This window comes from Lissotriton vulgaris, chromosome 8, assembly GCF_964263255.1.
Source record: "Lissotriton vulgaris chromosome 8, aLisVul1.2, whole genome shotgun sequence".
Taxonomy (NCBI): domain Eukaryota; kingdom Metazoa; phylum Chordata; class Amphibia; order Caudata; family Salamandridae; genus Lissotriton; species Lissotriton vulgaris.
In genome coordinates, this window is record NC_141696.1 from 162,054,041 (window position 1) to 162,198,219 (window position 144,179).

Below are 144,179 nucleotides of genomic sequence, written 5' to 3' on the forward strand. Positions count from 1 at the left end.
CAAAATGTTACAGCACTTAAATCCAACTGGGGCTATAAAATGCATTTTTGTTTAAGGCTTCACAAAGACCTATATCTTCTCCTCTCTGAATGAATAATAATGAAGCTGCCTTTTGTAGACAAATCTCAACATGCAGCATTCATAATCAAGGAGTTGTTTGCCCGGCACAGCATTTCTTTATGAACATGTACAATGTTCCTGAAGGCCTCAATCACCAAGAGCATGTTAGCTTAAAGGAACTATTTCATCCTTACCCCAGCTGAATTATCAAAAGAATTGCTTGGTTGCTATCAGGGCAATTACACCACCTCACATTTGCAGGTGACTCATCAATTCCCTATTGGCTCTACAGCAGGTCCTTTCTCTGCCTAAGATCAGTTACAACACTAACAAAATGATGAAAAAGAAAAGAACCAACAAATCTTAAGAATAAAACAAGATCAAAGGAAATACAAAAGCACTGGCATATAGAAAGAACTAGTGTAGTTCAGAGAAGACAAAAGCACAAATGAGATGCATTTTAAGAAGTGTTAGAATCTATGAAACTTCTTAGCTTAATTTGTTTATTAGTTTCCCATTTGAAAGAAGTGCATTCATACATTATTCCGTTTATGATTGCGGGTAGTTACAACGAGTAACAAATCAACAAGAATGAAACTTAACTAACATTGGCCGTATTACCACAGTGATTAGTCATCATATAGTACCATCAGGTAGGATCAGCCTACTCTGTGCCTAATTGGTCTGGGCTTAACCAGTGTGTCGTGTCAACTGTTGTGTTTTTGGTTATTATGTATAGTGTTCTATTAGAATCAAGTGTTCCGATCAGTCCTCACATATGACTCTCAAGGTGTGCACCTTATATGGGAAGGGATGGTCTGTTGCTAAGGTAATGCTCTATGAGAATATGTCTTTTGTTTTAGTGAATCTCGGGTTGTTTGACCTGATCAGGGGATTGTAGTTTATGAGGGTCTTGTCATTTATCTAGTTCAGTGTCAACAGTGTTCCCTTCTAGGATGCTACACCTATACTTTCTTGCAAAGACAGTCTCTTTTTCCACTAATTAGTTCTCTCTGCTACACACCCAGTTGTGGCATCATTGTTGATTTTCAGCACATGGGCATATTTCTTTAACTAGTAGCGTTGCTTGATCCATGATTTTTTCCCAGCTTCACTGTGTGGTGCTCTTTTGTTTAAACCTAGAATGCAGGCTTCCATTCTGCGCAGGATAAATCTGCCTGTGAGTTCAGAGATTAGTAACTGTTTTCCAATATTCATTCAACACTGGCCAATTCTAAAACGTAGTTTTTAATGTCTGCATCACTAGCTAGGCACATTACACATGTGCCCACTGTATTCAGATATATCTTGGGGATCGTTGTGCTGTCACTGAGGACCGGTACAATATATTACATCGGATCAGCTTAAATTTAGCATTTCTCGAGTCTTTGAATAGTAACTCTACAGCGGTTGACTATTCTGTATTTGTAAGCAGTTTTTCTGAATCCACTTCCGACTTCTTTCTAAGTGTTGCGAGGTAAATCTTTGTCTGGCCTGTGATGCTGCAGTAAAGGGTGGTATTGCATTCTGTGCCTTGCCATGTGTTAGTAACGTATTTAGCATTATATAGCTAATAAGTTCAGTGTCCACCACACTGCCGGATTTCTTTAACCCCTTAACCCCAGGAGGTTGTGAAGAATCAGTTCTTTTCAGAACAGGCAAAACCGGACTATTGCACACATTACCTCTCGTTTCCTCAATCACACCTTTCTCAATCAGATCACTGATGATCGCCAGAAGTGCTCTTTCACCATCACTAGAAATTCGATATTGCGGAATACGTGGCAATCTAGCATTCGCTTTCAACGTCACAACATATGGCGGAATCTCTAAGAGACCCACATCATTCGGACCAGTAGCCCAAAGAGAATCAGGGAGAGAAGACAATTCAGGTGGAAGTCGATCTTTAGATAAATACATTGGAGAGATCACTCTCTTACCCAATGTAAGATGTACTCCCAAAGGAGAACAATATAGCGTCGCATACAATCTCTTTAACAAGTCCAATCCCAACAAGTTCTCACCACAACCAGTCGTCAGAATGAGGGGTGCTTCGAATTCACAAGGACCAACAGAAATAGGCAACGGATCAGAAATCGGATTCGTAACCGGGGCGCCAGAAAAACCTACTGAAACATTTGTTAAGCCAGACAAAGGTGCCCCAGGGAGTTTAGAGTGCATAATAGAACTCTTTGCAGCACCAGTATCCAACAGAAAAGGCTCTGACACACCTGATGCAATCACTTCAACATAAGGTCCACTCTGATCTACTGGAACTGAAACAACTCCCTCTCTTTGTCTATGGCTGTCCTAGCAATCATTACCATCCACATTCTCACCTTCAACATAGTAATCGTCCGCATAGTACTGTGCCGTCCTACAAGACGCGCCATTCTGCTGATCAAAGCTATTCATAGAGTTCTGTGGAGGCAAAGGACGCGTATTTTGACCACGACCTCTACCTCTAGGAGCTTGTTGAACACCTCGACCTCTCACACCAGAAGCACCATTTGTGCGCTGTAACAGAACCGGACAACTACCCTTGAAATGGCCCTCTTCTTTGCAATACGCACACTGATTAGGACCTACGGGAAAACGCTGTTGAGAAGACTCAAACCTTTGCGAGTTTCTCTGATATTGCTGAGGTTGCTGATAACCGCGCTGATTATTACGAGGCGGATAAGCTTGCTGTAGAAGAACTTTAGTCTTCAATTCCTTAGTCTTCCTATCCGCTTTCTCTATCTCATCCTTATTCCTATTCTCATAGTACTGAGCAGTAGCCAAAATCTGCACTGACGTAGAAACAGCCCAAGCACTCTCAGAATCCTTCAACCTATTGCACAAGCAAAATTATGAACAAATTTGTCAACGAACAACCGTTGACCACCTTCTGTACTCATGTCCTGACCACTGTGGTCTACAAAGGTCTCTTCGAACCGCGTGAAAAAGTCAGACACAGTCTCGTCTTTCTTCTGCTTGCATGCAGACAACTTGTCCCAATTGACAAGCAACGCAGGCATCAGAGTCTTCATATAATCAATAATTCTACCAGGGAGTTCAGCAATCACATCCTCAGGTTTAGCACCACCTACTTGTCTAGTATCTGCAGCTCTAAGATTATCCCATGTATCACCTAATTCATGCGTATGATCCGTGTGACGAATCTTTCCCCATATAGGCTGCGGAACAACATTCCCAAACAACATGTCTATATCAGCTAGATTCAGGATACATGAATCCGCAGTTTGAGATAGCTCCTTATAGTACCCTGCTGGATTTTTACGTGGATCAGGCAAAGTCTGCTTTAGGGCTAAAACTTCAGCACGTTTCCATGGAACATGTACCCAGACTCGCTGAAAGTGTGGACGAACAGATGGAACAGCTTGTGCATCACCAGGTCTCCAAACTGGGGGAACCTCACGCATCCGATATTGACGCGCCTTCCTCCTAACTGACGGATCAGGCTCAAACAATCGCTGAGAAGGAGATTCACTCCTAAACGACAACAATGTCGCAACTGCTTTCTCAATTCCAAGACCCACAACAGTCCCTTTCGCAAACTCAGAACGTATACGGTACAACTCAGGCGGAGTTTGTCCTACTTCACCATCTTCCCATTGTTCGCGAATGAAGGAACACATCATATGGAAGACATATCTTTGTTTCGGTGCTTCCCATTGATGGAAAACATCCAAAACACCCCCGAGATCATAAAGCGAAGGATACGTAACCCATTTACGCGCTAAGTGATCTAACACAGTCCGTTCATTAGGACTAGGCAACTGACTACGCAATTGCTTACGCTCGACAACAGGAGACATACCCAATGAACCAAAAAGAGGAGAAAGGAGACCAGCAACCGCATCGGTCATTCTCTGTCGAGCAGAAGGAGAAGTTGACAAAAGTACAGAAGACGGAGCAGAAAGAGAAGAAACCGAAGTCGTAACAGTAACAGAAGGAGTAAGCAAAACAGGCGTAGGAGTAGCAGACGAAGGAGGTAGCAAAGTCGGCGGCCCTTGAGAAGGCTGCACCAAAGGAATAGGAGCCAACGGAAGAGGAGCTGGCTGTTGAGGAATCACAGGTGCCAAAGCAACCGGAGGTTGTGCAACTACAGGTGGCGGAGGTGCCGTAGCGCTCTGCGCATAAGGGGGTGGCGAACTCAATAGATGTGACATTAAACAAGATCTTTCTTCTCTTCTTGCTGTTGAGGCGGCAGAGCTGGATAGCACTTGTCTACCGCTAGTTTACGCTGCCTAAGCATCTGTTCGCTTTCTTGTTCTTCTTCATTATCCCTAAACTGTATAGCAGCTTGCACCATGGACGTACCTCGTTCTCGTTTATTTTTCTTCGCTAACTTAATTTCTTTCTGTTTGGCTTCCTTTCGCCATAAGCGAAAAGGGTCAAACATTGCCGGCCAGGCTTTCTTCTTGAACAGTTTAACTTCGAGATTGTCTAAAATCTCTGTTTCAAAGCTACCATAACGGGGCCACAGTAGGACACCGTCTTTCCTGGTATATTTGATCCATACTTCATTATACGTGATAGGGCCCACACCATGTTTTACGTAGAGCTCATAGGTCGGAGTTCCAATCGGAAGAACCGGACACAAATCCTCCAACCGGGAATCCCTAGTACAACCACAACCAAATATCTTTCCAAGTCTGCTAAGACCAGGCATCTTCGCTCACTAGTCTAGCTTCAAACTTCAAGGGAAATCTCAAAACGATAATCTCGTGAATACACGAGTCCCTCGGCTTTGGGGCCTGCAGGTACCAAATCAAAGCGATCCCGAAGGGATCCCAAAACAAAACTAAGGACTGGGAGACGCTCCACTCATACTTAACTGAAATGTCGATGGCGTCACCAGAAGACCCGTCTATCGTCTCGCTCTACAAATCGTCTAATGGCTCCAAGACAGGGCGACAGTCAGGGCAGCAGACCTTCGTAGCCGTCGGAAAGCGCGGAACCTCGCAGCAAAGACTTTCAGACCACAACGACATACAGGGGTCGATGAAGTGGCAGACCTTCCTCCAGAATTTTCACACAAAGCTCCTCACGATCTTCAGGCTTGGACCGGTACCGCTGAAGTCACCCTACGTTGCGCACCAACTGAAGAACCGGGTTTTAGAACCAAGCCGCGCCAGGGATAACGCCCGATGTCTTCGGATTCCCCTGCCTTGGCAAACAGAGACACAGGACACTTCTTGATGACGTCAAAGACCAAATTTATTGGCTGCAACCAGGAACAGAGGTCTACGAAGCACAACACGGGTGGTTCGCTAGAGACTGCACAAATTCATAGAGAGGAGCATCGTCTTTTATGCTAAAAATCACATTCCTGGCTAGCATCAATTACATACAAACTGACCAATCATAGGGTGACATTTCGAACATATCGCATGACGACAATCCCACTTTCCGTTGTCCAGCCCACCAGAAATGACCAAGCAAAATCCAACATTCCTGTTCGAACAGGCCGGACAAACCCATCGTAAAGACCTCAACCCAAATCAATAATTAAGCCATAAAGGAAGGAACAGAAGCAGATGAGAAGCAATATAGAAGGGTGTGTGCATGTACCATAAACTCAGCAATGTCCTGCTCTTTGATCTCTATCTGACCAGCTGCTTAACAAGGAACTGGCTCATCGAGGTCAGCCTCGGGCAAGGGAGTCACCTCGTTCAGGTCACGCAGAAGTCAGCTAAGGTGTACGTGTCCCAAAGACTCGTTCGGCCGTAGTCATCGGCCTATGTGAGGGCAACCACACAAAATGGCTGCCGTACACAAAATGGAAACAGAGGATTCGAACGAAATCCATGAATACGTAGTGTGTTCTCATTGATCGGTTATGACGAAAACACTCGTACTTACCGCACTCGTCATTTGCGGTCCGCTGACACCAAAATCGTCTATATCCGACGACCTTCTTAAACGGGTTCAGAATGACGGAACCACAGGACCGCAGAACAATGGAATCACCGAACCACAATAGACTGGCAAAACCAAAACAGCTGCCACCGGCCAATGTAAAGAAAAGAAGTAAGACTGACGAAGGAGCCAGCCAATGGTAAGTAATAGGCGGGTTTGAAGTCCTTTTTCAGTTTCAATTAATTAAAGATCTCCCAAGTGACAGCCATGCACTGCCTTGGGCAAAACCTAAAAACAGAATGGAAAAATGTTTTGCTCATCATTTAAGATAGCTGATTCAACATGAGATCACAGCATCTAAGAAATCCAGAAAAATGCTAAGGGTTTTGAAACGGGGACAAAGTTATTGCTTCGAATGGCCTTTCAAATACTAATACATGGACAAGATGGCTTATCTAGAGTGATGCTACTTCATTTCATCAAAAGAGAAAAAAAACTATGGCACTAGGTAATTGATATAGAGATCAAGGTATGATTTGATGGCGCCTCACAATTGGGGGAAATAAATGATGATTTAGCAAAGAAGTACGGACTATAGGAATCGTTTTAACAATCAAGGATTACTGCTAACAACAAACATAGTTCAGAACAGTCAGCGGTTATTCATAAAAACAGAAAACCATGAATTAACAAAGTTAGTATGTATAGCACTGATATGGGTTCATTTTGATTTTGGACGTGAAAGCATTAAAAAAAGTGCATAAATGTTAAATAATGTCAGAAATATGATTCAAGCATTTCAGTTATGCAATTATTGAAATTGTTCAGCTACTGGCACTACATTTATTTAATGTATTTGATATTGGTGACAGATATTGGTATTGTAGGGAATAACACCTGATGAAGGAAACCGATTTCCCGAAATGCACTTGGGAAATATTTGTAAAGAGTCGCAAGTGAAGATTAACAGGGAAAATGTATTATTTAATAAAAATACGTATGAAATATATTCTAAGTACTGGGCTCTAAATTAATGGGGGCTCAAAGAGGTGACATACCTGAACACCTGAGAGAGTATCACATTGATACAGCAATCAGAGTTCTATCAATTACAAGAGTGGTCACTTGGTAAGTCTATTCAGCCCAGTGCAAATACTGAAAATAATTAATGTTGAATTTGAAAGGAGATGAGTGGGAGCATGTGATTACTTTTATTTTCTTGCTATAAAACTGGGATTGTCTTAGCAAGATGACAATAAATTCAAGACATAGCTAAAGATGCAAAAACATTATCATATGCTGATCAATGCCCAGGAAGAAACATTGTGTTGGCATAAGCAATTTCATACCTAAATGCTACATATGTTGAAAAACAAATTGGCAACCAGGCAAAAGAACAGAAAGACCGGGCGCTGTATGAACATATAAGGCAATGTAAAAATACAACCCAAGTATTTGTTGGTGCTCCAAGGGGAGAGTGGGCGGCTACCAATTCACCCACAGATGATCCCTGCAGCTGGAGGACTACAATGATACATGAGTCCCCCCTGAGCACTCAAGGTAAGTAATATTCTGTCCAACAAAAATGCAAAAAAGTATTTTGTAATGTCTTTTGTTCCAATTACGCTGCCAGCTAAATACCCAAACCGTTCAGAATAATATACCAATATAATAAAGTTGAATCCTTATATCCCGTACTACCGAGCCAACAAGGTAAATATTGAGGTCTTCAAATTTTCATAGCATACGGAGAACTTTCCGGCTCGGGGGATCTTTCCATAAGTCATGGACTCGTGATCTTATTTCATCTTCTTACAATATCTTTATACGTACTTTATGACAGCTTATCATCTATTCTACTTTATGGAAGATTATGCATATGTGAAAATATTGTACTGACAGAGACATCTATATTTACCTGGTAGGCTCAGGAGTGCGGGTCATAAGGATTTTACTTTATTATATTGCCCTATTATCAAGAATGGTTTGGAGATTTAGCTGGCAAAGGAATCAGCCCTGAAGAAGTCAATGTGTGCTACATCACGACGAAACACGTGTTGGCTGTAAATTGTTCGACTGTAAGAAATTACCAAAGACTTTTTCGCATTTCTGTTGGACAGAATATTCCTAACCTGGAGTGCTCCGGGGGGACTCCAGGTTAGATACCTGTGTTCATATGTTCTTTATTGTGACTTGGTTTTCCTCCCTGCTTTTGGAGGTTTGTGTAATAATGTGGTTCAGAAACACAATGGCCTATTCACAAACTGCATTTTGGAGTAAGTTTTATAGTACTTCAAAACATATTACAAAATACTAATCACAAACCTAAGTGCAGAGTTTATGCCTCTGTCCCTCCTAATTTTTCCTTTTGGAGATCTCCACCCGAGGGTCTCTGCACATGTAAGTATACCCTTTAGTAGTAAATGTGGGCAGGACAGATGGGAGTGGCTGCAAATTGGGGAATACATACTATTGAAGGAGAGGGACATTGGCAGGGGTAAGGAGGTGTGAAGGAAGGATCATAGAGGGCTACCAGCTCACAAAAGAGTAACCCCATTCCTATTCACAGACTTCATGTCAAAATGTTACTAAAGGCAAAAGAGACCCAAAAGTACTCCAGCTCTACACACAACCAACAATTGATACTGCAACACCTGCCCAAAAAATCAATGGTGTTAAGGTCTTAAAATAAAACCCACAAGGAAATAATGTTAAATGAAATTAATGTAAATTGTTCAAAATATAAATGAATACAATTTAATGCAAACAAGTATATAAAAAAGAATACATATTTTTAATTTAAGTATTAAATTGTAATAACTTTTTTGCATTTAAAACGTAATGCAACAGTACACGTTATTAAATATTAAATTACTTTTACATCTTTACATCACTTTTCATAATTATATCTGCATAGTAAAAATGTTTTTCTACTTTAGGGTGGGGGGGTGGGGGAGTTCATTTTTAAATTAACCTTAGGAAAAACTACTTTAATGTAGTTTAATATAATTTAAAGTAATTATTTTCTAATTTAACATTTAGATAATAGTCCTGCAGTATTTCTTTTCTTAGTGCTACAGTTAAAATAAATATATACAAAGAATTTACTTTATTATGTAACATAAAATATTTCAGCAAACCTTTACAGAGTTGAATACATTTTTTTACTTTTTCTATACCTTACCATAGGGAGACAGCACAGTTGGGGCAGAGACCTTCGCATGGTAAATTATAGGGAAAAGATGCCAATATTATTCCATAAGGAGATTTTGACAGCAGTGGCAGATATATCTACATGGCAAAGAAGAGGGAAGGGTATTCAAGTTGGAAAAAGTTTGTAAAAATATGTTTATGTTATATATTAATGTAAATTATTTTCATATATTTATTTTAATTGTAGAGTTAAAGAGAAAATGCTGAAGCACTATTAACTATGTTCAAATTCGTTTATTTTATTTAAAATGTATCAAATTACATTAAAATTTTTCTTCTCACAGTAAATAAAGAAATTCCGACCTAAAGCAAAAATATATTAAATGTGATGCATAGAATTAATGAAATGCAATTATATTTAAAGAAAATTATAATTTTTTTGAATACAAAAAAATCTTGAATATTGTAGAATTAAAATAATATATGTTCTATCGATATATCATTTTGCTAACGTTAAATTATTTGTTTATGTTTTTAACTAATTTAAAACAATTTAAATTAATTTAATTTAGCATTATTTCCTATCTTATTTACATTTAAGCCCCTGCCTCCATGATTTTCGATGGGAGGGTGTTTCAGAACCGGGGTTAGCTATGTGTTGTGCTAGACTTACAACTATTTTTTTAGTAGTAACTTACTCTTTTAAGCTCGGCTTTTACCTCTTTTTACGAGAGAAGATGGGCAAGTTTACACTTTAGACTAACTTTACGCTCAGATTTTGTGAATAGACAAACGTACTAAAGTTAAGATTCTCCTTCATCTCCTCCCTAATAAATTCCAGATAATGATAGCACAGGCAAAATAGAATGTTCAGTTCAAGATTTATTTTGGCAAAAACATATAGTTATTATCGTTTTTGTCATAGTATTAAAACATTTGAAAACGTGTGCTCACTTATATACAGTTACTGTACCTCAAACTATATTTCACACAGCCGTACTTTCTTGTGAATTATTTGAAGCAATAAGGCCTTCCACTTTATCCCCATATAGTTGCAAGTAGGTATCCACCATAAAATCAAGGTCACCTTTTACGTCATAGTTTACGTAAAGTAAAGCAAAGTCACTTGACCTGTCAGCACTTGGAGTGTCTCTTAGATATGCTTTCAATCGCTTTCGTCCAATTTCATATTTCTCATTTTCAACTTTCATCACAGGTAGGATACATAGAACTTTCAACAAAGCATACATGTTAGGGAAGAACTTCATATCAGGCAAATGTAAAGCTTCATTTATGCTACTTGGCAATGCCACATCTTTTCCTCTGTGCTTCCACTTGATCCTCCAGCAATGAAGTTCTGCAGAAAGTGTGTCTGGATTCGGAAGATCATGCCTGTACATTTCAGAATGCTGCTCCTCACTTGTGCTAAATTTCAGTTGCCCCATGACGGAAGGCACCAGAGATAAACATTTTAGAGCTTTTAGATGTTGCTCTGAAAATATATCTTTAAGTTCACGAATGGTGTTTTCTACTAGTGGAATACTGAGTATCTCCTTGTAGTAACTTTCAATTAACACATTGGTTTCTTCATTCTGCATCTGTACTCCAAGCATCTCTCTTGGGGGTTTAACTGGAATGTCCAATTTTGTTGCAAGATTTGTGGCTTCTTCGAACCAGAACTCATGATAAACTTCAATGTTTTCCATCACCTCATTAAGCGAATGCAGCACAGCAGTTAAGCTACCTGATGCAAAGAAAACATCGGACGTTAATGCTTGCAAATTTTTTCCAAAAGCTCTTGTAAAAGAAAGTGCATTTTTTAAAACCACAGCAGATACAATAAACTCAAAATCTGTAACTGAATACCAAATTGAACTTGCCTCCCTTAGTATGTATGTGGTATATTTAGGTAATGCATCTTTCCTAATATTTTCAAAGAAGATGACTAGTGACTCCATCATGTCTACCAAAATCTCAAAAGTATCATGCCGATCACCCCAGTGAGACCGGCAAATGTCCTTTAGTTCATTACCCTTTTCTTCATTGTTTTGAAAAATATCTGTAATGGTATCTTCCAGTACAGTTACTAAGAGTGGGTTGACATTAAAAAACATACAGATTGCCTCTATTGTTCCCAGAACAAACGAAACACTGGAGATGGACATGGATTTTGCAAGCCAGATATTCAGGGCACAAGAGGACGAGAGTGAGAAAACAGCTTGAGGGTACTTTTCTAAGAGAGTATTAACCACAACTTTCATGTTTGAAACACATTTGCTATCAGGCACATAAGCTTGTCCCCGGCAGTATTCCAAGTTTAGCCCCCATTTTTCAGTAACTGTTGCGTGAAACTGGGCAGCCAAGATGTCCGCATCAGCTTCATAAGGTAGGACCCCTAAAAACTCTTCTCTCAAGTTGTTAGAGTCATCAATAAACCGCACAAACACAGGCAGGTAGTCTTCATCGGCCATTTCCACCACCTCTTCAATGATGATTGAAAAAAAATGAACATCTCTTACTTCGCGGATGAGTTCTTCCCTAACACAGCTCCCACAAATTTCCAGCATTTGTTTCAGTTGCTCCTTGTTACAGTAGGCTACATTTACAGCAGTCATCTCAAAACGCTTCCTCAGAACTTCATCACCACAATTCATTCTGAAATCCATAAGTGCTTGAAAATTATCAGGGGTAAATGCATCCTCAAAGTTGTCATCATCATCATCATGGTGTCCAGTCAAAAGAATATTTTGTTTGCCCATAAAGACCAAATTTTCAAATAAGATCTTTAGATAATCTTTGTTATCTTTCTCTTCCTGCGTTAAAGATCTTGTTTCCTCTTCATTGTGGAGTTGAATGGTGTTTTCAATTCTCTCTTGATTGGTCAGTTTCTGCGCAGAAACTTGATCAACTGAAGAATAAAAGAAAAATATATAAAATAATATATTAGTTCAAACTATGAATATCAATTGTCTTAGTCTGGCACAACCTGCTAGTAAACTTCTACCCATATAATACAATTATTTCCCTGATCCTATCGTCACTGATTTTGTTGAGAAAAAAGCAAGAAATTGCTTGAAAGATGTCACTATTTTCCTAGATTGATGGCAAATTTAAATTTTTTAGCATCTTGCAAGGGTCATAGAAAGTGTTAAGTAAACCCTATTGCAACAGAGTACAACATAATGGACTAATAAACCAAGTCAAAATGTTACAGCACTTAAATCCAACTGGGGCTATAAAATGCATTTTTGTTTAAGGCTTCACAAAGACCTATATCTTCTCCTCTCTGAATGAATAATAATGAAGCTGCCTTTTGTAGACAAATCTCAACATGCAGCATTCATAATCAAGGAGTTGTTTGCCCGGCACAGCATTTCTTTATGAACATGTACAATGTTCCTGAAGGCCTCAATCACCAAGAGCATGTTAGCTTAAAGGAACTATTTCATCCTTACCCCAGCTGAATTATCAAAAGAATTGCTTGGTTGCTATCAGGGCAATTACACCACCTCACATTTGCAGGTGACTCATCAATTCCCTATTGGCTCTACAGCAGGTCCTTTCTCTGCCTAAGATCAGTTACAACACTAACAAAATGATGAAAAAGAAAAGAACCAACAAATCTTAAGAATAAAACAAGATCAAAGGAAATACAAAAGCACTGGCATATAGAAAGAACTAGTGTAGTTCAGAGAAGACAAAAGCACAAATGAGATGCATTTTAAGAAGTGTTAGAATCTATGAAACTTCTTAGCTTAATTTGTTTATTAGTTTCCCATTTGAAAGAAGTGCATTCATACATTATTCCGTTTATGATTGCGGGTAGTTACAACGAGTAACAAATCAACAAGAATGAAACTTAACTAACATTGGCCGTATTACCACAGTGATTAGTCATCATATAGTACCATCAGGTAGGATCAGCCTACTCTGTGCCTAATTGGTCTGGGCTTAACCAGTGTGTCGTGTCAACTGTTGTGTTTTTGGTTATTATGTATAGTGTTCTATTAGAATCAAGTGTTCCGATCAGTCCTCACATATGACTCTCAAGGTGTGCACCTTATATGGGAAGGGATGGTCTGTTGCTAAGGTAATGCTCTATGAGAATATGTCTTTTGTTTTAGTGAATCTCGGGTTGTTTGACCTGATCAGGGGATTGTAGTTTATGAGGGTCTTGTCATTTATCTAGTTCAGTGTCAACAGTGTTCCCTTCTAGGATGCTACACCTATACTTTCTTGCAAAGACAGTCTCTTTTTCCACTAATTAGTTCTCTCTGCTACACACCCAGTTGTGGCATCATTGTTGATTTTCAGCACATGGGCATATTTCTTTAACTAGTAGCGTTGCTTGATCCATGATTTTTTCCCAGCTTCACTGTGTGGTGCTCTTTTGTTTAAACCTAGAATGCAGGCTTCCATTCTGCGCAGGATAAATCTGCCTGTGAGTTCAGAGATTAGTAACTGTTTTCCAATATTCATTCAACACTGGCCAATTCTAAAACGTAGTTTTTAATGTCTGCATCACTAGCTAGGCACATTACACATGTGCCCACTGTATTCAGATATATCTTGGGGATCGTTGTGCTGTCACTGAGGACCGGTACAATATATTACATCGGATCAGCTTAAATTTAGCATTTCTCGAGTCTTTGAATAGTAACTCTACAGCGGTTGACTATTCTGTATTTGTAAGCAGTTTTTCTGAATCCACTTCCGACTTCTTTCTAAGTGTTGCGAGGTAAATCTTTGTCTGGCCTGTGATGCTGCAGTAAAGGGTGGTATTGCATTCTGTGCCTTGCCATGTGTTAGTAACGTATTTAGCATTATATAGCTAATAAGTTCAGTGTCCACCACACTGCCGGATTTCTTTAACCCCTTGGGTGCGGCCGCGATTCTGCGACAGTGCAGCATTTTTATTGAGTGGGTGTGTTCATGACGGCCCCCAGCTGTCATCAGCACACAAGCACCGTGATGCATGACGGCCAGGGGCCGTCATCAGCACCGAAGGGGTTAATAGTGAAGTCATTGCTACATTCCGGTAGAGTCTTATTTACACACATTTCACTGAATGTCAGTAGAATGCCTTGCGCAAAAACGTTGCCCATCTTAAATATGTTTGCCCTTTGCTATACTGTATAGGTAACCGCTTTAGCTTCCAGAAGTAGAGCGATAATGGGAGCTTTGGTGAATATGATCTGTAGTCCCAATATATGGCCAAGTCATTGCTTCCATCCATGCCTAATAGTCTTGAACAGATCTGTGTTTTACTGTGTATGTCTAGTGTTGTAGCTACCAGTGATGTGTCATGGAGTGGGCATCTGGTATGCTTGGGTTCCTCTGTGAACAGGTTGCCGAGCCATGTGGCTAACCATTGTGATTGGGCCAATAAGTAGTAGCATTCAGAGTACGGCTCCTCAGCCCTCCCTCCAAAGTTGGAAACTGCAGTTTTCACTAATCCATCCTCTGTCTCGCATTGTCCCACACAAGATCAAACAGCAGCGCATTCAGTGTTTAAAATATCGGTTTAAGGGCTTTCCCCAGTACATTTCCCCCCAAAAATGTACAAAAACGGGGAAATACAGTAATCCTTGAGAGAGCTAACCTGACCATTGCAGACAGTGGTATTTTTTCAAAAACTGGATGGATGGTTTGGTGGCCGTCTTGCTAGTATTTCCCTCTATGATGTCCGTATTTCAGCAGTACACCTGGCCCCAGAAGACTGAGGTTGGACTGTGGGGTGAGACGCCTGAGGGGCTCTGGAGACGGAGTGCAACCCTGCCCTTGTGTACCACCTGGTAGGGACACCCTTAACTGAGAGACCGGCGGTATACACTGCTGGGACGTGAAGACGGCCTTTCTCGTGACGAAGGGTCCTGGCTGCGGCACCCTGAACAGCCGGTGTGGCCCCTGCTCGATAGTGGGATCTCGTCTGGTGTGTCCGGCTTCCTTGGGCACTCCGAGAAGAGCCCTTCCAGGCTGAGAGGACCGTGGTGCTGAGTTGCTGCGGACGGACTGTGAGCCAGAGCCTGGCGTATAGAGGGTGAATTGCCTACCTACGTACGGGCGCAAGCGGGATGCCCGGGAGCCTTCCTTTGCTACCAGGAGATCCCTGAAGGGTCTTTTTTTCTGAGTCACTGGGAGATCCTGCGGGGACTGGACTCAGGCGGATCTTATCTGCACGGGTTGTAGTGTGGGCCTTTTTCTGCCACCAGGGGAGCCTTACGGGGACTTTTCTCCGATGTCCACGATGCGAAAAGATAAAACGCCCCGGGCTACGCAGCCCAACACCATAACGCAGTACACCAAGCAGCGACTCCCCTCGCAGAGGATTACGCGCCATTCGGGACCGGATGAGGGGGACCCAGCTCCTGAAGAGCCCTCCCGGGCGGAACTGTTAAAAGCGATTCAGGGGTCCCATTCTGCCCTGGAGCGGCAAATTGCGACGGTGTCCATCGACGTGAATTTATTACGGACTGACCTCCGCAAGGTGGCCGACAAGGTTACGGATGCGGAGGGGAATATCACCGAACCGCAAGGGGAGGTGGCTTCGCTCAAAGAAACAGTCTCGAAACTTACTGCCACGACGGAGGCGCTGGAGAGGAGGGCAGAGGATGCGGAAGGGAGAGCGCGCTGTAGTAACATAAGGGTGCTGGGTATTCTGGAACGGGCGAAGTCAGGCAGCCCAGAACGCTTCCTGGAGCATTGGATTTGTACGGTGTTGTGTCCTGCAGGTCTGTCAGACGTTTTCGTGATTGAGCGTACCCATAGAGCGTTGGTATCGCCGCCGAAGCCCGGAGCTCTGCCACGGGCCCTCATTGCCAAGATCCTCAACTATCGCGATAGAGACTGCATCCTTAGAGGGGCAAGGGGGTCTGTGGATCTCGCGTTTGAGAATGCAAAGGTCTCTATTTATATGGACTATACCCAATTGGTCAAGGAGCAGCGGATATCCTTCCTGGAGTTAAATAAAAGCTCCGGGAGATGCACCTACAGTATATGCTGCTCTACCTGGCCAAACTTAAAGTCATTCCCCAAGGAAAGTCTGGGAGTGGCTCGAGATTAGGGGGGATGCCCTCCCACCGGGAGAGCGGGGAGTACACCGCAACACATGGGGGACAAGACCGCAGCAGAGGCGCACCGGCGTGCGACGGCGTTGTTCCCGTACAGATGGGGGAGAAGAGGGACGACGAGTCACGGTGGGGGGAGGATGGAGCCCTCCGCCAGGATTTGATGGAGTCTGACCGCTTGCCACCGGAATCGAAGTCCCCTCAACCCCCCCCCCGGGTGAAGTTCTCGTGCCAGACACGCTGCAGCCCACCACGGATATTATTTCCCCTACCAGTGCTACGATTTCAGAGACGGCCTGGGCGCAGGGGCAGGTGTCGGAGGTGTCGGAGGCCCCGCAGGGAACAGAGGAACTGGTACTGCATGGATTGATGGACTCTGGGCCTGGTAGTTGACCGAGGACGGACTGTAAGGGAGCCACTACTTAGAGGGAGGCTATATCCAGTCATATTTTTTCAGAGGCTGGGGTGGGGTGTTAGCGAATGAAGATCTGAACACACAATGGTATCCTTTACTGTAATGGCCTGAGTATCTTACGGACGAGGGGGCGCAGAAACTGGGTAAAAAGTGGAGGGGTCAGATATTCCATTCCTCATATTCTACATATGCTAGAGGGGTGTTGATTTGAGTGGTGCCTGGGGTCCCATTCGCAGTCCAGTATGTGGAAGCAGACATTCAGGGTAGATACCTGCTCCTCAGGGCAAAATTAGATGGTAGGAACATTGTCCTTTTGAATACATATGCACCTAATGTGGATGATCCGGGCTTTTTTCAAGCTCTCCAAGACGTCCTGATTTACGATTTGGGAACTACAATTCTTTGGATGGGGGATTTCAATTGTGTTCTAGACCCGGTCCTCAATAGGTCCCCACCACGGGAGGGCACAAAACCCTGAATGACTGCCCGGCTTCAGGAGGTTATGGAGAATATAGGGGCTGTGTATATTTGGCGTCAGACTAATCCGACGCAACAAGTTTACACCTGTTTTTCCCCCACTCATAACACATATAGTCGCCTCGATAGGATTCTAGTTGCTAATGCGGAGAATAACATGTCCATTGATGTGACACATCAGGCGCGCTTTCTATCCGACCACTCCTCGGTAGCATGTCTGGTACGATGGGGAATTCCAGTTTCCTGCCCACGTACCTGGAGTTTTGTGGTGGATATCCTCCGGGACCCGGTGGGGAAGGCGCATGTGGAAACGACCCTAGGGGACTATGTGGACCTTAATTGGGAGGAGGGGGGCTTCTCGCTGGCCACCAAATGGGAGGCCCTAAAGGCGGTGGTGAGAGGAGCCTGTATGGGACTCAAGTACGGAGTCAGGAAGCAGCTTCTACAGGATCTGCGAGCAGCAGAGGACACGCTAGCACAAGTCCAAGCAGCGGCGCCCTCTAACGACCTACAGAGGGTGGAGGAGCACGCAGCCCTTGGTAAGGTCCATGATATTCTGGACCGACTTGATAAGTATATCCTTGGCCAATATAGATAGCGGCTTCATAGGGAAGGAGATACATCGGGCGGCTTTTGTCATGGATACTCCGGAAAGAGCAGACCCCGGAACGTATCGTGGCTCTGCGAGACCCCAATGGGGACGTGGTACATTCGGAGCGTGCGCTTCTGGAGTCCCTCAGATCCCACCTTCAGCAGGTATACACTGTGGACCCGGACATATCTGCGGCTTCTTATTCCCCTTATCTGCAGGGGCTGACCCTCCCATCTACAGCAGACCAGGAGGAACTGGATCTGGCGCTCACGTTAGGGGAGGTACGGGCAGCTCTGGCCTGCCTGCAGCGCGTGAAGTCACCGGGAAGTGATGAATTCCCACCAGAGTTTTATCACAAATTTGGAGACACATTTTCGCGTCTCCTAGTACAGGTCTTTACTGAGGCCTTTGAGAACGGTTCTCTCCCGCAGAGCATGTCCAGTGGGGAGATTTGCATGATCCTTAAACCGGGGCGGGGGACAAACTCGACCCTTCCGCGTATCGACCATGATTAATACGGATGTGAAAATCTTGACTAAGTTATTGGCCACTTGGCTGGCACCACACATGGAGCTGTTGGTCCCTCCGGACCAATGCGGCATTATTGAGGGGCGTAACACCGCCATGAATCTAAGGCGCTTGAATCACATTGTACATGAGGTCCAGGGGTCAGAGGACCAGACGGTGCTAGTGTCCGTTGACCTCACCAAGGCGTTCGATACACTGCACTGGGGTTACTTGCAAGAAGTCCTCCGAGTGATGGGCTTGGGCCCCAAATTTTGCCGCTGGATCCGTATCCTATATAACTTCCCCCGGGCGAGGGTACGACTGGGAACGGCGCGTTCGGAGGAGTGGCAATTGGGACGGGGTACACAACAGGGGTGTCCCCTCTCGCCACTACTCTTTGCCCTGGCCATAGAGCCTTTGGCTGTCCGGATCCGTTTGGAGTTGGCGCAGTGGGGCATATGGGTGGGAGACACCTGCAATGTTATATCCCTGTATGCGGACGATGCCTTGTTTTATCTGAGGGCCCCGCGGGAGGCACTGCCGGTGTTGCTCCATCAGCTGGATAGTTTTGGAGAGGCGTCGGGACTGAAACTCAATAGACACAAGTCCCTGATTTTTCCATTGTCAGGGCTTGAATTGATGCCCTGAGAGGATTTGCCGGAGCTCGGGCTACGATGGGAAATAGATAGTTTTCGCTATTTAGGTATTTATGTGGCATCAACGGAGGCGCGTTCACGGACCTGAAATATTGACAGGGTGATTAAGTCCCTGCATAGCTCTGTGTCCTTCTGAAACACCCTGCCGTTATCTCTCATGGGTCGGCTGGCCGTCGCTAAGATGGTGAAGTTGCCCAGGATGCTTTATACGCTTCAGAACACGCTATGTCCTCTTCTCTCAGGGTCTTTGGGACCCTGAATATGCTTGTTACGTCCCTACTCTGGGCAGACCGGCATAGTAGAGTAGCTCTTCATACAGTGGTGCGCTCCTATGAAGAGGGAGGCCTAGAGGCCCAGCGCTTTGATTTGTATTATTATGTCGCGCAGCTGCTACCGGCTGATAGATGGTTTGCGGATGCGGACGTTTGGGAGATGCAACTATTGGCGGGTAGAGCGACGGTACAGGAGCTGCGGGTGGCTTTGATGCGGGACAGGGGGGCAAGTGAGACTTTGCCCTACGTAATGAGACACACGGCGAGCATATGGCACCGATTCATAGAGAGGGTGTTGCGGATTGCGCCCTTCCACAGGGATTTGCAGATTTGGATCCTGGCGCCCATGTGACTATGGAACAACATATGTCCTTTCGGGCCTGGCGGGACGGGGGCTGTGAATCCATGGCCGACCTATACCCCACTGAGACCTTTTTGACCTATGAACAAGCGGAGGAGGACTTTGGTCTTCCTAGAGGGCAGTATCTGCACTATCAGGGGCTGCGCGATGTGGCGCGGTCGCTCTGGGCTCAGTATCCAGAGGTGCCCCCGACGACTCACACCTTGAATATTCTATTGTCTTGTGGTAGGAGACGTAGACTTATTTCCCTACTATATGCTGCCGTAAGTCGGGACTCTGCCCCACCGGTACCACCGGGGTGGGAGGCCTGGGAAGCGGACTTAGGCACACTACTGGACCAGGGGCAGCTTAAGCGAATAGGGGCCCTAACACAGAAGGTATCTTGTAATGCACGCTTTAAATTAATACATTTTAATTTCCTGCACCGCACCTACCTCACTCCAATCTTATTGAGTCGCTATTCAACAGGCAGGGGTGATAATTGTCCTAGATTTTGCGCAGAGGGGGCAGGGTTCCTGCACTTGGCTTGGGACTGCCCGCTGATCCAAATTTTTTGGGGAAAGGGTAGTAGAACACATAGGGGCCACAACGGGACTCCGTATTACACTGACACCTTTGCACTGCCTGTTGGCGCTGGTCCCTCGGCCAAAGAAACAAAAGCTGTCATATTGATTAATGCAATTGATGTTGGTGCTGTCCAGACGCAGGGTGGCTATCACGTGGATGGGCCAGAGGGCCCCAGAAATACGCACGTGGCTCAGGGATGTGCAGGAATGGCCCCTGGCAGAGGAAACACATATGCAGAGCTGCAGGACGGATGAGAAATTGCAAGAAGACATATTGGCCTGGCGAGCAATGTGTGCAGCCGGATTTGGGGTACGGGGTCACACTTCACATAGCAATTCAGAAAGGACGAGTGGTGAGCTATTCTCTCCGCAGGGATCAGGTTCTGAGGAGGAAGCCCCCTAAGGTGAAGCTAGTAGCCTGGATAGTGTATTCTGGGTGAACATGTTCCCAGGTGAGGCCTCCAGTCGGCGAAAAGTGCCTTAATGAGTTAGTCGATGTGTGTCAATTGATGGGGGTGTTTGTTGTTTGTGCAATATGAAAAATGAAAAAAAAAGTTTAAAAAAAAAAGTACCATAACAGTTCATCATCATAGCTTTATTTGTCCATTCAAAAACAATCATAAAAGAAAGCAGGATATCCAAACATTAAATATATAAAGGTGCAAGCCAATAAATACATATAAAAAGGGAAAATTACATCAAAAAAAGATTAAAACACCAATTTTTTTCATACGACGAAGAGCAGATTTGAAAAAAGAACGAACAATGGAGCACACAAGAAGCAAGCTAAGATGCTGGAGAAACTGCAGTGTGGAATTACAAGAAACAAAACCAGATCTTCTCAATCAATCTGTATTTATAGAGCGCAGCTCTTCACCCCAGAGGGTATCTGGACACTGAGATCTCGCTGGTCACAGTCAAAAAACCAAGACTCGAGTCCCCTCCTGAACTTTACCTGCAAGGGAGATATTTGCAGGTGGAGTGGTAGGCCGTTCCAGGCATTGGCAATGAGGTAGGAGAAGCAATGTCCTCCACTGTGGGTTCAGCAAATGTGAGGAGGGAGGGGGTATACGAGGGCTAGGGCAGCGGAGCGCAGGTGTCCGGTGGGTTGGTGAAAGGTCAGGTGGTGGTTGATGTATGCTGATCCCTGGTCGTGTAGGGCTTTGTAGGCGTGGGTCAGCAACTTAAACTGGCATCTCTTCTGGAGGGGAAGCCAGTGTAGATTCCTGAGGTGAGGGGTTATGCGGGTCTGCTTGGGAGGTTGAGTGTTGGTAGATGCGTTCTGTGTAGTCTGGAATTTCTTGAGGAGTGGGCGGTTATTCTGGCATAAAGCGCCTTTCCGTAGTCTTGCTGGCCTGTGACAAGGGCTTGAGTGACGGTCTTTCTAGTTTTAATGGGGATCCATTGGAAGATTTTCCGTAGCATGCGGAGGGTGTGGAAGCAGGCGGACGAGACTGTATTATCTGGCACTTCATGGTGAGTTTGCTGTCCAGGATGATGTTGAGGTTGTGGGCTTGGCCGGTAGTAGTGGGTCTGAGTTCGGGAGGCCATCAGTTGTAGTCCCACAGGGAGGAGTTATTTAAAAAAAAAAATCAGCACTTCCATCTTGTGTATGTTAAACTTTAGGCAGTTGGTCCTTATCCAGTTAGCGACACTCATCATGGCATTGCAGAAGTTTGTTCTCGTGTTGAAGAGGACTAGCGTGAGCGGGATGATGAGTTGGGTTTCATCTGCGTAGGATTTGATGTTGAGTCCGTGGGTTTTGACAATGTCGGCCAGGGGTGTCCTGTAGATGTTGAACAAGGGTGGGGCTGAGGGGTGATCGTTCGGGTTCGGTGCCGACAATGTTTTTTGGTTAGAAGGTGAAGGATGGTAGGCAAACTCTCTGTTCGTCCTGAGAGGAAGGATGCCAACCAATTGAGAGAGTCTCCCTGGATGCCGACTTGGTGGAGTCTTCTGATGAGGGTGTGGTGGGATACAGTGTTGAATGTTGCTGAGAGGTTGAGGAGGACGGGGCAGCTTTTTGCCCCAGCCGAGGAGGTTTCTGATGTCATCGGTGGCGGTGATCAGGACGCTCTCAGTGCTATGGTTGGTGTGGAAGCCAGAATGGGAGTCATTCAGTGGGTTGTGTTTTTCTAGGTGTTCGGTGAGTTGGTTGTTGATAGCCTTCTCAAGGAATTTGGTTGGGAATATGGAAGCAACAAGATGGGGCAGTAATTTTTTAGGTCACTTGGGTCAGATCGAGGTCTCTTCAGGAGAGGTCTGACTTCTGCGTGTTTCCATCTGTCGGGGGAGGCAGCCGTGTTGATGAAGGCATTGAGGATGTACGTGAGTTTAGTGCAGATTTCTTTGTTTCCAAGGTTGAAGACGTGGAGAGAGCAAGGGTCTGCGGAGTGGATGGAGGTCATGATAGTTGTGGTGTTCTGTGTGGTGACTGCTTTCCATGCGGTGAGCAGTTGGCTGGTTTACATTAAAGAGAGATGGTTGTTGATTGGAAGATGTTGTAGATGGAGGATATATTGGTGTGGAAGTAGTTAACAATGTGTCGCAGGGTTCCTTGGAAGGGTGGACCATGTTCTCGGGGGTTGATGGGAAGGAGAACTCTCAAACGATGTTGAAGAGTTCCTTACTGTAATTGGTGCTCGCTTCGATGTGATCATTCAGGGAGTCTCTTTTTGTGTCCTTGATGCGTTGGTGGTATTTGTTGAGGGCTGAATTGAAGATGTTTCATCTGTGAGTTCTCCTCAGGTGTACCTTTAATCAAGTGGGGGGAGAAAGAAGGGATTGTAATCCAATCAGCTTCCTTGCAGTAATGCAAAATATCAAGAGGGAATGGATCACTTGACCTGAGTAACAGGGTTTGCAACGTGTTTTATATTAAAAAACCCTCATTCATGTACACAAGCAGTGTGGTGGTATATCTTGGTTCTCCGCCATGTTAAAAACGTAACAGCGTCATCATTGGGCTTCTTTTTTGTATGCTTTCCTGCACCAGGAGGAGAACCACTGGTCATTGCAGTAGTGATCAACGAGAAAAGAGTGACAAGTGCTCAGGTGAAGTGAGTTAAAATGTGGAAAATTAGGATTCTCATATTTCCTGGACTGTACTTTTATTAAGTCTGGAATCGAGGTGAATCAAAGCAGTGTTGTGCGTGGGAAGACAGGTTATTAGTCTAACGCACTAAAATGTCCAAAATAGGTCGACATATTTCAGCCCTTTGGAATCGCCCTGTCAGGTCGGTGGGGGTTTCTTCAGGACCTCAGAAAAATAGTGGTGGCTGCGAATAATAACAACAGCCCCGGTGAACAACACTGTAGTTTACTTGATTCAAAAAAGCTCATTAAGTACCTTTAAGTCCAAAACTAGGAACCTCCTTGGGGTTCCGGCAGGCATATTAACCTGCTTCCGTCGTGCAGAGCAACTTGTGCTTGCTCTTCCTATGGTGCCCCGGTACCACCAACCCGACAGGGCGACTCCAAAGGGCGGAAACAGGTAGACCTATTTTGGACATTTTAGTGCGTTAGACTAATAACCCGTCTTCCCACGCACAACACTGCTTTTATTCACCTCGATTCCAGACTTATTAAAAGTACAGTCCAGGAAATACGAGGATCCTAATTTTCCACATTTTAACTCACTTCCCCATAGCACTTGTCACTCGTTTCTCGTTGATCACTACTGCAATAACCAGTAGTTCTCCACCTGGAGGAGGGAAGCATTCGAAAAAGAAGCCCAATGATGATGCTGTCAAGTTTTAAACATGGCGGAGAACCAAGATATACGGCCACAGGGCTTGTGTACGTGAATGAGGGTATCTGTTGGTGTGCCATCGCCTTTCTAGTCATTTTCAGATGTGTTTGATGGTCTTGAGTTCTGGTGTGTACCGACGGTTTGTCTTGTGGATGTGCTGGTTTTGGCTGGCTTCAAGGGGGCAACTCTGCTGACGATCCAGTCAGCAAAATTTTGAACAGCCTGTTCCAGGCTGGTTGCGCTGCCAGGCTGGAAAGTTTGGAGGGCATTTGTCTACTAGATCTCCATCACTTTGTTTTAGCAGTGGTGGGAGGAGCTCGGGGGCATGATGGGAGTGTCATGGCACCTGTGATGGTGAAGTGAATGATTGCACGGACGGTCCAGGAGAGTTTGGTGTCATGGCTGAACTCTACTCTGTCAATATAGGAATAAATAATTGTTTGGTATATGCAACATAACATTTGCAGAAAAGGGGACAGTGCAGTACAATTTGAGTAGAGGACTCATTGCATAAGCAGATCATAATATATGACTGATCAAACTGACCCAGGGGGAAACAGACAAGATGGCCATTCTGTCAGGGGGAAGGGAGGTGGGGGTGGGGGAGTAAATCTCTCTCCCTACGTCTCAGTGTTTGGGAGCCACTTCACACCTAATAAAAGAGCTATTCACCTCCTGGATAACTCTGAACTCTGGCAGAAAGGCCCATTTGGTTCAGGCAGGATAATTACAACCTTCTGAAAGTGTCATTTTCAAAATGGTCATATAAAATCTGACTTGACCAATGAGTTACATTTTTAATTGCTATTAAAATTGTTCCTTGAATTATTTTTCCAGCTACTCCCAAACAGTGCTCTATTAGAAAAATAATAATAATAAGAGCCAGGGCCCTTGTCAGGAGGCCACCGCAGCTTGCACAACCCATTTCCTCTGCCAGTGTTACCATGACACCACAAACATAATTAGTGACCATCACACTTCTATAAGTCTGACAATTCAAACTCAAACTTTTCAAGGTCCTCACAGCTATAACCATGGCTTGGGGGGCAGGTATTAGTCATTTTTAATGTATATTGAATGAATAAACAACTGTTGTCCTCATCTCTAAATTGGATAAACAGTGCCACCATGTGGCAGACTGTCATAACTGCAAGTGTTGACAATTAAGTGCTGGTGACAAGCACTGGAAACTACAGGCTCAATTAAGCACTTCTACCAAACCTAAGTTATGTATGATAAAGTGTTATAATGTAACCCAGTGCTTCCCTATGGAAAGAGCCTGCCTTGCCACAGAGACAAACCACTTTGGAGGTATTCCACGCCTAGGAAACGTGAAACATAAAGTATACATGTGCTATTTAGGGCATACCTTAGGGCTTAGGGGTTCTTTATTAGTATTGAAAAATAAGGTACAGGCCTGGTAGAAGGTTTATTTTGCTAGGTCGAATTAACAGTTATAAAACTGCACACTCCGGAAGTAGCGACAGACCCGAGGACATTTTACATTGTCACTTTAGTGGTGGCACGATATGTGCTGCAGTCCAACATTTAACTTGCAGGCCATGGGTACAATTTTGTACTTTACTTGGGACTTTTAGGTACATTACATTAACCAATCAGGATTGTAGCCAATTGTAATGTTTTTTAGGACTCTGATCACAAACAATGGGCACTGGACAAAAGCATCCCAGTGTGCAGAGTTCAAGAGCCAGCACATACAATATAGCAAAAGTGGGGGGGTTAACAAGCAAAACAAGGCTCTAGCTTAAAAGAGCAACAGCCATTTCCCAGGCAGTTCTTCTTGATTTTCAGTGAAGGCAATGTGGAAAACCTCTCTCCATTGATGGGGTCAGATCCTGCCTCACAACCTCTAGTCAAGTCTACTCCCTGTGCGAAGTTGGACTACCTCAACAGTTTTAGACCTTTCCTCAAATTCTGCCTTTGGTAGTATTGGTACTCTTTCGAGCATAATCCCAGCTCTAACCTGGTCCATGGAGAACCCTTTTCAACCAACAACCCTACCTGGGATAAATCAAGCCCTAGCCTACCTACCCATAAAGGCAGCCATGCCACTGAATAGCACCATGGCCAACAAGGTGATGTGGCCAATCTTGCCTCCCAGGTCAGGCTCCTGTCCCCGAGTGAGGGCCCCCAAAGTCAAGAAACCATTAGAGGCACAGACAGCTGTCAGTACCAGGAATCAGGCCCGTATCTATCCAAGGACAGGTGTAAGGGCCTGAAATTTCCTTGAAACAAAACAATTGGAGATCAATGGCACATGTTTCTTTATCATATTGATCACTTACGTTTTTGCTGTCTGAGTAGTTGTATTTCCTCTTCACTCTGCAGAAAGAAAATGTGTAATTAGAGAATTTCAGATACTTAGAAATTCACTAATTGCATACACCTGTAGATAAAACAATAATGTGCTAGGGAAATTTAGCCAAACATTAACATACTGGACCTGTTTCATGAAACAAAAAATCAGGAAGAAAGTGCAACTTGAGCTAGAGTAAATAAAAAAATGTGTGTGAACGTACAGAATTTATTGCAGAGGCACACAAATATTCGCTAATGATGAAAAGAGCACTGAGGAGTGAGGCGTAGAAGGTACAGGCTAGACACATCGCCCACAGTGGGATGTTCCAGGGCCTGCACTCTCCACAGACCAAAGTTAACTGCAAAAGTTCTGCCCTGGTGTAGGGATGTTGTAGGTGAGGGTGTATATCTGTTGATTGCACTTTTTAACCAAACCAAATACATCAATGATGATGCAGGGTGTGATCACTAGATTATAGGATTACAGGACAACCAGCTCCTGTTCTTCCAACATGCTGTATGGGAAACAGTGAATGCTAAAGAAGCAGGTATGCATTCTCACTCTCAGGGAGGTCCCTTCCAAGAAACAGAACATGTGTGGAGGTAGAACAAGTGCATACAATTGCATTGCAAATCGGGTCCACTGTGTGCAAAGCTGGCAATGTGCGACTCATTGAGGAATCCTCAAGTACATAAAAATAGAATGTTGATCTCCCAATGTGCCATTCCGAGAAATTCAGGATATTGCGCATTGAGGATACTTGTTGCTGCAGTAATGAATAAATAAGCCAGATTCTCCCACTCTTAAAGAAGCCTACCATAGACTCTGATGACCTTGCCAGTTACCGGACCTTCACTCACCTACCATTCATAAGCAAGATCATGGAAAAAGCTGCCTATGTTCAACGCCCAGATCACATCAGTGCTAATCATCTCCTACACTACTACCCTTCTGGCTTCAGGTCATGTTGTAGCACAGAGATCTCTACTTTGTACATTGTGGACAATGCCCTCCTGATCATAGATGGTAATGACTCTTAAAATCTGATATTGCTGGACCTCTCAGCTACCTTCAACACTGTCAACCATCCTGGAGTCTCAAATGAGATGCACCACATTCTTCAATGGTTCTCTTCCTACCATTCCAAACAACACCGGTTTGTTCACATGTGTACTTCCAGTTCCCAAAAGATACCCATCAACTGCGGAGTCTCCCAGGGTTCTATACTGTCATCTTCAACCTCTAAATTGAGCCACTTGGTGCTCTACTCACCGATACCAGCATCATGATTCAACAATAAGCCAATGATACATACCTCTACTTTAGACATCAAATGCCTCAAAGATGCCTGCACATCATTCAGATCTGGATGGCCTTTGCCTACCTGAAGCTCAATCTTAACATGACAGAACTCCTGGCTCAATGACAAAACTTGATAGATTTCAACCCTAACTTTCACCAAATGCCAAGTCACTTAGACTCATCCTGGTCACCAAATTAACCATCAAGGAACATATAGCCAAAAAATACAATACTCCTGCACGAGAACTCTCTTTTAAAGAAAATGAAATTGTTTCTTCCAGATAGCAATTTCAGAACTACTGTTCAATACCTTGCACTCTTGGATCTAGACGGAGGTAACCCCCTGCTACATGACTTCTATGCTCCACAATGGTTCCACACTGGCCTCACTTGAGGGCATCCTACAAACTGCAGCACAACTCATTCAGGGCCTGGGAAAATATGATCCCATCACTCTTATCCTGTTTCAAGTCCATTGGCTCCCTTTGGGGGCCCAGACCATCTTCCAAACCAGCAGCATCATTTACAAAGCCATTTCAACAAGCACCGTTGCTTATCGTGCAGCCAAGGTCATCTTCTGTGGTGGTTCGTGGAACATCCAAATCCAGGATATCATCAGACTGCAGACTTTGAAGTGTAAAAAACGAAAAAAGATGGCAGCAAGGATTTTACATCTATGCAAGCAGGATCTGGAACAGCATCCCCGCATCCATCAGGATTGTCCAAACGCTGCTCTAATTCAAAAATAGAAAAGTGTTAAAGGCTCAACTCTTTAAAGAATACTAGATCACATCCATTAACTATCCATAACCCTGCTACTTCTGCTATCGCTTGTTGACTTGTTGCTTGTCTTTGATCCTGTATAGCGCTCTGTTGCTTTTTGTCAATGTTCGCACTACAGAAATAGCATATACATCTATATATGCAAAGAAAGTTGGTCATACGAGTGTGCCTGTACATGGACTGGTGGATGGTTAATGGGAGCTGTTCACAAAGTTTCAACCAGCTCCTTTATCTATCAAATAAAGAAACAAGCACTGACAAAGCCAATAGGTCTAGATTGCAAACTACTGGATTTGCCAATGCTTGTGTGTAAAGCATGGTGAAAAACAAATATCACATATATATATATATATATATATTATATATATATATATATATATATATATATATATATATACACATATATATATATATATATATATATATATACACATATATATATATATATATATATATATATATATATATATATAACACAAACTCAAACTAGTTAGCGATGTGTTGAATGCAGACACAATGTCGCCCATCTCTGAATGCTTTCTCTTCATAAGCAAAGTCTGTTCCAAGATTGCCAAGGATGCATCATGCTTGCACAAGTGTAGATGGTCATTTTGAAGGGGACTTTCTGAAGGGAAAAAACACACTAAAATGGCCACCAGTGCATGTATCCGAAACAAAAACTGTCTAATGGACCAAGTTATCATTGTGTGCTCTTGTGCAGAGAGGAAACATGAACAGTATACATTAAAAACAAGGTCTGTATTCGTTATGTCTATGCTAAAAGTACATCTAGTTGCAATATTTATTATTATTAACTTGTAACTACAGTGTGCAGTTTTAGCAGTAGTTTTAAATTAATACGGCAGTGCGTGACCCACGAGGGCTGCCATTTAATAGCATGGTGACCAAATGAAATCTCCTTTGCATTGTACTTTGTCCAATATTTGTATAGCCCTTGTACAAATATCGGGAGGGACTATTCCCTGGCACTTATGACCATGACTGGAATATACAAGTCACAACAGCGAACATGGAACACTCTTTGTTATATTTTATGTGTATGTAAACAAGACGTTTAATAAAAAAAGGACTATTTGATAAGGCCACGTGTCATTGGAAACAATGTTTTTCTTTCTTCTGTAAACTACGGATGGAACATTGTCACTTTTATCTCCACATTATTTAACGCTGCTGCGACTGAGATCGAGGTATAGTTTCCAATGATCAGGTTTTCCTGTCAAAATTTTGGCAGACCCTAAAGATAATTCAGAAAAGGGGGTGGTGATGAACAGAGTGTCTGAATTAAGAAGACCACTCTTACCCAGTCCAAAGATCAGGGCTTGATCCATCACCGTTTTTTTTTTAGCTCACTGCACCATCCCAGCTCAGAACTGGGCTATATGCAAATTAGTCTGACCCTGGCCCAGTGCATCATGGGAACAGGGCAGACCAAACTACCAAGCCAATTCTTATACTGGGAAGGAAACAAGCTACCGGGGACCGGTTTCTGGCATTTCAGCCGTCTTCGGCCCGGCTTGCTTGAATCCTGATGGTGCAATGAGCTAGGGACTCACATCTGAGTATACCCTTCCACGCTTATGGTGGACAAAAATGATTCAGAAAAGGGGGTGGTGATGAACAGAGTGTCTGAATTAAGCAGACCACTCTTACCCAGTCCAAAGATCAGGGCTTGATCCATCACCGTTTTTTAGCTCGCTGCACCATCCCAGCTCAGAACTTGGCTATATGCAAATTAGTCTGACCCTGGCCCAGTGCATCATGGGAACAGGGCAGACCAAACTACCAAGCCAATTCTTATACTGGGAAGGAAACAAGCTACCGGGGACCGGTTTCTGGCATTTCAGCCGTCTTCGGCCCGGCTTGCTTGAATCCTGATGGTGCAATGAGCTAGGGGGACTCACATCTGAGTATACCCTTCCACGCTTATGGTGGACAAAAATGATTCAGAAAAGGGGGTGGTGATGAACAGAGTGTCTGAATTAAGCAGACCACTCTTACCCAGTCCAAAGATCAGGGCTTGATCCATCACCGTTTTTTAGCTCACTGCACCATCCCAGCTCAGAACTTGGCTATATGCAAATTAGTCTGACCCTGGCCCAGTGCATCATGGGAACAGGGCCGACCAAACTACCAAGCCAATTCTTATACTGGGAAGGAAACAAGCTACCAGGGACCGGTTTCTGGCATTTCAGCCGTCTTTGGCCCGGCTTGCTTGAATCCTGATGGTGCAATGAGCTAGGGACTCACATCTGAGTATACCCTTCCACGCTTATGGTGGACAAAAATGATTCAGAAAAGGGGGTGGTGATGAACAGAGTGTCTGAATTAAGCAGACCACTCTTACCCAGTCCAAAGATCAGGGCTTGATCCATCACCGTTTTTTAGCTCACTGCACCATCCCAGCTCAGAACTTGGCTATATGCAAATTAGTCTGACCCTGGCCCAGTGCATCATGGGAACAGGGCAGACCAAACTACCAAGCCAATTCTTATACTGGGAAGGAAAAAAGCTACCTGGGACCGGTTTCTGGCATTTCAGCCGTCTTCGGCCCGTCTTGCTTGAATCCTGATAGTGCAATGAGCTAGGGACTCACATCTGAGTATACCCTTCCACGCTTATGGTGGACAAAAATGATTCAGAAAAGGGGGTGGTGGCACGCATATTTAACAGATATATATATATTTTTTTTTTGGGGGGGATGGTAATTCTGGCCACGAGCACGTGCGCTCGGCCTCTTTTATTAACAGCGTCACCTGATCCAGTGAGGTCTGTGGTGGGTGGGTGCTCAGTGTAGGGTTACACTCAAAACAACCAGACAGTGTCCTGGCAGGACACTACATCCCTCCCAAAATTTAAGGAAAGGAAAAACGAATGTCCAACCTGCAAGTAAACAGAACAACAGAAATTTACAGCCCCCAACGGATTCTCTTCAGGGGGTCGGCTGGGAGATGTCAAAAGTTCTGGACTGCAAAGTCAATCAGATGAGCTTCACCTCAGCGGTGTACTTCAGATCATCCTTGTCTTGCTGCGTTGACGCTTATCTACAGTGTTCATCACTTGGAACATAGGGAGCAGAATGGGTGTGCCCCTTGAGGGGTCTCGCAGGTGTTCCTAGTCCAGTGGATGACAACGCTTGTTGGTTGCTGGAGACGACCATGGCATGAGAGATCTTTCCTTTGATTCGCTGATCTTGATGCGTCCACATCTCCTGCCTGTCGAGTGCCTTCCGACTTGCCTTTCTTGCCTGACTCCTCTCTCATTGGAGCCTCGAAGATTGGCCTCTCCTGCTTGGACTCTTCTCTCACTAGAGTCGCTGGGAGGACCCACTTGCTTGACGCGATGGGACCGGGTGGACCGTGCAGGGCTTCGCATGAGCCGCGCAAAGGAGTCACTGAGGAACTGCCAACGGACTCACCGCAAAGTCGCTCATGTTGCCCCTGGGGTGTTGATGTCATCGCCAGGATGGTCTTGCCATTAGGACATGGGTTTAGTGCCTTCTTCAGACCGTTTCTCGGTGCCAGGTGTTCACCTGGGGCCTTTGTGCTTCCTGTAGCCTGTCGTGGAGTTGCCGCTGCTACACCTCTCCCATACGGATTCCTCTGTCACAGGAATTCCGCCGAGGCCCTTGTCCCCTGGACTGCCACTTGACCTTGTGGGCTGTGCGGGTCGCTGCGGAACTTCGGACATGGCCACAGTCGAGTCTTGTGTAGTCCACAAGGGTGGATTGTCTAGTGTTCGGGTATGCTCCGCTTCTGCAAGCTTCAGGTTCACGGGGCACCCATACGGCTCTTTGGTGGTTGGTCTCCTCAGGTGCAGGTTGTCGGGATTACTGAGATCCACACGGATGGTGCGATGCTCCTTTGACATGATGGATGTTCCTGTGTGCTGAATGATGTCTCTTTCTTCCTCGGTGGAGTGATGTTGTGATACTCCATTCTTCATCTTCGTTCTCTTCCTCGACGCGGTCCGGTCTTCTTTCTTGCTTACTCATGCTAACCAGGCTTCTCCATGTAGCGGGCCCTCTACATGTTTTCCCCTTGGGCTTGTCCATGGGATGGGACACTGTCTTCACTTGGCTTGGTGACTAGACCTGTCGTCATATCTTCCTGTTACTTGATCACTTCTATAGCCTTTAATCAGGAAACCTTTCCTTGGTCATTCCCATCAGGACTCTCCTGTCTCGTCAGGTTCCTTTGGCTCTACTGTTCCTTCTTCCTTTTCTTTATGGCGTCGCACCCTTCTTCTCCCTATTCCTTCTTGCGACGTGATCCGGTCACTGTACTGTCTTGGTCTTCCCAACCAGTCTTCCCCAGGCAGCGTCCACTCCACCTGTTTCTCTCTGATCTGGGCATGGCTCTCTAAAACTGTGATCGTCTCTTCTTGTGACTGGACCGGTCGTCGCAATCTTCTCGGTTGCTTCTTCTTTTGGCGACCAGACTGGGTGGTCGGCTCTTTGCTTGGACGCAACCATTTTTGCGGGTCGGTTTCTTTGCTTGGGTGCGACCATTTGGCGGGTCGGCTCCTTTGCTTGGGTGCGACCATTTGGTGGGTCGGATTCATCTTCGACATGAGTCTTCATGCTTTGCTTTCTTCTGTGTGATCGCTATTCACCGTTGCAGTGTTTTTAGCGTTGGCGCGCTTCGTCTGCTCTGTGGAGGGTTGCGTCACCACTCCTTGTACCTTAACTTGAGCATGCCGTCATGCTTGCTGATGATGGCGCTCTGGTGCCTGTGAGACGTCGCGGCCTCACTCTGGGACCTTTGTGCGCTGTCCTGTGGTGCTGGTGTGTCGCTATGTAGCGTCACTCAGGCGCTCCTGAGTTCTGGCGCTCCTGGCACGTTCCTGTGTAGTGCTGCGCTGTCCTGGCGTGCGGGTGTGGAGTTCTTGTACTCCTGGCGCATCCTTGCGCCTCGTGGCGTGTTCCTGAAGGTTCTGGCGCGTTCCTGCGCTGTCTCCTATCGTGTTCCGGAGGTTGCGTATTAACGTGGCGTCATTCGGGTGTGGCTGTGTTCTTGTGCTTCGTCCGTTCTCCCGGTGCGTGGAGTTCCTTCACTCCTGGCGCTGTGATCTCAACATTTTGCTGGCGGTTGGGTGATGGCTTCCTTGCTTCTAGCACATCCCTGCGCAGCTCTGTGCTGTCCTGTGTCACTGGGCAGTGACAGTGGGTTTGTAAACGCTGTGTCTGTGCTGTGGCTGCGATGGCGCTAGATGGCCACCATGTGGCAGTGTCGGTGCTGAGACTGCAGTCCCTGGTTGCCTTTCCTTATTTGCAAAGCTGTCACTGTCAGTGTTTGTTGCCTGGGGGGTTGTCGCTGATCCTGCCTTGTCATGTTGTGCAATGCTTGTTTTGTTTCTTCACCCCTACCGTGCAGGACCACGGCCACTAGATGGCAGTGTGGTGCAGTTTTCTCTTTCTTTTCCCTCTGACGGAGCCACCTTGCTTTATCTACGGCTTGTGCACACACACACGGCTGGGGCGCTTCCACCCCTCTCACTATTTCCACTACCTGCGGCGCTCCAATGGGGCCAGAGAAGCTTCACCACAATGCTGGCCTTGCTGCCTCCCTGATCTCTGGGTACTCCTGCCCTATGGTGAGTGTCACTTTGTTTTGTGTGTCTTTCCACTCTCCGCAGAGAGCATCGACCTACTTTGGCTGTGGGGGGAGGGGGTGAGGGGGCGGTATTGAGGCGCCGACACCGGGCTCCTGTTTTCAGCTGGTGGGCTCCGCTTTAGTTGTTCACTTAGTGTTGTGGTTGTGCCGGGCACACGCGTTGGCAGTCTCTATGCTGGGGCCTTTTGGTGAGTGCGGGTGGGCTCCGCTTTGTCACTTCTGCAAGGGTTGTGCGCTACGGCAGTCGTGCTCCCTGCCCACCCCTCATAACATCACGGTGGCGCTGCTCGGTGCAATCGCGGGTGGGCACCGCTTGATCTATAGTCACAAGGGGGTGGGTCGCTTCAGGCTCGCGCAGCCCCTTCCGCCTCTAGCAGCGTCCGAGCTCACTTACCCCACCGCCGCAGCAGCTTTAGTCACACACTGCGCGGCAGGGGTCAAGGGTAGCTGCAGGCAGGCCGCGGGTGAGCTCCGCTGGTCCTGCTTCTATGTATAGTTTTTTTGGGCTGCTCGGCGGGGCGCCACGGCCATGCGCCGTCTATAGTACAGTCACAAGGGGGGGGTCGCTTCAGGCTTGCGCGGCCCCTCCCAGGCATCTCACAACGCCCAGGCTCACCTTCGGTTGGCTGGCTTCCCTCCTCCATGCGGGTGGGCTCCGCGGAGGTCGTAGCATTTGTGGGGGCAACCAGTCCTGGCTCGGTGGCGGCCGTTGCAGGTGGGCTCCGCACGGCTCTCTCTTCACCCCTAGGCAGGGGGGGCCACGCGCTGGGTACTGGAGATGCGGGGTAGGCTTCCGGTCACCTCCTGCTTCGTGTTCTCGGCCCGGGGCTCAGCACCCGCCCCGCGGGCCTCTGCTACTCGTCACTTGCTGCGGGGGGAGCTCATGGCACGGGCAGCATGCACCTCCTTTTCCCCCCGAACGATTTTCTTATAGCTGGCACGCGGGGCATCGCTTTACCGCCTCATCGCCATTGTAAAGATGGGGCCTTAGGCCCGAATGGTGGAAATAACTGCGACACGGGACACCAGTTGGGGATGGTAATTCTGGCCTTAACAGATATATTTAACAGACCATACAGGAAGAGTACAGACCTCTGGCTGGTCGTACAGACAGAGTAATGCATTTCAGAAGCAAATAATGGAGTTCTCAGCCTGTATCAATCACCCCCGACCTTGGTAATACAGCAACAGGACGACCTAAAGTGTGGCCCCTTGGGACATTAGTGACTATGGACACTTTCTGAGCATCAGTCCGTGGGTGGCTTGGTGACAACCAGAGCTTCAAAAACACACAACATAGCGTTCTGGAGAGTGGCCAACTGAGAGCCTTGGAAGTAGTCACTGAAACACCTTTATTACACTACTTGCAAGGCAGGCTGCAAGCAGATTTAAAGACAGTCTGTAGGCCTACACCGAGGTCTGCTGCTGGGATACCCATAGGAGACAATGCAAACTAGTGTTTTAGGAATATTCAAAGGGGATCCCATCAAACGGCCTCAAAGTTTAACAATGAGGTTTCTTGAAGGGCTGCAGTAGGCTATCGGGAGCTGATGTTGTATACCACCCTCCAAGTATATCTCTTAGAACAATAGCACTCAAATTGCTCACGTGACTAACAAATAGTGACTGAATGAAATGTGTCTGACAGTACAACAACTGAGAGTAACTCAAGCATTGCCTCCACTACTGCTTTGAGCCAGGAATGTCTTGGGGCCAATAAGTAGGCTGATCTCATATCTGGAGTCAATATCTTCACCCGGCTCATTTAGAAGCCACCCCAATAAAGGAGTAGAGCAGAAGAATGCTACAATACAGTAAAAAAAATAAGGAAAAGCTGCTTGGCAGGTGAACACAAAATGCTAAAGTTGGGTTTGGTGGGTTTCTTCTTTAGAGGTGTACTAAGGATGAAAACAAAAATACTAGTTAGAATTTGTACATAGTCAAACATTCTCACAAACTCTTTTATACCGAATGAAAGCCATACTTTCATTACAAAACGAAAAGGAGGGAATGGGTTATCTGTTAGGGCTAACAACTAACCATAGGAGGAGTATCACCAGAGAGAATCTTGGATTCTTAATGGGGTGTGTTTTGGAAAAAGGAAATAATTCTTCCTTTTGTAAAAAAAACCCTCACTCACCAACCTAGTGGTGACATGCTTCATCATCGGGGTCCACCCTGATGACCGAGTGCCATCAGGGTGTGCTACGACACCTGGACTACAGTGGAGCTCGATTGTGAATGTTAAGTGCAAAAAAAGTGTGTTAAAAATTGTCCTGGTTTAACTTAATAAAGTGTTTTTATTTGTAAGTAACTGGACAATGTTAAAAAGAAGTGTGGAGATACTTTGAGGGTAATTAAGACCAAGAGTATCTCTGGAGGTGGTCTGGTCTACATGTTTCAACCTATGTGTGGAAATTACCAGGTTTTCGTCAGGACCAATGGGAAAGAAAATGGACGGTCTACACCCTCCTAGAAGGTGTACCCAGTCCTAAATTCTTGTGACCAGATAAGCAAAAAAAGTCTACTATCGGTGTAAGCTCCTGCCAAAATGGGCGGGCTTATAATAAAAAAAGACCTGTTGGAGGAAAGGAAAAGCAATCATAAATAGATTCAATTACGTGCCTGTAACGTTGTGATGATTCTCACGTGTCAGCATGCATCATGCCATTCCCATTATGTTCCAGTGGGCAGCCTGACGGAGGTTCGGGGGCATGCTTGTAGGTATATCAACTTTGCGGTGCTATTGTGTCGCTGCTTGGTAACCCCATAGGGGTAAGAAGCCATCAACATACAAACCGATCAATATGTGTGTGAAAGGTGGCGTTAATTTAGTCACACGTGTGTCCAAACTGTAGTGGCGTGCTAGTACATCCTCTCAATATTATGTGTGAGGACGGGATTAAAAACATGCAATTTTACCAGTACTTCAAGAGGACAGACAAAGACCAACATACGAACAGGACCCACAAACGAACAGACATTAGGGGTTAATCGGCCATTCTTACTCCTACTGGGTGTCTTTTGGCTTCGGAGGGCAGGGGATGGGTATTCCTCAGCTAAAACATATTCTGTGGGTGGTAAGAGGAAAGAGTTGGGTTTAAGCGCTTTGAGTCAGGGACCGCGTGGTAGTGCGGTTGATAGCGCAGAGTCCGTGCTCTGAGGTGGAGGTGGAGAGCATTGGAGCTGTGAAGGAAAGGATTAGTAGTACTTACAGTTCCGCTGTGCATGCGACGGCTGTTTACCTACCTACCATGTCCGCTAGCCCCGCTACAATGGCCGGTGCTACCAAGGTCTGTTAAGGCACGAGCTGGTTTCCGGGGTGTGCGTGGCTATGTCACGGTCACGTGTGGGTTGTCAAGGTGATCACGGTCTGTGAGCCTTACGGTGGCCTGAAGTTATCAGAACCTCGCAGCCGAGAAGGAGCGCTACGTGGGTAGGGGCTGTGTTAAAAGACTGCACACGCGTATTTAATAAATTTTCTCAATGTGAAGAAAGTGAAAAGAAAGTTACTCGGTACTGCCGAGGAGAACAATCACAGTGCGTGCGCGGAGTAAGGGCGATACATGGGGTCCGATACTCAGGGAACGAGTTCACGTTTGGCTTTGTTGGAGTAGTTGTATTGAAATGATTGGAAAGAGAAATAAATGGATTCTCTCTGCTGCCCTTAGGACAGGTAGTGCGGGGGGATACCAGATTAGTGGGAGCATATTACTAGGCTGAGTGCACAATGCTCTGGGATAAAGAAATAGGTTATTTACGGTGTAAAATTCAAGCAAGGTAGAGATTACTCTGCATGTGTAGGACCCAAAGCGGTGGTTGCTACAGGTTTAAGGCACGGTTGTGGTCACAGATAACCAAACCGTTTGTAAGGGGAGGGGGGAGGAAGAGAAAATCAAAAGGGGGTTTGACCAGTGGGTCAAACATCAGACATAGTAGTTACTCCATGTTAGGGAAAGCATGTCCATGGAGACAAGGATACGGTTGACTGGTCAGTGTAGTTAAAGCTGTAGTTCATCTTGGATTTATTTCAAGGTCACTTTAATATTGAGGCCCAAGAAATGTTATCATTTAGTCCAATTATGTTTGTGGACATTCTGTAAATCCAGCGTTGCTCTTTGTCAAAGAGACGATTGTGCAAGTTGGGTCCCGGTTTGACCTGCTCAATTATTGTCCATCTCATGTCATTAGGGGTGTGGCGAGCTGTCAGGAAACGTTCTGTCAGTCTTGTTGCATTCTTTTTACAGCGTATGGTGCGCCGGTGTTCGCTGATGCGCTGTTTGACCTTCCGTGTCGTCATACCAACATATGGTTTACCACATATGCATTTGATCAGATATATGACATTGCTGCTGTTGCAGTTTGTGTGGGATCGTTGTTGCCAGAGGTCTATTTAGGATTGCTTTTCCTTTCCTCCAACAGGTCTTTTTTATTATAAGCCCACCCATTTTGGCAGGAGCTTACACCGATAGCAGACTTTTTTTGCTTATCTGGTCACAAGAATTTAGGACTGGGTACACCTTCTAGGGGGTGTAGACCGTCCATTTTCTTTCCCATTGGTCCTGACGAAAACCTGGTAATTTCCACACATAGGTTGAAACATGTAGACCAGACCACCTCCAGAGATACTCTTGGTCTTAATTACCTTCAAAGTATCTCCACACTTCTTTTAAACATTGTCCAGTTACTTACAAATAAAAAAAATTATTAAGTTAAACCAGGACAATTTTTAACACACTTTTTTTTGCATTTAACATTCACAATCCAGCTCCACTGCAGTCCAGGTGTCGTAGCACACCCTGATGGCACTCAGTCTTCAGGGTGGACCCCGATGATGAAGCATGTCATCACTAGGTTGGTGAGTGAGGGTTTTTTTTACAAAAGGAAGAATTCTTTCCTTTTTCCAAATTACATCCCATTAATCAATCAATCAATCAATCAGTGACACTTGTAGAGCGCGCTACCTACCCGTAGGGTCTCAAGGCGCTGGGGGGGGGGGGGGGGGGGGGTGCCGCTACTGCTCGAACAGCCAGGTCTTCAGCTTCTTCCTGAAGGAGAGGTGGTCTTGGGTCAGGCGCAGGTCGGACGGGAGGGAGTTCCAGGTCTTGGCGGCCAGGTAGGAGAAGGACCTTCCTCCTGAAGTTGCTCTTCGGATGCGGGGGACGGCGGCGAGGGCGTGGTTGGCTGATCGGAGGTGGCGTTTGGGAGCGTAGAAGTTGACTCGGCTGTTGAGGTAGCTCGGGCCTTGGTCGTGTAGGGCTTTGTGTGCGTGGGTGAGGAGGCGGAAGGTGATTCTCTTGTTGATGGGGAGCCAGTGAAGGTCTCTCAGATGTCCGGAGATGTGGCTGGATCGTGGGATGTCGAGGATGAGTCTGGCTGAGGCGTTTTGGATCCGCTGGAGTCTCTTCTGGAGCTTGGCGGTGGTCCCGGCGTAGAGGGCGTTGCCGTAGTCCAGTCGGCTGGTGACGAGGGCCTGGGTGACGGTCTTCCTGGTCTCTGTGGGGATCCACCAGAAGATCTTCCGTAGCATGCGTAGGGTGTTGAAGCACGCCGAGGAGACGCTGTTGACTTGCCTGGTCATGGAGAGGGAGGAGTCCAGGATGAAGCCCAGGTTACGTGCATGGTCTGTCGGTTTGGGTGCGGTGCCCAGGGCGGGAGGCCACCAGGAGTCGTCCCAGGCGGAGGGAGAGGAGCCCAGGATGAGGACCTCCGTCTTGTCCGAGTTCAGTTTCAGGCGGCTGGTCGTCATCCACTCGGCTACCTCTTTCATCCCTTCGTGTAGGTTGGCTCTGGCGGCGGCGGGGTTGTTGGTCAGGGAGAGGATCAGCTGGGTGTCGTCGGCGTAGGAGATGATGCTGAGGTGGTGTTTGCGTACGATGGCCGCGAGGGGGCTCATGTAGACGTTGAAGAGGGTGGGGCTCAGGGATGATCCTTGGGGGACGCCGCAGATGACTTCGGAGGCCTCTGACTTGTACGGTGGTAGGCGGACTCGCTGTGTTCTTCCGTCGAGGAAGGAGATGATCCATTCCAGCGCCTTGTCCTGGATTCCGATGTTGCTGAGGCGCCGTATTAGGGTGCGGTGGCAGACCGTGTCGAATGCCGCGGAGAGGTCTAGGAGGATGAGGGCCGCTGTTTCTCCATTGTCCATCAGGGCTCGGATGTCATCGGTGGCGGCGATGAGGGCGGTCTCGGTGCTGTGTTTGGCTCGGAAGCCCGACTGTGAGGGGTCGAGGGATCCGTTCGTCTCGAGGAAGGCGGCCATCTGCTTGTTGACGGTCTTCTCGATGACTTTGGCTGGAAACGGGAGAAGCGAGATGGGGCGGTAATTCTTGAGGTCGGTGGGGTCCGCTGTTGGTTTCTTGAGTAGAGCGCTGAGTTCGGCGTGTTTCCAGCTCTCGGGGAAGATGGCGGTGTCGAAGGATGTGTTGATGATGTCTCGCAGGTGGGGTGCGATGACAGCGTCGGCCTTGTTGAAGATGTGGTGGGGGCAGGGGTCGGTTGGTGATCCGGAGTGGATTGAGTTCATCGTGCGGATGGTGTCTTCTGTGCTGATCGGGGTCCAGGCGTGGAGGGTGGTGGTGGGGGGGGCTGGCTGGTCGGTCGTGGTGTGCGTTGGTTGGTTGTTGAAACTGCTGTGTATGTCCGCGATCTTGTTGTGGAAGTATGAAGCCAGGGAGTTGCAGAGGTCTTGCGATGGGGTGATGTCGTTGTTTCCCGCGTTGGGGTTGGAAAGCTCTTTCACGATGTTGAAGAGTTCCTTGCTGTTGTGTGCGTTGTTGTCCAACCGGTCCTTGAATGCTGTTCTCTTGGCGGCGCGGATCAGCTGGTGGTGTTTCCGGGTGGCAAGTTTGTAGGAGGTCCTGTTGTCCGGTGTCGGATCCCTTTTCCAGACTTTCTCGAGGGCTCGGCAGTTCTTCTTGGAGCTCTTGAGTTCGTCGGTGAACCATGGGGCCTTCTTGCTGCCGGGTCTGCTAGGCGGGGTCCTCAGCGGGGCGAGTTCGTCCGCGCAGTTGCTGATCCACTTCGTGATGTTATCGGCGGCCTGGCTGGGGTTCGCTGAGCTGGCAGGAGGGTGTTGGCTCAGGGAGGTGGCGAGCTGGTCTGCTGTGATCTTGTTCCAGCTTCTGCGGGCGGTGTGTTGCTGGTGTTGGTGGGTCGTTGTTCTCTTGAAGGTGAAGTGGACGCAGCTGTGGTCCGTCCATTGAAGCTCTGTGGCGTGGCTGAAGTCGATGTCTGTGCTGGATGAGAAGACGGCGTCGAGTGTGTGTCCGGCGAGGTGGGTGGGGGTGGACACCAGTTGCTTGAGTCCCAGGTTGGCGAGGTTGTCGAGCAGGGTGCTGGTGTTGTGGTCGTTGTTGTTCTCCAGATGGAAGTTGAGGTCTCCCAGGAGGATGTAGTCAGCGGAGGTGAGGGCATGCGGGCTGATGAAGTCGGCGATGTCGTCGCTGAATTGCGTGCGTGGTCCAGGGGGTCGGTAGATCAGGGTGCCTCTGAGGGTGGTGTTCGGGTTGGTGTGGATCTGGAAATGCAGGTGTTCGGCGCTGGTCAGGGTGTTGTCGGTGCTGGTCGTGAGGCGGATGGTGTTCCTGTGGATGATGGCGATGCCTCCTCCCATCTGGTTGGCGTTTCGGTCCCTCCGGACGATCTTGTAGCCCTCTGGGATAGCGATGGCGATGTCGGGAGCTGAAGAGGCGTTCATCCAGGTCTCCGTGAGGAAGGCAACGTCTGGGGCTGTGGTGTCGAGGAGGTTCCAGAGTTCGATGGCGTGTCTGTGGACGGAGCGGGTGTTGAGGAGGATGCACTTGAGGTGGGTGCTGCTGGAGTTCGACTTGGCGGGTGCTGGTGCGGGGCTGGTCCGGCTGCAGGAGAACTTGCAGGCGTGGCAGCTGAATGGTCCGTGGGTGCGTCTTGGAGTGGCTTGGTGGCATTCTGGGTGTCGGCCGGTGTTGAGAGCGGTGAGGGTGGCGGCTGAGTACGTCAGGCGGGTCGGTCGGGGTCCTCGTGGGCCAGGGGTCCTGGCACTGGGCGCGGTCCAGGCGCGGACGGGCGTAGACGGGCTTACCTTTGGCGCGCCTTCGGCGCACAATCGGCGCGCCCGCTGCGCGTGACCGCTGCGCGTTCGCACGTTCGCCATTTAAGGCGAAGTGCGCGGGTGGGCGGGGCAGCTGGGAGGCGGGAGCGTTACAGAAGAAAAAGGGGCGGGGACAAGCGGCTGTGGCGGGAAGGGAGGGCGGGGGGCGGAGCGGTAGGCGGACAACCAGGAAGGAGGGTACACACGTTACAATACTGAACAGGCACAAAATAGCGACAAAAACGGGAAAAAAGCAGTGAAAACAACAGATCAGTGAGACAAGCACAAATACCTGACAAAACAACCAAAACAAGGGGAAAAAGCGCTCGCAGCGGCGGCAGCCGGCGAACGAGGCAAAAACGAGGCAGCAGCGAGGCAAGGGGCACACGCAGCAGCTGGTGGCCGTGCGGCGCGGGGGTGTCCCACAAGTGGGTCACACTCACCTGCGTCGCACGGTCGCCATTTAAGGCCAAGTGCGCGGGTGGGCGGGGCAGCTGGGAGGCGGGAGCGGGGAGGGTTACAGAAGAAAAAGGGGCGGGGACAAGCGGCTGTGGCGGGAAGGGAGGGCGGGGGGCGGAGCGGTAGGCGGACAACCAGGAAGGAGGGTACACACGTTACAATACTGAACAGGCACAAAATAGCGACAAAAACGGGAAAAAAGCAGTGAAAACAACAGATCAGTGAGACAAGCACAAATACCTGACAAAACAACCAAAACAAGGGGAAAAAGCGCTCGCAGCGGCGGCAGCCGGCGAACGAGGCAAAAACGAGGCAGCAGCGAGGCAAGGGGCACACGCAGCAGCTGGTGGCCGTGCGGCGCGGGGGTGTCCCACAAGATTCTCCAAGAAAATCCAAGATTCTCTCTGGTGATACTCCTCCTATTGTTAGTTGTTATACCTTACCTAGGGGAACAGGAGTAATCCCCATTTACATTTTGTGAATACAATCCCTTACTCTCCCTTTTGTTGTTACATTATCTGTTAGGGCTCCACAAACAGGTTTATGGTCAGTCCATCCCACAAGAGATTTCGGTTCCACTGTTGAAGCATTGCACAACTATAAGCTGGAAGAGCCTATGGTAAGGTTCTTGAAGAAATGATTGTAGCAATAAAATTGCTAGAAGCATAGCTTGGAAAAGGAGTAACATCATGCCCAGTTTACTTTTGGGCATCAAAATGAAAAATACAAAAAAATGATGGGTGGAACACTTGAAAGAATCTCAGCCGCTGGTAATGACTTGGGGCTGCATCCCAATGCATATTTTTCAGCACAATATGCCACTACTTCAGCCATGTGCAAATCAGCGTTTGTTCTACTCCAGCAGGAACAGCCCAGCCCGAACTATCAAACTGGGGTCCTCTCTGAAAGGGAACACAAGCAACCCAAACCAGTTTTGGCCTAGTTAGGCCTCTTCAGTCGAGTGCAGCTTGGTCCTTCACTATGGAACTTGACCAGGTGCCCCCCAGACTAGGACCCACTCCCAACACCGGCGCACACGCCAGAAACCTCAGGATCATCATTGACAACAAGCTAGACAGGTTGCCTAGGTCAACGTCTTCAACGCACTCTGCTTCCACACTCTGAGGATGCTGATAAAAATCTTCAAGCGACTACCTAACAACACAATAAATTACATCACACAAGCACACATCAATAGCAGACTAAACTATGGAAACTCCCTCTACGCAGGAATCATCAAATTTTCACAAGAAGACAGCAGACCATCCAGAACACAGCTGCCAAACTCGTTCTCAACCTCCCTCGGAGAACTCACACCACACTTCAAGGTGCTACACTGGCTCTCAAGACAAAACTGTGCACAGTACAAGCTCCTTATCCACACAAACAAAGCACAACAAAAAGCAGGGTCAGACTACTTGAACATCTGCATTCCCTTCCACCAACCATCCAGGCACCTCCATTCAGCAGGACTTCAACTAGCACACATTCCACACATTTGCAGAAACAGAACCGGGCCTTCACTAACATCGCCCCCAGAGCATGGAACAACACCAAAATCACTTCAGAGTCCTTTGTTTTTTCTTGAAATCCACAAGAAGCTGAAAACGTGGCACTTTGAATAATTCCTTTCCCCGCCCAGGGGCTAGCCTCACACACATGCATAGCACCAGGATGACCTCACGGGTGATCGCGCGCTCTACAAATACACTTAACATAACATACCACAAGACCATGCCTGACAATAATTGCATTATAAGAGTAGCCACTTGAAGGTTCACAGCTGTAGACGAAATATTACATTATTATCGTGTGCACTGGAATTCTGTGACTCTGCAATAACATCTATTAGTTGTTACAGTAGAGGCAACAATATCTTCAGCTAAAAGTACATGGAAAACAACATGCTTCAGTGAACGGAGAGGATAGTTTTAGCAAAAGTGCTTTTTAAATGAACATTTTCAAGAATGTGAACACAAATGTTTGTGTGATCACTGACATCACACGTCACACCCATACCATTTCTTTTATTCTTTTTCGATGTCTGCTATAAGGGTTGCCAAGATGACTGGTCAAATCGAAGATGGTAGGTATAGCATTGTCTCGCAGAACTGTTCTGTATGGACTCTGAAAAATAAATACCACCAGCTTAACTTCACAAAATATGTTGCTCTCCTACGTGACAGAACACCCACATACAAAGTATTACTTCAATCCAGGCTCAACAGATTTCACGAAATAAAAAATATGGCAACTGGATTCAAACTTCAGAAATCACCGATTGCATCATAAATCATTAATCCTTCAATCATTTAGTAAGAGATACAGTAGGTTATTAATGGTGCATTGTTTGGTTCAGGCGCAGGTTTTAGTGAACTGGGAATATTTTGCATCCTGTAGGTGAAATATCCTGTAAAATGTCAAGATTAAAATAATCAAAAAAACAGCACAACATGAACAAAATAGCAGAAAGGATAATATGGCTACAGTAATAATGGTGCCAAGTAAGGATCTTTCAGGAGAACAGAGTTCTCCATCCTTTTATTTATGTTCAATAAAATTCACCCTGAGCTATTAATATTATTAGTGGTGTAATCCTGACCACTTCAGACAAGGTTACATTAGCACCCAGTAAATGCAAGATTACCAGCAGTGGTCACCTCAGTCATATGGCAGAGTTGCCAGCAATAAAGTAATAAAAAAACAACAAACGGAAAAAGCTGTGTGAGTATGCAACTAGGGTAATATACAACAGCCACAGTTGCAATGCCCCTGGCACCAAGGTACAAGGTAATAACTTTAGTTATACGTCTCCCATCATCATGTGATTTATCACTCAAATATCAGCTTTAAAAGTATTTGGAAATTCGAGCATTTTTCGACAAACATCAGCTTATAAATTCTGAAGATAGATACATTTTCATCTTAAATACACACGTTTAAATTTTGGTATACAAATATAAATTCAGCTAAGCAAAAGTTACCTAATTTATTAGACTTGGCTGCACACAGAAGAGCTGATTACAGGTAGCTGGAGAGCTACCAGTAGCATATGAGATGCTGATTAGAGAAGCCTGTAGTAGACGATGAACTGTGTCATTTTCACGTTTTGCCATGAATAGCTGCTTAGCAGAATAATTATGGCTGAATCATCTGATCACAGCTCATTTCACTCGCCCATGTGCCAGTTAACCACTGCTATAATCATGTGGTGGTAGTTTATAGTAACTACATGTTCACCTATAAAATAGCAACTTTGATGTCATTTTTCATCTAGTGGAAAAACTGGCTAACCTGCAAAACAGAAGTACACATAATGATAGCTAGAAGATGTTGGAAACAAAACATGTGGTGTGAGCACTGAACTTCCCTTATATAGCGGAGGACTAGAATGGGTAGGACTAGGGCAGCCATCTTTAAACTCCTTCACATACATTAACTGGAGGATGCTTGGAGAAGTTTACACCCTGTGGTGCCAGGATTTACATTTTTTTCACACCTGCATAAATCATATTCTAGAATAGACATGATTTCTGCTAGCAATGCTGCTTTAGAAAATGCACTTATTGAGGTTTGTCCCAAAATAACCTCTGATCACAATCCTGTGATGTTGACAGTTCGGCAGCGGACAGGGGACAAAACTGCAAGAAGGGAGTTTTCCTTTCCTAGACATCTTCTTAGTAATATTGAGTATGTGGAATTTATGCGAGGCACACTGGTGGAGTTTGTAGAGAATAACCGGGGTACGGTATCCAATGCTATGGATTGGGATTGTATGAAATCGTACGTTAGAGGGGCTACACTGCAATATATTATTAAACAAAATCGGCAGGGCACGATTGGCAGAGCAAGAATGCATGCTCTATTTAGACCTGGAGCAAAAACATGCTAGAGCCATTGTCACCAAAGATCCTGGTGAACAGTTGGTGTATCAGCAGGTTAACGAAGTAAGAGCCAAACTTAAGAGGAGGTTAAGGGACAAAGTTGCAAATAATTATCTTAAGTTTAAATCTAAACAATATGAATACGGGGAGAGGGTAGGGAGGCTGTTGGCTAACCAAATTGCGGACTCTAGGGATAGATCTTGTGTTAAGCAAATTCGAGGGACAGATGGCAGAGCCTATACGGGATCGGCAGACATAGTGGAACAGTTTAGGCTAATTTATGCTGACTTGTATGGGAATTCAAATGCATTTAGCCAGCAGTCTGCCATGGATTACATCCAGGAAAGTGGATTGCCAATATTGCCGAGCCCCTACAAGGAGATTTTGATCTGGAGGAAATTGAGAAACGATTAACACACTGCCAACTGGCAAGACTGTTGGTGCAGATACAATGCCATTGGAATTTTATAAGATTTTCAAAGACGAGTTAGCGCCGGTTTTTCTCGCACTGTGTAACGAAATTATGCAGGGGGATAAGGCCCCGTTATCGTGGAACATCACCAACATCATAGTGTTTACTAAAAAAGGGAAACCGGTAGATGAGATGAGCTCATATCGGCCTATATCATTGATAAATGCTGATGCTAAAAAAAAAATCAAAAATGCTAGTCTCTCGGCTGGCTTATCCATGTATTAGTCTTGGAGCAACAGCACGGTTTCGTCCCTTGCAGAGACACGGCGGCTCATATTAATACAACTATTGCTGAATTTGATGTCTCTAGTCAACTAAATCAACATATTGTGATGATGATGCTGGACGCCGAGAAGGCCTTTGACAGGGTCGTTTGGGGATCCTTATGGTCAACAATGACCACATTTGGTCTTGCTCAAAGATTTATCTTGGCAGTCCAGAAACGTTATTGTAATCCAACTGCTTCTGCCAAGCTCAATGGCCTCTCTTCATCTTTTTTTGCGGTTCAAAGGGGCACACAACAGGGGTGTCCCCTATCCACGTTACTGTTTGCTCTTTACATTGAGCCTTTTATAAAACATCTGTTATCTAGCGCCAGGATTCCTCCAGTGTTTCTCAGTGGTTTCGAACTTAAGGTAACTGCATACGCAGATGCACTGGAAGTCCAGCATCTTGGGTCCTTTTCAGGTAATAAGTTAAATTTAAATAAGACGCAGATAATTTAAAATTACCAACAGGATACGGCCCCAGCTGCATTGGGGGTTACAAGAACAGCAACGTATCTAGGTGTTTGTATTAGTAGTCAAGTAGACGAGATGATTGCACTCAACTATGAGCCATTGTTAAAGAGGGTAGTGACAAAACTGCATAGCTGGCATCAGGTCCCCTTAACTATATTTGGAAGGTGCAATAGTATTTAAATGAATATACTCACGAAGTTTCTATATTTGTATCGTATAATTCCATTAAGGGTGCCACTGTCGTTTTTTTAACGTTTAGGCGGCGTTATAGGTAGCTTTATTTGGAGCTATCGGTGTGCAAGGAGAACCCTCTGGTATATTAAGCGGTTATATAAACAAGGCGGCTTATGATTCCAGATTTTGAAATGATATTTTTGGGCCACATTTGTCAGCGGAATCCAAAACTTACTTAAGGGACCAGGTATTGGTACGGTTTGGTTATCATATCAATTGGCTTGCGGGTTAGACACTGGGTTTTTGTTATATAAAACTACCGACCCTAATTATTACAAGAGGGTACGGTTTAAGGTAGTTCGAGACATTGTGAGGATATGGCACAATATTTGTAAAGCATATTCAATACCAGAGATGCATATATACATTACGCTATGGGGGAACCTCTTACTACCCGATATATTTCACAACTCTGTTGGGAGAGGGTGGCAAAGCAAGGGCATTGCACAGCTGGGTCAGCTATATGATAGATAAGGGTTCCGGTCATTTACTGCTCTGAAGGAAGAGTACGGGCTGTCACAGAACACATTTTTTAAGTAGTTACAAATAAGGGATTATTATATTCGGGGTTTGGGCTTAACACAGATGCCTAGTCCATCTGAGGTGTTATCCGCAATGTTCCAGATTTCAAAGCGAGGGCTTATTGGTAAACTATATCAGACATTTTTAACAACTGCAAGTGATGACAGTATACAGATCGTCCTAAAGTTAAGCCGGATTTTCGAAACTAGAGAGGAAGTGCAGGAATCATTGGAAACTATAGAAACTGAGGTAACATCAGTGAATTTGAAACTGCAGCAGTATAGGCTTATATTTATGCTGCAATACACTCCAGAGCTCATCTCTAAATGGGCTCTGAATCAGTCATCTTTTAAAACATGCTGCCCAAAGTGCAAAGAGCATGCTGCTGATTTACGACATATGTTTATTACGTGTTCGAAGCTGGGCTCATTTTGGATTGACGTTAACCAAGTCTTTTCAACAATGATTGGTCATGGCATTCAGATAACAAAGAAGGAAATAGTATTGGGGATTGTGCAGGATCGGGGTTGTCTTTCGGGATCATTTGTCTGAATTTGAATTGTTTGTGCTCGTCTGTGAATTGCTCAGGTTTGGATTCAGAATGCAGGCCCTACTATAAGGGAATTTTGGGCTCTACTTAGAGAAATTTATGAAATGGAGCTGCCGTTAGCCAAAGCCAGAGGCCCACGATAATGGTTAAAATTTAAACGAGTGGGTCCGGAGTCCAGTAGGATTGAATGTGTTTTACATATTACTCAGATATTTTCATTTTCCTGTCATACATTTATTTTTGATTGTATAATGTAAGCTCCATCCTTTGCGTTTTAAAGTACTTATGTATTTTCATGCTCACATATTCTTACTTTTGTTCCTTCTTTAAGATTTGGTATCCGTGTGTATTTTGGTGTTCTCCTGTGTCGTATTGTGTTACACTTATGGCTAATAATATATAAAAACAAGCATTTACAATGCAACGGTTTCGCCTTCGGACACGAGGCATTTCAGAAGCGCTGCACTCACCTTTATCGAGCTAAAAAAGACGTCTGAAGCCACAAGCCAAACACGAGCACACATTCACAACACTGGGCATTACGTGTTAGGAGCATTCGGTGCAAAAGTCAACATTCAAAACACGGGGCATTACAGAAACGCTGCACTCACCTTTATCTTGCTAAAAAAGACGACTGAAGCCACAAGCCAAACACGAGCACACATTCACAACACCAATCACAATCACTGCCCTCATGCAGGTAAGAGGAGTCTCATCTTCTATCACTGGGCTCATACATTTCACTGGTGTCCCAAACATTGCATGTCACTGCTCTCATTCACTTCACGCGAGTTTCAAGCTTTGCATATCACTATCCGCTTGTGCTTCACTATGGTCTCACCTACAGATTACTGCCCTTGTACTCTGCAGCGGGGTTTCATCCTCCCATAACTGTCCTCATACACTTCACTGAAGTCTCGTTCATTGCACATCACTGTTCACTTCACTAGCGTTTCACTTGTTACATATCACTGCCCTCTCACACTTCACTGGAGTCTTACTTCACATGACTGCCCTCATACACTTTAGTGCGGTCTCACCTTCTTATCACTAATATCCTATACTTCACTGGAATCTCACACATTGCACATCACTGACCTTGCTACACTCCATCGCATTCTCACTCTAGATTGAGCTCTCTATCCCCTTGAGTATCTGAGTCTTATTGGCGATACAGTAGGCCTCAGCACCACATTGATGCCCATTAGGCATGTTTCCCTTCAGCTTAGTAGCGGTCCTTACAAGAGGTGGGTAAATGAAGGTGTGAGTGCAGGAATGAATAAGTGTTTGGGCGATGAATGATTGTGCACATGGACGTGTACATTGACAGGTGGATGAGTGACAACGTGGATGGGTGTATCCAGAGGCACCTTGTCCTAATCAATAACTATTGGCTTTCGTTGTGCTTGTTTACCCTTGTATCCAATCTCATCTCTTCTTGGAATGCAGTGTTCACCTTGCTCGTGGAGGCTCCTCAGCGTGTGCTAAACCAGGCAGTATCCGACGAGCTTATGTGTATTATTAACCGGAAGTTGACTGAACAATGTTATCAGAATGTAATATCCTTTAATAGCGCCTATAATAGTATCTTGTGGAAACAACATTTTACTAAACCAGTTTTAGATCTCCAGTTCTGTATACCACTACTTTCACGTGTTGAGTATGTTTAGTTAAATCTGCAGAATACACCATAATTTTATCCAGGTGCAAGGCCATGTAGATAGTAACAAGCATTGGCAAAACCGATATGCCTGTCCTTGGCAAAATGGTGCAGTGTTTTATTTTTTATTTTTACTTTTTATGTAAATTTAAACAAATATGGCATATTAATTTTAATAGAACAGTACAGGTGCTTCAGAGCAAGCAGATGTACTTGCCAAAAAGAATCAATATAAATATGAAAGAGGAAAATATGATTCCAATGGGTGCAAAAGAAAAGTGCTAGTGGCCTTCCATTGCTGTAACCTGCATGTTTAATTTAAGCACATAGAGATAAATAGAAAAATATAATAAAAAGATTAAAGAATGGAAAGGAAGCATTGTCAAAGTATAGTGTTGACCACTATCCCTGGCACTTATTTGTAGCTATATGTGCACGTGTGACCAGGAAAACGTCGTAATTCACAGTGCAGGTGGGCCAATGTCGGAAGTTCATTAACCCATTGACCCAAGTGAAAGCAACATTTACGTGAACAGAGAATGGATGAAAAGGGCTAACCCATTGGCCCTGTATGTATGTATGTATTTTATTTCTGATTTAAAAAAATATATTTTTAATTATTATCAACAAGGATGGCGAGACCTATCAACAATGGCCAGACCTATAAATGATATTAAACTGCACATGGAGTTATGCACAAGCCACAGGGATTATTATTGTCGGAACACACTCCAACATGTCATAAAGAATTTACATTTCATCAGCATATTGGGAAACTTAATGGATAATGGAAATGCTTATGTGCAGTCAACTGCACCATGCGCGAGATATATAATCATGACAGGTGCCTCTCGAGAATGTTAAATATCCGCCCAGTTTTACAATGGTTATTGCTTTAGCACGAGAAATCAGCCTCAGCCTGCCAGAGTTGTAAAGTATGATGTCTAGGTAGAGTGGGCACCTGACTGGCCATTTTGCTCAAGGATGCATATTTTCCTGGCATTGATTTTAGCAGCTGTTTTAAAGGCGCAGTGTTGTCGTTTGAGAAGTTTCTGTTTCATGATTCTGACCCCCTACATGTACCTTTCCCTCTGTTTCAGTGTGGTGGTATGACCCAGAGGGAGCACCTTTATTGGTGCTACGGGGACACCCTCCACGAAATGAAAACGGCCGCTGAGTTTCTTTAGCTCTGATGCAAACATGTTTAAGCATTCCGCATGCTGGCAGAGAAGGGAATTTGGGTACAAAAAAGCACGAGACACGTTATATTATATGCCCTCAAGAAAAAAATCTATTTGTTTTGTTTCTTAGTACTTTGTTGACCTTCCCTAACGGTCTCCTCGTGACCCAACTACGTCAGCACACAGACTCAGAAACTCGGCTTATGGGTCACCTGAGGTGAGCGGAGCTCGCGCCCACTCCTTGCTTTGCCGTTTTTTTTTCCTGTTCGTGAAAACAATCATTACCAGCACCAGAGACGCCAGGGACTGCCTCTGCAGATAAGCAGTAGCCAAGCGAACTGCTACATCCGCCGCAACAAGGCAGGGCAGGGCGTTTTTTTATAAGGGGAAAATGTAATCTGATTGTGCTCGTAGCCAGGTTTTAACCTTCGGTGGATTTCTTATTCACATTTTTTCAACCTAAGCAATACATATTCCCTATAAAATCGTTTTTATGGAAAAGCAGCAGCAGAGAGAGAGAGCCTCACAAATATCCAGTCAGGAGGAGTATTTACAACATTTCTCAGTTTGGTCTCCGTAGTGTCAGTTACTAACCTTAACAACTGCAGAATTATTACAGCCCCGGAAAATAAACTAGCTGTACGTTGGCTCCGAAAGAGCCCAAAGGAGAAAGAGATCGGATAGTCAACAAGTCAGGTCCCGGGCCGCGCTGTGATTGGCTGACGTCACGGGGGTGTCCCGGGCCGGCAGCCAATCACAGCGCGGCCCAGGAATGACGTCACGGGGGTGTCCCGGGCCGGCAGCCAATGGCAGCGCGGCCCGGGACAAAGGGGCGGGGCTTAAAAAAAGCACCAGAAACGCCCCCGAATCGCGTTTTCGAGAGAAAGCGCGATTGACAGCCTCTGCCTCCCAATGGCTAGCCTCCATTTATGGAGCTAACCAATGAGAGGCAGAGGCGGGGCCGACATCCATACTGAAGACAATAGTTTTCAAACTGGGAGGGGCACTTCGTGCCCCTCGCCAGGTTCGAAACCTAAAAAATAACAATATATAGCGGAGGACAAGAGTCCTGAAAAAATTTCTGAGCCCGTGTTGAGGCACCTTGTTGACCGTCCAACTCCTACTCTGTCCCACTATGTTAACAAAGCTAGAACCACCTCCAAGAGAGACATTTTTGTGGGGTGCTTGATAAAATGCTAGTCTAGGAAGCTTGTCCTATCAGATTTCTAAGTTCTCGTAGTTCTACGGAAACCACTGGCAGCATCTTCACAGTAAAGGAAGAGTAATTTACTAGAAAACGTCAGAATGTATTGAGCAACTGTGAAAATTAGGACATAAACAAATGTTACAACAGCAACTAAAAGCCAAAGCAGAGAATTTGTCATGAAAAAAGTCTGTTTTGGAATCCAACTATTTTGGAAGAGAGTTATAAACAAGACCGACTGCATATTTTTTCATGTTTCTCAGTGTCTGCCTCTATTAGTCATTGCTTTCCTGGTGTGAACATTCTCTGTTAAACCCTAGCTGGACAATTAAATATTCAATGTAAATACTAAGAGCTCCCTGATTAGGAAGGTGCTCAATGTCCTGGGTTCTCACAGCAAAAGGACAAGGCTGACTACATAGCCACACTGGGGATGAGCTCCATATAGTTATTTTTGCCACGAAGATTTTCATAGCTTTTCTAACTATCTGAAATTAACCTTTCAAGTAGCATTTTGTACCAAATATCCCTGAAGGAAGCAGCTCCATAAAGGCGATGTCAGGAACATATTTTTTGCATATGGGCTCTTTATCAAAGTTCATATTTGTTTGTCATGATGGTCAGCACCTTCCCTAGGCAGTCGTGAAATAGGATTCTGCCTATTTCTATAGCAGTTCCTTATTAATTCAAAATTTAACAAATGAGCCAGCTGGTACAACCCAAAACGGAGGGTGTTGAAACGCAGATACTTGAAAGAAGATGGTGCACCACCAGAAACAACACTGACTGAGCTGTCTTCAAGCCTGCCCTCAAGATCTACGATCGCCAGCTAAAAGCAGCGAAAAAGGGGTCCCTGAAATAGTACATCAAGGCCAGCACCAACCAGACCCAGGAACTCTTCACCGTCGTCAGAGAGCTCACCTGCCCGTCAGCTACGGAAAACATTATCCCCTCCCCATAGGAACTCTGCAGCGCACTCGCTGATTACTTCCACAACAAGCTAACCAACATCTACAGCAACTTCAATCCCCAACCCACGACCTTCTCAGATTTCCTTCTCCAATGATCACGGCTGCCGGCAACCAGCTCACCGCATGGGAAAAACTCAGTACACCGGACACAACTACTCTAATGAACTCCATCTACTCGGTAGCACCCACTGACTCTTCAACCCTCAGAAGAGACATCATCCTCCACAAGCTGACCTCCATCCTCAATGCCTCCATCGCCACTGCTTCCTTTCCCGATGCCTGGAAACAAGCAGAGGTCAGACCCCTCCCCAAGAAACCCGTTGCAGACCCCAGCGAACTCTAAAACTACTGCCCCATCTCGCCTCTCCCGTTTCCCACCAAAGTCTTGGAGAAGGCCATCAACCTCCAACTCACAACCTGCTGGACCGCTCCCAATCAGGATTCAGAACCAAGACAGCACAGAGACTGCCTTGATTGCAGCAACAGAGGACACCCTCACCCTACTCAACAGTGTAGAACCAGCTGCCCTGATCCTACTTGACTTCTCCACAGCTTTCGACACCGTCTCCAACCAAACACTCATCGATAGACTAAGGCAGATCGGAATCAGAGACGGTACCTAGATGTATGGCACATTTTCTTATGGGGTGCACCCATGAAAATGGTCTCCCCCTTCACCTCACGACCTAAGCACACCCCCTGTGGCATCCCTCAAGGATCATCCCTTAGCCCAACCCTCTTCAACAGCTACATGACACCTCTCGCAGACATCATCAGAACCCATGACATCAACATCATCCCCAACGCCGACAACAAGCAACTTGTCCTCTCGCCCCACCATAACAAAGACCAGTTTCCACAACTGAGTAGAGAACGTCTCGGACTGGAGAAGAGCAACACCCACTCCGAAAGACCACGCACGCAACCTCACCATCATCCTGAACAGCCTACTATCCATGAAATGGCAGGTCAGCACTGCCTCCTCAGCCAGCTTACACACACTCCGCAAGCTCCACAGAATCTTCAAGTGGCTACCCACCGACACCAGGAAACATGTGACACAGGCCCACATCACCAGCCAGCTGGACTATGGCAACACACTCTATGCAGGCACCACCAACAAACTAATGAGAAGATTAGACAGTCCAGAACGCACTAGCCAGACTGACCATCAACCTATCAAAGAAAACCCACATTATCTAGCACCTGAAAGACCTCCACTGGCTCCCCATCCAGAAAAGATCCCAATTCAAGCTACTTACCCATGCCTACAAAGCCCTTCACATCCAAGGACCTGACTAAATGAACTAACGCCTTCATTTTCACCTACCACTCAGGAATCTCCACTCCACTCCACTCCACTCCACTCTACTCCACTCCCCTCCCCTCCCCTCCCCTCGCCCTCGCACAGATACTGTGCATCCGCCACTGCTGGAGGACGCTCTTTCTCCCGCTGCGCCACCAAGTCCTGGAACACCCTTCCCCTCCACCTCTGCTTGTCACCGTAGCTGACAGAATTCAGGAGAGGACTCAATACCTGGCTCTCTAATACCCGCAGCACAGAGCCTGGTTACCCTTAAGGATGATAAGCTGCACTCTATAAGTACGATTTGATTGAAAAAAGGTACAAACATCAGCAGCTTACAAGATCTATAAAGTGCATTGTGCTGTCATTTACGTGCCACACTAGTGGATTAATAAAGAACTTTTTGGTGATAAGTGGGTGTTAATGTCACTGATTTCAGATTTTGTGCGGTGATAGCCTGAACTACCATAATGGTTGGTATGTGGGAAACAATTGTAATATGGTTTTCCCATTTCCATATCCTTCACCTTGCTCTTCAGTATGGGAGATTAAAACAACATATACTGTGCCATGATTCCTGTGAGCACAGATTAATAGGACTGGTGATAAAATGTTTTATTTCTATAGCAGCAGCCTAAGGCAGACATGGGTACCACGACTCACACCCTTCATATGAGAAATGGCAAAATGTAACTTAGATCTCAGGATAATTCTGCCACTTAGAGAGACACTGACGTAGCCGTCCCTGTGCATTTAAACAAGTCTTAACAGGCAGACTATAGCAGTCACAAACCATAGTCCTTCTTAGATCTGGAGAAAGTCAGCTTTAGCTGTATGTAGATCTCATATCAACACAACAATGTGTTGGGCTTTGGGCAGCCCACTTCAACCATTGGAGTGTTTGAGAATGTCCTCTTCAAGCAGTGGTTTGCTAAGTTGTTCCACACGTCTTGAGACCAGCACAAAGCATTTTGTGGATGAGTATATTTTGCTATGTTGATCGAATATTGCTGCGTTTGGAGCATTTGCCCCTCCACAGGATGCACGCTGGTTACTGTAGCTATGCTCGCCTTGCTTTGGGGTAGCGGGGAGACAGGTAGCAGTGGCCAGACAAACTTCGTTATTGTCTTTCTCATATGTTTTATGCTTGCACAAGGGTTTAATCCCAGACTTTAAATCCACAATACTCCCCCAAGGTAACAACAACGACATATTACCAATATTGTTTGTCCTTAGTGACCTGGGAAGGATGAAGGGCGGGAGCATCAGAGAGCAAGCGGAGCACCGAGGGCAAGGGATCAATGAACATCCTGCTCACGGGCAGATACCCACACAGGACCAGTGAATGCTGGCCTGAAATCATTCACGCTTTGTTTTGATTTATGTGGTGCTACATGCAATTGTTATGCTTGGGCATTTATTAGTGTCTTCCTTTACAGGAGAAGAGAACTAATTCCATTTAAACATGCCAGAGGCGGCTATGTGGGAGGCATGTCCTGTCAAGTCTGCTCCCGTCCTTCAAGAAGCTGAACTCACATTTCGGGCACATGGATGGGGACTAGAGCAACAACCACAGCCAACAGCCACACAGTCTATACTGCTGTCACCATTCCGCAAAAGGGCAGAGGAAAATTCGCTCCAAAATCGGCAGTAAGAATTGGAAGCTAAATAGTCCTGCATCTATATACTGGCCTAAAATGCAGGCTGTTAATGCCCAGGCATGTATGCATGGGCGCCAGCCACCCCCCAAACTTGCTGCATCTTAGGATGTACCATGTGTGGACAACATATTCAACTCTTCCCATCTACTCTTGGATACTGATCACAGCTAGGGCGATGGAGGCAGAACCAAGTCAGAGGGCTCTCCTCCGGAAGTGGTGGCCTTGCGGGATAATGCAGCCTTTCTGGGTGTAGGAGGTTGTTATTTGCATACCTAGATTCTGCCATTCAGCCTCAGCTTAACTCCCAAGTGCCAGCACCCATTAGCCCCTCGGGCACCGGCTCCTTCCCATGAGAAGCAGGGTGTGCTGCAGATGTGGAGCGATCTATTTCCTTAGTTGCCCCGAAACTTTCCCCAGGTAATCCAGAGGTGGGTTTTAGGGTTATGAAATAAATTGACTGAACCATGCTGGAGTAAAGTGTCATGGGTTAGGGGATTCAGATGAATGTGCAGATTAGTTTCTCCTCGGATACGATCGCACCAAAGGGAGAGCAGGGTAGTCATGGGAAACAGATGTTACTCTGCAGATTGGGAATTATCAATATTTTGAATACTAGATGCAGATGTGAACCTGACGTTGCTACTTTAACTTGTGCACCTATGCATTGGTGTTACAACACACCAAACCTCTGGGAAGAAAAGCAGGGGATTACGGCTCGTCAATTATTTCAATTGCATCCTCAATCCCTGCCTACATGGAATCATATACATGCATGGATGAGGAGGATGTAATTGCCCACTCCATTCAAGTGTACACTTTCTCCATGTGTGTCTTGGATTGATATGCAACTCGCATAGAACTTCTATGTGCCCCTAGTTGTGTAATATCTGTATATTAAGAGATTTGTGCCCTCAGCCTACTGATCAGTGTGTTTGAAGCTGGCTTACACCTTTGTATGTGCCTATAACTAACCAAACGTCTTCTGTATAAATGCTGCTGGACAACTGCCGGTCATCGCCATACTTAAATTTTGATGGGCAAAACCTCTTTCTTCTGCATTGGTATTGGTCTGCAGTTGTCTTTTCTATGTCACAGTAGGTTGATGCCTTTGGGCAACACTGGCAGCTACTGAAGAGTAAGCACGTAGCACAAAAAACTGTAAGAGACAGGAATCAAAGTTCAAATTCACTCTTAAGGAGCAATTTGAACTTCATTCCCGATGCACCCACTTGTAGAATTAGCTCACCACTAGGCTCTGAGGCAGGCTTGAGTGCAATTGGTTTACCTGTGTTATTGCAAAAGTAAAGCATTAAATAATTCATCCAACTAAACATCCGTTCACTCACATATTAACTATTTAATCTTTGCACTCATCCATTCAACCGTCCACCCATCTAGCCAGTTGCCCAAGAATTATCGATACAGTTACTCACTCATCCATTTATCCATCCATCTATGCACTCACTCTTCCACAAATAGGGGCCTATTCACAAAAATGAGCATTACACGTGAGTAAACCTAAGCCTGTAATTTTATTCTATTTTTAGTAAGAAGGCCCCATTTTTTACCCCCTACGTCGGTCCCTCCCACGTTAAATACTAAGGGCCTGATTTCGATGTTGCACGGACCTCAGTCCGTCCGACATAGATCTGGAACTGGGACCGACAGACCTCCTGTCGGCGGACCCAAACCTGCAATTAGGATATACCAATACCATTCTTTACAATGGGAGCATGCATTCCGAGCGGAATGCATGCTCTCATTGTAAAGAGCTGAGGTGCAGTTCATCCCTGCACCCCATAGCAGACACCTCAAGGTGCCTGCCACCGGGTGCAGGGATCAAAATGGGGGCGCTGCTGGGGGCCCCTAAAGTCGGATTTCACAGCCTTTCTGTCTCTGGAAGGCCAGAACAGAAAGGCTGTAGGAATCCGCCATCGTAATCCCTCATCCTGAAAGAGCCTCCCTTGGGATTACAGGCCCTCTTCCGAATGCAGAAGGGCTCTCCGAGCCTGCCGTAAGCCATTCGGAAATCCTGTTTGGATTAATTTATGATCGACACCATCAAAATGGGTATTGAACTTCGGATTCATCCTTGTTTTCTGTGTGACTGGCATACCAGTCTGTCAACAATAGAGGCCCCATCGGCAGCTCTGAGGAAGACCACCAGCTGGAGTCACAGTAAGAGAGAAAGTGGGAGTGGAGGCACGTTGGGGCATACATAACAATGGTGAAAGAGAATGTGGGACAATGAGGTAAGGAACAGCCTGAATAGTCAATAAACAAGAGGTGCGGGTCCCAATTGTAGCCTGAAAGAGTGAATTGGGAATTTGTCATATAGGACTTGACTGAGAGGGTGGGGGTGGCGTGAAATGTTGTGGGCATTTCAGAGCCTTAGGGAGGCCCCTTAGCATTAAGTAAGAGGACGTGAGCCATTGAGGTTGAATCTAATCCATGAAGGGTCCTCATAGAGGGTCAGGTCTGAACAACAGCAATGGAGAGGTCACAGTAGATGATACAGCGTCAATTTCCACCACAGTGGTTCCCTGACAGTATGGAATACATGAATATGCCTATATGCTAAAACAAGAGACATTAAACACTAACAAGAGACACATAGGCCCCTGATGTGAGGCCAGCAGAATACTGAGTATTAGTTGTTAGCCCTAGAAGCAAGGTGAAGAAAAGCTAAGCAGCACCATAAAATCCTTGGAGCCAGATTAGCATGGAACACCCCTGCATAAACGGAATTTCGACCTCTTCACATATACCTTCCCAAAGCATAGAGACTCATCAGTGTAAAGAACTTCACAACGTAGCTGCCATTAGAAGCAGACAATAATCAACCATCAAAGACATGGTGACTAATAAAAACACCGAAGCGGACAGCCTTGAGGGTGCCCACACTTCAACAGGGCCCTTGACAAATCCTAACCAGGGCGCACGAGTCAATAGATCAGTTGAGTTACACCAACATTTTCTTTAATACATACAGGATGAAGTCAGCATAATCTGGAGTGACATCAAAAGGTACCTATAGCATATTCAACAGGATATATCAGAACTCAGAGCCAGGTTCAACAACCTTGAACATAAGACGAATGAAAGCTTGGAAGAAGTACATCCAGGAAACAAGAAGGATACAAGAGCTACCACAGAAAGAGGTACTGAAGAACACCTCTATGAGACCCCTTCACAAGGCATATAGGGAGGAGGAACTGCAAAGGGGGAACCACATGCGAAGATCGAAAGAGTGAAGCAAGCAGTTCTCTAAAAGGCTGAAAAGATAAGAATAACTGAACCTGACACTGACAAAGGTGACAGTGCCAAAGGACATACCGGCAAAAGTGAATGAGGTGAAGACACAGAATAGTGAGTTGAAAGGGCGCCTTGGGGAGGTGTGATGTCATTTTAATTTCGGGGAGCAGCAACAGAGGGTAGGCCGACCGTCGAGAAAGATGGCTGCTTCTTAGTGCGATTCCTTAACCCAGCTGCCTCATCCCCTTACATCATCCATTCCCTAGCCACAATCATAAGCTGTACCAGAGATTACTGGCTCTCAGGTATGTCAAAGTAATGCGGGAAACTGATTCCCTACACCATGTGGTGAGAGAACGGCACTGAGGCCCGTGCAGCGATGGGGGGTTCTGAGCCAACAGCAGAGTGCGGCGCATGAAGATGACCTACTGCGAGGATCTCCCTTACTGTCTGTAGACACTGGATGCATAGTGACAGCGACGGCCCTGCGGGAGCGGTATGGCAGCCACCAGGTGCAACATTATCAACACACAGGGGTGGCTGGCCTGTGTATCCCGGACTAGGTAAAAGTAGGGGTCTGTGGCCTAGGAGACCATTTGTGGAGCACGGGAGGAGTAGAACCCTTCAACACACTACAATAATTGCCCTGAATTAAACCACAGTTGCTGCTGAGGAGGTATGTGGAAGGGCCTGATAACCTATTACTGACTGCAGCCTGAGTTATTGGCTTGGTCTCTGTGACAGGGATGTCTCCCTCCACCCCCCCCCCCCAGCACCATACTGGTTTTGTGGCAGTGTGGAGGTTGGCCCTTGCTGTAGCGCCTGAACTCGGCTTCCTGGAGGAGTTCCACACAAACTGGTTGGGGCTCTGTGTGTGGGTGGCTTTGGAGGCATGTGGGGGGCTGGAAGGAGTAAGAAACCCAACAGACCACGTGGAGTGTCCATGTGCGCCCTCAGGAAGGTGGCAGAGAGTATATCAATCCCACAACTGCCCCCCTACCAGTTCCATCTCAGTCGCTCTAACAAAATGACACGTGGAAAGAATATGCATGGATTCCATCAAACTAAGTTTGACAAATTCATGCTCCCCAGAGGGCCAGAAGCTCAGGAGGGCTCGCAGGAACATTCCTCTTCCACGGCCCAGCCAACCTCCTAGAGTACCACCCTATCTCTCCACGATATCATGGTAGCCATACATGGGGAGTGATCTGCTTTGAAAACACGCATAAACTCAGTCACGGCTGAGGTCTTGCTGATGCCAGCGTATCTCTGGAACATGGGGGCAAGAGTTAAGTAGGTGGAGGATTTAGTAGTGACTCTTCACCAGGACACAGAAAACCTTAAGGCATAGGTCGGCGAACTAAAGGTCACAAAATACTAGAAGCTAAGCTTGAAGATTACGAAGGAAGATCCAGGAGAAATGATGAATACTTATTCTGGGATTCCCTGAATGCGCAGAGGGGTCGGAGACAGACTTATTTGTAGAAGATCTTATCCTTAAACATCTTCGGTCCCACTGCCTCTCTAAATATTTTTCCAAAGAGAGGACCCATCGAGTGCCCAGTGGACGGCACCTACTGGGTGCTCCGCCATCTTCTATCTTTGCCTGCATCTTCAACTTTCGTGACCACAATGTGGTGCTTGAGAAGGCCGGAGCACCCCACCAGTGACTTATGATAATGCAACCATAACGTCTCTATGCACAGTTCTGTGTAGGAGCAGAATCCCTGCGACACTTTCTTTTATGAAAAAAGCAATATTCATTTTAGTGAGACCCTCAGTATGCATAGAGACTTGGAACCTCAGTGAATTAGGGTGTGCCAAAACTCACCTTTGTATCCAAAATCCCCTACCAGACTAGCAATCAGTGTCTCATTGGTTCTTCCATACCCCCAATGATTAGACAACCCAGAACATGAACTTAGAATACCTCAGTTAACGTGGAACACACGAACACTCTTTCGTTATACTATAATACCAGTCCAAAACGAGGAGTAAATGAAGACAGGTGCAAGTTTGAAATATTAATTTCTAGTGCCGTGTTCTCAAGCGCAGTATCTTAGCTAATACAAGCAAACATATTATGAGCAACAAGGTTATCATCATAGTTACTATTCCATAGAATACAAAGGGAGAAAGAATGGTAAAATGCTAAAGGGAAGAAGGCAAAATTACACCTCAGTCTTACCCTCTCTTGCTAGTATATTATATTATATCTATAGAAGGTCTCTTTGAGTTTACAAGGACGGCCCCATACCTTTGGTCCTAGTAGAAAGGTATCACATCATTTTCTACACCAGCTCTCTGCATGCAAATGTTCTTCAAGTGTGTGTGCATGCTTTGCCAAGTGCATTATTAAACGCGCCAAAATTAGAGGTGGCCACAGCTGCATATGTGTTATGTCTAGGACGTGCGCTGATCAGACCGAACATCAGCCACTGTGTTGAAATAACCTTGAAGGCCTCGGTACTCACTGTTCAGACATAGCTTACCAAGCAAAGTGGATACAATAGGAAAACATATTATTCTCGTGTGAAGCAAAATATTCTGCTAGACTCTAAACATTTATAATATTGTGTGCTGTGTGCAAAAGCAGCAGAAAGGAAAAATGGCGTTTAAACTTGTAATGAGCTCATGCTAACCTAACACAGTGTAAAGGCAAAGCCCATCTCCATGACAAAAGAATGTTAAATATTCAAAGCCAGGTCTTTTGTAGTCCATGATCAGCAACACAGAACAAGCTATTTACATGGATAACATAACATTCTCTAGGTCAGACAGTAAGGAAGGAATTTAGAAGGCACACCTGCTTTACACTTTGTAGAGTAAGGGCTTAAAGTTACTGCTTGATCCCAATAACTTCTCTTGGGACTAGTTGTTAGTAAATAATGGGCTTATGCTCTGTATAAACCGTGGATGGGTACTTCACCTTGCTATTCTACTCAAAACGGTCTGCCTATTAGTAACTATAATGGGACTAGTGATAATAATAAAAATAACATCAATAATATAATAAAAGAAAGCACCATGGTAACACTTCAATATTATACAATGCAGAATTTCCATAGGTGGAAATCCGGTTCCAAAAAGAGGATTGTAAAAAACAGGCAAATGTCTCATTTACATGACAATTCATTCACAAAAACAACAGCGTAACTTAACAGTTTTCATGGGTGAAAACTGCATGGAAACTGATCGGGAATAGAAACAAACAGATTGTATGTGGTCAGTGCAATTTACAGTACCTCAAATTTCCCCACACACAAAAGCCCCAGGAATGCCATATTTATTCCACTCTCCTTCACTTACAAAAAATATAAACTCTTATATACACTCGGGTTTTCTGTATGTCTTGATGTTCTTGTCAGACAAATTTAGGCTACAACTATTTTTGTGAATCGGACCCATTAATAATTGTTGATAGTGCTTTGCAAAGGCGTTTTTGTAGCTCGGGCCAATGGAGAAACCCGTAGACTTCATTCAACTCCCTTCAGTGAGGTTCATGGCTCTCACAGGTGGTTAAGTATTCAGTTTTCTCCACATCAGAATTTAAGGGACTGTTAAAGAAATGTAGCCAAAGTGATTACAAAGATCAAGTGCGCTCGTGTTTTTAGGTGAAAAAATCTTACTTCACCAGCACCACCTATTTAAAAAATATATATTGTCACGTTATCACGGTGCCTTTGCGGCAGACTTGAGATGGGTAGTTGCCTGGTTCGTACACGTTCTGGTAAAGTTAACCCTGGCAATCTTTCATTTGCCATTATGGCAGCAAAAATTTACTAAACTCCTTTGGCTAAAATTACAGTCGCTATACAGTAAATACTCAGTAAATAGGCTAAGCCTCAATTCACTCCTTTCATTCATCAGTCTTCAAAGTGCATGTGGAGCTGTGACAACTTTGTCACACATGACAATGGCAATTACAGGAAGGAGGCTGTGCTTTTGTAATATTGTTTATAGTGCATTTTGTACAGTTGTGTTTATTAACCTTCAAATATTGCGTTTGCTATACATGAAAATGAAACAGGATGGTATCAACATTCAAATGATTTCGGGCCAAACATTGTCTCTTCTATGCACCCTTTCAAATATAGACCTCTTTATAGTCTGTTGTCAGTTGTATTCTGTGCTGGTTGGGGTTTACCAGCTACCTCATTGAGTATTACCTTCATGTCAGGGAGCAAAAGGCACTGTTGTATGTTGGGAAAATTATTTTAAGGGCTAAGGCTAAGGGGAGCCAACTGGGTAAGAAATGTTTAGTGTATGCCCATTTACAATGCACTAGTGAGAGTAAATCCCTTTCTAGAGACTTTTTCCTCCTCCCTCTCTCCTTTTACTCATCCCAAGCCTCCTCTCACTACGATTGCCCTAATAACCCTTTCTAGATGTTTCCCTCCTCTATCCCTCCCTCGACCCATCCCAAACCTAATTTTTCTACAATCTCCTAAATAACACTTTCTAGACGCTTCCCTTTTCTATCCCTCCATTATCCCATTCAATGAAACTAACAGACTCGCATGTCCATTGCTCAAACTAATATATATTTTGTTAGAACCGGCTGTCTTTAGTTGGCAGAGGTATACACTTCTGACAAATAAGGACACACCTTTTTCTAGTCAGGGCAAGGGGATCACACCCTTCGATAACCCCTGCTCACCCCCTTGGTAGCTTGGCAGAGCAGACAGGCTTATCTCAGAGGCTGTGTGTTAAGCATTTATGACCACATACAGTAATATAGGGAATACACTACAAATGGACACAACACCGTAGTATTATAAAAATAAGTATTTTTATATAAGGCTTAGCACAAGACCAAATAACGACAAAAATGTACACAATCGTAATAAATACTCGGGGAAGGGAAAAATAGTTTAAGGTAGTTTCTTCTTTAGCACAAAGTCTTTAGTATCAAAGCAAATCTTCTTCTTGGCAATACAGTTCTTAGCAACAGGGTAACCCACCCGGGGGCTACACGACGTCGAGGCAAAGTTAATCCAAAGGTTCGGCGTCGACCGCGAGGAGCGCTACGTCGAGCCCGGAGTCACACGGACCCCCAACAACACAGTACCTTTAGGAAAATGAAGCACACGATGATCAGCGGTGTCGAGCAATCCGGCGTCGCGTCTTCGGTGTCGATCAGGCCTCAGCAGCCGTCGTCGATGATGCGGTTGCACAGGGTGAGCAGCGCTCACGGCGTCGAGAGGGCACGAGGGCGATGCGATCAGCAGCGGTGCAGACACGAGGTCCCTTGGAGCTGGAGCCGTACTCACTACTCACTGGCATTGCTGCTGGTTTTGGTCGGGCCCGGCGGCCGGTCGTCGAGGAAGCGGGACACTGGGGCCGTTACCCACTACGTCGAGCTGGATTCGGCGACGTCCGTCGGCGTCGAGGTTGCTGGCTCTTTCAGAGGTGCTGGATTCACAAGTTCCAGCCAATAGCACTTTAAGCAGATGAAGTCCTTTAGCCCTGTGACTTCAGCAGGAGACTGGCACTCTTCCAGTCCTTGGAGATTATCTTAGCAAGTGTGAGAGTACACACACAGTTCCTCTCTCCTGGTTTCCTTGGCAAAAATAAAGAAGCACTGCAGGATTCCCCCCAGCAAACAGCACACTGGCAGAAGGGGTAGGCAAGTCCTCAGATCAGCAGGCCTCTTGTCCTTGGTTACAGGGTTCCTTGTCAGAAGTGATCTAAATTCTTGGTTCAGGGGTCCTTCTCTTATACCCCTTTTCGGCTTTGATCCCTTTGTCCATGCAGGGGGATTTCCCAACATCCTGGGTCTGTTGTGGGTAGAGCCAGGCAGAAGCACCTGGCCTATTCACTGAGCAGGGCTGGGTCCTCAGACGCCCAGCAGGAGGTGGAGCCAGCATTGACACTGGCAGGAGCAGAGCTATCGGCCTCCTGGCAGGAGGTGGGGCTAGGATCGTCCATGGCAGGCACAGAGCCATCAGCCGCTTGGCAGGAGGTGGAGCCAGCATTGTACCAGGCAGGGCAGGCTATCAACAACTACTCTCCCCCTACTCTCAACGCAAATGTCCCACTCATCCCACACTGACTCATCCAGACCTCTGGGGCCACCCAGCTCCTGTCACACACACGCAAGACCAGCAGAAACCAGAAATGGTTAGACAAGAAAATAGACACTTTCTAAAAGTGCTATTTTCGAACCCAGAGTCCAAAGACCATCCACACCAACGGATGCGTAATTAAACCCCGAGTTCAGGGATACCAAACTCGACATTGCACCATGCTCCCCGAGCCAGCTAGGATCATAGCATTAATAATCCCGGCGACCCATTCTAACTAATGGAGAGCAGGCTACCTCGCAATAGTGAAGAACGAAGATGGCGGTTGTTCACTATCAGGACATGCCAACTTGGTCAGGCGTGTCCTACCTTACACTTACAATGCACCCTGCCCGTGGGCCTACCATAGGGGTGACTAACATGAAGTCAAGGGAAGGTTTGAGGGGCTGGCAAGTAGGTATACTTGCGCAGCCTGCGTGACAGCACTAGGCTACACGTGGGTCTCGCAATGACCGACCCGTAGACATTCTTTTAAGAGGCCGCTCCTGTGGGTGGCACAACACGTGCTGCAAGCCCACGAGCGGCATTTGTATTTACAAGCCCCGGCACTCCTGGTGCACTAGACTAGGGACTGACAGTAAACCAAATAAGCCAAACATGGATACAATAGATACATCAATTTAACATAGGGAGCACTTGCGCTATGGCACTGATTAGCAGTGGCACGGCGCCCAAAGCATATACCAGCAAAACATCGTAAAACAGTGGAGGCAAACAGAAAAAATGGAGGAGAGACTCAAGCCAATGATGTCAGGTCTAACATATTTTCCCTATATTAACCCACCACTAATCCTTTTTGGGTACCGGAGTAGCATGATACTCACTGAAAAGTGCTTTGATGCCTCGTCAGGGGTGGAAGCGCTATATATATATACCATTACAATATTGAGCATATTACAGGACTGAATGATGTCCATAAATCAGTTACAGGTTGTGCAGATGTCAGGGAGGTGCATATTGTGCCTCCTGCAGAGTCCAATACATTCTTCATGTGATAAGATGCCTTCATAGTGGGCTTGTACCTCTGAGCTCTATAATGCCATATATCATACTGTCTTCTAGTAATAGACTGGTCAGGGGCAGTTTAGGGTCAAGCCTGGGGAGACACAAAATACAACGGAAGTAGATAGTCATATCAGAATTCGTTTGGAGTCAGGCCTTTAATGGTCAGAAAACATTCATTATCTTCGGTTCCAAAAGTCATGACATCCAGCCTCTTTTGAGGCATTGCCTTGATTTTATTAAGATACTTTTCAAAGAGCTTGAAAACCAACACCTATTAAGTCAACCATCATATTACCAAGGTAGAAATTCATATTGTTTATTACATATGGCTTTCAGCTGCGCCAGTTGAGGATGTGGGTGGTGCCATGGGAAGTGGGTGTGGCCTCCTACAAAAATGTGAGCACCTGGACTTCATAGTTTACAAATTAAGCACTGTATTCATGGCATCACCTTCCCTGACTTGGGTGCCCTTCTGCTTGAACTTCTTGTCAGGAGGCGTCTGATGGAGGAGAGTGTAATGTGACAGAAGAGATTGCCTTTCCCCAAGACAATTGGCACAGTCCGGCTCCCAGTTGGCAGACTTCCTCTCTGCACTGGGTCCAATCAATGTTTGGAGGGCTCTTAACACTGCCATACAACATTACACATTACACTCAGGGGCCCACAGGAGACTTTCGAGTATTGATTTTATTCCATCATTGGCCTCTCATCTTCCTTATTTCCGAGATGTACATCATCTAGCGAGGAGAATCTCTGATCACTCCCCTCTAGGGGCACGATACAGTTTTGGCATACAACGGACCAGAAGAGCCATTACAATAAATCCTTATCATCTTAAGATCACGGCTGTGAGGGAGAGACTAGTGAAAGCCACAGATCAATAAGTCAAAGAAAATGAGCCTTCGGTTGACTCCTCGAGGTCGTTAAGGGGTAGGCTCTCTCCTTGGTTGTGGGACACAAATGAGAGAAAAGAGCTGCAGCGGAGGTGCTCAAACATGGCATTTTAGACTTAGAAGCTAACCTGGTGGTAGATGAGACTAGGGACGTTACCTAAGCCTTAAACAGCAGGAATACAGGGATCTCATGTTATTAGCGTCCAGAACCAAACATAGGGCAAATCAGCATCATGTCTACGAAGTAGGTGACAAAGAGGGGAAACTGCTTGCATGGTTAGAGAAGTGCGAGAGAGCAAACCGATGGGTGGCTGGCACATGCTCTGATGACGGGGAGCATCTGCGAGATCCACAGCATCTTACCAATACCTTTGCGCCCTACTATTCTCATCTGTATTCTTCTGTGGGAATGGCCACAGAGGCCAAGTCCCACAACCGCTTGGCTTACTAGTCACTTTCGACTCTCTGCGGAGGATGTAACACTCTTGGAAAGCGACCTTACTGAGGACGAGGTAGCCCAGGCAATTCGGGCTATAAAATCGGGCAAAGCAATGGGCCCAACAGTCTACCAATAGTATTATATAAACTTACAGCATCCACCATAGCACAACATTTACTGCAGATGATTGAGGAGAGACGACAAAACAGCGCACTCCATGAGGATCAGAGGCTCGCCTCTATAGTGGTCATAAACAAAGAGGGTAGACTGGCAGAGCAGTGAGCCTCCTATCAGCCAATCTTGCTTCTCTACGAAGAGGCAAAAATACTTTCCAAACTTCTAGCGCTCCGCCATATTCACATTATTTCCAAATTGGTTCATCCAGATCAATCCGGCTTTATGCCAAGTTGGAACACAGCCCTTAACTTGCGACGGATTCACTGAGTTTTAGGGCGAATTGATAGAATCTGTGAAAATGTGATGGTTTTGTTCTGGTTCTGGCCATATCTTTTTGCTGTGTTACAGCATATGGACTTCGGCACCAGGATTCTGTCCTGGCGGAGACTACTATACACCGAACCTTTGGCGCAAGTAGTGGGAAATGGGAAGATATCCAAGGTATTCCCCTCCAGCAATAACTCGCCATGGGTGCCCTTTACCCAGCTTATATTTGCTTTAATCCTAGAACTGTTGGCTGTGTGGGTACGGGGAGAGCCATTGGTCCATGGACTATGCTGGACGTAAGATTGGGAAGATGAAATATCTCTTTATGCCGAAGATATCCTCCTACACATTGCAGCTCCACAATACTCCATTCCCAGAATGTTGCACATCTTCACTAACTTTGGCAGATATTCAGGCTGTACCATTAACTGGTCCAAATCTGTGATGTAGGTCCTCTACGGACAGGCACTGAGCATGCGCCAGTTTGTGAGACCCGGATGGTAACAGACGGGTTCAGGTATGTTGGCATTTATATTACAACCAATTTCGCCACTACAAATCTACAGGGGCCACTGGCGCGGCTTAAAAGTGATGTTGAGCATCGTAGGTCACTGCCGCTCTCCCTGTTCGGAAGAGCAGCGTTGTTTAAGATGATGGCATTGCCACGTTTTCTATAAGTGTTACAGAACACGCCATTCCCTGTACCTGATAAATATTTCAAAACTGTAGAGAGTGAGGTTAATACTTTGCTGTGGGGTGGAGGCCCTCTGCAGATTGCCCTGGGGAAGTTGACACAGGGCTGGTATGATGGAGGGATATACTACAGAGCGGCATAGTTGGCGACTATTAATCAATCAATAGGCCCACCAGTCCATGAATGAACCAGAATACTGCATGGACTATACACAAACCCAAAATGTCTGAGCCTGGAAGGACCAATAGCACTCAACACTTCAAACATTGGGTTGGGGGAATAGGATCACCCAGGCAACACCTTTGGGGGATTCAGAACTATTGGGCACAATGAGAACCTAATAGGAATCTCCAAGGTAGGGGATCTTTGGTCCGGTGGGGGGATGATCCAATTTTCTGACTTGCAGTGACACTACAGGCTAGCAACCACCAAGTTCTTCCATTACCTACAAGTCGGCCATGGTATCCGGGAAGTGATTCCCCGGAAGGAGGTCCTCCCAGAGTACCCACAATTAGAAAACAGACTGTTAGAAGAACAGATGACCCACAAAGTGATCTCACTCACATCTCGAAAATTAATTAACACCTTCCCAGATACACTTCTGCGCCTTCGGAGCCAATGGGAGGTTGACCTCGAGGGTATGCATGAGGATGACTGGCCAGAGACCCTAGCACCGCCCAAAGAGGTGGCCATTAGGACACGCTTTAGATTGGTGCAGCTCAAAATACTTTATAGAGCTTACCTATCTTGCAATACGATGGTAAAAATGGACAGAAGGTCAGATTTGATGTGTCGCAGGCACTGTAGTCAGGAGGGTACATTCTTTCACATTCTATGGAAATTCCCGGAGATCCTGATCTTTTGGGAATCTGTAGTGACATGCATGAATGATATATGTGGCGGTGATTTGACACTCTCTGCTAAATGATGCCCCCTTAATGTGTGAGAAGCCACTGACCTGGTTCAAAGACCAAATTTGTGTTTCCTTGGTCATGATTATTGCTAAGCGCAACATAGCTGATCTGTGAGGGCTGGGTCTGCACCACTTCTCAGAGATTGGAAGAGAGACATGGATTGGTGTATGGTAGCAAAGAAGGTGGTTTATAAACGCAGGGGGTTGGCCCAAGAAATGGGCCAGAGTTTGGGGCAAATGGAATATCTACAGAGGATGTCCATGTGCTGCCCCCACTATAATGTCAATAGCATCCCCCATTCCCAGGGGGGAAGTATCAACTGTACCCCGGGATGGATAAGTGTTGAATTGCAAACAGGGGAAATAGCCAACAATACGAATGCAATGTCTATAATCATTGATAACGTGCAAGACTGCTGTGGTATATTTATGTACGATTGAACTGCTGTAAACCTAATAAAAAGAGTTTTGTTTTTTTAAATGACGCACATATTTTTCTGTTATTCTGAAGAGTGCTCGAAACAGATATTTGAATAGGATAAAAACAAAATCAAGACACTTTACTTGGTGATGCACAAATGCTAAATATTAACGGAAACCCGACTTCCACATATTATAATTTGTGTGCTGTATACTTTTATCAGTAAACTATGTTTGTGCAAAGTTAGTGGTCATTCCAATGGAAACAATGTTGTCTGTAAGTGACAACGCACCACCACACAATGCTTTAATTAATTTAAGAAATTGCCCATTTTCATGTAAATGAACAGTAGATGTGTTGCAATAGTTTGTTTTTCTAAAAAGTGGGTCATGGTTCTAAAAAAGTTTGGGAAACATTGCTGTAAGGCAACTCTTAGTATTGTTCGAATTTCAAAGGTGTGAAAGGTGCTACAGTTTTATATTTCAAACTTCAACACATATTCAATGTCTATGCTTAATGGTCTTGACGATTTTGACTTAAGTGATAGCTACATGCTCATAAAATATATGGCAGATATTGATTCTCCCCCTACCCCCCCCCCCCAAATTGGGATTAATCACGGAGCCCAAACAGGATCCCATGTTGACCAAGAATTCCTAAATAATGATCAAACAATCATTCAATCCTTTGATGTTGAAAATGCTTTTGATAGAGGAAACCGAGGACTTCTTCAGAATCAAGCCAAACTTATATGGCCCTCTGCCTAGTTCGAAATAAATAACCAGTTGTTGCAACCTTTAGTGCTGCAGAGTGGACCTAGTAAGGAATGTCTCATTTCTTTCAGACTGTTTGCCTTTACCTTGGAACTTCTTGTACAAGAATTCAATTGCAATATGGATTTTAAGGTGTTAATTTAGCAGCTGGGCACTATAAGGTTGCATTATTTGGGGATGATAATCTGTGTTACTTGATTGACCCTGAGATGTCGCAGACGTCTTTAATTGGCACATTAAAATCTTTTCATGCAATATCAGGTTAATGAAGGTTCATTTCAGGAAATCTAAGAACATGGGTATATCAACAGGCACCTTTACTGACCAAGACATATGGTCATCGATTTGCTACGCTTACAGAATTCATCTGTTATTAAGGGGTTAGCCCCCCAACCTCCCAGTGCGCAATAAAGAGTACCATGGCATTAACATTCTTAGGGCCATATGTATCATCAAACTATTTTGCATTTCCTAAATAGCGAATTTTAAGGAATCGCTATTTAGGAAATGCAAAATGGTATGTATGAACAAAATCGCATTTAATTTGTGATTCCTTAAGCTTCCTTATTTGCGAATTCGCATTTTGCGAATTCGCAATTAAGGAATAATTTCCAATGCATTCCCATGGGCCAGGAGGTCCATAGGAATGAATGCTAAATAATTCTCAAATTGCGAATTCGCAATTTGCTAATCGCAATTTGAGAATTATTGCAAGGGTGCAGGGGTGTCTCAAAGACACCCTGCTTCACCCCTGAAAAGAGCATGTGTGTGCATATGGCGCACATACATGCCATATGGGCATGTGTGTGCATCATATGCCACCTTCAAAAATGCCAATTTGTGCATTTCTGGAAGAATTCGCAAGTTACCATCAACTGAAAGTTGGTGGTAATTTGCGAATTCCTAAACAGAATTCGCAAGCCAAAATTGCTACATACATAGCATTTAAGGAATCGCAAATTTGCGATTCCCTAAATGCTATGGAAAAATAAGGAATCACACAAGTTTGCAATTCCTTATTTTGGGAATGTTTCATACATTCCAAAACGTGCAAAACGGCCGTTTGAGAGTCGCAAAGGCCGAAATTCTGCGAATTTCGGCCTTTGCGATTCAAAAACAGCTTGATACATATGGCCCTTAGTCTGGTAAACATCTAGTATGCACACATACACAGGTGTTCCAAACACAATGTTTCATGGTTTGGATTGATTACAAAAGGATGAACATCTTATCATGGAAACTATATGCTGCTCAGACATTACCCAGTCTTTTCCCCAAGGTTCTTTAAACTATACAGCAAAAGGTTTATTTCTTTACATGTTCTAATAAAGCACCATGCGCTGCTGGTACAATTATTTAGGTCTATTTAGGATTGCGAGTTGGGCTTTCCCCAATCTAGAAAGATATATTCTTGCTATTCAATTCAAATGAGAAATATCAGTTCAATGTAAACGATCAAGGTTCCACTACTACACCTCTACTGGATTGAGCCAAAATTGTATAAAAAATGGGTTCACTATTAGACTCATCCAGGGTACCTTTACAATATTGGGTGAAAGCTACAACTAGGAGAATAGCCTTTCTCCTCTGCATTTTTGCATATAATGGGTAAAACAGGATTACAGCATATTAACTCAGATAAAATGCTTTTGGGAATTGTTCCACAACTGTCCTCCATAGATAGGAGATTTCTCTGAAAGAGTGCTTATACGTGTTTTAGAGTTTCAGTTAAGACAGAAAGATTTTAAAGCCTACTGCAAGTGTTCCACTAGGCGAAGCAGCACAAAATGATGAAGGCGTTAGGGATGCAAGTATTAAGTAGTAAGAAATGTACCACCGCTAAATTTCTATTGCAACATTAATTGGCGTGGGAAGGAATCTCCAGATTATATAAAGCTTTGGAAACAAATGGCTCTCTGAAACAAAAGTCCTGAAGCATGCTAAATTGGGAGTGTGAAATGAGGAAGGAAATGCAAGGGTTATCTTGTATCTGTTAGGGGTATATTGTAGCTATATTTGGTCATGGTGGCTGAAGTCTTCAACCTGCTCTCAATATAAAGAAAAACCATATGAAATCAACCGGAGGTGGTATTTAATTTCAGTTGGATTGAAAGACCTATTTGAGGATCAGATATTTTTGAGGGGGTGTGGACAGTTAGGATAAATGTTCCACATGAGGTGGACCCAGAGGTTCATCAAGATATTTTGGAAACCAAGACAGAGGGATGGTGTATTCTTTAAGCTCCAATACAATCCACTTTTAGTACTGATGGGATATATACAGATGAGGACAAGGTCAACTGTCTCTCGTTGATTCGGAAAGCTAATTTTCTAGTTATTACTAGCTGTCCTTTTCACTACTGCACAGAAGTGGAAAGCACAGTAACCCCTGTCCACAGTGCACTGGAGGGCACATAGCGTGAAACATTATGCTATGGAAAACAATAGTGGTAAAAGATAACATGGACAAATGTGATAAAATGTGGGAGGCTATTCCGTACTTATGTGAAACATGGTTCGTTAAGAGAACTCTGCCTTTCTTCTAAAAGAAAACTTTTACCCTGCTGATCCTTCTCAAAATTGTTAGTCTGTTTGGTAAGAAAACTGTAAGAAAGTGGAGTATTATTTGGCGTGAATGGACCCTCACCTCTAGGAATAATAACATGAACTTGTAGGGGCGAACCCAAACTCGCTTAATTAACTTGAGCTCAACTCCCTGGCAGCTATGGCACAGAGGAGACGGCTTAACTTGGGCAATGGGTAAAGTATTTATGGAGTACCAAAACCGTAACAAAGTTAAAACATCAAACAGTAAAAATCTCAACCTGAATAAAAAACGACTATTGGGATAGCCAATAGATCTTGTCTTGTAGATCTTATAAGTGTGTAGCCAGGCACCATATTATCCTGGGTGCTGTACCGCACCGCAAGGGATTAAAGAGCTACACAATTACTATACATTTTTGTAATAGTGTATGTCTAAGGGTGAGCTATTCCAGTGTGTGTGGCTTTGTGGGAGGGCGGGCTTGATAAACAGGCGAGGAGGCTGAATATATTTTACAAAAGTATGTTGTTTATTATCAATAAGTGGGTTATCAACTGGTGCAGAGTATATCTTCTCTTGGTCTTCTTCAAATTCACTTTGTGGGGAGCTGGACGGGGTTTCCGTGGAAGATGTTCCGTGCTCCTCTTTGGTCTTGGTGGGGTCTCCCCGGAGGCTCATAGAAGAGGAGATAGAAAGGGAGCCGTCAGATACTCTGTTTAAGTAGTGGTTTATAAACTCTACCAGTCACCACACCTGGGAGTGAGGGTAGGGCGCTTGATAGGATGTGCACAAGGTTAATTTCTAGTGGTTCAAAGAAAAGGTGATGAAAGGGGAAAAACTGTGAGGGAAACCACAGCCGGGTCTTAGGGTGCGGCGTTTGGACATAGGTCAAAATAACACAAGAAGTAGAGGAAAAATATAGTGCTCGCTGTACCGGGGCCCGTCTGTATAACGGCCCCATTTTATTGAAAACAATGTGGAGACTTCGATATCCCCAAGACTACTGTGCATCTACTCATGCCCAGCCCGAGATACCCCTCCCGCTCTCTTATAACTCACCGACTCCGCCGCAACTCTCCAGAGTTGCAGCTGATCCCCAGCCTCCTCCGGTGGGCACCACCAATCCTCGGTCCATCGCTCGTTAGGATCCTCGTCTTCTTCCCGACAGTCCTCAGTCTCCGCGTTCTCCTGGATTTCCACGTCGTCCTCGCCGGGTTTCTTCCAGTCTCTATCGTCCTTCTCCTTCACTCGCTCTTCTTCTCAGCCATTGGTCACAGACAACTCCTTCCTGTTTCCGCCTCCTTTCGTTGGATCGAGATGAATACTTCTGGGTTCATCTCCGCCTACTTCCTGTGTGTTCTCAGGGTCTCGCTGTGAAGAAACAGTACACGGGGATGTTGATTGGCATGAACTCGATTCGTCCTTCAAGTCCCAGGGTGCATTTGGTTGACTCCGGACGTCAGAATGTCTGTTCCAGGATGACCCAAAAAAGTCTCGTATCCTCCTTCTCACAGGCTTATACAAGACCACACTAGGAGCACCCTATGAAAAATGCACTGTTTACAGTCTGTCTGGCTGCACTTAAGAGAATGCATGTATAACAAGCATTGGCATAGCCAATAGGTCTCGCTATTGGCACCTAGTAAGTATTTAGTTAGTCAGCACAGTACTCTTGGTGCAACAACATTAACTGTTGCTTGGCTAAACACTTATAAGGTCCCAAAGGCGAGACCTATTGGCTATGCCAATGCTTGCTTTGGACTTGTGCCCTGGCTGCACTGATTGGCTGTTCATGTAGACACAAAAATAAGCTAGGCTGCCACTTTGGAGTTATGCTCTTAAAGATGTTAAATAGAGCAGTGATCGCAATTGTTAACTCTTGAGTAAGGAAATGTACAGGGATAAAAATATGGAAAGGAATTAATTAATTATTGGTGATTTGACTACTATGATTTACGTTGCGGCCTGGTGGTAAATATTCGAATGAATTGTTGGATATGTTTATGAAGTGATGATCAATTTTGGTTATGCTCAATAAAAATTTTTTTTTTTAAATATCACCTTCAAACAGTCGCGAGAAACCGCTTGGGAGAGTTCCAAGTTATACTTAATAAGTTAAACATGACATGATGCTGGCTCGTGGTTTGTCAGATTTGGCGGTTAATGTCGGACCACGGTTGCGTCACGGGCAGGCAGCTGCAATGTCTGTTGACACCTGATAGAATCCTGACGGCGCGTGCAAACAGTGGTAGCGTTACGTGCACTTTGATTTTGTACAACAAATTCTGTGCATGGCTACTCTTGCCTGACACGAACAGGAAGGATATTCAGAAGAGTGGGCTATACTCGAGGTTACACGCTCATACGGTACCCTCCACAATGGAACGTTTGCGACGTACTTGATGTGACAAGCACAATAAGAAGTAGGAAACACCCCACATTTCCCCTTTGGCTGTTCTTTTGATAGCCATGGTTGCTATGTGCAAAAGGGGGACGGGGCTCGAATAAAACAAGGCGGTTGTGATTTTTTCCTTAACAGACATTTACGTGCTTGCTTCCACATTTCTTGCAACGCATATAGCTATAGAATATCACGTCTTGTGATTAACAGTCACCACCTGCTACGGTTAATTTATACAAAGTTAATCTGCATGGTCTCATTTCAGTGCATTTGTATCTCATTTACATGTGAAACGCTTGTTTAGGCGGAGACTATTCGTGCATCTTCGTATCTGATGACAATTGACTGTCTTCAGTTTGCAAGTCAAATTCGGTGGAACGATACTTACTCAGTTTTTTTTTTATATATTCCAGCATCCACCAAGATGTGTTTCAAACAGAATGGTGCGCCCTACAACTTTTGATATCAATAGATTTTTTTCATCTACAGAGAACAGAGATGTCAAATGATCTGGTATCTTCCACGTACTGTTCTCATGCCATCGCACAAAAACGATGTCTCCTTTCAAAGATATACAAATATTCACCAGAGGCTAACCGGTAGCTCATCAGGAGAGAAAAACCCTCAGAAGTTGTTCAAGATTTGCGTATAAATCCTTAACAAAAATATGTTGGAAGCAGTGATATCTTTATCTTAAGAACGCCATCAACTTAAGCAGTTTACAGAACCACAACAATGGAATATCTCGTTATGTCAGACAATCTCTTCTACCCGCAAGCCTCACGTTCTTAGATAAACAAGCAACAAAAAGACGTCCGGCCGCGGGGACGAGCTCCGTGGTGGGGAGGGGCGGAGCGAGGCGTGCTGAAGGGTGCCGCAAGGAAAGCCAGACGGCGGCTGTGCGCAAGTTCGGTGCGCGAGCTCACACGCGTAACCGCAAGCACTAGGCCAGAAAAAAGCGTGTGGTAGCACTTTGAAAACCCCGCTTACTAAATGTCTCGCTAGAGCAGCGCATGCGCTGGCTCAGGCGAGACCTAAAAAGGATAACAAAAAGGTGAGTCTATCACAGTTCTTCAACATCGTAACAGCTTTATTCCAACTAACAACACTGTATATATGTCCATCCAACATAAAAGCGTGTGTGTGCTGCAGTGTTTAAATAAACACACACACATGAGTGGTGTCACTGGGCAGTGCAGGCCTTTAGGATACTTGGTAAATAGCAGAAAGAGTTGGTACGCAAGACTTCCTTGGAGGGTTCTAAGCTGATTTCAGTACATGCCCTTGTGTCATAGCACAGAATCCAGCTCAAGCGCAGGCACTCAAGGGTTTGTAGGAATGAAACACACTCAGACTAGTATATAAAGTTCCTTTATTCTGAGCTCGGTCTCCGATATTCCACTGCATGCAAGCAGCAACACCACATGGTTCATACTCAATCCCAGACTCCGAGCAACATTCGGGGTCCTGGGAATTTGGGCCTCGGAGTGCACCTAGTGTCTGCAGCGGTACTACCTGAGGAGCATGAACAATGTTTGCGCAAACCAGTGGCGTAAAACAAAGTGACGGGGCTCCCCCTTCAGATTGTGAGGAGGGTCCCCTAAGTCTACCATAAATCACAAAATATTTAATGATCTTTGCCTGATTGCAGGAACCTGAATGAGTGGGGGCTGCCTGCTCCGCCCCGGAACAAACCTTTGATTTCCTCACATTTGCGCATGCTTCAGTGCATCAAAAAATGTATAAGAATGCATGCGTACAACGTTTACAGAGTTTTTACAAAGTGTATGTCAAACCTACGTAAAATAACAACACGTAGATGGTTGAACGCATCAAATACGGGGGTGAGTCCAAAGCGTATGTGCACATTAAACAGTCAAGTGTCAACACTGGACTGAAAAGTGTGGCTGACGAGCAAGTAGGACATATTGTAATTTAAAACTTTGTGGGCCACATTCAGTCGGGTTGAACTTACTAGTGATTAAGAAATATTCGTTATTATGTTTTATGTGATTGAAACAATGGCAGTGGTGCAGAGCACTCATGAAAATTCACTAAAGTGTTCTTGCAAAAACACAGGATGAACTAAAGAAGTCTATATTAAAAGAGATAAATTCGTTTTTTTGCAAAACAAGGCAAACCAACGACAGTAAGATTTTCAAATCTAAAATATCTAGTTGAGCGGATTTCACACAGGGGTGAGTGTGCAAAGTTAGAAAAGCCGACGTACAGCAGGTTTTACATAAATTACAAGCACATACAAGGACGGTTTCTGGAAGTACTCCTGTGTTATCCAACGACAGGGCACCAAAAAAAAAAAATCGTTATACAAAGCGCAGTGGCCGTGAATCGGGCACCAGCAATCCAGCATGCGCCGTTTAGATAAAAGTTATGAATGCGGACGCCATGTTGAAAGCGCGGTGGACGTGAAGTAGGAACCGTGCTGATAAAATAAATGGCGCGTGGCCTCCTGATGAGACCGCAATGGTGACACATAAAAGCGGGCTGATAAAAGTTAGGCGCTCGGACTCCTGATGCGGCAGCCATGCGGAGCATGAAGCGCAGCATCGGTGAAGCGGGCACCATGCTGATAATATAAAAGTCACGAGACCTCCAAAATAAAATAATTAAACAAAGTTTGTTTATGCTTCTGTAACAAAAAGACACTTCAAACATGCATACACACACTACCTCCTCTTAAGGGAAAAAATAATTTTTGAAAGGGTTCGCAAACACACGCTCACATTAAAACTATGCCTTTAAGCTGGCACAAGCAGGGTTAATGAAGAAGAAAATAGTTCCCAGAAATAACACATAAGCACTCAAGTGGAAAGATACCAGTAGTTAGGCATGGCTCCGTGGGAGGAAACAAATTAACAAGCATTTACAATGCAATAGGTCTCACAGCATTAAAGTTTGAGTTATTGGCATTGTGTATGACAATGGGTTGCATAACATTTTTAGCAAACTTTGAATTGGTGAGAGTGTGTGCAAGAGTATGCTCTTGCTCACACCTGTTATTATTCACACAGCTCTGATGATGCACCTCAGGCACGGGCTCACAGCTGTTATTATTCACACAGCTCTGATTATGCACCTCACGCACGGGGCTGACGCAGTTAGTATTCGCACAGCTCTGATGATGCACCTCAGGCACGGGCTCACAGCTGTTATTACTCACACAGCGCTGATGATGCACCTGTGCACGGGGCTGACGCAGGTATTATTCACACAGCTCTGATGATGCACCTCAGCACTGGGCTGACGCAGTTATTATTCACACAGCTCTGATGAGGCACCACAGCACGGGGCTGCCTGCAGTTATTATTCACACAGCTCTGATGATGCACCTCAGGCACGGGGCTCACAGCTGTTATTATTCACACAGCTCTTATGATGCACCTCAGGCACGGGGCTGACTCAGTAATTATTCACACAGCTCTGATGATGCACCTCAGCACGGGGCTCACAGCTGTTATTATTCACACAGCTCTGATGATGCACCTCAGGCACGGGGCTGACGCAGTATTTATTCACACAGCTCTGATGATGCACCTCAGGCACAGGCTCACAGCTGTTATTATTCACACAGCTCTGATTATACACCTCACGCACGGGGCTGACGCAGTTATTATTCACACAGCTCTGATGATGCACCTCAGGCACGGGCTCACAGCTGTTATTATTTACACAGCTCTGATGATGCACCTCATGCACGGGGCTGACGCAGTTATTATTCACACAGCTTGATGATGCACCTCAGGCACGGGCTCACAGCTGTTATTATTCACACAGCTCTGATGATGCTCCTCAGGCACGGGCTCACAGCTGTTATTATTCACACAGCTCTGATGATGCACCTCACGCACGGGGTTGACGCAGTTATTATTCACACAGCTCTGATGATGCACCTCAGGCACGGGCTCACAGTTGTCAAATTTGAAGGTAAATGAACTACAGTGTAGAATTCGGAGGTCTCAATCGAGAAATCGTCCCCACCGTAAAAGCTATGAGGACATGGAATTTCAAAATGCAGTTGTTAAAATGAGTTAAAACATTAGAACGCGGTTCGATGGAGGAAATTTCTAAACGAGGAAAGGTGTTGAAAAATTCAGAAAAACAGGAAAAAAAGTAGAATACGTTTCTAACCAGAACTTTAAGTTCCTTACTGGTAAATGCTTCAGAAAATAATTCACTTTAATTTAATCTATTTTATCAAATTTAATTTATGCGGACAAAGAATTGCGTTAGTACGATGCAGATGGCCAAGCAACCTACCGTCATCCGTTTCCACTGGTCTCTGGTCATCTACAACCTACTTTTTGACTACAAACCATAGAAGATTTACCCCCAGCTGCCACCCACTCACTGCCCCTTCCTTCATTCCCCGATCAATGTTAACTACACAACAAGCACTGCACCATTCAACGAACTGACCCAACTCCCCTAACCTGTATTCTGACATCAACATACCTGCCATCTCACACCGCGACACACACCTGGTTACATTAAAAACCATGTCTTGAGCCTGCAGTGGCCACCTGTCAAATACTTACAGGATCCTTACGCAAGTTCAGCTTAATGTCCGGCGTCCATAGCTAATCTTCAAACGGACGTTATTGGTCCATAATTTTTAACACTTCCGGGTCGCATAATAACCAATACTATGGCTGAACATATACTGGGCGTCATCTACGAGTGGAAAGTACTGGTAACGTGTTAGTTGGTCTACGATTGGAGTATTGGGAGGCACCCCAGCCAATCCTAGCGCGCTATAAAGAATTCCAAAAGTGTTGATTGGTTGTGGAGGCCGCATGTGCCTCTGCCCGAGCCAACCTCTTACAGTCAGTAGGTGCCGCCCATCTTTGAGAACAAGCCTAAGAGAAGGCTTTAGTTGCGTCTCTGCTTCACCTCAAGTAAGATAGACCCTGTTTACTGTTAGGTTATTACCGACGGCTGTACTGGATGGGAAGGATGAGGGATGGCGGAAGGGGTCAGAAGACAGGGGGTTTTACCGTCTGCTGTACTGGATAGGAAGGATGAGGGATGGTGGAAGCGGTCAGAAGAGTGGGGAAGGGAAGCAGAGCCCCAGGTGACCAGTGTGAACAGGGATGCAACGCTATCATGGGCACGATTGGGGAGGAGGAGATGTGGCGTACCCGTTGAGCTGCCGACAGTAAAAATTTGCGCTTGTGTGTGTGTGTGTGTGTGTGCGCGCGTGTGTGTATGTGTGCGGTGGTGGGGGTCTCTGTATGTGTGCGTACGTACGTGTATGTGCGCTTGTGTGTGTGTCTCTGTGTGTGCGCATGTGTGCAGGGGGAGGTGTGGCTGTGTGTGTTTGCGCTTCCCAGGAGACAGGAGATGGCCACAGCGTGTGCGTTCTCGCGCGCGGCCCGCGCCGATCCGATTTTTCAAGATTCGCGTGGCCAGCTCTTGTCTCCTGGGAAGCTGAGCCAGTGACAATAGGTCTCTGGCGAGACCGCACTTTCGCGCGGTTAACGCCACGAGACCTAAAAAGGAGAGACACCGAGGAAGAATTAACAACTAGCAAGCAAGCCTTTTTAAAGGACAATAGAAGTAACAGAAAGACAATCGGTGGACTGTAAGCCCACAAAGTGTAAACAACAAGTCTCGAAAAGAAAGCGCAAGCGCTGCCTACACTTGACCTTAATAGAGTAAAATATATTACACAAAATGATACTGATATGATAACAAATCCAATGTAAGGAATAGGAGATATTTTTTGTAAAAATGTAGGTAAAAATAGTGCCAAAAAGCACTAAGGGCTAATGATAGTCTCTGGAAGCGGTAGACCAGGTCATAGGTGCGATTTCCAACCGAACTAAATGGAGCACAGGTTGGATTCAAAACCTTCCAGCAGTCAAGTATGAAGTTGTATCGGAGTACTGGTGCAACGAAATGAGAAACCGTTGCACCAAGGTTCCCCTGGCGGCTCAGACTGTATTAAAGTCCAAAAATGCATTAAGTCCCAACTTGTCAGGGTTCCTGGACCAGCTCCTCTGGGTCATTTATAAGGTTCCCAGAACCTCAGAGATAACACTTAGGGACCAGGAATAACACCAGCAAAGGGCACCACTGTGGTACTGTCAAAGTCCAGTTGGTATTGGTCAACTGGAAAAAGGTATCTTACAGCTTGTTGTGTCCCTGTAGCCACAAATGAGGTCAGACAACTGACCCTTGGAGTCTACCTTTTTGTCCTGGGTACAAGAGGGAGCAGGCCCAGTACTTCAGGGCTCCTCTCAGACTACAGCAAACAATTTCCAGTCCTATTTTGATCTTCAGCATATCCAGAAAGTGTTCTCAGGCGGGTGCTACATTTATGGGTTGCACCAGCTAGTGAGTAGGATGGGTGACTCCTGGCTCCTCACTAACCAATGGCGTAAAAGATCCATGGGGCAATGCTACCCACTTGTGCAGCAGATCCTGCTTTCGCTAGTGCATACAATTCCAATGTACGGTACTTCTAAATTTCACGATGGAGAAACCCTTCCTCCCCTGTGCAGACAGGGCTAGAAAAAGCTTTTAATTTTTACTAGACGTGTGGGTCTAGTAACCTAAAAAATGTACTCGACCTAACTGAAATGCACTTGACCTGAGTTTCTGGAATCGGAACAAATGTGACAAGTTAACAAGATTTAAAGGCCTTTTTATTGCTCATTCACTTTGTGCAATAAAGATGCCTTTAAATCTTGCTATCTTGTCACAATTCCTCTGCTTGTCAGAGACGAAGGTCAAAAGTCAGTTTCTCTTCCTACTCGCCAGAAAGGGCAAATAGGACCTCAAAATAGCTCGCCCTAATTGAATCTGGCTCGCAAATGCGAGCAGGCGAGTGGATTTTCGAGCCCTGACAGAACATGTATGCCCACCAAGAGGTGTGACCATGAAATGAGCACCCCCCTCAACTGGTCATTCAACGCTGGTTCTGGGGGCAGCTCCCCTGTCATGGGGTTGGTGCTAGCCTGACTAGGGGAACGTATATCCTTACAATTTACTAGTGAAAGAACTTCCCACACCCAGGCGATTGTTTCTGCTCTCTAGGGAGAGTTCACACTTCATTTAAGGCAAAGTGCTTGCAGACCAGCTGTCACTAGGCCACAGCTTTCCGAACTTTCCATGTTGGTGACACACTTTTTGGAGATGCATCATTTTGTGACACAGTAAGGCAGTGTAGCGAGCGAGCGAGCCCGAAACACCAAAGTGGAGTTCGGAGGGAAGGGTTTCTCCCCCCGGAAGAACATTTTGAAATACAAGTGGGCAAATAGTCTCCCTCCCTCTGTCTCCATCCCTCTGTCGACATCCTCCCTCTGTCTGTCTCCCTCCCTCTGACTGTCTCCCTCTGTCTGTCTCCCTCTGTCTCCCTCCCTCTGTCTCCCTCCCTATGTTTCTGTCCCTCTCTCTCTCTGTCTCCCTCGCTCTCTGTCTACCCCGCTCTCTGTCTACCCCGCTCTCTGTCTACCCCGCTCTCTGTCTACCCCGCTCTCTGTCTCCCCCGCTCTCTGTCTCCCCGCTCTCTGTCTCCCCCGCTCTCTGTCTCCCCCGCTCTCTGTCTCCCTCGCTCTCTGTCTCCCTCGCTCTCTGTCTCCCTCGCTCTCTGTCTCCCTCACTCTCTGTCTCCCACTGACTCCCTCCCTCTGTCTCACTCTGCCTCCCTCCCTCTGTCTCTCTCTCTCTCTCGGTCTCCCTCTCTCTCTGTCTCCTTTCTCTCCCTCACTCGGTCACCCTCTGTCTCCCTCTCTCTCTCTCCGTCTCTCTGCCGCTCGGTCTCGGCCTGTCTCAGTCTCTGCCTCCATCTATCTGTCCCTGTTTCTGCCTCTATCTGCCTGTCTGTCTCTGTCTCCCTCCCTTTCCCTCTCCATCTCTGTCTCTTTGCCTGTCTGTCCTTGTCTGTCTCAGTCTCTGCCTCTATCTGTCTGTCCCTGCCTCTGCCTCTATCTATCTGTCTGTCTGTCTGTCTGTCCCTGTCTCTGTCCCCATCTCCCTCCCTCTGTCTCCACCTCCGTCTCTGTCTCTGCCTCTGCCTCGATCTGTCTGCCCCTGTCCCTGCCTCTGCCACTGTCTCTGTCTGTCTCGGTCTCGATCTCTGTCTGTTGCGGTCTCCTTCCCTCTCTCTGTCTCTCTCTCTGTCTCCCTCTCTCTCTCTACCTCCCTCTCTCTCTGTCTCCCTCCCTCTCTCTATATCTCTCTATCTCCCTCTCTCTCCCCCTCCCTCTGTCTCACTCACTCTGTCTGTCTCCCTCCCTCTGTCTCCCTCTCGCCTCCCTCCCTCTCGCCTCCCTCCCTCTCGTCTGTCTCCCTCTCGTCTGTCTCCCTCTCGTCTGTCTCCCTCTCGTCTGTCTCCCTCTCGTCTGTCTCCCTCTCGTCTGTCACCCTCTAGTCTGTCACCCTCTAGTCTGTCACCCTCTAGTCTGTCACCCTCTAGTCTGTCACCCTCTCGTCTGTCACCCTCTCGTCTGTCTCCCTCTCGTCTGTCTCCCTCTCGTCTGTCTCCCTCTCGTCTGTCTCCCTCTCGTCTGTCTCCCTCTTGTCTGTCTCCCTCTTGTCTGTCTCCCTCTTGTCTGTCTCCCCCCTCTGTCTGTCGACCTCCCTCTGTCTCAGTTCCTCTGCCTGCGTCCCTCTGTCTCCCTCTGTCTGTCTACCTCTGTCTCCCTCTCTCTCTGTCTCCCTCTGCGTCTCCCTCTCTCTCTGTCTCCCTCTGCGTCTCCCTCTCTGCCCGTCTCCCTCTCTGCCTGTCTCCCTCTCTGCCTGTCTCCCTCTCTGCCTGTCTCCCTCTCTCCCTCTCTGCCTGTCTCCCTCTCTGCCTGTCTCCCTCTCTGCCTGTCTCCCTCTCTGCCTGTCTCCCTCTTTGCCTGTCTCCCTCTCTGCCTGTCTCCCTCTCTGCCTGTCTCCCTCTCTGCCTGTCTCCCTCTCTGCCTGTCTCCCTCTCTCTCTCGGTCTCCCTCTCTCTCTCGGTATCCCTCTCTCTCTCTCTCGGTCTCCCTCTCTCTTTCTCGGTCTCCCTCTCTCTCTCTCTGTCTCTCTCTCTCTCTGTCTCCCTCTCTCTGTCTCCCTCTCTGCCTGTCTCCCTCTCTGCCTGTCTCCCTCTCTGCCTGTCTCCCTCTCTGCCTGTCTCCCTCTCTGCCTGTCTCCCTCTCTGCCTGTCTCCCTCTCTGCCTGTCTCCCTCTCTGCCTGTCTCCCTCTCTGCCTGTCTCCCTCTCTGCCTGTCTCCCTCTCTGCCTGTCTCCCTCTCTGCCTGTCTCCCTCTCTCCCTCTCTGCCTGGCTCCCTCTCTCCCTCTCTGCCTGGCTCCCTCTCTCTGGCTCCCTCTCTCTGGCTCCCTCTCTGCCTGTCTCTCTCTCTGCCTGTCTCCCTCTCTGCCTGTCTCCCTCTCTGCCTGTCCCCCTCTCTGCCTGTCCCCCTCTCTGCCTGTCTCCCTCTCTGCCTGTCTCCCTCTATGCCTGTCTCCCTCTCTGCCTGTCCGTCTCCCTCCCTCTGTCTCCCTCCCTCTGTCTGTCTCCCTCCCTCTGTCTGTCTCCCTCCCTCTGTCTGTCTCCCTCCCTCTGTCTGTCTCCCTCCCTCTGTCTGTCTCCATCCCTCTGTCTGTCTCCATCCCTCTGTCTGTCTCCATCCCTCTGTCTGTCTCCATCCCTCTGTCTGTCTCCATCCCTCTGTCTGTCTCCATCCCTCTGTCTCCATCCCTCTGTCTCCATCCCTCTGTCTCCATCCCTCTGTCTCCATCCCTCTTCCTCTGTCTATCCCAGACTCCCCCTACCTCTGTCTCCCTCCCTCTGTCTCCCTCTCTCGCTGTCTCCCAGGGTTTCCCTCTCTCTCGGTCTCCATCCCTCTGTCTCCCTCCCTCTGTCGCCCTCCTCCCTCTGTCGCCCTCCTCCCTCTGTCACCCTCCTCCCTCTGTCGCCCTCCTCCCTCTGTCCCCCTCCTCCTCCCTCTGTCCCCCTCCTCCTCCCTCTGTCCCCCTCCTCCTCCCTCTGTCCCCCTCCTCCTCCCTCTGTCGCCCCCCTCCTCCCTCTGTCCCCCCTCCTCCCTCTGCCCTCCTCCCTCTGTCTCCCTCCCTCCGTCTCCCTCTATCTGCCTCCCTTTCCCTCACTCTGTCCATCCCTCACTCCCTCCCTCTCTCTGTCTCCCTCCCTCCCTCTGTCTGTCTCCCCCCTCTGTCTGTCTCCCCCCTCTGTCTGTCTTCACCCCCTCTGTCTGTCTTCACCCCCTCTGTCTGTCTCTCTCCCTCCCTCTGTCTCCCTCCCTCCGTCTCCCTCTATCTGCCTCCCTTTCCCTCACTCTGTCCATCCCTCACTCCCTCCCTCTCTCTGTCTCCCTCCCTCCCTCTGTCTGTCTCCCCCCTCTGTCTGTCTCCCCCCTCTGTCTGTCTTCACCCCCTCTGTCTGTCTTCACCCCCTCTGTCTGTCTCTCTCCCTCCCTCTGTCTCCCTCCCTCTGCCTTCCTCCCTCTGTCTTCCTCCCTCTGCCTTCCTCCCTCTGCCTTCCTCCCTCTGTCTTCCTCCCTCTGTCTTCCTCCCTCTGTCTTCCTCCCTCTGCCTTCCTCCCTCTGTCTTCCTCCCTCTGTCTTCCTCCCTCTGTCTTCCTCCCTCTGTCTGCCTCCCTCTGTCTGCCTCCCTCTGTCTGCCTCCCTCTGTCTGCCTCCCTCTGTCTGCCTCCCTCTGTCTGCCTCCCTCTGTCTGCCTCCCTCTGTCTGCCTCCGTCTCTCCCCTCTGTCTGTCGATCTCCCTCTGTCTCCATTTCTCTGTGTGCGTCCCTCTGTCTCCGTCCCTGTCTCCCTCTGTCTACCTCTGTCTCCCTCTCTCTGTCTCCCTCCCTCTCTCGGTCTCCCTCCCTCTCTCTGTCTCCCTCCCTCTCTCTGTCTCCCTCTCTCTGTCTCGCTCTCTCTGTCTCCCTCTCTCTGTCTCCCTCTCTCTGTCTCCCTCTCTCTCTCTGTCTGCCTCTCTCTCTCTCTCTGTCTCCCTCTCTCTCTCTGTCTCTCTCTCTCTGTCTCCCTCTCTCTGTCTCCCTCTCTGCCTGTCTCCCTCTCTGCCTGTCTCCCTCTCTGCCTGTCTCCCTCTCTGCCTGTCTCCCTCTCTGCCTGTCTCCCTCTCTGCCTGTCTCCCTCTCTGCCTGTCTCCCTCTCTGCCTGTCTCCCTCTCTCCCTCTCTGCCTGGCTCCCTCTCGCTGTCTCCCTCTCTGCCTGTCTCCCTCTCTGCCTGTCTCCCTCTCTGCCTGTCTCCCTCTCTGCCTGTCTCCCTCTCTGCCTGTCTCCCTCTCTGCCTGTCTCCCTCTCTGCCTGTCTCCCTCGCTGCCTGTCTCCCTCTCTGCCTGTCTCCCTCGCTGCCTGTCTCCCTCGCTGCCTGTCTCCCTCTCTGCCTGTCTCCCTCTCTGCCTGTCTCCCTCCCTCTGTCTCCCTCCCTCTGTCTCCCTCCCTCTGTCTCCCTCCCTCTGTCTGTCTCCATCCCTCTGTCTCCATCCCTCTGTCTCCACCCCTCTGTCTCCACCCCTCTGTCTCCACCCCTCTGTCTCTCTCTATCTGTCTTCCTCTGTCTATCCCAGACTCCCCCTACCTCTGTCTCCCTCCCTCCGTCTCCCTCTCTCGCTGTCTCCCAGGGTTTCCCTCTCTCTCGGTCTCCCTCCCTCTGTCGCCCTCCTCCCTCTGTCGCCCTCCTCCCTCTGTCCCCCTCCTCCTCCCTCTGTCCCCCCCTCCTCCCTCTGCCCCCCCTCCTCCCTCTGCCCCCTCCCTCTGCCCCCCTCCCTCTGTCTCCCTCCCTCCGTCTCCCTCCCTCCGTCTCCCTCCCTCCGTCTCCCTCTATCTGCCTCCCTTTCCCTCACTCTGTCCATCCCTCACTCCCTCCCTCTCTCTGTCTCCCTCCCTCCCTCTGTCTGTCTCCTCCCTCTGTCTGTCTCCCCCCTCTGTCTGTCTCCCCCCCTCTGTCTGTCTCCCCCCCTCTGTCTGTCTCCCCCCCCTCTCTCTGTCTCCCCCCCTCTCTCTGTCTCTCTCCCTCCCTCTGTCTCACTCCCTCTGCCTTCCTCCCTCTGCCTTCCTCCCTCTGTCTTCCTCCCTCTGTCTTCCTCCCTCTGTCTTCCTCCCTCTGTCTTCCTCCCTCTGCCTTCCTCCCTCTGCCTTCCTCCCTCTGCCTTCCTCCCTCTGTCTTCCTCCCTCTGTCTTCCTCCCTCTGTCTTCCTTCCTCTGTCTTCCTCCCTCTGTCTTCCTCCCTCTGTCTTCCTCCCTCTGTCTTTCTCCCTCCGTCTCCCTCAGTCTGTCACCCTCTGTCACCTCACCCCAGCTTCCTGGGCACACACACATCCGCATCTGAGCACTTCACAGGTCTTTAAAAGACCATAGAGCAGAGTGTCTAGGGATGCCTCTTAATTAGCAGCAGTTATGTGCTAAGTGCCTACGACACACCCACCATTTGCAGGCGACACAGTACTGTGTCGGGACACACAGTTTGGAAAGCTCTGCACTAGGCTAATGCTAATTAGCCAACTGGAGGTTCGGTGACATAAAAGGTAACTTAAAAGTCCGACCTTACAAACAAATTGAATTTTTACTAAATAATAAAAATAGCTTTGATGTACTTTGCTTTTGTATCTGTTTCCTGTCACAGAAACAGATTGATGTTTCTGTACTATGATTTTTTTTTCGAATTCAGCTACAGCCCTTCCAGTGAAAATAGCTTTAGGGGCCGAGCCAGTGGAGAAACGAGCCTATTTTAAATTTGCACATGTTCAACTTTTGAATGTCAGGCACCCTGTCTTGAGGGTGACTAGGTGTACTTAGGGGTGACGTATTACTATTTAAAAGCAGGGGTTCCTGCCTGTAAAAAAGGTAATTTTGACAGGTCTGTACAGTAGGTTTTAGGTTGCTGCCGTTAGGCTACGCCATTTAGGCCTGAAGCCATGTTTTCTCTGTCACTGTAGTGGCTGGCAAAATCAGTGCTGAAACCCACAAGTGACATTTAACTTTCCATAACATGGGTGTATTTCTGCACCATATACTATAGGGTTATATGAAAGTTAAATATGGCAATTAAGGACAAGCCAATTTTGAAATATTTAAAAAGAGGAAAACAGGCACTTAACTCCTGGCTTGCAGAGTTAATATTCCAGAAAAAAGTGAGGATGGGATGGGGAGCAACAGAGAAAAGGGATTGAAGGAGTTGAAACCAAAAATCAAATAAAACTGAGAAAATTTAGGAGGGGCAGAGAAGCAACAAATGAATTAGGAGGGGTGGCAGAAGCAACACAGAGTGCAAGAGACTGGAGGTTTGAGGAGGAAGCAGCACCCAGGAAATGGGGCCAGAACAAACATGCACTCCAATGGAGGGGAGATGGGGGTGCAACAAGTAGTTCGCTGAATGTAAACAGTGGAAAGATACAAATCATGCAATAGAAAAGAAGGGGAAGAATCCAGGCTCCAGGTGAGAGACAAACAAAAGACGGGTAAGGCAAGCCACCCAATAAGGGCAAGCAAATGAGACTGACAAGAAAGTCAACCAATGATAAGCATTAGGTTGACCCAATGCAGACTGTTTACTTAAAAGCTGTAGACAGCAAAATATAGGAATCTGAAAGGGACACGTTTTGGGAGGCAGACACATTTATTAGATCCCTTAGGTGCTTCAATAAACAAGCATTTGCAATGCAATCTGTCTCACCTTTGATACCTTGTATGTATTTAGCTATGCAGCACATTAGCCTGGGTGCTGAAACATCTACTGTTCTTTAACATGAAGGGAAAATAAGCACCAAACAGTGTGACATGCCAGGTATTGGAACACATGGAGAGAAATATTGCCTTTCAGCTGGAAATTGTATAGTCCAAAGCTCTGTGTTTAATATAAAATCAGGGCCTTCTGTGGTCATATCACTGAAAATACAAGATTTGAAAAAAATATTATTGTCTACGGGTGCTTGTGGAAGACAATTTCTATGGACTGGAATCTAGAGAATGCTAAGGGGATTCTGGCATTTTACTGACCTGTACTGGTCATTTTCTATCAAGACAGTTAAATAGAGGCAGTTGAACAGAAAAAAAGTCCCTTAGCGGAAGGAGACAAGTCCTAGAGCTGATCTCCAGAACCGACAAAGTACATACACATATAAGTATATACTAAAGTATATACAAGAGGTCTTGAATGCTCGACCTAAAAAGGGTGACCAGTAAACTAGACAGACCAATTACTTTTTTATGTACCCCGTTTTATGACTCAATGCAAATTAGTATTGCAAATATGAGATAGAGCCCCTTAATTTACAGTCTAGCAGATGGATTTGCTACTAATCAAGGCACTGTGTTTGCTGCAAAGGTCTGTAGTTTCTTGTTAGGGTTCAGTCTTTTTACATTGTCTCAGAACACTCAGAATTTATCAATATGCTCATTGTTTAAACTATATAAACATAGGACATAAACAAAATAATTCATATGATCAATATGACATCAATGTTGTTTAACTTACACTTTTGCAGATCATCGAAGACTCAAAATGTTGAGCACATAGTCTGTAGTGCTTATTCAGTTGATCTGGAGTCTTTGTTTCTAAATCAGTTCTCCGACAGCATTCCACCCACTTCATACATCTAAACATTCACAAACAGGAGTATAAATCACATCAGTACGTTGTAAAGAATATACTGGGTTGATGCTTTCAGTTAAACTTCTGTACCAAAATGTGCATGAAAGTACTCTTAAAATTTAATTCTTATGTATTCAACACTGCAATTGAATGCAGAGAAAACAGAAGTAGGGAGAGTGCCACTGAAGATTTGGAGAACATCCCACATACAGTGCTGAACCCCCAAATCTCTTTTTCCTTCACGAAAATAAGACATTTCAGGATAGACAGATGTCACTTTGCCTTAGGCTGCAATAGTCCTTTCAAATAACACCGAAATACTGAATTTCCAAATTATGTCCAGGACACAGTTCTTAGTAAGATACAACTTGCGAAAACTTTGGTAATCTTTACAACATGCAGAGGGTTTGTTTTTAAAGTAGAATACTAAAGTTACAGGTTTATAGGTGGGATAAAGCTAGACAAATAGCTGGGCAGCAAAGCGTCAAACCTATTGACCCAGTAATATAATAATATGGACTTCTGATGGCGTTTGCAAAAGAATACAATTTTCTTTGGGGTGACGTCGGCTAGACCAGAATTTGATTTTGTAAATGTTAATTATGGCTTTATGTATCATTCACACACTTGCATGCATCATACGTGGCATGCCTTATTCCTAGCACTGATGTACGCCCTTGGAAGCTTCCTTCCTGAAAAAATAAACCAACTGATGATTTAACCGACGAAGCGAAAGGGATGGGGTCAGTGAGAGGACATAAATGTGGGTCCACTCTGTATTTACGGTTGTTCTCTCCAGAACTCTACTTCTAAGAGGTGAAGTTCCAACAGAACACTAACCTGTAGTATATTTCTATATTTGACTACTCTTATCCTCTCCACAGCACTGGACTCAATCCAGTGAGCTGCCACTTCAGGGTCATGATGTCGTTTGCGGGACAACGGCTCATTTGTATGCCTTTGCGAGAGCACAGTGACCACTTTAAGTATTTGTTAATCGGTCGGTGCAGTTTCTGAGTCTAACAACTTCTGGAACCAGCTCCGAAGGGAAGGTTTGAACTCCCCAGCATCTTCCTTGTTTTAATCTGGTAAAACAAAAACCCAAATCAGGTTTCAAGGTAGTTAGGTGGAAACCTCTGGAATACGGTGGGAGTACAGTTAGAGTGATTAACCTACCTCCCGGTATTGGGCTTTATCAGTCCCCTGTAATTATACAAGCTAAGACTCCTGGCAGAAGATCATGGGTGTGTCCAGGAATATGAAACAAAGTCCTACAACATGGTCTCTGGGTTCCTCAACATGATTGACCAAGTGTTTTTTTAAATCATTTGAATCAGCATGGTCAAGGGTCTTCTGCCAAGTTACAGGACCCCCTCTCCCTGACCCTCACTAGAATTGCAGTGTGTTCCCACAGTGACACATCAGTTTGGCACGAGAGCATCCCCACTGGAGAGCCAGGACCTGAAGTTCCCACAGATAAGGCGGATCCCTTCTCCAAATTGTGCAACCTCTTTCATCAAATGTATACATTTTCGCAGGAGATGGCAGGCCCGAGTGGACTACACTACATGTTGTCCTCCCCTAAAGTCCCGGACTATACCCACAGAATTAACTCTTTCATTGGACAGCTCTAACAGAGAGTAAAAACAAATGGGGGAATGGCATCCCTCTGGAGTGGCCAGCAAGAAACACAGGTGAGACCTAACGAAACCCTCCACTGACTGAGATTAACATGGCGATCTTTCAATCCTGAGGATATTAGGCATCCCCACTCTTCAGGTGGGAACCCACACCTAAAGTAGCACACTACCTAAAACAGAGACTTTGCCAACCTATGTATAAAAAGGATGGAAACAGTCCTAGGGCAGAGTGTCTGAGGCCCTCTAGTGAGGGAAAAGTAGGGGGCAGCCCAGAATGGTGAACTTTTTGGGATAGCTGCTTAAAAACCTGAAAAGAGGCAGACAGATCCTAGCAAGCATGCCAGGACAAACGTTTTGGAACTGGCAGGTCCCCACACATAGATCACAGAGCTATCCAAGGTGGCTAAAAAAGCAAGAAAAATAAAAAATCAAGGACCCCTGTAGGCCCATTGGTCCTCGCAGGATGGGCCCATCGTATGCTGGGTAAAGCAAATTGCACTCCATCTATGAAGCATAGAAGATCCATCTTACTCCACTTGGACACAAAATTAGGGGAACTAGTCTTTTCAGAGGCAGGACCAGAAGCATGGGACAATCTATTTGGGAAAGCATTAGTCAAAGACCTTTCAAAGTTCCTCCAAGCCTTCACGGCGAAGGCCAAAGGCTAATCCTCCCTTAAGATTGTTTTCTCCTCTTGAAAGACTGGGCCAGACATGGAAGGAGACGCTTGTCCCGCCACCAGTTCTCTTGCAGTTCCTGGAGAGACAGCAAAGAAGAGGCGATTGTTCAGACCAAAAGGGATACACTCCCCACTCTCTTCTTTACGTCATGCAATAAATTCCAGAGAGGGCATGCCAATCAAGGTTTCGTCCTCAGGTAAGAGTCAGATACTCTTCCCTCATAAACCTAGAGGGTTGGAAGGTTGAGTGCCTTCACAAGTGGAGGGAAATCCCCTCAGATGCTTGGGTCCTTCAAAAAGTCCAGTGTTTTCAGATAGAGTTCTGGGGCTCTCCAACCCAGTATGTCAAACCGACCCACATATCCTTTCCAGCAGAGGTCTCTTCTCGGGTAAAACATGAAATCCAATTCCTGAAGGTCAAGGGAGCAGATGAAAACTCCTTTTTACACCCAAAGGGGTTCTTAAGCAACAACTTTGTAGTAAAGAAAACAAGGTAAACCCTTTTTAGGTTGAGTTATTTATAACTCGGAACCTATTACTACTGAACGAAAATCTCTGAAACCAGCCGGATTTCGTGCAATGCATGTTGTGCACTCAACCATGAAGCTTCCCCAGGCGCGCGCTTGGCCTCGCAAAGGCTTGAAAGCTTGAAGGCAATCTGCTTCCCCGCCCCCCTGGTGTTTATGGCTTTTCTCGCTCGCTAATGCGTTTTTCCCCTCCCACCCTTCCTTTGATGTCCGCCGCGCGTGGCCTCTGCCTGTCGCCTCTCCGTCCTTCCCAGCCCCTCTCTGCCGTGGAATCTCAAATTTGGGGACTCCATCTTCAAAACAAGCCTGTTCATGTTGACACTTGCAATTAGAATCCTTTCTTTCCTTTCATCCTTTCTTTCCTTTTCTTTCCTTCCTTTCCTCCCTTCCTTCCTTTCCTTCCTTCCTTTCCATCCTTTGCCTCCCTTTTCTTTCTTCCATTCCTTCCTTCCCTCCCTTTTATTCCTTTCTTTCTTTCCTTCCTCCCTTCTTCCTTCTTTCGTTCTTTCTTTCTTTCCTTCCCTTCCACATTATCACTCAGCACCACCACAGCATCACTCAGCACCACAACAGCACCACTCAACACCACCACAGCATCACTCAGTGCCACTCCAGCACCACTCAGAGCCACCCCAGCATCACTCAACACCACCCCAGCATCACTCAACACAACCCCAGCATCACTCCGCGCCAGTGTTCCCTGGAACCTGCGGGCCTGGGCGCCCGCACACATCAATGCCCCCGAGCGCGCACTGCTATGTGTGTGGCGCGCACACACATCTCCGAGAGCATTCACACCACCGAAGCAGAGCGAAAACCCGGCAAATTCCTTTTGTTTTCTAGAGTGTGGCTGTGGGCTTCATTGTGTGCTTTTGTTTAAAGCATACATGTTAATTGCAGAGCCCATCATGAGCTGCAATTAACATAAATTATTTAAACAAAAGCACACGATATGCCCTTCAGCCACACTCTGGAGAACAAAAACAATGCAGCACCAAAACAGCGTGTGCTTTTAGAATCACCTAAAAGAAAACTCTGTGTTTGTAGTCTTGCTACATTTCTTGTCTTAATAGAGCTGGGCTGTGGAGTGTGATTCTGTGCCTTTCTTTTTTTAAGTTTTCATGTTAATTGCAGCTCATGGACGCTACCATCAACATGAAAACGTTAAGAAAGGCGCACAATCACCACCCAACTGCGCTCTATTAAGATAAGGCGTGCAGGAAGCCATTGGGTGGGTATTTTGAAATGCTTGGCATCTAGTTGGAACACAAATGCGGATGCAGAGCGCCTGAAATGGCGAAATTAGTGCTGGCCATTGATGAGACTGGTTAGTGCTGGACATAATACGTGCATGTTGCTACACGCGGCAATCTATTGCACATCTCGTATCTTTATTAGGGCTGGTGGCCAGGAGTTTACTACAGCGATTACCATTTTTAATACTTGCATATATGTGACGTATGAATTGTAGGCATTAAAATATTTCTCCCCATGAGAAGTCTATGAAAAACGTTTAACATGGATCTTTCCCCACCTTACCAATCGTGTTTAGTCACAGGAAAGGCTGGGTAAAATGATTTATTATTGCCACTATAAAAGTTAATCGTTCATTTCCGTGATCTACAGATACAGATTCTATGCTTGGTTGATCCATGTTTGGGATGCTGCAATACACTAATGGAGATGGAAGGATAGACAATGTCACTGTACATTTTGGGTGCTGTTTGTAAGTCTTTCATCTAATTGATCCACCATCCTTAGACCCGTCAGAATGAGTAATCTTTGTTAACTTTATTACGTGTACCTTTCCAATGGAAACCTCTAGCTCTCAGCTCTTTTTCATTATACCCCATTTCATATGTGGATAGGTGTGAATGGGTTGGTTTATACTTTCAACCACTCACATGGGATGTGACTTCAAAGTTACCATTGAATGCCAGGGAAAGGAATGGGAGATGGGTGCAGGTTTTATGGGAGCTGTGATGCATTCCACAACTGAGTTTCCAAAATCCAGGGAGGAGATGGCTAAATCATGGACTGCCATTTTAGCTGTACATGCAACCGCATAAAAATAAATTTAGAGCATGGATGTCATTGTTGCAGCTATGAATATGTGAGAAAGCCGTATGAGACCAGTGTAAATTTTAAAGATTTCGATATCTTAAGAGGAGAAAACCTTTAGTTTGATAAAGCCGTTGAGTATTGAAATGTCTCTGTTTAGTGTCTTCACGAGGACAGTTGTCACAAAGTTGTGGATGGTTATTTGGGAACATTACTCTAGTGTTTCAGAGCTGCCTCATCTCACCATAGCAGTTCCCGGAGAGGCTTTACGTTGTTATGGTGGTGTATCTGGTCCCACTGCTTGGAGAGGCAAAGCTTTTCTCGCTGCTTCAAGATAATGTATTTTTTTTCTTAATTTCTAAATGGCACACACTCAATGAACGTGGCTATTAATACACAGTGGTCATTGAAAACAGAGTTTTGGGACCATTGTGAGGGGAGGCATCTTGAGATGGTGGGGGAGACATGTTAATTTTATGGTATGTGATGCACTATGGACTACATTCAGATTTAAAATTTCGAATTTTGAAATCTTGCATCTTGCTGACTATTTACAGAAAGAGTGGTGGTTAATGGGACAACGTGGAAGCAATCTTACATTCACTCGTCCTGGTTGTTTCAAAACGTAATTAATGATCTTCAATTAAGGAAGTGCTGAAACCCGAACTTTTAAGACGAATTCTGAAGCAAATTCACAAACTCAGCAGAAGGATTAATGAATGGTTGGTTGATAGGGGCCCATCTTAGGCCCCCTGCTGTGTTCCAAGTCCCTCTGTTTCAACTCCTCTCATTCCACCATTTCAGTATTATCTTTTGACTAATGATCTGGAGGGCCCTAGGCGACATGTGATATTTATAATAACACTTATTATAAATAATTAAGCTCATACATCTGTGCTAGCTATGGATATTTGAAACTGCAAACCATTATATACTTGCGTCTTGTCTGCTCTTATTTTTTTTCCTTGCACCACTAGCTTCTTTTATTAAAAGCCAAGGAGCCTTTCTTTGGATAAAGCATTTCGTTTTAGTTCTTTTTGTATTTCACTGCAGTAAGGGCGGCCTGCTCGCCAGCTCCCATAATACAGCGGCAAAGGAATGCGGAGCAGGCCTCAGAAATGCTGATTTTGACTTATCAACTGCACGTATAAAAAGGATCTCACTGACAAAAGCAGTGACCCACTGACCCATTTACATTATGTGCACTTTGTGATCTGGATGGTACATGTTATTTGCAGCAGGCAAATTAGCCCTCTGCGCTACCTTTCCATGAGTCAAAACTTTCACTTGACAAAACTCCATCTCTCTCTAGGAAGAACATTAATCACTGGAGTTATCATGACATTTTTATTGTTGGCTAAAACTGCTAGCGGCCAGGCCTGCTCAGCGCTGTTCATGAATATTCTATCTCTGATGCATAGTAGTCTAAATTTGAAGGCGCAGTTGCATACTCATAAATGTTAGACAATTTTAGCGTACTGGTGCTACTTCATTGGCAGTGTACCTCAATTGCAGTATTGTCAGAGGGGTGCTAGAATACAGGACTAATGCATTTTAATGCTGTGATGTGGACACTAGTATTAAAATGCGTTAGTCAAAAGCCTGATGCGGCCCTACCCTAACCCAGCCCAGAAACTGCATTTGCTAAAGTTTTCATGTTAATCGCAGCGCCCATCATGAGCTGAAATTAACATGAAAACTTGAACAAATGCACACAATCAACCCACAGCCCAGCTCTATTAAGAAAAGAAAGGCAGCAACAAAGCTGCCAAGGTTTCAAATTGACATGTGGGACGGTTTCAAACCTGCCTTAACAACATTCACTTGGATCTGTTTGTGAGAAAATGCCCCTCTTTTCACTTTTTTAGGAAAGTTTGGAGTGATATTTGGAGCTGCACCCACAAGTGCGGTCTGGTTACTGGTGCACATAGCCTTGGTTGCAGCGCACATAGACCTTAACTGCCGCACACAGAGGAAAAATATTTGAGGGAACATTGCTCAGCGCTACCCCAGCATCACTCAGCTTTACCCCCGCATCACTCAGCGCTAACCCAGCATCACTCAGCGCTACCCCAGCATCACTCAGCGCTACCCCAGCATCACTCAGCGCTACCCCAGCATCACTCAGCGCTACCCCAGCATCACTCAGCGCTACCCCAGCATCACTCAGCGCTACCCCAGCATCCCTCAGCACCACCACAGCATCACTCAGCGCTACCCCAGCATCACTCAGCGCTACCCCAGCATCACTCAGCGCTACCCCAGCATCACTCACCCCAGCATCACTCAGCACCACCACAGCATCACTCAGCACCACCACAGCACCACTCAGCACCACAACAGCACCACAACAGCACCACTCAGCGCCACCCCAACATCACTCAGCGCCACCACAGCATCACTCAGCGCCACCACAGCATCACTCAGCGCCACCACAGCATCACTCAACGCCACTCCAGCATCACTCAGCGCCACCCCAGCATCACTCAGCGCCACCCCAGCATCACTCAGCGCCACCCCAGCATCACTCAGCGCCACCCCAGCATCACTCAGCGCCAACCCAGCATCACTCAGCGCCAACCCAGCATCACTCAGCGCCACCCCAGCATCACTCAGCGCTACCCCAGCATCCCTCAGCGCTACCCCAGCATCACTCAGCACCACCACAGCACCACTCAGCACCACCACAGCATCACTCAGCACCACCACAGCATCACTCAGCGCTACCCCAGCATCACTCAGCGCTACCCCAGCATCACTCAGCGCCACCCCAGCATCACTCAGCGCCACCCCAGCATCACTCAGCGCCACCCCAGCATCACTCAGCACCACCCCAACATCACTCAGCACCACCCCAGCATCACTCAGCACCACCACAGCATCACTCAGCACCACCACAGCACCACAACAGCACCACCACAGCACCACTCAGCACCACCACAGCACCACCACAGCACCACCCCAACATCACTCAGCGCCACCACAGCATCACTCAGCGCCACCACAGCATCACTCAGCACCAGTGTCATTTACAAGACCAATAGCTCAAACTTTCGTAATGTAAATGTAAATGTAAATGTAAATAAATTTATTAAGCGCGGTTGCTGCCCACGGGCGTCCAAGCGCTGAGTTAAGCAGAGATGAGACGGAGCAGAAGAGTTTGCACTCGGAGGATTTGGCAAACAGTAGCGTTTTCAGCTTTTTTCGGAACGAGAGTAGATCTGGGTTGGACCGAAGTGGAAGGGGGAGAGCATTCCAAAGCTTAGCAGTGTTCAAGGAGAATAGCCTACCCCCGGTCCTGGCTCTCTTTACTCTAGGAACAACTGGCAGGAAAGCCTCTGTGGACCGGAGGTTCCTGTTTGGGTGGTAGGGGATGACAAGATTGTCAAAGATTGCTGGGCCTGTCTTCCAAAAGGCCCGATGCGCAATGCATAGCGCCTTAAATGCCACTCTCTGCCTCACTGGCAGCCAGTGCAGACTTTTTAGTCCAGGTCTGGCTGACTGGGTTCGCGGAATCTGTAGCAGGGTACGTGCTGCGCAGTTTTGTACCACCTGCAGCTTCCGGAGGGTCATCTCGGGGGCCCCTACGTATAGAGCATTGTTTGAGTCCAGGCGGGACTGGATGAGGCCTTGTACTGCCACCTTTTTAGCTTCCAGAGGTAAAAGCGGGAGGACCTTCCTCAAGATTCTAAGCAGGCCGAAGCATGTGGCGGACAACTTGGTAGCCTGGGTGGAGAAAGAGAGCTTTTTGTCGAGCCACACTCCTAGGCTCTTTACATTTTCCTTAGGGGTGGGAGGAGCGCCCAGACCGCGGGGCCACAAGGAAGTAAAAGGTACTGGCGAAGCTGGACCTAGAAGCATGAGCTCTGTTTTTTCTCCGTTCAATTTGAGGGAGGAGTTGGTCATCCACTCCTTGACGTCCTCGAAGCATTTCAGCAGACCTCCCGGGGGTTGCCTGTTGTTCTCATGGGCCAATGAAACCACTAGCTGAGTGTCGTCGGCGTACAACACAATTTTAATGCCGTACGTAATGCGAGACCTATTGCATTGCAAATGCTTGTTGTTGTTATCATTGATTATACTGCTTGACTGGAACTTGTACTGGAACGCTATGACTCTCACATATGGCATCCACTTCTGCATTGTGCTGTTCACATGTACGGCTTAATAAAACAAGAATAAAAAACAAGCATTGGAAATGCAATAGGTCTCGCATTAGGAAAGTTTGATCTATTGGTATTGTAAATGACACTTTTTTTATTTATGTGTTGGTTTTGAAAGTAGCAAAATTAATAGCTTTGTCAGTTACAATGTCAATAGTTTTAACTTTTGCAAATGTGACACCTATAGCATTTGTAATGCAATGTGTGTTGTATTTACGCGACTTAGATGTATTGATATTACAAATAACAATGGCTTTTAATTTTGTAAATAATTAATGCTTAAATAAAAGTTATTGTAATTTATAATGGCAATAGCTTAAACGTTTGTAAATAACTTTTGTGAAGATTATCTTAAGTGTATTTTATTGTGACGACAATCCAAGAACATTGCATTTGCACCTACACACACACAGCCACACACATGTAGATGTGGTGGTGGTGGATCTGGCGGATATGGTGGTGGTGGATGTGGTGGTGGTGGTGGATGTGGTGGTGGTGGTGGTGGATGTGGTGGTGGTGGTGGATGTGGTGGTGATGGTGGTGGATGTGGGGGTGGATGTGGGGGTGGATGTGGGGGTGGATGTGGGGGTGGATGTGGGGGTGGTGGTGGATGTGGTGGTGGTGGTGGAGGTGGTGGTGGAGGTGGTCGATGTGGTGTTGATGTGGTGGATGTGGTGGATGTGGTGGTGGAAGTGATGGTGGTGGGTGTGGTGGATGCGGTGGTGGATGTGGTGGTGGTGGATGTGGTGGTGGTGGATGCGGTGGTGGATGAGGTGGTGGATGAGGTGGTGGTGGATGCGGTGATGGATGTGGTGGTGGTGGATGTGGTGGTGGTGGATGTGGTGGTGGTGGTGGATGTGGTGAATGTGGTGGTGGTTGTAGTGGATGTGGTGGTGGTTGTAGTGGATGTGGTGGTGGTGGATGCGGTGGTGGTGGATGTGGTGGTGGTGGATGTGGTGGTGGATGTCATGGTGGATGTGGAGGTGATGGTGGATGTGTTGGTGAAAGCACAAGGAGGCAATAAGGCCTCAAAGGGTGCCTGGCATAACACCCTCTTCCCCTATTTCCACCCCCAAAAAGATTCCGCTGACCACATAAACCCATTACTGACGTGCCAAAGTCTAACCCAGTATAAGTATACCCTACGTGGTTTTCAAACAGTTGGTGTGCAGGGGTATAGAAGCTGAAATTAAGAACAGAAGAGGACTGGGATGGATAAGCAAGGTCGGAGGTCAAACATGCCATCTCAAATTCTTTCGGGGTGGGGGCAAGGAACGCACGGCAGGAAGTGTCGGCCTGTGTCAAAGCAGCAGCCAGCTGGGAGATGAGCACGTGCCTTTTGGGGGTGGGCTGTTGCAGAGAGTGCTCACGTGACCTTCCTCAACACAAACAATGCGCATTCAAACCCTCCAGGGGAGGGGTGGGCGTACTTGGACCAGGAGGTTAATTGCGGCTGGCAAGTGGCACGCTATTTTAATACAATATGGAGTTTTGTGCAACGTGTGAGTTTGGGCTGCGGGGGACTGTGGGAGTAGGCAGCAAAAATGCTTGTTAGTATGGAGTGCTAAAAGGTAATATGCGAGAAAGTTATTTCAAAAGTATTGTGTGTGTGAAGGAAGATTGTATGGGTGAATGGCAGAGTATGGATAAGGAAGAGTGGGGGGCAAAAGATATAAGAGCAGCAACTTGTTGATAGTAAAGTTATGGAAGGCAAAAGGAATGTGAGCATATTTGTAGAGGCGAACTAAATTGTTTTTGTGTGTTGTCGTGTTATTTAACAGAAATAACTAACAATTGTAGCATTGTAATAACATATAAAAACAAGTAAACAATAATGTGAAGTAGTAGAAATACAAAAGTTGCAGTACAACTCCAAATTGTTATATTAAAATGGATGCTGTAGTAGGTAGAGACAGGGAGGGAGAGAAGAAGATAGTAGCAGTTGCGTAAGAGTAAGGTAGTATTGTGTGCAAATGGTATGATGTATTATAAAAAAACAATAAGGGCTTAATGGAGAAAGGGAGGGTTAAGAGCACGGAAGATGGCAAGCAAATAGTAGTGGCATGTAGCTAAAGCAGAAGGGACTCAAGAAAAAGGGAGGTAGGGAGGGAGAAAGCAGGAAGTGCAGTATGGTAAAGTATTAGTTTGTGTTAAAGCAAATAGTAGCAGATGCACTGAAGGCGCCTTGCAGTCTGTATTTTTTTTTTTTGCAAGTAAATGGTCCGGTATTTAATTAAAATAAAAGAAGGGACTTGTAGGACACAGGATGAAAGGAGCGCGCAGGACGTTAAGCAAATAGTAGCAGATGCATCGAAGGTGCCTTCCAGTCTGACAACACAGAATAGATGGTGAGGTAGATTAGGTTAAGGAGAGGCCGCGCATGAAGTAATGAAGCAGACGCGCTTTGTGGTGGGGGAGGGGGGTGCATCTGTTCTGTTAAAGTGTTCATGAGTCTGTATGAAGGGGCTTATATGTTTGTGTGTGAATTTTATAGTTGTCAAATTCTTTGTAGTTGAGAGAGGCAAACAGAAAATACAGAATGACAGAAAAGAGACGGGTGAAAAGGAAAGCAAAAAAGAGATGGAACCAGCTTTGCAAAGGGGCAGATGGAAATGATCTAGACAAAAGACGAGAGGGAAACCTGAGCAATGCAGGCAGAGAGAGAGTGAGGGTTCGAGAAAAGAATGAGGCGTTGCGGTTCTCTTTCTCCCTCTGGTCCCTCCTACCTGGGACGATCCCTCGCTTGTGAAAAAGGGAGAAGAAACGGTTTTCACGTGAAAGGGCATGTTTTGGGATCAACTTCAACTACACACGTGCAAATTGTGAGATCGGGAAATGCATTGTGTCATTCCTTCAGAGGAATAAATGGAAAAAAAATGCTTCCGGGCGGCAGCGCTGATTGAGGCGAGTATGTAAGAGGAAAACAGCTTAGGGAGCAACTAGAAGCTTTGCCTTCATCCAGAGCGATTCTGGCGGGCTGAGATTGGGAGGGTTTCAGCTCTGCTAACTTTTCACTGGGATTTCACGTGGTGCGTGCGCACACAAAGAAGGGAGGGGTAGTGAGAGAGAGGAAGGGGGAGAAGAGAGGGGGTAGTGGTACACGAGTGCAAATTGTGACAGATGCATCGAAGGTGCCTTCCAGTCTGACAACACAGAATAGATGGTGAGGTAGATTAGGTTAAGGAGAGGCCGCGCATGAAGTAATGAAGCGGACGCGCTTTGTGGTGGGGGAGGGGGGGTGCATCTGTTCTGTTAAAGTGTTCATGAGTCTGTATGAAGGGGCTTATATGTTTGTGTGTGAATTTTATAGTTGTCAAATTCTTTGTAGTTGAGAGAGGCAAACAGAAAATACAGAATGACAGAAAAGAGACGGGTGAAAAGGAAAGCAAAAAAGAGACGGAACCAGCTTTGCAAAGGGGCAGATGGAAATGATCTAGACAAAAGACAAGAGGGAAACCTGAGCAATGCAGGCAGAGAGAGAGTGAGGGTTCGAGAAAAGAATGAGGCGTTGCGGTTCTCTTTCTCCCTCTGGTCCCTCCTACCTGGGATGATCCCTCGCTTGTGAAAAAGGGAGAAGAAACGGTTTTCACGTGAAAGGGCATGTTTTGGGATCAACTTCAACTACACACGTGCAAATTGTGAGATCGGGAAATGCATTGTGTCATTCCTTCAGAGGAATAAATGGAAAAAAATGCTTCCGTGCGGCAGCGCTGATTGAGCCGAGTATGTAAGAGGAAAACAGCTTAGGGAGCCACTAGAAGCTTTGCCTTCATCCAGAGCGATTCTGGCGGGCTGAGATTGGGAGGGTGTCAGCGCTGCTAACTTTTCGCTGGGATTTCACGTGGTGCGTGCGCACACAAAGAAGGGAGGGGTAGTGAGAGAGAGGAAGGGGGAGAAGTGAGGGGGTAGTGGTACACGAGTTCAAATTGTGAGATTGTTAAAAGCATTGTGTCATTTCTTCAGAGGAATAAGTGACTCCGGGTAAAAGGGAGGGGGAGGAGCGGGTAAAAAAAAAAACAAGACGGAAGGAAGGCAGAGAAGGGGAGGGGGGAGGAGAAATGCGACACGGCGGGCAGGGGAGGGGGCGGAGCGGGGAGAGGGTGTGAAAGCAGCAGGGGCCTGGAGTGCGGCTGAGGGAACTTAAGAAATGCGACACGGCAGGCAGGGGAGGGGGCGGAGCGGGGGTGTGGGAGGAGTGCGCCTGAGGGAAAATACATGCAAGCAGGCGGCTGGGGGCATGTGCACGCGCTTTTAAGCTCAATGCGCATGCGCATTGAGCTTAAATTTCACGGGCACTGCAAGGAATCGCCACGATTCCTTGCAAGTTGGTTAAAGACTGTTTAAGCCCCCATAGTCTCGCAAGCTCGATGCGCATGCGCATCGACAGGCGAGACCTAAAAAGAGAGAGACTAAAAGACAAGGGAGTAAGAGTGGCCATAAAGCTGAGATATTTCAATAGATGTTTGATCTACAGGCACTTCGAGATAGAGCAAATCCATCTTTTAAGAGACATTTTGAAACAGGAAGATTGGATGATTCATCTAGACTAAGAGACACCTATCTATTGATTCTAATTTTCCCTCGCCACAGATGCTCTAATCAATTCCTTTTGGAAACAACAGGTGTAGGTGTTGAGGCTCTCCAATTCGACCTTTCCTCAGAACCTTGGTGTTCTTCATAACTCCTCCAGCCAGTTGCAGCGTGGCTACAGATGCAAGGTTTCAGCAGATCATTTATCTGTATGACATCATCTTGATGTTGAAAGAAAAGTTCACAGTCCTCCACCAGGCATAGTAGACCATATCCCTTTTGGCTGATCTGGGTTTCCAGATAAAGACAGATAAATTGGACCCGAAGAAGAGGATAAACTTTCTGGGATTCAAAATAGACTTGCAAACCACAAACCTGAAACTCTCAGGTCCCAGAATTTCTGCCATCAAGCAGTAGTTACAGAATCTCATTACGAAACAGTGAGTGTTTCTCCAGTCGATTGCAAGGATGGTAAGTCTGCTATCCTCTTCCATCCAGGCGGTTTTTATTGAGCCCACTCCATTACAGGGCCCTCCAACACTTGAAAAATCAAGCACCTACAAAAAGGGAGCATCCTACTCGGAAGAGATTCCACATTATCAGAAGGCCAGAACGGAGATTATATAGTGGCTGGGAAGGTATGGAACAGTAAAGCAATTTTCAGATCGGAACAGGACATAGGGAGAGACAGATGCCAGCCGATGAGACAGAGGGTCTTGTTGCAGAGATACTTCCACAGAAGGACAATGGTCTCCAGAAGAAGTGTCCTTACACATCAACTGCTTGTAAATCTTGGACAGTTTGTTCACCATCCAGAGCCTAGCGAAGGGCAAAGTCAGGTTTTCTATCCTTCTAAAAAACGACATCTCGGCGATCCAGTAATTCAGTAAACTGAGAGTCAACCACTCAAGAACCCCGATAGAGACTGCAAAGGAGTTTTGGAATTACTGCCTGGAGAAGGAAGTGAGTGTGACAGCAGTTCAATGTCATGGGTTTAAGGAGTAAAAGTTCATTTATGGCACCAGTCAGCCATAAAATATTTGACTCGTATGAAACCATTACTATGAATGAGATTAAGGAACTCTTCAGGAGACCAACTTCCAAAAACACTAACTTCACCATGAGAGAAAAAGACGAGCGCTAAACCAAATCGTCAACAACACAAACATAATTTGTTGTAAAGCAGACAAAGGGGGTGCACTTGTGATAATAGATTCGGACTTTTACCAACAGAGCGTTAATGAACAAGTCCACAACACTGAATTGTACATGAAATTACCCAAGGACCCAACAGGAGAATTTACAAAAACTCTTAAGACCATCGTTGACAACGCTTACAAAATGGGTGTGATTACTGAAAAAGATAAAAAATACTTGATACAAGAATATCCAAGGAGTCCCAGTTTACACATGCTACCAAAAATCCACAAGGATCCTAAAAAACCACTGTTTCGTCCAATTGTGTCTACAAAAGGATCTATCCATGAACCAACTGGGAAATATTTAGACAGACATTTACAACCGCTAGTGAAACAAATGACAACATACATACGCGGCACCACCGATTTCTTAACCAAATTAAACGACACTACCTTGGACTTGAACATGACGATAACTCTGTGCACCATTGATGTATGTGCTCTCTATACATCCATCCCACATAATAGAGGTATAGAAGCCATTGAATCCTTTTTGATCAACCACAACATAAAACAAGAGTGAAAGATTTTTCTCCTAGAATTACTCCAGTATACTCTGTACCACAGCTATTTTGAATGGAATACTGACTTTTTCTTAGAACTTGCTGGAAATGTGTTTATGCATTGCCTGGAACTGGACAACATCCTTACCAACCCAAGATGGAATGAGAAGATCTTGAGATTTTGGCGCTACACAGACAACATCTTCCTTATATGGAAAGGACCTCCAGGTGAGATTAAGGATTTTATTGCATTTATCAACAATATAGACGATCATATACAGTTCACACACTCAGTCAGCACGAAAAGTATCGCATTTTTGGCTGTATTAGTAACATGTAAAAACAGCAGAATGGAAACAGACGTATACACGAAAAGCACTGACAGGAATAATTCCCTGCATTTCCACAGTTGTCATCCTATGTCCCTGAAGAGACATCTACTGTATTCTCAGTTGTTAAGAATGAGAAGAATTTCCTGACAAGTCAACACATTCACGGAGAATCAAAACAAGATGCTCGCAAGTTTAAAGGACAGAAAGTACCCAGAATCAATACTGACCAGTGCAAAACAGAGGGCAGAATCCACTAATCGCTCACAGTTACTAACATTCCAAGAAAGGGAGAGAACCAGCAACAGACCAGTATTCGTATCCAAATTCTCAACCAGGAGTCATCCGGTGAAATAAATCATCTTGAAAAATTGGCCTATGATAGAAAATGAACCAGATTTCAATGGCATTTTCAATTCCAACCCTTTATTCACTTACCAACGCTCGAGGAATCTCAAAGATCTACTGGAGTCTAAACCAATACTAAGAGGAGCCCCATACAGTGGAACGAAACCATGCTTACATTGTGGTCACTATAATAACATCATCAGGGGCAACATCTTAAACCATCCCACCACCTGAAAAACTATCAAATTGTTTACCAATGCAACCTGTGACACTAAGAACTTGGTAAACTTACTGAAATGTCCCTGTGGACTTCCATACGTAGACAAGACAGAGAAAAAGATGAAAGTCCGAATGACGGAACACAAAAGTACGATCAGAAATAGAGTTTTGAAGGCGCCAATAGCAGCACATTTCATCAACAACAATCACAATATAAGTCAGTTAAGATTTATGATCTTGGAGGTTGTTCCAGTGAAACCAGGCACTAAAAATAGGAAAAAACTGCTGCAACGCGATGGATCAGGAAATTAGGGGCCTCAATGAATGCCTAGAATATAGTTGTTTCTTATAATCATGTGTATATTATTATAGCATGTTGACATGTCTTTCCCTTGTCTTTATTTTGCGTTTTTTTGTTGTACTTCATTTATGTGTTTATTAATATACTTCCACAATAGTCAACACACTTTTTCCTCACTTCAATTTCAGTTATGCACACATCTTTACAGTATTTGCGTACACACATCAATCCAGATCGTATTGTTCCTCTTGAAGAAGCATTAATTTCAAACCACTCTCAGATGGCCGCTTCGATTCATAGTGCGTTTTTAGTTTTTATAGAGGAAGAGCTTCACATACAATGTGCACACTCCGACATTATCGGTAACAGACTCTAAAGAAGCCGGTTACGGTCTTACGGGAACGCACACCGTCGGAGAGAGTTTGATTACGCTCACACAAGCGGTAAGACTCCACGGGCACTGTTTTTGTGTACGAGTACACAAGGTATTCCAGACCGCTTCCTGGAACATCTAATGTTTTACCGGTGAACATTATGCACTACGAGACCGACATGAAACGTTTCTGCACTTTATGGTAGACACGCCGATAACTACCACCAGCGACATGTATCTAAAACATATCTCATCGTTTTTTTTTTACTATCTCTAGATTTTTTCTCACCTTCTCAAGGACGATAACTTTGAGCACTCTGATGCGCACTAATAACATCGGTATACGACCCCGTGGACTTTACACTCTCGGAGACTTCACATTCCCGTTAAGATACTCGTTTTCAATATAATGTTGCACTACTGTTTTAAGAGCACCATTTCACACTGACATTTGGCGCGTGAGGAGAAGCATATTTCCCTTAATTTTTCCACTTTCATTTTTCTACTTTAACTTTCCACTATACCACTGTCATACCTGTGCTATAATGTGCTATAATGTGGGAGGGCAGACATTTCTGGATTACAATTGTATTGCTTTTTTTCCTTTCTAGATTAAATGTATTTCCCCTGAAGGAGGGCTCAGTCCCGAAATGCATAGGTATTCACAGTGTTCAATGGATTCCAATACACAGACTGTGATTTCAGAAAAATATAAGCGCTATCACCCGCAGTGAATCGGATCATTGTGATGTAACAATGAAGATAACAAAGTGACAAGATAAATACAGAAACGTATGTAGTTTATTGTTTTTATTTGAGAATATTTGACTAAAATCAGAGGAATATAAAGAAGAGTACGTTTCGTGGGGAGTGCTGGATGAGCACACTGTTATTGAGTTAACAGTGCATTCTACATTAGTGTGACAGCAGTTCACCATGCATGGCTATCCAATACTGGAGAAGACTGGAACTCCCGATTTCTCCAGGTCTCCTATGGCTGGAGTGTATCACCAGTTGTGCCTCATATCAGGCACCCCAACTAGGGATTTGTTTTCATCCAGGCTCAATGGTCAAGTTCCACTTTTCTTCAGCTGGATGCCACACAAGTGGATACATTCCCACAGAACTGAAGGGGGGTCTTAACTATGCCATTATGCCTTCCCTCCCATCCCAGCTGATAGCCAGGGTGACAAATAAGATGAGGAATCAACAGACTGAGATGATTTCAGTGAGGCCAGATTGGAAAGCCCAACCATGGTTTCCTCTTCTACTGGAATTATCAAGTGACCTGCAGATCAGGATTCCCTTGCATCCGCACTTCCTCGTGAGCCAGGAAAGGGGAAATTGCATCCCATGGAGATAGATTGCTCTAGTCAACATAGCTTAGTTGGTGTGAGGAGGGACAGGTAGAGCTCATGGGAGAGGACAATATGTTTGGATCTGAACTTCTGGCCACCTTTGGCAGAAGGGGGCAGAGAGTACTCTACCATTAACTGTTTCAGGTTAACAATATCAGCAGGTCATTCTCCCATTACAAACAACCCAATTGGGTCTTATCCACTAGCATGAAGTTGGTGAATGGCATCAGATTTTCCCACCTGCCCCCTCACAAATACACTAGAGCATGGAAAGTTAATGTAGACCTGAAACTCGTGAGTTACTGGTCAGACAATCTGGACTTATCTAGAAAGCAACTGTTTGCTAAACTTACCATGTTGCCATGCCTTATCTGATGTAAAAGGGTCTCTGATGTGCAAGCATTGGATGTACCAGGGCGATCTTTTACACCAAAGGAGGTTGTTTTTATTATCGCCAGGCCTACTAAGTCCAACACCACAATGTTATGTATCCATCTTTCCCTAACAACCCTAGATTGCATGTGAGACATTGCCTTCAAGAGCATGAGTAGGGCCTTAGACCACCAGTTGTTGATCTCTCTGAACAAACCCCACAATCCAGTGCGATCACCCACTTTAGCCAGATGGGTGATGCAGGAAGCGGGTACTGATATTTAAGTTTTCGGTGCCCACTCTACCAGGAGTGCCATGTCTTTAAAAGCTCTTAGATTAGAGAATATTTTGAAGTCACAAATAGGTCTACAGATTCCACCATCAAAAAATGTTACTTAAAACCTATTTCAAAGATGGCTACCTTGGTGGTAAGCAGGGGTGGTTCCTGATGATGGGTGGACGGGCTGCGCCCCTCTCACTTTTAAGTCTTTAAGGATGGTAATTGCAAAAGGCAAATACCATCCACATTTCCATTCATTTATAGTGCTTTGGCCTCCCTAGAATGACGCTCGCAGCCCGCCAAAACAGTCATCAGGCAGTTTTTCTTTGGCACATGCGCTACTGGGTGTGAATTTTTAGCAGCCTATGGGCTGACATGGTGCCAGCCCGGAACAGAAGGAGCAAAACACTCTGCCAAAAATGTCTTTATCTAGTGCAATAAGTCACTGATATGTACACAAAAGCCCTAGATGAGATACCCTTCACATAAAAATCATACAGACCTTTGAATTAGGGATATCCTATTTCTTTCGTTTATTAACATTGTACAAAAGACATATTAGACAAAAATAGTTCACCAACAATTACACACATCATAGGCTGCACACGCACACTCTTTCAAACAAACAAGCAGACACTGACTCATACAGACTCAAACATTCCAATACACTAATAATACATACTAATATGCCGAATACAGTCTTATGGTACAAACACAAAATGTACATCAGCATAAGAGCATCAGACAAGGTATGCTGATGCAAAAACTCCAAGGTTCGTTGGTCTTCATAATACAGCACTAGTACGGTCCATATAGGGATTGATTCTCCAAAGAAATAATAACAAAGGGAGTACAGTTACTCCAGTGCCGACGCGTGTTTTGGTGTCAGACCTAGATTTGAGTCTCACATTCTTCAGGGCGACACGGTCGTGTGCAAGCTAAAGAGTAAGTCCTGGGTTATAATGCCAGGATGACAGTCAGACTCATAAGGAGACCTACAATACATAAAAATGTATGGACATAAACTTCAAGAGGGCAATCAACAACGTAGATTTAGTTTAAAGGATGAAGGACCTACACGGATCTTCAGAATACCAAAACCTTCCCCTAGGGGAGATTTTGAAGAAGATGCAAGACTGGATAGCAAGGCCCCAAAGTCAGTGGCAAAAAAAGGGGGTTCGGTAGGATGGATCCAGGTCCAGAAAAACCTCCGCTGGGCACCGTTCTCGCAACCGGAACGTCAGGAATTCAAAAACCAGCCTGGGCCTTCAAGACTTGGGCTCCCGTGGAGACCAGCCGGTAATGATGTGCTGCAGCATCATATTTTGGGAACAGCCCCGGGCATATAAAGTGTATGCCCTGTATTTCCCGGGGCTGCCTGTCAATTCCAAGCGGACTCTCCCCACCCCTCCATTTCCCAGTGGTCACTGTGATGCCTTGGGAAAGGGAGGGGTTTCAGCCTTTGCAAGAGGGCTTGCCAATCATGAGAGACCTGTTGCCACAGAGTTATGAGTTATGTTATGGCTCTCTGAGGCCGGGTCGCATGCTGCATGCTCTAAACAGATACACATGCGCATGCTTCCGTGCCTCATGTATTTATTTATTTATAAAGTTTTTTATAGCACAAACAAGATCCTGAGGGATAACAGAGCACTTTACAATATGATAGGAGGAAGGACAAAAGCAATATCTATAACAATATCCATAAGAGTAAGGGAGAGAAAGAAAATACAGTGCAAAATACAACTCGGAGGGTAATACAATAAAACAAGTGTAGGCGGGTAGCAAGGGTGAAACACAGTGTACAAGGGGGAGCTGTATCAAAAGTAAGAACAAAGTTAGTATCTGGTTAGAGCATTTTAACAGCTTGAGGCAAAAAAGTGTATGGCTGGTGTTTAGTGCCTCCGTCTGAACACCAAACGGACGGAGCTGAGGACCAGAAGAATTGTAAATCAGCCATCTCCTCTTGTTTCTCTTTCTTCCTTTTGCTTGCATTTCTGTTAGTTTCAATTCATAGTATTAACAGCAAACTGGGATTAAAAACGTACAGAACAGAAGAGTGTTTAATGTGCTCGCTAATCAGTATTGTCAGTGAGAAACACAAAACAGCACCTGCGGAACAGTGCCAAGAACATAGGAATTCAATGGGCGGGCACACAAAAACAGTGCCACTGCCTTCACACGCTGACTCTTGTGAACTCTAGCTAGAATATTCAATGATCTGTCCTTTTCCTGTAGTGCTAAAAATCATACAGTATTTTTGTATTGGACACCGTGCTGTTTACCATTTTAGGTCTCGCTGGCGAAAGCGCGAAGAGTGTTCTCGCCGAGAGACTATAGTGGTCGGGTCAGCCGACAACGAGTGGAGACAAGAGATGGCCACGCGCAGCAGCATTGTACAATGGTATTTGGTCGCGTGCGTGAGCTTCTACCGTAGACGGTATGGCAGAACAGATCACGACGCGCGCCTCCTGAACAGTTCACGCGACTTTGTTCGCCTTTAGGTTTCGGTTTAGTTTTTTGTACTCGTGCATGGTGAGGCGCCCTCAGGGGAGGAGGAGGTTGTTGTTTTTGGTTTGCAGACAGTCGCAGAATCGAAAGCACAGACTTTCAGTGAGTGGTTTTTTTTTATTTTTTTTTTAAATCGAGGGGCTGGGGCGCAGACCGGCCTCACTGTGTTCGAGGGAGACAGGGCAAATCAAACTGTGCCTCGCTTCTGCTCTTCATTTTTGTGTGGGGGGAAGGCAGCCGTAAAAGCAGACTGGCACTGGGCTGCGCTTCCTCCGTCCTTGTCTAGTTACAGGCCAGAGACTCCGCATTTCATCTTTGAAGAAATGCGGCGTCAGTAACCAGTAAAGGTAGGGCTTTAAGTGGGATGAAAAAACTTCGGAGTCTCTCAAAGGGACGTGGCTGATGTAATAAGGGCAGGACATTAAACACCTAAGCTAGAACCCTGTGGCTAGCACAGAGCCCTCCCTCCCCTCCGTATTCTGCAGCTCTGTCATTACATACAGACCTGCGTGCGCGCGCGTCTCCTTCACGGGAGCCTCTGTGCAGTGCATGCAGTTCGGGGCGCACTGGCTGTAGCTGCCAGGGAGCAGCCCCCTCTGGCACTGATGCCGACAGCAAGCTTTCACCTCGCAGCCGGAGTGTGAGCACATATGACTGTAGTATGTGTGTGTGAACAGATGGGTGACAGGCAGCAGACGCCTGTCCGCGCCAGGGTGTGTCTGTCACTGTGTGTTTCGGTGTACCCTCTGAGCACTGTGTGGTGTGTTAGTGCGTGGAGTTGTGAGTGTCTGTGTCCGAACAGATATCTGTGTGCAGATGAGTGTGTGTGTGTCTTTTGGAAACTGTAATTCTCAGTGACATTACTCATGTGCTTTTGTCTAGGTTTCAGCGTCAAGGAGTGTTTTTTATTTAGGTGTGTTTTTCGGCACGTGCCTATCAGATTTTAGGTGTGTAGATATGATTGTGTATGGATGCTGGTTTGGAAGTGGTACAGATGTGCTTGAGTGTCAGAGTGAACGTGTTGATGTGTGCATCTGATAATCTGTGTGAGCGTGTCTGTGTCCGTATACAGATGTGTTTGTGTGAGTGTGTCAGTATACTAATGTGTTTGCGTGAGCCTGTCTTTGTCCGTATACAGAAGTGTTTGTGTGCGTGTTTCAGTATGTAGATGTGTTTGTGTGCGTTTGTCTGTATACAGATGTTTGTGGGCGTGTGTCTGTGTCCGTATACAGGCAGCCTGCGGTGCTCCACGCGCCTCTCTACCTTGCATGTTACCCGGGGGCACAACAACAAAACTCGTAAACTCCACCTGCAAAACCGATCTCGATCTGTGCAGAACATTGAGTTATGCCTCATTTTATTCCCACTTCTCGTATTTGGCAAGGGTGCTGTTGGATTTTTAAAAAAAATTTAGTGGGTTGTGTGGGTCCTTGTTAACGCACCCCTCCCTGCTCCATACGGAGTCTGCTGAGCCAGTCTAATATTACAATGGCCTAGCAATCGACCAACCCTGTCATGAGGACGATATGCAGGCTAGGGTTTCATGTAACACAAAGCATTCTGGTACTTGTAGTGCCCTAAAGAGTCTACCCCCCAAGGTGCTTATGCTATACCGGGCTCAGACAGCCTCAAACCATGTTAGGCGTTCGATTCTCTCACCGCCCCCCCCCCACCCCTCCCTAAAAATGTAATTGCTACATACTTGAGACTTTAAACCAGCGTTCACTGGACCTTGCAAACCTGTTAGTGTTGAACTCGATCTAGTGTTGCGAATGTGTATTTTAGAAACGAAAAAAAAGTTGCCCTAATATAGTAGCCCAGTTTCTTGGAAACCGAAGGCCTGAAAGTAGCAAATTAAGAATGCTTACGCCCGCCGTCCCCTCACCGCCCAGCCTTTCAAGTAGATGAGGTCCGCAAAATGCCATCCCAGATGGGCCAGCACCACCAATGATTATGCCAGTGATCAATGATGTAAACAAAGTCATAATGTAAGTGGGACACTTACCAGGCATAATGTAAGTGGGACACTTGCCAACTGTCAGGCCAGACTAAAACTACAGAATCCATGGTCTGTGGAAGGGGCGAACCCGGGAGGGTGGAAGGATTCCTGAGCCCCCAATCCCGCAGTGGCGCACTAGGGGCTTTTGTACTAATTCCAGTGTTTGAACTGGAAGTGCATGAGCGCAAATGTTAGGGAGCAACAGTGTAAAAACAAGGACATGAAAAACTTGGATATTATCGAATAGTAATGTTTTCCAAAATACATGTAGCCTTTCATCCGCATGCGCATCACGCTCGTTTCCACACTAGTTGGACTCTGTTCCCACGTGTTATAAGGTCTGCTGTTTCCCCTGTTGCGACCTGTCTGCTTTCTGGTCTGCAACCCATTCTACCGCTACAAGCATCATACCTTGCTTTTTGTTACCACTTTTTCTATGTGATATATAATTTGGGCACTCAACATGGATTCTTTTAAAGCGCAGCCCATGCCGACGACATTCTGATTTTCACTGAGGAAGCAGATACAGAAATCCCTGCTCTTCTTAACAAGCATTTGCAATGCAATAGGTCTTACATTTGCGAGAGTTTAAGCTATTAGCATTGCAAATGACAATGCCTTTTATTTGTTTTACAAACCAAAACATAAATAAAAGACATTGTCACTTACAATGCCAAAAGCTCAAACTTACGTAAATGTGAGACCTATTGCATTGCAAATGCTTGTTTAATGTATATTTTGGTAACACTTTACTGTTGATAATAAAACTCAGAGTAGAAGTCAGCTCCGATGTATGTTTGTTTCCAGCACTTAAAACAACAGAGATGTACTTCTGCAGCAGACTTTGTATAAGCAGGACCTCTCTGAATTTAGAGGTTTAGGAACATAGATTTTGATAGCATTGCTAAAGGAAGTGTTTTGCAACCTGAACTATTTCCAGGGGGGGGGTGCGCGCTGTGTCTTTTCACCTTTGCTCGGCCCCTCTTCTCTCCTTGGACAGGAGGAGATTGGGAGCAGGAGTTGAGGTCTGACAAAGCCTTGGACCCTTTGCCTCATGAAGGATGGGCTCCGAGTATGGGTGAGTTTCAGAAATATCAACTTAAAGATTCATGGTCATAAGCTCGCGGGTCACTTTAAGAATATTTTCAGTTGATGCATAGGGGAGATACCTTAGAAATGTAAGCGGATTGCATGCCCTGCTGCAGGTCAGTTTCATACATTGTGAGGGTTTGTATAACCTCATGGCTACATGTCACTCTCCTCAGACTCCAGTTCAGGGGCTGTCAGTCTGAGCTGAGGACAGACCCTTTAATCATGGATCCCAAACATCAATACTACTGAAAGATGGTGCAACCTGTGCCTCTTTCATAACCTGCACTGATTGCGCATTGAATGCCTAAGCATTAAAAGCCTGTACTCTTGCTTGTCCTCATAAGTTGCCTTTCCCAAGGTATTTATGGATGGCACTACAAAATATGCAATAAAAAAATGTCTCTCCTCAAAGTCATTTTTCGTGCAGGTTGAAAATAGTGAAGCATCTTATAAGTTTATGAAAGCATATGTGGTTTGATTGTAAACCGCCTCATTCAGCTCAAAGGGTGCGTCAATGCGTTGGGCATCACGCTATGAGGAAGGGAAGGCCTAGGTGATAGTGAAGAAATTAACAGGCGAGATGGAATGATAAAGGAAATCATCTTCGACAAAACTGTATGAAGACACTAGATGCTTCAACACTAGTGCACTGAAGATTGCAGGAGAACTTAGAAGAGACAGTAAGGTCGATAATGAGAGTTACGTATGTGGACCCCATGTGTTTGTAGCTTCCTAACATGCCCGGTGAGTATTGAAATGTTCATATGTATATGCGATTGTGAGTTGAATAATACAAGATAAGCACAGTTTTATTTCCTCAATGGAATTTAAACTTCCCTTCAGAGTCGCTTGGAAATTTTTTGTTACCAGCCAATCTAGGCATTAGGTAACTTGGATCTTCCATTTGATGAGAGAGAGACCAGTGTCTCATGGTAAAGTTTAGACCAGCAAACCCCCCTGAATGTTGATAATGTAGATGAATCAAACTCACACCCACCAGGACATCAATTGATATTCTGCGTCCAATTAAACAATAGTATCCTTCAAACACTGGACTCTATTGCTGGAGTAAATCTAAAACCTCAGATTTTCTTGGGATTTTAAAGCAGTGTCACAGGAAAGCACAGAATAGGTGAATCTCATGCATGTCCTCTAATTGACTACTAGGTGTTGTACAAGTAGCCATTCAAAAGTTTCTTCGTTTCTATATAATCTGTGCACACATTAACATCACCTGCCACACTCAAATGCGTACTCAAGCAAGTCCCCAATTCTTGATTGACATGAATTCAAAAGACAGATACAAAGTTAGATCACATTTTAATTTCAAAACTTTATACATGCCAACATTCTGACAGAAATAAGTAGATGAACTTATTTTACCCATTGACTAACATTGAAACAGAGGAAACTTTAGGTGGGAGAGTAAAAAAAAAATGTAGACATTTGTTTGGCTTTAAAAATCAGGAGTCTCCTGTCTGCATCGGGTCTGTTGGCATATATGTAACCTATGTTCTCTAATTTCACTGTCCTGCAAGTGTTTCATGCACTTCCACCTATGGCCAATCGGAAAAGACGGGATTACATCGTATATCACTCAAAAAACCAACTGAACTAAAAAAAAACTTTCAATTATCTGAGCCCAACTGAATACATAATAAAACTTTACTTGAGCCCCAGTTCTAAATGTCTTGTAGAAAGTTCTTTAGTGTTCAACTAAATGAAAACTTCATATCGCTAAGGAATGCACCGAAAGGATGTTCAAGAAGGGACACCCTTCTACTTCCACAAAGAGCTGCCTTCCTCTGGAACTTTAGCTGGAGGAGTGGTTAAAGGTTATGCATGATGGCTACGTAAATAGCCGGGACTGACTGAATAATTTATGTAAATATGTTCTTAATTTCGTTCCCATTGTGCACCACTTAGTTCGGTAACACTGTAAAGCAGACGTCTTCAAAATGTGGGGAACACCTCCCTGGGGATCTGTGGCTGCATTCCCAGGGGGAGCGCCAGTGTCTCAGTAAATACTTTTAAATTATGATAGCATTAAAGTACATCCTTGCTTATTTGGCATGTTTCCAGGCTGTCTTAATTTACATAAAGCCATTAAAGTGCAAGCATGGGAACTGTGATCGTAAGTTGCATGGGGCATAAATCAATCAGACTGGTGGCAGGGGCAACGACCTGCATAAAAGAACAAAATATTCTATAGCAGTTTTAATTTTCACCTTTGGTTAACTGCACATAAAATAACACACATACTTTAGATGAAAAATAAATGTGACTTAATCAGTGGCAAAAGCACTCTTATGTTTCGAAACCTCAGTTAGAGTAATGTGATCACACTGATGACTGTGACAAGGGAGTTACAGTTGAACTCTGTTTGGTGTAGGTGCTACAAGGTCCTAGTCTGTAACAGAAAGCAAAGTGAATGTTATTATTTTAAAATTGTATAACGCACAGCATAGTTGCCAACATTTGAAGAAGAAAAAACGTGACTCTTTGCAGAACAGGGCTACTGCAGATAGAAAGTTCTTGATTGTGTACCTGTGTGTAATAAAGAGGAACAGTTTCTGCAACAATATTGCCCAGGACAGTCTCCAACTTGCCAGGACTGTTCCTGCAAAAACGGGACAGTTGGCAACTATGGCACTACATAGGACAGGCTATAGCAAACTGTTTAGGCCTGGATTTAGAAAGACTTTGCGTCAGATTTGATTTACTTTTTTAATGCAAACCTGAATCAAAGTGTTGTGCTGGTATTTACAATCCATTGTAAATCGCAATATGCATTGGATTGTAATCAAACATAATGCAAGGCTGTGCAGTGCCGGTTTAGAGCCCTGATTTACTAATGCTTTGCGATGGGTTTGCGTTACTTTTGTAACTCAAAACCAACACAAAGTGTTATGCTGGGATTTACTATCCAACACTTACCAGGATTTGCGTCGGATTGTTTTCCAAGGGAACACAAATTTACAATATATGCTTCCTTGTGTTACTTTGCATTAAGGAGACATTCAATGAGTTGGAGTTCCCATGAAACCACCATGGGTTTTTGACAAATATCCAGGTATATATACAATTGTTGACTGGGATTTGCTTAAAAATTCTGAGCCTTTGGGGGATATTGATGCAGAAGAGAAAGCCAATCTTGGACATCAAGTACAGGGTAAGGGGGGGGGGTGGATTGAGGTGTCACTGAATCACAATTATGACCATCTTACTTTACAAAAGTGGCATTCGGCTCATATGGTTTGCTGGCATTTAGGCTGGCTTGCTGCTGAGAGTCTACATATGGGAGTTGATTTTTTTCTGAAAATGACAGATTGAAATAATGGCCAGACACGGTGAGGAAGGGGTAAAGAGGCAAAGAAGACAGCCTCATACTGAGGGTCAATGCCTTTATTGTGTAGCATGTGTTGTTGAATTGTGGCCCTAGCGTGTGAGGGTCACAAGACACCCCAAATTACAGGAAGTAGAGTTTGATGACTCATTTTTGGTTTTGTTTGATCCATTTACTCAGGATCTAACGTTTGAGGTGGATTATCATGAGCTACATCAAAAATACCCCAGAAACCCCAACCCCCTTCCCTCAGCACTCCCTCACTACAATCCTTGCCAAAAAGTTTAGGAGACGGGGCTAATTTGAAAACATTTTAGGGAAGGGGGGCTCAGAGAAAAAAGTTTGCAGACCTCTGTACTAAATGGTCATGGAACACAGCAGGTGAAGAGGTGCGCGCGAGGGGGGGGGGGGGGTCGGTTGAGTGGCGAGGGAGTAATCTCAACGACTTGCCATCGGTCTCCTCACTTGTACTGTATTTTAGCTGGTCTTAATAAAGTTATATTAATTTACCGTCTTCCCTGACGCGTCTCTCTTCACGTTAAAATAACATCTCATACATGTTCTAAGAATATTATCTTTAGATGCAGGAAAACGGTAACGTACGCATTCAATATGGCTACGGCGCACACGCGTGAGAATTATAGTTAGCGGTCTAGAATTATGACAGGGTAGCTACAATAAGACGCATGCGCACCGCACCACTCATCACCAAGCCTTTATACTCCTTTGAGACAACAGCGATTGTACCGTCGCTAAACCGATTCCTAGCGTGAAGCTGCCGTTTGAATCGCATTATAATGTCCAGTGTGTTCGCAGAGTTAACGAACTACTCTGCCCCAAGTTGCCACGTATCAGCTCCTCACCTCTCTGGGTCACGGGGGAATCTGAAGAAGGCCAAGTCTGACTGCGTGCTTTTCTGTGTGCAGTTGGGGGCCGCGCAGAAGTTGGGCATCGTACGCCTTTGTGTCCCAGAGGTTAACGAAAAAAAAATAAAAAATAATAATAGTAAACGGGTCTCTGTTTACACCACGTCTCTATGGCCCCTCAGGTGAGAACGACTCCACAGTGCTCTAGGCGGCCTGGAGGAATGAGCGCGCCGATTGGAGGAAAGGGGCGTATACATAGAAGAGGGACTAAACTAATCATGCAAAGCCAGGATAGACAAAGATGATGGACTACACTAAAGATGATAGATACACTAAAGATGATAGACTACTCTATACATAGAAGGCTGCTTGTCGTTCACGGAAACGAGTTTTCACAATCTACTCACCTCCGCTACACGTGGATCCAGACTCGGTCATTACCCGAGGCGTTGATTATCCATCTCTATTTTGACTTTAATTAGCGGTCGTTTGCAAGTACGTTCCTTTAATAAATACAGAACTATATATCCTAGTCACACAAATAAACAATACCTACATACAACACCAAACACGTAATAATGTTCCATGTAGCCCGTTATGACATCCTTTCGTTTTTCCCAGTATTCAGTTGGCTTCTGATTAGTGGAAGTCAGGTTGCAGAATTTACTGAGTTTCTTGGGAAGAATATCAACACAGCATGAGGTGAGGGGGAGAGGGCAGGAGGAGCGTCTGGAGTGGTTGGTCAGCAGCTGGCGTCTGTCAACATTCCAGAACGCTCAGCTGATGACGGAGAAAGGGAGGAGGGTAAGGTGGGTGGAAGGAGACACAATGGTACAATGCAATCACACCACATCTTCCTTCTTGAGGAACAACAATGGAAGGTTAAACAGTTAGTCACAAATGAAATCATTGAGTCTGCTCGGTGACACAACACTGCGACCACATCTCATCCTTGTTGGTTCTACTCTCTCCAACAGGTGCATGCTCAATGCAGTCAGCAGAGGCTAACCGCTGGGTCCCCTCTGGATCAACCCCTACAATGTCCCTGTCAGGAAAGGACCCCCTGTGTCTCGAGGAGGCGGAACCCTGTGTGTCCTGTGCCACATCCATCTTGTCTTCATCATCATCAGGGCTCAAGTCCTAAAAAAAAGAAGTGGGGGGACGCTCCAGGTTAAGTGGTGTCCCCGGAAGTGACGTCACGACAGGAAGTGACGTCACGAAAGGTAGCCCCCTTTTATTAGGTCTCGCTGGTGTTAGCAGCGCAAAGCGCTGTTCCAGCAAAAGACCTATTGTTGTGGGTTTGCCAGGAATGGGGTACAGGGGGTGGTTACGCGCATAACCTCGCCGATTTCACCTCGAGGACGCGCTTCAGCTGACGGGTTTGCATCACGTGTTCAGACTCTCCTGGGCGCTGCAGCTCTGGTGTTGTGAACGTGCCTAATGACCGCGCCTAATGACTTCAGTCTAGCCGTCAATGTGCCCCGACGCCCCCACTCACCGGGTCTCTCATACTCCTCTCGTCCTGTCCCGCGGTAGTGGCGCTGCACGGGATTCGTAGGCGGCTAGCTCCCTTCCCTTCACAGGAGCGCGGGGTAGGCTCCCGTCCGCTTCCTGTCTGTGCTGGTGGCCCGCCCTCAAGCAAGCCAGTCCCGGGCAGTCCAGCCTGGCTTCCTGTGTCTCGCCCGTGCAGAGGGACCGGAAACACTCAATCCAAGAAAGGTACGTTGCTTGTTGTGGTCGGCATTTGCTTGCAGCGTTTCTTGCAGTAATTTATTTACTCTTATAGCCTTAGACAAACGTTACCATACATAGACTGTTTTAGGAGGAAAAAAGATTGCCTCAGCTGTGCGAGATCCTGTCTTCCTTGGATCCACCTGTTGGGCAGACTTCACTGCAGGCTCTCTGTTTAGTGGCCTCTTTATGCCGGGTGAGACCACCGCTTTTATCCTCTGGGACTCTCTCCCAGCCTCTCATGGCCCTTCCTGTGAGATTCAAGCAGACCTCTTCTCTGAGGTATTGAGCCCCCTCACACCCCATTGGGCCCCTGCATGCGGGTGCAAAGCCTTGAAGCACCCTCTCTGGGGCTTTGCCTGTGTGGCGCTCAGTCCGATGCCCGCAGCCCTCATTCTAGGCCCTGCCTGTACAGTGCAGCTCGCCAAGATCCCCTCCGGGCTCTTTGCCTGAGGGGAGCCAAACCACTGTCCCTCCATCGAGGACCCCCATAGGGTGCGCATCCACCCATTCCTATTTGTACTGCAAAGTGCAGAGCCACTGCCCCTTCCTCTTGGCCTGGCCTGTGGGGCTATTAGCGCGATGTCTCTGCCTGTAGAGGGCACCTGTGCATAAACCCCCCTCACTGGGCCCCGTCTGTGGAATGCAGGGGTAATGTCTTTTCATCGATGCCCCCCATAGGGTGCGCATCCCCCCAACCCTTTCCCATTTGTACTGCAGAGCCAGAGTGCAGAACAACTGGCCCTTCCTCGTGGCCTGGCCTGTGGAGCTTATAGCGAGATTTCTCTGCCTGTAGAAGGCAGGTCTCCATTAACCCCCTTCCTGCTCCCACACCTGCGGAATGCAAGGGGTAATGTCCCTCGGTCCGTACCAGTTCCCGCTCCCTCACACCCTGACACTCTAAGCTTCTGCTCTGCCTTTCCCCTCTGGGTTGAGGGTCCTGCGGGTGGGTGCGCTGCTCGATGGGACTTGGGAGCCCCCTCCCCGCATATGCTCCCAAGTACTGAGTGCTTTAACGCCAATTAGGGGCGGCTGCCACACAGCCCCATTGAACGCCGCTGGCCCCTGAATGCATCTGCCTAGAAATGAACACGAGGTGGGGAGTGGGTGAAGGGTCAGGAGAGGGGGCTCTCCCGGAGGAAGGGGCGGGAGCTATGATTTTATGGAGCGCTCAGAATCAGCGCCTTTCAGATTTATGTGCACTTCGACAACCGCAAGATCTGAGGAATCCCTTTGAGGGGGCTTCAGAGGGACTTTTGCAACATTCTCAAAGCGGGCTGGGGCTGATCTCTGGAGAGGCTTGGCATCAATAGTAACATTTCCAAATTACCATCATGACTCTGGGCAATTGCTTGCTTAATCTTCCCGACGGCCCCCAGCGCCTAGAGACCCTTATGGGTGATTGTGCCGCTTTACAAATGTGGATTATCATGTCATATGCTGGAATTCCCATATAACTGTAATTACTAATCAAAGGCCGGCTTAATATCCCACCCGCATTCTGTTAGCCCCGCACAGCTGGTCAGGGGGCGTCCTCCGCAGAGGGGTCTGGGCTGCTGCTGCCCTCACACTGCACAACAACTAGTGCATACTGGCCGGGGTCTGCAGGAAAACGCACAGCTGCGCCTCTCAAGAGACAACCGCGTGGGAACTTATAAGTGTGAATGCGGCGGCACTGGTGCCTCTCTGGTGCCTATTAGACTCCCAAGTCCTTGGGGAAAAAAACAATTTTGTGTTTGTAATCATTTTGGTGCATTTAAGACAGAGCTGCACGAAACTTCATCTTAAAAGGATGCCCTGCCACGGTCTAAGTTAGCTCTGTGCCACCATGGCTCACTGATTTTCTCTGCCCGGCCACAGGCTCTGGTGACTTGAGAAATCCTTGGCTCACAGGGCTCGGGTGGCTTCCTGACACTGTGGAACTGTTCCTTCTATGTTGTCTCAGGGATACCTGTCTCTGTCGGAATCTGGCCTTCCCCAGGCACGGCTAGCATTGGGATGCTGTGGCTCACAGTACTCTGCTACGCCACATGCGGGGACTCACTAGAGTCAAATCTGTAGTTGCACAGTTCATTAAAACAAGCATTTGCAATGCAATAGGTCTTGCATTTGCGAGAGTTTGAGCTATTGGCATTGTAAATGGCAATGCCTTTTATTAAAAGCGTTTGAAAACCTGCAAGCTGTGCGTAAACAAGCACTTTGTAATTGTAGTCCTTGCTTATGAGAAGCAAAGCTGGCAGTCTCTTTTACTGACAGCCTTGCTTCTCTTAAGCAAGGACTATACGTACAAAGTGCATGTTTATGCATGGCTTGTAGGTTTTCAAAACAAAAGAATAAAAGGCATTGTCATTTACAATGCCAATAGCTCCAACTCTTGCAAATGCGAGACCTATTGCATTGCAAATGCTTGTTAAAGGAAGTTGTGACGAGCAATAGCAGACCAGGCTATTTAAAAGAGAGCCAAATGACCTGACATTACCGCACCATGTTGTCACGGTTTAGGGAAAGCAACTTGAAATATCGGCTATTCATCTCTCCAGATAAATACATACTCCATTGTACCATTATTTATCAGGTGCGATCAACACTTCACCTAATACCTGTACACGTAATGATGGCCTAGTATTTAATGATAGCTACCTCATAAACCTTGCAGATAGGAACCCTGTTCTTAAAACTCTTACAAACAAAAATGACTCCATAGAACAGAGGGGACCGGCAGCCCAGAGCACTAGAGATGTCTCTACAAGGCCAAAAATTACCCAGGACAAAGTGGGAGGGGCACTGGTAGGGGGCAAAGAGGTGAGTCTAGAAAAGGCCTCTTTAGCTCACCAGAAGTCGTGACCTTAACCGGAAGGAGTGGTGGGGCCCACACAGAGACTCTAGAGACCGGGGTAAAGTTCACTTTCCTAAACCAGAAAGGCAGTTGTCAGAAAGGTGTCGGTGTTTGGGGACGACACAATAGCCTTGAAGCAACAGGACTGAAAGTTTGAAACTCTGACTTAAAGAAAGCCGAGTATTCACGAACTGCGAGCTAGCACGAGCACCATGAACTCAATGCATAGCTGATCTGTCGAGTAAAGAGCACGAAGAGGGACGTGGGTTTAATGTGCGACAGCCTGCAGCCTTTTTTTCCTGGTGTGAGAAATCCTTCCTGTCCAGAGACGGGGACCGGTCGAGAAGCGCTGCTGGCTGAATCCCTGTACTTGGGAGATAACGGGGCGGCCGTGCGGGCAAGTAACGGCGCCCTCATTGAAAGTCCAGCTTTGGGGCAGCGGGGGATGGCGTCCACCCGGTAAAATACGTGGGGGGACGCCGTCCACCCACGTGGTACCCTGACTCGAGCCCTGATCATCATCCCATGAATCCATCCGACCACCTCCTACAGTTCTGCGCGCATCAACCTCATCTCCACTCATGCTGCTGTAATTGCCAGGGGCTAGTCTTGAGATATGCCACACTCTACCTTCGCTGAGGAAGGCCGAGTTACAGAACACTTTCCCAACCATAAGTGGTTGTGAAAATCTCTTCTGCCACTTGGCTATGAGTCCGCTACGTTTTACATGAACCATATCACCCACAGACACTTGTACAGGTTTGCAGCTGTGTTTTCTGTTGTAGTGGTTCTTGCTATCTGTCTATGTATTTTGCAAATATCGTTTGACCGTGTCTGGTGACCAGTCTGCCCTCCTGGTGGCTGTTTGCCAACCTACATTGTCCTTAGACATTGGTATCCTTCCTCTCATTAGTTTGAATGGGCTATGCCCTGTACTATTGCATGGCGTTATGCGATACGCCCACAATGTCTTGCCTATTTCATTTCTCCACGCCAGATTGTAGGTGGTGTCAAGCTGCAATGTTTTTTTGTTTGGCGACAAATTCGTCAAAGATCTAGGGAAGTATGTTGCCACCTTTTTGGCCCTAGATAAGGCCCAGACTTCAATTAAGAAGGTCTTTCATAGTGGCCTTTTTGCCAGGGCCAGACGCTTCAGGGGTTGAGCGATTGGCCAGGGATACTGATAGAGCGCGCAGGTCACCCGACTATAAAATTTACCAATACTCACCTGGGCCCATAATTCAATTTACCACATTTACTCAATCAGGTAACCCACGTTCTACTACCAGTCTATTTTATTCCACTAATTCCTATACCATTGACTTACCAATCCTTGTCACTGGTACCTATGACCACATGGATCAGGGAGTTAGTTATAAAGAAGGAAGTCAGTAATACAATAACATTTGCACTCATATAATAACCACAGACTCAGGGAAGGTTTAAACTCTTTATCTAATCATCATCAAAAGTCATGATCCATAGATTAAAAGCAATTAGACTGTTAATAACCAAGATTAGAGATAGTGTGTAACTATGCAAAAGATATATTATGCCAACCATTTAGCAATTTAAAATAAAGGGAAGGTAAAAACAAGGAACATGCTATTTTGAAAAACAGACTTTCGCAACTTGACTAAAGGAAGGTAAAGAAAAGGAACATACTAAACCAACAGTTTTCGTAATTATCAACGGTTGAGAAAGAACACAATATGCAATATCGAAACTCAATTTTAGCACATAACTACAGGAAAGGTAAAAATGGAACACACTATGAATTCAGATAATCAAGCTTAACTCCTTAAAGGGAGGGTGAAGAGAAGGAACAAATATACAATCATGAAAAAACGTTATAGCATTCAACTAAAAGGTGGGTAAGAAAGTGGCACACGCGAATAAACCGCAAGACATTGAATTTATCGTTTATCCAAGTAAAGGGTAAGAAAAAGGAACATATGCAAATAAAGCTTTAGCAATTTAGGAAGGGTAGAGAAAAGGACGTAATTTATGCTGAGAATTACCCACACAGATTTATATTTACCTAGAATGGTGTGAAGACCAACCCTGGCCACGGGTCAGTTGAAAGGACAAGAGAAACCCCAAAGATTGCAGTGCCAGTAGGCCAGCAGGTTCAGTTCATAAGTCAGGACAGGAAACCCAGATTTGGATCAGGACCGGACCACCAAAGGTTAAGACCAGCACCCGCAGTTCAGTTGCAACGCCTGCGCTACTCCCTCTCTGCAAGGAATCAGCCAAAACCCCTATTGGGTTACAGCATTCACCAACAAAGTGCTTCGCCAGCACTTCAACTTCCCAGAACCCCGATTGGGTCAGCGAACCTCCCGACAGAGTGCTCCTCAGCCCTCTGCTCTTAGTCACCTATTGAGTGCGTTGGGTCAGTGACAGGTCAGCTATTCGGACAAGTCGGACAAATTAACTAACTAAGCCTACTCTAGTTATACTGTTTTTCGGGTCAGTGTACCACCCCCCAATGTTGCAAGTGCAAGGATCCCCAATTTCGATTGGACAAGAAAGGAGGACAGGTCATCACACCACCTAAAACTTTTGAATTTTGCCGTCTCCTATTCAAATTTATGTTCACGCCCATCAAATTCAGGTTCTCGTGCTAGTTCAGTCCTCCCAACAATGGATGTTCTATTGAAAATGACATTGTATAAGTTTGAGTTCATGGGGGTAAGTTCCCAGGAGCATCTTCTCAGTCAGTCAGCTCCTTGGCTATAGTCCAAAGGTCACCGTTCCAGAGACTTGCGATTCTCGCACTGGCGCAGTTTCAACAAAGATGGAGTACAGCGGTACAAGTCAGGCCAGTTTTCAAAGTGTATTATGAAAGGAAAAAGAAACAGTTTTAGAACACAGAATAAAATGAATACACTGTATACCATGAATTTCTACACTATACCCATTACTTTATAATAGACTATAGCATTAGGATTAGGCAAAACGACCAGCTTAGCAAGAGCAGCAGTGCAAGCTTCTCGCATGTGAGAACACAGACCAGCCATATTAGCACTAGTGCGCAGATGCAACAGTTTCCCTCCAAAGCTGCGAGTAAGTCATGTCACGTGGGTATGTTAGACGCATGCGCAGACGAAATTCCTGCATAGCAGCAGCCATTTTAAATGCAAGCGTATTAGGATTAGTAAAACACATAAGCAAGCTTCACTCGGACACCCGATAATGATGTAAAAAGGGACATATTAGTAAGACAAACATGTTGGTTACATAGTTAGGGTTATTCGAGGTTCATGAGTTCAAGCAAGTCGCTTGTACAAAATCCTTGCTCCATCAATCGCCTCATTGATGATATTTTATATCATCACCAATTAATGGAAACAGATGCCAACTTCTCACATTTCACCCGTTTCAATCTCTTCAAACTTTCTATTCGGCTTCTTCTCATTATTATTATGAGAATTGTTCATCTTTTTATATATTTGGCTATTCAATTCTTCTAATTCGAGTTCTTCAATATTTTTTTTTACCTCCTTGCTCTGTGGCACACTGGAATAACCTTGGCTTACACTACACTGGTCTTAGAACATATATGGGGTGATTTGCATGTAATTATCAGCATTATGTCCCTGGCTCCAAAGCCTTTTCTATTACTTAGGACCCTTGTCAGGGTATTGTTGCAGTGGTATAGCACCAGTCTCCCATTATGAGGTCGTCATTTTATATCCCTATAGTTCTGAAAGCCCTTTGACTAGGCTAAGATGGCCGCCACTCACGGAGGCGCGATCACGTGGTGTGACGCTATGGGCGTGGCCTCGCCAGCGAGGCGTTTTCACTGCTCCGGATCGAGGCCACCGGCACGGCTGAGGAAAGGCGTCTTCCGAGCCTGTCACGGTGAGGCGGCGATCTTTAATCAAGCGCCAGGGAAGTATGCTGTTGACTTTTGTTATTGGTGCTAAATGCAGGAAGTTTGAGTCCGTAGGCTCCATGTAGTTTTACATACTCAGCGCAGTGGGTCACGATCGAGACTAGGGACGCTCTGTCCGCTTTGGCTGCATTGTTGATGATCTGTGTGGGGTCAAGGTGTTTGATGCGCTGCACAATGGTATTTACAACCAGCGCCTAATTGGTTCACCTTTATTAGGGGGCAGCAACCCCAGACATTGTGTTGTGCGGTCAGCGTTGTGTGTATATGCCACTTGTGCTGAGTCTGGAGCACCGGCGCAGTGTATATGAAGTGCGATGGGGCACAACAGCACAATGCAAACTACAATTGCTTATCTGTTTCTTCCATCCACAGATAAAATATTTTTATCACAAAACAAGGGGCACACTTACGTCAGAAGTATCTAGGGTCCCCTTTTTGACACCGGAGTGGCTGGTATGCAAATCTTTGCTGCTCTCGGGTAAATATTCCTCACATTACCGCTCTGTGCATCCCTTCAGAGTATGCCTCTGGCCATCCTTGAGTCTACATGTTTTTAATTACGTACCTGTTCTCCCTTGACAGCACGTTACAGAACTGAGTGTCCAAAAGAGTGAAGTGGCAGCACTTGAGTGCAGCCCTGATGAAACTGCTCTACGCAATACAGCAGTGAAACATGTCGGCACTGTAGGTAATGGTATGCATGACTAGCTACCAGCCTTTTTAATAATCAAGAGCACGCAATCACCACCCTATGAATAAAAGTGGATAAGGGATAGGTGTACTGTGTGTGGTTTTAGGCACTCTATTATTATGTTTGTGTGTGTTTGTCACTAGCAGAGTTTTCTGCACTTCACTGTAGCACTATATATGTTGTTTGTTTTGGACACTTCTTCTTTCCTTTCATCTTATTTTTCTCCGAGTTGCGAGTGACCACCGATGATGAGACAGGGGCCTGTCTGGAAATTGCATACCAGTTACCCCGCTTGGTGGTGTTTCCGTGAGGGGTCACTTGCTTCTCGCACATTTTTTCTCTATTTAGAGTAAGGTCCAATGTGTGGTGTGGACTGTAGTGAACCACTACGATTGGGGTCACTCTGAGAGATTTTTTGTTCTGATGTGTTGTCTTGGAGAACAGATATTTTAAACAGGGCAGAGCACAGTGCATTATCTCATTATAATGTGGATAAGAGAGCAGTGGGGAGTAGTATGTGTTTAACCCCCCTTGAGTCACTGATATAATAGCTCGCTATTTGGATTGGGTCACATCGATATACTGAACCAGGACTCACTGTCCAGGCAGTATCAAAGACTCAAGGCACCTTTTTAGAATCTGATTAAAAATCGAGGGACTTTCTGTGTACACTTGAGGGACACGATTCCAGACGTAAACATGACTGTCTAATTCAAATGAGAAAAGAAATTTGCTATCTGGGTGCAATGGAATCGAGAAAAATGCGTGACACAGGTCAATGACAGTAAACCATCCAGCCTCACACGGTATCTGATACAGAATCACTGCAGGATTTGGCACGACTGGACAGCAAGGTACTACAATCTTATTAATTTTGCGAAGTTCTTGTACAACCCTGTACTTACCACTCGGTTTTTTAATACCAATTATGGGTGAGTTGCATGGACTGCTCATTATTTCTTGCAAAATGCCTGCTTCAACCAAACGGTTTATTTCTACTGCAACACCTGCCTTTATTTCTGCACTCATTTTATACTGTCGTGTATTTGGGTAAACTGCATCTTCTCTTATGGTCACTTTTATTGGGTCAACATTTGCCATTAGTCCCACATCCTTTGCAGTAAAGTCCCATACCTCTGGCTTTACCGTCTGTTGCAGTTATTCTGGTAAGTCTTTTATTGTCATTCTTTTAATTTCTGTCTCTGGTCTCGCTAACATTAATTTGTAAATTCCGTCTTCGTCTGGGGTTTGAATTTCAACACCATTTGGAGTGCAAAAGATGGTGCAATTCATTTTGCACAACAAATCTCGTCCTAGCAGGTTTACAGGACTTGGGTCGCAGACAACGCATCTATGCATTTCTTTAAAGTTCCCTATTCTAACTTCCATGGGTTCTGTCACTGGGGTACTAATTTGTTTATTAGAAACGCCCACTACTTGGATTGCTTCTCCCGAGAGGGGTAGGTTTGGAACGTCTGCATTTCTCACAGTGGAACGGGTAGCACCAGTGTCCAACAGAAAGGTGACATCATTTCCTTCGACCTTTCCTTCAATGTATGGACCTGACTGGTCTACCGGCAAGGAGGCACCAAGCACGCACTCCTCGTCCTCCCCCCTCAGGCACCGTCAGTAAGGTTCTTCACAAAAGAATGTGTCATTCAAACGAAATTGTGAAGTTGCTGCATCACTCTTTCCCCTTCCTTCCCAATTCGAGGTATCTACACTCTGTTGTGCTTTGCTCCTGTAATTTGGCATAGGTGCTGGGGGTAACTGATTCTGTATTACCTGCTGCTGGGTCTTCCGTGGCACCTCATTCTGTGTCTGTGGATTTAAATCATTATTTGGCACATTACCATTCTGCACAGCCTTACACTCGTCCTTCCAGTGCCCCAACTTGCCACACCCGGGGAACTTCTTTTTAGCATCCTCCCTACTGAATTTTCCCCTTGGCCTTCCTCCACTTCCATCACCCTTATTCTGGTTGCTAGTTATCTGGTTTAACTGTTGTTCTTGTTGCTTTGCTAATTTTACCTGTGCCCACATGACTTTTTCTTTTAACTCTTTCCGCTTATTTTCTAGCTCATCTTCACAGTATTTTGCATATTTAAGGACCTCATCTATTGACTTAGCCTGCCAACAAATGTTATTGTCTTTAATCCATTGTGAAATTTCTGGCCTTAATACTAACACAAATCGATAAATAAAATGTGTCATATCCTTCATGTCAATGTTGTCCAATCCACTCTATTGTTTAAATGTCTGTAATAAACGTTCATAATATGAATGCACTGACTTGTCTTTATTCTGAGTGGTTCTATCTATTTTCATCCAGTCTGTCTCTTTTGCAGGCACCTTCCCTTTAAGGTAAAGTATTACCTGATTGTATTTTTTCATTACATCCTCGGAAGGTGCCCCTGTCTTTGGGTCTCTTGGGTACTCATCACTAGGCCAATCAACAGCAATTTTGCATTCCGTCCACAAATCTACTGGAACTACAATGTCAAACAATCCATCTAAGTCTTTCAAAAGACACTTTGACACCTTTACAAATCTCTCGACTTGTCTGTACCACTCTTCAGGTTTTTCACGAAGTTTTGGGAAATCATTTGTAAATGACAAAATATCTTGTCGGGACCATGGAACATGCACATAGCCTCCGCCTGGTACTTCTCACATGGGACATCATTTTTCCACCTTCTCTGCTTCTTTTAAAACATACTCTGATGTCATTTGCTTTGATCGAACCTCTTCCTTTTTCTTTGCCCATCTGGCTTTCCATTTTTCTAGTTCTCCCCATTTTTGCAATATTGTCAGCAGCTCTCTTATCTGCACCTTTTTTCCTGATACATTCATGTTTTCCAAATCTTTGTCAGAAAATTCTACTCGATATGGTTTCTGCAATACTTTAGATTTACCAATGTCGATTCCCATGCTAGCTGCAGTGTCCATTAATTTCTCATGAAACACCCTTGTATTTCTGGTAATACTTTTACAGATGAATAGTAATTCATCCTCACTAAGGGTATCTAACCTGTCCAATCCCACATTTCCAGCCATCAATTCTTCCAATTCGATTCTTAATTTATATATATCTAATGGGTTTGGCTGTGTCTTTGGTTTTTCTATTTCTCTTGTCCATCTGTCTATCTCTTCAGGAGTTACTACAGTGGCACTTCTCGTTCTTGAAGATGTCTCTATCTGTACTTCTCTCGAATTTAAAGCAGTGGTCTTTCTCATTGAACTACCTTCTGGTTCTCTTATTGGTAAATCCATTAGGGAGATTACTGACTCACATTCACTTGCCTGATCATCTATTATCAATGGTTGTTTTCTTGGCTGTACTACTGATGTAGTTATAACTGGAGCTTTTGGACTAGCTTGCTTATCTCCATACAAAGGAACAACTGGGCCAATAGTTACTGGAATTGTCAAGGCCTCAGGACTTGTATTTAATTGGGAAATTTTCTAAATTACTTAACTTCTCTGTTTATTCAAAGCTTCTCTTTCTCTCTCTTGTAATACCCTTCCGATGGAGGTCTCATGTATCACTTGCAGAATTAGAGGAGGTTTTAAAAACAGGGCATTCAGATTTACTGTACTTGGTTCTTCATTATAAGGCGGGGGATTTTTCATTAATAAATCCTCCATATAATCATCGTCTGAATCACCACTAGTCATTAAATGTTTGGTTTTCTCGGTCCTTTTACTTCCTGTGGGCTCTTCTAAAGTTAATACAGAATATAGTCCTTCCACTAACATGTTCTGTCTCCATTGCTTCATTTGCTTATCTTTGGAATCTCGTGGAATTTTTGGGTAGAACTTACTCCATCCCTTGTCAATTCTAGGTCTGTCTTGCTCAAAAGCCTCAATTTCCCATTCTTCTACTGCCTCATATTGCGTTAATCCAGGTCTAGGATGTAAATCATTCATTCGAGTCCTTAAATTGAACAACATTCTTCCATTAAATGAGCCTTCTAAGGGAAATGCCAAAATACCATCATCTTTTGTGTATTCCACCCAGTTTTCTAACCATACACAAGAGTGGTAACCCCTATGATGCGGGAGTATTTGGCGGTGGAATAATGACTCCTTCTCTAGTTTTAATGGGCTTGTCTTTTTTAAAGTAATTCTTAACTCTGTCTACAAGTGACATTTTTCTCTTACTTCCCTACATGTTGCGAGGTCTGCCTCTTATCATCTGATCCCTAGCAAACCATTGGTATCTTGGATCAGGTCGAGTTTCCGGATGACTTGGATACCACATATATCTTGCAAAAAAATTCAAATTGTGCGAAAATACTTATTTCTGTTTACTATATGCTTCCAATACTAGCGCGTCTTTTATTTTTCTTCGACCAACCAACAATGTGGTTTCAAATAATTTCAACCAATAATTGCGCGGCTTTTCCCGTGAGATGAGTTCCCACGCTCCTACGCTCACCCCTCCTTTACAATGCTATCTCAGCTACACGCCCGCTGTCTCGACCAATACCAGCGTGGCTCTGAGTGATGTCAGCGCAGCTCTGCAACTGACTCCCTCCTTCACAAGCTAATGCGAAAACTCAATTCTTTTGATTTTAAAGTGCAGATTTTATTATTCAACAACGAAAAAATATTCGCCACTGTACCCGAGTGACTAGAAAGGAAAGAAATGTTTCACTGCAAGTAAATCCCTTCCGTTTACTTTTCATATACTACGAGTAGATCCCTTCCGCCTACCCTTCACACATTAGATTAGAGAACCTGCTACTCCTTCAGACTTTATCCACTCCGGGATATATACTAAGGCTACATTTTCACCAGCGAACCCCTTTGCTGTCAAACAAGCTCAGACGAACCTGCTACTCCTTCCGTGTGACCCTTACTAGGTGGTATCACAACAAATGTTTTGCTACCAAACTCTTTGCTAACATTTATTCACACATTCATACAGAAAACCCTAAATAGTGCTTCCGGTTCTACCTAACCATGCACTAACTTCCTGCGAGTAAGTGACCTCACTGCGATGTGGCTTCCATTTACCACCCGCTATTCTGCCCCCGGGGATTTCAAAACAAACATATAACAGGTACGAACGATTTTGGTTAATAAATAAATCAATATAGCAGTCTCAAAATCAATAAAATTTCAGACATTTCAAATAATATTGCATTTGATCGATCAACATATTCTCATAACCAACTAACTAACTACCTTTATTTAACTAATCCCTAACCATAACTCTGCTACCAAAGAAATATACTGCTAGAACGCGCAGGTCACCCGACTATAAAATTTACCAATACTCACCTGGGCCCATAATTCAATTTACCACATTTACTCAATCAGGTAACCCACGCTCTACTACCAGTCTATTTTATTTCACTAATTCCTATACCATTGACTTACCACTGGTACATATGACCTCATGGATCAGGGAGTTAGTTGTAAAGAAGGCAGTCAATAATACAATAACATTTGCACTCATATAATAACCACAGACTCGGGAAAGGTTTAAACTCTTTATCTAATCATCTTCAAAAGTCATGATCCATAGATTAAAAGCAATTAGACTATCAATATCCAAGATTAGAAATAGTGTGTAAGTATGCAAAAGATATATTATGCCAACCATTTAGCAATTTTAAATAAAGGGAAGGTAAAAACAAGGAACATGCTATTTTGAAAAACAGACTTTCGCAACTTGACTAAAGGAAGGTAAAGAAAAGGAACATACTAAACCAACAGTTTTCGTAATTATCAACGGTTGAGAAAGAACACAATATGCAATATCGAAACTCAATTTTAGCACATAACTATAGGAAAAGTAAAAATGGAACACACTATGAATTCAGATACTCAAGCTTAATTCCTTAAAGGGAGGGTGAAGAGAAGGAACAAATATACAATCATTAAAAAGCGTTATAGCATTCAACTAAAAGGTGGGTAAGAAAGTGGAACACGCTAATAAACCGCAAGACATTGAATTTATCGTTTATCCAAGGGAAGGGTAAGAAAAAGGAACATATGCAAATAAAGCTTTAGCAATTTAGGAAGGGTAGAGAAAAGGACGTAATTTATGCTGACAATTACCCACACAAATTTATATTTACCTAGAATGGTGTGAAGACCAACCCTGGCCACGGGTCAGTTGAAAGGACAAGAGAAACCCCAAAGATTGCAGTGCCAGTAGGCCAGCAGGTGCAGTTCAGAAGTCAGGACAGGAAACCCAGATTTGGATCAGGACCAGACCACCAAAGGTTAAGACCAGCACCTGCAGCTCAGTTGCAATGCCTGCGCTACTCCCTCTCTGCAAGGAATCAGCCAAAACCCCGATTGGGTTACAGCATTCACCAACAAAGTGCTTCGCCAGCACTTCAACTTCCCAGAACCCCAATTGGGACAGCGAACCTCCCGACAGAGTGCTCCGCAGCCCTCTGCTCTTAGTTACCTATTGAGTGCGTTGGGTCAGTGACAGGTCAGCTATTCGGAAAAGTCGGACAAATTAACTAACTAAGCCTACTCTAGTTATACTGTTTTTCAGGTCAGTGTACCACCCCCCAATGTTGCAAGTGCAAGGATCCCCAATTTCGATTGGACAAGAAAGGAGGACAGGTCATCACACCACCTAAAATTTTAGAATTTTGCCGTCTCCTATTCAAATTTATGTTCATGCCCATCAAATTCAGGTTCTCATGCTGGTTCATTCCTCCCAACAATGGATGTTCTATTGAAAATTACATTGTATACATTTGAGTTCATGTGGGTGAGTTCCCAGGAGCATCTTCTCAGTCAGTCAGCTCCTTGGCTATAGTCCAAAGGTCACCGTCCCACAGACTTGCGATTCTCGGACTGGCGCAGTTTTAACAAAGATGGAGTACAGCGGTACAAGTCAGGCCAGTTTTCAAAGTGTATCATGAAATGAAAAAGAAACAGTTTTAGAACACAGAATGAAATGAATACACTGTATACCATGAATTTCTACACTATACCCATTACTTTATAATAGACTATAGCATTAGGATTAGGCAAAACGAACAGCTTAGCAAGAACAGCACAGCAAGCTTCTCGCATGTGAGAACACAGAGCAGCCATATTAGCACTAGTGCGCAGATGCGACAGTTTCCCTCCAAAGCTGCGAGTACGTCATGTCACGTGGGTATGACAGACGCATGCGCAGACGAAATTCCCGCGTAGCAGCAGCCATTTTAAATGCAAGCGTATTAGGATTAGTAAAACACATAAGCAAGCTTCACTCGGACACCCGATAATGATGTAAAAAGGGACACATTAGTAAGACAAACATTTTGGTTACATAGTTAGGGTTATTCGAGGTTCATGAGTTCAAGCAAGTCGCTTCTCGTGCGAATCCTTGCTCCATCAATACTACCAGGCCTCCAGAGGATTTGAGAATAAGGGACGTGGTGGAACCCCCTGTTAAAGTTTTTACCCCACCCGTAACAGAAGTGGGATAGGCAGGCAGAATCGAGGTGGTTATAGAGGACGCAACAACAACTCCGGTGACACCTCCAACACAGGTAAGAATTGTTCTGGCCAGAGAGGTGTTGGTGGGAGGAAGGATTGGTTTGTTTCTTCAAAATTGGGGCCATAAACGCAAGACCCATGGGTACTTTAAACTGTTCAAGGTTTCCACCTCAAGTTCTACTCCTCCCGTGCCAAAATCATAGATAGACGACGAGGTAATGTCTTTGTTGGACAAGGGAACAATTGTAGAATCAGTTCCTCACCCGCATAGCTTTGCCAGCACAATTTTGTCTGGTGCCAAAGAAGGATCAGGGATTCTGCCTTGTTTAAAATATCAGGGAATTCAACTCTTGAATTGTATATCACATCTCAAAATGGAGGGCATACACCTGTTGAGGGATCTGTTGTTGGAAAGGGACTGGATGGTGTGCCGCAACCTCAAAGATGCGTTTTTTAGCAGTACCTATATTCCCACCTCATCAGCGGTTCCTACAGTTTCAATGGCAAAATTGATGGTTCGAATTCATTGCCATGTTGTTCGGCCTCTCCTCCGCCCCTTGGTGTTTCACCATGCTGCTCAAACCGATAGTACAATATCTTAGAGAGAGAGAGGAGTTCGGCTGATCATTTATCTAGACATGGCACAGAATACGGAGAAGTGTCACTTCACTTATCTTGGACGATCCAGCTCCTCCAGAATCTGGGTTTCGTCATCAACATGGACAAGTCAATCCTGATCCCCTCACAGTCGATGGCGTTCCAGGTGGACTCCGTGTTGACACAATCGCTGCTCCCTCTGAAGAAGAAGATCTTGATCAAGAAGGACTTAAGGAGAGCGCTTGCCTCTCAGACTATATCCTTGAGGATTCTGGCTAGCCTGGTAGGTCTTATGGCCTCCTTGATTCAGGTGATTATCCTGAGCCCTCTGCATTACTGGGCGTAGCAATAACTGAAGATCATGCATTTGCGCTAGGGTTTGAGTTATCCAGAGCAGAATCTCCTATCCACAGAAGCCAGGACGGAAATTTTCTGGTGGTTGGAGCACATGATGCCTGGAAAGGCAAGGCCATTTTTGCATCAATTCCGGAGATAGTGATAGAGTCAGAAGCCATTCGTTGGGGCTAGAGAGCCTGGTGTGGGTCAGTGGAGACGGGGGCAGATGGTCCCCAGAGGAACTTCAGTTGCATATAAATTGTCTGGAACTCCTAGCGGGTTCATTTGCGATTCAAACTCAATCACCACAAAAAACAAGTTGTTGTAACCTTCTGTGGATGGACGATGTCTCAGCAGTACGGTACATCGATCGTTTGAGCGGCACAAGGTCATGTCTGTTGGCAGAGATAGCCAAGGATTTTTGGCACTATGGCCTTCAACATCATATTTAAGTGATGGCGGAATACATTCTGGGCAGCTCCAATGTAGTGGCCGATTGTAACTCCCAATTTCTATGGGATTCCAGTGATTGAGGCTGCACCCCAGGGTGTTTCAACAACTGAATTTGAAGTGGGTTCCATGTACAATAGATCTTTTTGCATCCCGATTGAACACTCAATTGCCCCAGTTTTACAGTTGGTGGCCGGATCCTCGGGCGCTGAACTTGGATGCATTTCTACAGTTCTGGACGATGGGCACGCTTTACGCCTTTCCCCTGTTTGCCATGATTCAGAGAGAGCTAGCGGACGTTCGCCTACAGGGAGCGGAGCTAATCTTGATCACTCTGTATTGGAAAGTGCAGTCACGGTTTCCGGTGACATTAACCTTGACTTGTGCCCCTCTGGTGCATCTTCTCTCATTTCCGGAAATTTTGCAAGACCCGAAGGGATGTCCACATCCACTGGTGCCCAGGGTCAGTTGTTCCTCATGGCCTGGAGATGCTGGCAAGTAGCGGGAGTTTCGCAGGACGCAATGTTTTTCTGTCACAATCTTGGTCTCCTGCTATGCACAAAGATTACAAACCGGCTTGGCGTAGGTGGGTTCGTTGGTGTAGTGAATGACAGGTGGATCCCTTGGGATCCAGTATACATATGATTGTGAATTTTCTTTCAGAGGTGGCCAGCCAGGGAATGGCGTATAGGACGGTCAACAATTTTCATTCTGCAATGCCGGCGGAACATTCCCTCGAGGAGGGTAAACCTGTGGGAGAGAACCCTTTGGTTTGTAAACTATTAAGAGGCATTAGATTGGTGAGACCACCAAAACCCAACTATTCCATGATGTGGGATGTAGATGTGGCACTTCGTTTTATCAGAAACTGACTGGCGAATGAAGGACGTTTGCGCAAACAGTTATCAGCGAAACTCACTTTGTTGTTGTGTCTTATTTCCTGCAGACAGGTCTTGGATGTATGGGCCTTGGATTTGGCAGGTAGAGTATTTACTCTCTCAGGTGTGTCTTTCATAATTTCTAAACAGACTTAAGACGAATTCCAGATGTCTGAGTTATCTTGCTTTTCCACATCACAGAAAGTTATGTATAGTCCAATGTTTTAAATCCTATGAGGATTGTATTCGTGAATTTAGAAGTGATGTGTCAGGTCAATTGTTGATATCCTTACAGAAACCTTTCCGTCCAGTCTCTTCAGTGATTTTGGCCAGATGGGTCAAATGGTTTTTCAGTGAAGCCGATATTGACTTCTTGGAAAGGGGCGACCATTCGGTCCCCCCGAACGTATGGCTGAGTACCACGAGCCCCCCGGGAAGCCATTTTGGGGCGGGAGGCGAGCCTCGGCTGGTATGCCCGAAGCGGCGTAGCCGGGGCGCGCTGTTTCCCGCCCTCGAGTGGGCTGGCCTAGACACTGACGCGGCTGGCCACGCCCTAAGGGCAGGCAGGGGCGGGTTGACGCCCGCCCTGAAGACGGATAAAAGGAGCAACAAGCCAAGAACGCATCCTCTTGTTCCTGTGCTCTGAAGCTGCACCCCCTCGCTGCACGTGAGCTCGAGACGGAACGAAGAGCCAATTTTGAACGTTTTAATCTTTCTTGTTTGTTTTACAGATATTCGGTTCGAGAATGCCTAAGAAAGTCGGAAAGCGAATGACTACCGACCAGATGCTGCGTGTTCTTATGAAAGAGGTGACCGACTTAAAGAAGAGAATGGCGGAGAAAGACGGGGAAGAGGGACCGAAACGTCCGTTGGCTGGAGGAGCTCCGGGAGGAAAAGGCAAGAGGCCCAGAAGGGGAGCAGCTGGAGGGGACATCCCGGTTCCCTCTGCCCCACTCGAAGAGCCAACTCCGGTGCCGACGGAGGGGAATCCGATTCCCGTGGTGGTCACCCCCGTGTCCGGGGAGGATATGCCGCCCGAGCTGGCAGCACAATTAGCAGCGTGGTTGGGTAGAAATAACGAGGGCGCCACGGCTGACGTCGCACGGGTCTTGATGAGGCAACTGCGCGAAACAAGGGAGGCGGCTAAGGCAGCATCGCCAGTCATCACGCCGGCCGCGGCAGGAGGAAAGCCACCTGGGGTAGGCGCAGCCGCAGATACAGCCTCCGGTTCAGGTAAGCGGCCATTGCCGATTGCGAGGGATGAGTCTGCCCCGTCAAGAAGGGAAAAGTTGGGTCAACATGTCCCTCTAGCTATTAAGGAGAAGATATGGGCAGATGAGTATGTAAATATCTTCTCGTTACTTACCGATCATTATGAGATGGAATATGTTAAGAGCCAAAAGGAGCTCATGCATCCGAGTGTTTGGCGCGCAAAGATGGCCGCCTTCAAGGTAAATGAGAACATTGGCAATTGGGGCAAGGCGTGGGGGATTTTTACATCCATCCTGGGCGAACGTAGGCCCGAGTTACTGTCTGAGTTGCCGATTTATCAGTCACGTATCATGGGGTACTCCGTGTCACATGGGGGCAATCAATGGTTCTGTTACGATAATATTTTCAGGAAAGCGAAAGAACATGATAGAAACTTAACTTGGGATTGTTACGATTCTGTGTCATGGTCAAAAATGGCGGATACTGGTATGTTGAATTTGCCATTAGTAGGGAGTAGTGTGGGGGAGTCCTCCCGCCAATATTCTGGGACCTCCTTTCGATCAGGCGCGAGTAACGAATACCAGTCCAGGCCGAACGGCACCACAGGTAAAAAAGGGAGTTGTTGGAACTTTAACAGGGGTAAATGTACGAGGCCCCAGGGGTCATGCAAGTTCAGGCACGAATGTAGCGGGTGTGGGCAAGCGTCCCATCCTGAGTCCATGTGCAGAGCCAAAACGGGTGATAACGGGGGTAGAGGAGGCGCCAAACAGGTCTGAAATAGTCCGAGGGGCGCCTTTACCTACTCCGATTGATACCATGGCAATGATTCCTTGGCTCAGCGAATACCCGGACCACGCTTCCGCTGGGGTGTTGCGGAACGGGTTTTCATATGGTTTCCGCATCCCAGTGGGGGAGTTTCAGGGTTTAGCGAAATGTAAAAACCAAGTATCAGTCTTGCAGCACACGACCGTGGTACAGGAGAAGATTGGAAAAGAGGTGGCTCGAGGTCGAGTCGCCGGACCGTTTAGTGTGCCACCGGTTGCTAACTTTGTTTGTTCCCCCTTAGGGATGGTCCCCAAGAAGGACCCGGGTGAGTTTCGGCTGATACATAATTTATCAGCCCCACGTGGTCTTTCCGTAAACAATGCGATAGACCCGGCAATGTGTTCAGTACGGTATGCATCTTTCGATGAGGCCGTAGCCATTTTGAATCGCCTAGGGCCCGGTGCGCTGATGGCGAAATCTGATATCGAGTCAGCGTTCCGGTTGCTCCCGGTACATCCAGACGATCAGCGTCTTCTTGGTTTCATGTTTCAGGGACACTATTACATGGATAGATGTATGCCAATGGGTTGCTCTGTATCTTGTTCCTATTTCGAGCAGTTCAGTTGTTTCCTGCAATGGGTCTTCACAAGGAAGACGGGGTTTCATCAGGTTATGCATTATCTCGATGACTTTTTGTTTCTAGGGGCAGCCGGGGATCCGGAATGTGGTCAGGCTTTGAATGAATTTTGTGTCTTAATGAACCATTTTGGTGTGCCATTGGCACCCGGTAAGACGGTGGGTCCTTCGACTTGCCTCGAGTTTCTGGGTATCGAGCTTGACTCGGAGGAGGGTTGTTTTCGTTTACCAAGAGAAAAAGTGCTCAGGTTCAGGGCATCCCTGGAGACGTGTATTAGTCAGTCCAAGGTTAAGTTGCAGCAATTACAACAATTGGTGGGACAGCTGAATTTTGCCCTGAGAGTAATACCGATGGCCCGCCCCTTTTCCCGCTCGATCGCTCAGGCCATGGTCGGCCTGAAGGAGGGTCACCATCGCACGAGGCTCTCGGCCGAGGTTCGCCAGGACATGCGCATTTGGTTGGCATTTCTGGCGGATTTCAATGGTCGAGTTGTCTGGAACAAACCGGCGGTGTCCTCCGAGGAGCTGGGGCTGTGGACAGATTCGGCCGGGAGCATTGGTTTTGGTGCCCTCTTTGGCACACAATGGTCGGCTCAAAAATGGCCGTCATGGTGGCATGAGGATGGGTTGACGAGTAACATTGCTTTTCTTGAACTGTTCCCCATTCTGGTGGCCCTGAAAACTTGGCCTGAGGGGTTTAGAGATCACTCTGTGGTATTCTGGTCTGATAACATGACCGTGGTTGAGTGTATCAATAGCCAGGCGGCACGATGCAAATGGATCCTGAGGCTGCTGAAAGAAATTGTCTTGTTGTGTATGCAATTGAATGTCCTATTTAAGGCAAGACATGTGCCGGGGGTGATGAACCAGGCGGCTGATGCGCTTTCTCGTTTCCGTATGCAGGCCTTCTGGGGTTTTCTGCCCACAGCGGACCCGGTGGCGGCACCCTTCCCCGAAGCTCTCTGGTCTCTCGGTGCCCCGAATTACGAAACCTCGTGGGAGAGAGTTTAGCACCCAGGACAAGGAAGGCGTATGAAGGGGCGTTCCGTTCCTATTTGGCCTTTTTGGGGGCTGCTGGAGGGGAGCTTTGGGGCCAGGAGGAGGGGGTAGTAAATTTCCTGCTGTCTTTACATCAGGCAGGCAAATCTGTGGCTACTGCCCAGAGGCATCGGGCAGCCATTTCCTTTGTGGCAAGGGCTTATGGGATCCAGGACCCGACAGCGTCTTTCGTTGTACAAAAAGCGCTACGTGGGTGGCAACGCCTTGAGGGTCGCAGAGTAGATGAAAGGCGCCCGATAGGTCTGGATAGGCTGGCCCTGTTATTATCTGTACTCCCTTCAATGTGTTCATCCCAGTATGAAACAGTGTTATTCCGAGCCGCTTTTGCGCTGGCATTCCATGGGGCTATGCGGGTAAGCGAACTAGTGGCGAGGAACAAGCAGGATGTGACTGGGGGACTGTGCCAAGAGCACGTTCAGGTCAGAGGGGAGACAATGTCCATCTCGTTTGTCAGGTCCAAGACCGACCAGGGTGCAATGGGGGACTGCATAATCATACAAAGGATTCCCGGGTCCTCCATGTGCCCGGTAAGTTGCGTAGAAGAATATTTAGCGCAAAGGGTGGCATCATGGGGGGGGACATTGTTGCGACACGCTGACACCACCCCACTGACGAGGTTTCAGTTTCAGCGGGTGCTTGCGATGTCAATCTCCGCTGCGGGCTTGAACCCCGGCGAGTTTGGGACCCATTCCTTTCGGATAGGGGCTGCTACAGAGGCTACAGCCAGGGGTCTGAATGTCGAACAAGTTAAACGTGTGGGGCGTTGGTCCTCGAACTGTTATAAAAGGTATGTGCGGTTGCACATGTTATGAAGCTGTAATGATGTACTCACGCTTCTTGTTTTTCTTTGGTTTTCAGTTGCGCAAGCCTACGAGGCGGGGCGGACTGGGCAGTCGACCCAACACCGGGTCAGCGGTCAGACATCACCGGCTGTGAAAAAGGAGGTGTGGGTCGTGGGCCACTCATACGTGAGGCGGGCCGCGGACGTATTCAAAGCAGGTGACATGATTCACGTGGCTGGGGAATACGGGTACAGTGTGTCCTTCTACGGAAAGGGCGGGCTCTGTATTGACCAGTTTCAATAATTTTTTGAGGGTTTGTTAGGGCGGACGAGGTCACCGCCGTCTGTAGTCATAATACATCTTGGGGGCAACGATCTGGTGTCCACTGGTAGACGACTACTTCTCGAGGCAATGCTTTCCACTGTAAGTTGGTTAGCGAGAAGAGTTCCAGGGTGCACAATCGCATGGTCCCATATGATACCGCGACAAGTGTGGCGGGGGGCTCTTTCAGTTTCTGCTCTGAATCATTCAGTGAGGAAGATTAATAATAAAGTGAGTTGATTGTTCCGTTCAAGTACACTGCATTCTATTTCGCATGGTTGTATTAAAGGGGACAGTATGTATTTGGGTGATGGTATTCATTTGTCCCGGGTGGGGAACGAGTTACTCATAGGAGACCTGATAGCTTGGCTGGGGACTTTAAGACATGACCTTTAGGTAGGAGTGTGTGGGGGGTCCGGATAGCCGGTCAACTATCCGGCCTGTGGCGGTAAGGTCATGATCGGTGAGCACTAATTAGTAGATCCCTATGAGTGGGCGTCACCCATTACGGATGGGAGCGCTCGAGGGAGGTGGCCATTGGCCCCTCAACGGGTAGGCGGTCCCTTCTAAGGATGGGACGCCGAAAGGAAAGGAAAGGCGGTCAAGGCCCCTTCCTGGGTAGGAGGGGCTACAGCCCCCTCCTGGGGAATTTCCCGGGGCCAGGATATCTGCGACGGCAGATGTG

At 46.0% G+C, this 144,179-nt stretch overlaps 1 protein-coding gene and 1 pseudogene across 3 annotated transcripts in view; both read right to left on the reverse strand.

The window, feature by feature from the left end:
* The window catches only part of LOC147696803 (52 kDa repressor of the inhibitor of the protein kinase pseudogene), a 2,578-nt pseudogene extending 2,354 nt beyond the window's left edge, over positions 1 to 224 (reverse strand). Inside the window, exon 1 of the transcript XR_015299435.1 lies at positions 131 to 224. The product of XR_015299435.1 is annotated as a 52 kDa repressor of the inhibitor of the protein kinase pseudogene (transcript). The remainder of the gene's footprint in view (positions 1 to 130) is intronic.
* Positions 225 to 9,945: 9,721 nt separating this feature from the next.
* THAP12 (THAP domain containing 12) lies at positions 9,946 to 120,071 on the reverse strand. 2 transcript variants are annotated; one of them, XM_086933868.1, is made up of 5 exons: positions 119,833 to 120,071; positions 91,023 to 91,143; positions 44,333 to 44,440; positions 26,052 to 26,088; positions 9,946 to 11,989 (listed from the first exon to the last, which is right to left on the reverse strand). In XM_086933868.1, the coding sequence occupies exons 1-5, from the start codon at positions 119,919 to 119,921 to the stop codon at positions 10,068 to 10,070; spliced, it is 2,277 nt and encodes a 758-aa protein (XP_086789994.1). In that variant the 5' UTR covers positions 119,922 to 120,071; the 3' UTR covers positions 9,946 to 10,067. The 2 variants fall into 2 exon arrangements, with proteins under 2 accessions (XP_086789994.1, XP_086789995.1); XM_086933869.1 differs by lacking the exon at positions 119,833 to 120,071 and adding an exon at positions 119,480 to 119,547.
* Positions 120,072 to 144,179: the final 24,108 nt, after the last annotated feature.

What these genes read in the sequence shown, in the direction of transcription:
- THAP12 (XM_086933868.1), bottom strand. Translation starts at nt 119,921, where the DNA reads ATGCCCAACTTCTGCGCGGCCCCCAACTGCACACAGAAAAGCACGCAG. An exon ending in CTTCGATGATCTGCAAAAGT is followed by an intron (nt 44,441 to 91,022) that starts GTAAGTTAAACA and finishes TTTATTTTTCAG; the next exon opens with AGTCCATACAGAACAGTTCT. An exon ending in GAAAAAGAATAAAAGAAATG is followed by an intron (nt 26,089 to 44,332) that starts GTATGGGTGTGA and finishes TTCTTTCTGCAG; the next exon opens with AGTGAAGAGGAAATACAACT.